This window comes from Panthera tigris, chromosome A1 (assembly GCF_018350195.1).
Source record: "Panthera tigris isolate Pti1 chromosome A1, P.tigris_Pti1_mat1.1, whole genome shotgun sequence".
Taxonomy (NCBI): domain Eukaryota; kingdom Metazoa; phylum Chordata; class Mammalia; order Carnivora; family Felidae; genus Panthera; species Panthera tigris.
Window position 1 is genome coordinate 82,623,540 of NC_056660.1, and position 132,017 is coordinate 82,755,556.

At 35.8% G+C, this 132,017-nt stretch overlaps 1 pseudogene; it reads right to left on the reverse strand.

Annotated features, from left to right (window-relative positions):
* Positions 1–26,745: 26,745 nt before the first annotated feature.
* Positions 26,746–121,139, reverse strand: LOC107180612 (annotated as a pseudogene).
* Positions 121,140–132,017: the final 10,878 nt, after the last annotated feature.

Below are 132,017 nucleotides of genomic sequence, written 5' to 3' on the forward strand. Positions count from 1 at the left end.
CAAGTTATTCAAGACAGCACAGGGGAAGTGCCCCTCAGTCCCACACTACTCCAGAGACTCTCCAAAATGACGAAACGGAAGAATTCCCTTCAGAAAAACATCCAGGAAATAACAACAGCCAATGAACTGATCAAAAATGATTTGAACAATATAACACAAAGTGAATTTAGAATAATACTCATAAAATTAATCGCTGGGCTTGAAAACAGTATAAAGGACAGCAGAGAATCTCTTACTACAGAGATCAAGGGACTAAGGAACAGCCAGGAGGAGCTAAAAAATGTTATCAGCGAGCTGCAAAATAAAATGGAGACAACTACGGCTTGGATTGAAGAGGCAGAGAGGAGAGAATAGGTGAACTAGAAGATAAAATTATGGAAAAAGAAGAAGCTGAGAAAAAGAGAGATAAAAAAATCCAGGAGTAAAAGGGAAAATTAGAGAACTAAGTGATGCACTAAAGAGAAATAATATACGCATAATTAGTATTCCAGAGGAGGAGGAGAGAGGGAAAGGTGCTGAAGGTGTACTTGAAGAAATAATAGCTGAGAACTTCCCGGATCTGGGGAAGGAAAAAGGCATTGAAATCCAAGAGGCACAGAGAACTCCCTTCAGACATAACTTGAATCGATCTTCTGCACGACATATCATAGTGAAACTGGCAAAATACAAGGATAAAGAGAAAATTCTGAAAGCAGCTAGAGATAAACGTGCTCTAACATATAAAGGGAGACCTATAAGACTCGTGACCGATCTCTCTACTGAAACTTGGCAGGCCAGAAAGGAATGGCAGGAGATCTTCAATGTGGTGAACAGAAAAAAATATGCAGCCGAGAATCCTTTATCCAGCAAGTCTGTCATTTAGAATAGAAGGAGAGATAAAGGTCTTCCCAAACAAACAAAAACTGAAGGAATTCGCCACCACTAAGCCAGCCCTACAAGAGATCCTAAGGGGGATCCTGTGAGACAGTACCAGAGACATCGCTACAAGCATGAAACCTATGGACATCACAATGACTCTAAACCCATATCTTTCTATAATAATACTGAATGTAAATGGACTAAATGCGCCAACCAAAAGACATAGGGTATCAGAATGGATAAAAAAACAAGACCCATCGGTTGCTGTCTACAAGAGACTCATTTTAGACCTGAGGACACCTTCAGATTGAGAGTGAGGGGATGGAGAACTATTTATCATGCTACTGGAAGTCAAAAGAAAGCTGGAGTAGCCATACTTATATCAGAAAAAACTAGACTTTAAATTAAAGGCTGTAACAAGAGATGAAGAAGGGCATTATGTAATAATCATAGGGTCTATCCATCAGAAAGAGCTAACAATTATAAATGTCTATGTGCTGAATATAGATTCCCCAAATATATAAAACAATTACTCACAAACATAAGCAACCTTATTGATAAGAATGTGGTAATTGCAGGGGACTTTAACATTCCACTTACAGAAATTGATAGATCATCTAGACACACAGTCAATAAAGAAACAAGGACCCTGAATGATACATTGGGTCAGATGGACTTGACAGATATATTTAGAACTCTGCATCCCAAAGCAACAGAATATACTTTCTTCTCGAGTGCACATGGAACATTCTCCAAGATAGATCACATACTGGGTCACAAAACAGCCCTTCACAAGTATACAAGAATTGAAATCATACCATGCATACTTTCAGACCACAATGCTATGAAGCTTGAAATCAATCAAAGGAAAAAGTTTGGAAAACCTCCAAAAGCATGGAGGTTAAAGAACGCCCTACAAAGAATGAGTGGGTCAACCAGGCAATTAGAGAAGAAATTTAAAAATATATGAAAAAAAATCAAAATGAAAATACAACAATCCAAACACTTTGGGATGCAGCAAAGGCAGTCCTGAGAGGAAAATACATTGCAATCCAGGCCTATCTCCAGAAACAAGAAACATCCCAAATACATAATCTAACAGCACACCTAAAGGGAATAGAAGCAGAACAGCAAAGACAGCCTAAAGCCAGCAGAAGAAGAGAAATAGTAAACATCATAGCAGAAATAAACAATATAGAATCTAAAAAAACTGTAGAGCAGATCAACGAAACCAAGAGTTGTTTATTTGAAAAAATAAAATTGATAAACCACTAGCCAGGCTTCACAAAAAGAAAAGGGAGATGACCCAAATATATAAAATCATGAATGAAAATGGAATGATTACAACCAATCCCTCAGAGATACAAGCAACGATCAGGGAATACTATGAAAAATTATATGCCAGTAAACTGGACAACCTGGAAGAAATGGACAAATTCCTAAACACCCACACGCTTCCAAAACTCAATCAGGAGGAAATAGAAAGCTTGAACAGACCCATAACCAGCGAAGAAATTGAATCAGTCATCAAAAATCTCCCAACAAATCAGAGTCCAGGGTCAGATGGCTTCCCAGGGGAGTTCTACCAGAAGTTTAAAGCAGAGATAATACCTATCCTTCTCAAACTATTCCAAAAAATAGAAAGGGAAAGAAAACTTCCAGCCTCATTCTATGAAGCCAGTATTACTTTGATTCCTAAACCATACAGAGACCCAGTAAAAAAAGAACACTACAGGCCAATATCCCTGATAAATATGGATGCAAAAATTCTCCATAAGATACTAGAAAATCGAATTCAACAGCATATAAAAAGAATTATTCACCATGACTAAGTGGGATTCATTCCTGGGATGCAGGACCGGTTCAACATTCGAAAATCAATCAATGTGATCCATCACATTAAGAAAAGAAAAGATAAGAACCATATGATGTTGTCAATCGATGCAGAAAAGGCCTTTGACAAAATTCAGCAACATTTCTTAATAAAAACACTCGAGAAAGTCGGGACAGAAGGAATATACTTAAAGATCATAAAAGCCATTTATGAAAATCCCACAGCTAACATCATCCTCAATGGAGAAAAACTGAGAACTTTTTCCCTGAGATCAGGAACACGACAGGGATATCCACTCTCACCGTTGTTATTTAACATAGTGTTGGAAGTTCTAGCATCAGCAATCAGACAACTAAATGAAATCAAAGCATTCAAATTGCCAAAGATGAAGTTAAGCTTTCACTTTTTGCAGATGACATGATATTATACGTCGAAAAGCTGATAGACTCCACCAGAAGTCTGCTAGAACTGATACATGAATTTAGCAAATTTGCAGGATACAAAATCAATGTACAGAAATCAGTTGCATTCTTATACCCTAACAATGAAGCAACAGAAAGACAAATAAAGAAACTGATCCCATTCACAATTGCACCAAGAAGCATAAAATACCCAGGAATAAATCTAACCAAAGATGTAAAAGATCTGTATGCTGAAAACTATAGAAAGCTTATAAAGGAAATTGAAGAAGACATAAAGAAATGGAAAGACATTCCCTGCTCATGGATTGGAAGAATAAATATTGTCACAATGTCAATACTACCCAAAGCTATCTACACACTCAATGCAATCCCAATCAATATTCCACCAGCATTCTTCTCGAAACTAGAACAAGCCATCCTAAAATTCATATGGAACCACAAAAGGCCCCGAATAGCCAAAGTAATTTTGAAGAAGAAGACCAAAGCAGGATGCATCACAATCCCAGACTTTAGCCTCTACTACAAAGCTGTAATCATCACGACAGCATGGTATTGGCACAGAAACAGACACATAGACCAATGGAATAGAATAGAAACTCCAGAACTAGACCCACAAATGTATGGCCAACTAATCTTTTACAAAGCAGGAAAGAACATACAATGGAAAAAAGACAGTGTCTTTAACAAATGGGGCTGGGAGAACTGGACAGCCACATGCAGAAGGTTGAAACTAGACCACTTTCTCATACCATTCAAAAAATAAACTCAAAATGGATAAAGGACCTGAATGTGAGACAGGAAACCATCAAAACCCTAGAGGAGAAAGCAGGAAAAGACCTCTCTGACCTCAGCCGTAGCAATCTCTTACTCGACACATCCCCAAAGGCAAGGGAAGTAAAAGCAAAAATGAACTACTGGGACCTTATGAAGATAAAAAGTTTCTGTACAGCAAAGGAAACAACCAACAAAACTAAAAGGCAACCAACGGAATGGGAAAAGATATTTGCAAATGACATATCGGACAAAGGACTAGTATCCAAAATCTATAAAGAGCTCACCAAACTCCACACCTGAAAAACAAATAATCCAGTGAAGAAATGGGCCGAAAACACGAATAGACACTTCTCTAAAGAAGACATCCGGATGGCCAACAGGCACATGAAAAGATGCTCAACGTCGGTCCTCATCAGGGAAATACAAATCAAAACCACACTCAGATATCACCTCATGCCAGAGTGGCCAAAATGAACAAATCAGGAGACTATAGATGCTGGAGAGGGTGTGGAGAAACGGGAACCCTCTTGCACTGTTGGTGGGAATGCAAATTGGTGCAGCCACTCCGGACAACAGTGTGGAGATTCCTCAGAAAATTAAAAATAGACCTACCCTATGACCCAGCAATAGCATTGCTGGGAATTTACCCAAGGGATACAGGAGCACTGATGCATAGAGGCACTTGTACCCCAATGTTTATAGCAGCACTCTCAACAATAGCCAAATTATGGAAAGAGCCTAAATGTCCATGAACTGATGAATGGATAAAAAATTGTGGTTTATGTATACAATGGAGTACTACGTGGCAATGAGAAAGAATGAAATATGGCCTTTTGTAGCAACGTGGATGGAACTGGAGAGTGTGATGCTAAGTGAAATAAGCCATACAGAGAAAGACAGATACCATATGGTTTCACTTTTATGTGGATCCTGAGAAACTTAACAGAAACCCATGGGGAAGGGGAAGGAAAAAAAAAGAGGTTAGAGTGGGAGAGAGCCAAACATAAGAGACTCTTAAAAACAGAACTGAGGGTTGATGGGGGGTGGGAGGGTGGAGAGGGTGGGTGATGGGTATTGAGGAGGGCACCTTTTGGGATGAGCACTGGGTGTTGTATGGAAACCAATTTGACAATAAACTTCATATACTGAAAAAAAATATAAACACTTATTTTGGGACAGAGAAAAAAAAAAAAACTATATGTGATCCAGTAATCTAACTCATGGGTATATATCCAAGGAATTTAAATCATGATCCCAAAGAGATATCTGCATGTTTATCACAGTATTAATCACAACAGCAAACACCTGAAAAAAACCTAACTTTCTCTCCATGGATCAATGAATTTAAGAATGTGATTATCTATCTATCTATCTATCTATCTATCTATCTATCTATCTGGTTATCTATCTATGTATCTAATATAAGAAGAAATCCATAACTTTTGTGACACTGACTTTGTGGGAATTATACTAAATGAAAAGTCACACCAAATAAGAAAACTTATATAAGGAATGTGAAAAAGAAAAACTCATTGAATGAGAAAGTAGATTGGAAATTATCAGTGGCTGAGGAGAGGGGAAATGTGGAGATGTTGGTCAAAGGGTACAAACTTCCAGTTATTATATGAATAGCTTTTTGGGGATCCAATTATATTATGGTAGCTGTACTTAACAGCAAAGTATTGTATACTTGAAGGTTTTTAAAGAGTAAATGTTAAATATTCTCACCACACACACACACACACACACACACACACACACTCATACACAAGCATGAACACAAAAGGTAACTATGTAAAGTGATGCATGTTTTAGCTAACCTTATTATGTTATCATTTCACAATATACAAATAAGCATATCAAATAATCTTGTTTTACACCTTAAATTTACACAATGTTATATGTCAAGCATTTCTCAATTAATACAGGGAAACTAAATGAAATTTATAGAATAATGCAAAATACCAAATATAATCAGGAAAAAAAATGAAGACAAAAAGAGAAAAAACACAGATTATTATCAAAACCTGTTTTAAGGTTACAAAAATCAGCACAATGTGTTATTTTTGCAAAAACAGAAAAATAGACAAAGAGAAAAAAATCACCAGTCCATTAATTTTCCCACACAGATACCTGATTTATAAAATTTCACCACTGGAAGTTTTATCAATAAATAGTTCTAGATCAATTGCAATGATTTTACACAACATGTGCAAAACTAATTTTAAAGGAAATATAAAGCTAACATGGCATAATATCTTCATGCATTTGTATAGGCAAATATTTCTTAAGGAAGACCAAAAGTAAAGCTATGAAATAAAGGATTGAGAAATTTGTCTTTATAAGAGAGAAAAATTTTGGCTTACCAGCAAAAAGGAAAATACTATCTGCACACAGGTAGATGTTTGCATTACGTGTTTTGGGAAAATGGTATCCAAAATATGCAAATAATTCCTAACAAATCAATAAAGAAAGAATGATCTCTGCCTTCTCACCCTAAAAATTATTGCCAAACACTTGATTATACAATATCCAATGTCTAATAAACATTAAAATCGTGGTACAGATCACACTTTCTAATAAAGATACATTAAAACTACAATTGAAACACATTGCAGTGGCTAAAATTAAAATGTCTGCTAATATCAATGTTGGCAAGAATGTTGAACAACTGGCATTCTCAACTCTCAACTAAACACCACAATAGAGTATAAGCAGGCATAAAAATTCTGGGTAGGTTTGCCATAATTTAGTACCACCCATCAAATTACAACTCATGAACCAATAATTCCACTGTGTTTTATTTACCAAAAAGAAATGGAAGATGAGTCCCTTAGGTAACAAGTACAGAAATGTTAACAAGCAGTTTAATTCACAATAGCTCCAAACAGGAAGTAAATCAAATGGCCATCAAGAAAAGAAGTGATAAATGTAGTATAGTATATAATGAAATACAACATAATATTGAACAGGAAGTTTCAATAAACGACAGGCACAACAATGTGAGTGAATCTCCAAAACATGGTGTTCAGCAAAAGAAAAATGCAGATTCAACAATGATATGTTAGAATAGTGGTTGCCTTTTTGGAGGTATTAATTCAAAGGAAGCAAAAAGGAGAATCTAAGTTTATTATAAATATTCTAAATCTTGATCTTCATTTTAGTTACACAGGCATACACATATATAAAATTCATCAAGCTATGAACTTGAATTTTGTGTTAACTTCATTAACTACAATTTGTATTAACTCTAAGTAAATTATTCTTTGAAAATAATATATTTCAGCTAATCTTCCATTTCAAATTTTCTTACTATTCATGACCTTTTACATACTTTATTTACATTGCAATCCTTTATATTTAGATGCTGGTGTATTAGTTGCAGGTATACAAAATTATGATTCAACAATTCTGTATATTTCCTGTTGCGCCTCAAGAGAAGTGTACTCTTTTTAAAGTTTTAATTTAAATACGAGTTAGTGAATAGTGAGTTTTGTTTCAGGTTTACAATATAATGATTCAACATTTATGAACAACACCCAGTGTTTATCACAGTAAGTGAACTCCTTAATTCTATGGCCTATTTATCCCAACCCCCTACCCACCACCATTCTGGTAACACTGAGTTTGTTCTCTGTAATTAAGAGTCTGTTTCTCTTGTGCTTTTTTACTCCTTTGCTTCTTTGTTTTGTTTCTTCAATTCCACACATGAGTGAAATCATATGTTATTTGTCTTTTACTGACTATTTTGCTTAGCACGGTACTCTCTAGCTGTCTCCATGTTCTGGCAAATTTGGCTGAGTAATATTTCATTGTATATATGTACCACACCTTCTTTATATATTCATCAGCTGATGAACACTTGGTCTGCTCCATAATTTGGCCATCATATATAAATTGCTTTAAATATCAGTGTGCACGTACTCTTTTGAATTTGTATTTTTGTATTCATTGGGTAAATATCTCCTAGTGCAAATGTTGGATCTAGGTTAGTTCTATTTTTATCTTTTTGAAGGAATCTCCACATGGTTTTCCAGAGTTGCTGCACCAGCTTGCATTCCCACCAACAGAGAGACAGTGTTCCTCTTTATTCACATCCCTGCCAACACTTATTTATTGTGTTCTTTTAAGGACTAGCCTTTTTTTAATGCTTATTTATTTTGGGGAGAAAGAGAGAGAGCAAGTGGGGGAGGGGCAGAGAGCTAGGGAGACACAGAATCTGGAGCAGGCTCCAGGTTCTGAGCTGTAGGCACAGAGCCCAACGTGGCGCTTGAACTCACCAGCTATGAGATCATGACCTGAACTGGAAGTTGGACACTTAACTGACTGAGCCACCCTATTGTGTCCTTGATTGTAGCCATTCTGATGGCTGTGAGGTAATATTTCATAGCAGTTTTGATTTGCATATTCCTAATGATCAGTTAGGTTGAGCATCTTTTCATTTGTCTGCTGGGCATTTGTATGTCTTCTTTGAGAAAAAATGTTTATTCATGTATTCTGTACATTTTTAAATTGGATTATTCATTTTGGATGTTGAACGTCATTAGATATTTATGTATTTTATATTAATCATTTATCAGATATATCATTTGCAAACATCTTCTCCCCTTCCATAGGTTATTTTCAATTTTGTTGTTTCCTTCCCTATGCAGAAAGTTTTAATTTTTATGAAGTCTGAATATTTTATTTTTGCTTTAGTTTCTCTTGCCTCAGGAGACATATCTATAAAGAAGTTGAGATGACCAATATCAAAGAGGTTACTGCTTGTGTTATCTAGGATTTCTAGGATTTCATGTCCTATATTTAGCTCTTTAATCCATTTTGAGTTGATTTTGTGTACGGTGTAAGAAAGCTTTCCAGATTCATTTATTTGCATGCTGCTGTCCAGGTTTCCAAGCATATTTGTTGAAGAGACTGTCTTTATCCCCTTGAATATTCTTTCCAGTTTTGTCAAACATTAATTAACCATATAATTGTTGGTTCACTTCTGGGTTATCTATTCTACTCCAACAATCTCTGTGTTTATTTTTTGCCAGTATCATACTGTTTTCCTTAAGTTTAATTTATTTATGAAAGACAAATTATGTCAATTCAAATTACTTTAAAAAAATTTTTAACGTTTATTTATTTTTGAGACAGAGAGAGACAGAGCATGAACGGGGGAGGGTCACAGAGAGAGGGAGACACAGAATCTGAAACAGGCTCCAGGCTCTGAGCAGTCCGCACAGAGCCTGACGTGGGGCTTGAACTCACGGACCACAAGATCATGACCTGAGCCGAAGTCGGATGCTCAACTGACTGAGCCACCCAGGCGCCCCTCAAATTACTTTTAAAAAAACTATTTGAATGTATTTCCTTCTTCTTTCCAGCTTAATTATTTTCCATAACTTTATGTTCTCTGTCAACTACTCTCTTCTATGCTTCTTTAATTCTTGTTGTGACTATATACAGCTTTGCATCTCAGTTACAGCACTTTTTATTTCATATTGACCAGTATTTCTGTCTTTTATCTCTGTAGCAAGGGTTTCTATGTTATTTTCTATGCTTTTTCCCAAGTCCAGTTAGTAGCCTTATAATTATTGTAAATTCTTGTTCAGATATATAACATATCAGGTTTGAGTAAGTCCCTGGCTGTGATTTCTTCTTGACCTTTCTTTTGGGGAGAATTCCTCCATATTGTGATTTTTACTAAGCATCTGTCTTCTGCAAGCATTGAAAGCTTGTTATGTTTCCTGAATCTGAGAGTAATGCTATATTAAAAAGGGATCATATACTGCCCAGGACCTAGAACTTCAGGAAGTGTTACTGGTGTATATTGTGTGCACTTTTATGTTGTGTTTTGGCTACTCTTTACCACCGGCCAGTCCCCTACAAATTTCTCCTTGCTTGCAGTGGGGAGTGTTAGGAACTTTAACTATGTGTGCTTATTCATGTTTCTTAAAATAAGTCTTGAACCTTTCATGCTGTTTCAACTCCAATAATGCAGATCCTGTTACCAGTCCCCATATCAATTTCTTGGGTGTTCCAAATGTTCTCACCTCACTACAGTTGTGCTTGAGTTTTCAAAAATTATCCAGAGGTATAAATAAGTGGTATAGAAGATAATATTGTGGAAAATAATGAAGTAGAAAGCAGAGGGAAATAAAGGTGATGGTTCATGAAGGGAGACTGAGGGAACTCAGTGACTCCAAAACCCAAAACAATATCTCTGTCATTGGAGTCCCAAGAGAAGAATAGCAGTAAAAAAGACAGAAGATTTATTTGAAAAAATTATAGCTGAGAACTCCCCTAATCTAGGAAAGAAAACAGGCATTTAAGTCCAAGAGACACAGAGAACACCCCTCAAAATCTACAAAAAAGAAAAAAAAGGTCAACACCAAGGCATATCACAGTAAAACTTGCAAAATACAAAGATAAAGAGAATTCTGAAAGAAACTAGTGACAAAATGTCCTTAACCCACAAGGTTAGACACATAAGTTGAGTAGCCGATCTGTCTACTGAAACTTGGCAGGCCAGAAGGGAGTGGCAGGAAATATTCAATGTGATGGATAGGAAAATATGAAGCCAAGAATCCTTTATACAGCAAGGCTGTCTTTAAAAATAAAAAGTGAAATAAAGGCTTTCTCATAAAAAAAACAGTCTGTGAACACTAAGCCAGTTTTGCAAGAATTTTTATTGGGACCCTGTGAGTAGTGGAGAAAAAAAAAAGGCCAAAGCAACAAAGATTACAAGTGAACAGAAAACATCACCAAAACCACCAACTCTACAGTTAACGCAATAACACTAAATTCATATCTTTTGATAATTGCTCAATGTAAATGGATCAAATGCTCCAATCAAAAGACATAAGGTATCAGAATGGAAAAAAAATATATATATATACTCTGCCTACAAGAGACCAATTTTAGACCCAACGATACATACAGATTGAAAATTAAAGGATGAAGAACCATCTATCATGCTAGGAACATCAAAAGAAAGATGAAGTAACCATACTTATATCAGAAAAACTATATTTTAAAACCAAGACTGTAACAAGATATGAAGAATGGCATTTCATCATAATTAAGGGGGTTATCCATCAAGAACAGCTAACAATTATAAATATTTATGGCCATAACTTTGAGGAACACAAATATATAAATCAACTAATAACAAACATAAGTAAACTTATTGATAATAATACCATAATATTGGGGGACTTTAATACTTTACTTACAACAATGGAGAGATCTTCTAAGCAGAAAAGCAATGAGGAAACAATGGCTTTGAATGACACATTGGACTGGATGGACTTAAGAGAGATTCAGAGCATTCCTGCCTAAAGCAGTGGGATACAGTTTCTTTTCTACTGCATAAGGCACATTCTACAGAATAAATCACATACTGGGTCACAAATCAGCCCTCAACAGGTGTAAAACTAGCAAGGTCATACCATGCATATTTTGGGATCACAACACTGTGAAACTTGGAAGTCAACCAGAAAACAAAAATTGGAAATCCCTGCAATACATGGAATTTAAATAACATCCTACTAAAGAAATAATTGTTTAACCAGTAAGTTAAGGAAAAAATTAAAACTACATTGAAGCAAATGAAAATGAAAACATTACAGCCAAAATCTTTAGGATGAAACAAAGGCAGGCATAAGAGAAAAGTATACTGCAATCAGGCCTATCTCAAGATACAGGAAAGGTACATAACACAAAATCTAACCTTACATCTAAAGGAACTATAAAAGGAAAAGCAAGTAAAGACTAAAGTCAGCAAAATAAGACATTAGATTAAAGATTAGAGTAGATATAAATGATATAGAAACAAACAAATGAACAAAAAAAACCAGTAGGACATCAACAAAATGAAGAGCTGGTTCTTTGAAAGAATTTTAAAAAAAATTAAAAAAATTGTAGATGACATGACACCCTATGTAGGACCACCCCCCCCCCGCCAAAGAAACACACACAGAAAATTTCTAGAAATGATACATGAATTTAACAAAGTCACAAGATATAAAATCAACACGCACAAATCTGGAACAGATCCATGTGCAAATTCACCCAAGAAAAAAAAGTACATAGGAATAAACTAATAAAGAGGTAAAAGATCTATACTCTGAAAACTATAGAATAATTACAAAAGAAAATGAAGAGGACACAAAGAAATGGAAAAGCATTCCATGTTTTTGGATTGGAAGAACAAATATTGTTAAAATATCTATACTACCCAAAGCAATATACATATTGAATGCAATACCTATCAAAATACCACCAACATTTTTCACAGAGCTAAAACAAACAATACCAAAATTGTATGGAACTCAAAAAACATCCTGAATATCCAAAGCAATCCTGAAAATGAAAAAAAACAAAACTGGAGGCATAATGATTCCATATTTTAAGCTATATTACCAAGCTGTGGACATTAAGACAGTATGATACTAGCACAGAAACAGACACATAGGTCAATGGAATAGAATAGAAAATCCAGAAATGAACCCACAGCTATATGGTCAACTCATCTTACACAAATCAAGAAAGAATATCAAATGTAAAAAGACAGTCTCTTCAACAAATTGTGTTGGGAAAATTTGACAGCAACATGTAGAATGAATCTGGACCACCTTCTTACACCATACACAGAAATAAATTCAAAATGCATGATAGACCTAAATGTGGGACAGGAAACCATCAAAATCCTAGAGGACAACAAAGGCAGTCATCATTTTGATCTTGGGTGTAGCAGCAACTTCCTAGACATGTCATGAAAGGCAAGGGGAACAAAAGTGAACATGATCTATTGGGACTTCATCAAAATAAAAAGCCTCTGCACAATGATGGAAACAATCAACAAAACTAATAGGCAGCCTATATAATGGGAGAAGATATTTGCAAATGACATATCTGATACAGGGTTAGTATTAAAAATCTAGAAACAATATATCACACTCAACACCCCCCCCAAAAATAATAATCCAATGAAAAAATGGGGAGAAGACACGAATATGCCCTTTTCCAAAGAAGACATCCAGATGTCTAACAGACACATGAAAGATGTTCAACGTCACTCATCATCAAGAAAATACAAATCAAACCCACAGTGAGATGTCACCTCACACCTGTCAAAATCATTAAAATTAACAACACAAGAAACCAAGCATTTGGAATGGATGTGTAGAAAGAGGAACCCTCTTGCACTATTCGTGATAATGCAAACTAGTGCACCCAATTTGGAGAACTGTATGGAGGTTCCTCAAGAAACTAAATATAGAACTACCATATGATCCAGTAATTGCTGTATTAGGTATTTAAGCAAATAAAACAAAAATGCAGATTCAGATGAATACATGTACCCTATATTTATAGCAACATTATCAACAATAGCAAAGATATGAAGACAGCCCAAGTGTCCATCAACCTTTGAATAGATAAATATGTGTTGTATATATACTATGGGATATTAATCAGCCATCAAAAGAATGAAATCCTGCCATTTGTAATGACATTGATGGGACTAGAATGTATTATGCTAAGTGAAATAAGTCAGAGAAAGACAAATACCATATTATTATACTCATAGGTAGAATTTAAGAAACAATACAGATGAACATATGGGAAGGGGGAGAAAAGAGGGAAACAAACCACAAGAGACTCTTAATGATAGAGAAGAAACTATGGGTTGATGGAAGGGAGGTTGGTGTTAAATGGGCTAGATGGCTGATGTAGGCTAAGTAGGGCACTTGTGATGAGCACTGGGTTCTGTATGCAAGAGAAGAATCATTGAATTCTACTCCTGAATCAATATTGCACTGTAAGTTAAGTAACTAAAATTTAAATTTTAAAAACCTAAAAAAATAATAAACAAAATTGATAAAACCCTAGCCAGATTTATCAAAAAGAGAAAAGAAAGGATCCAAATAGATAAAATCATGAATGAAAGAGGAGAGATCACAGCCAACACCACAGAAATGCAAACAATTATAAAATAATACTATGAAAACCTATATGCCAACAAACTGGGCAATCTGAAAGAAATAGACAAATTCCTAGAAACCCACAAACTACCAAAACTGACACAGGGATAAATAGAAAATTTGACCAGACCTATAACCAGCAAAGGAATTGAATCAGTAATCAAAAATCTACCCACAAACAAGAGTCCTGGGCCAGATGACTTTCTAGGAGAATTCTGCCAGACATTTAAAGAAGAGTAATACCTATTTTTCTCAATCTGTTCCAAAAAATAAAAATGGAAATAAAACTTCCAAACACATTCTATGAAGCCAGAATTACCTTGATTCCAAAACCAAACAAAGACCACAGTTAAAAGGAGAATAAGGCCAATATCCCTGATGAACCTGGATGCACAAATTCTCAACGAGTTACTGGCAAAACAAACAGTACAGGAAAATAATTATTCACAACAATCAAGTGGGATTTATTCCTGGACTGCAGGGCTGGTTCAATATTTGTAAATCAACCAACATGTGACAACGCATTAATAAAAGAAAAGATAAGAACCATATGATACTGTCAAATAGATGCAGAAAATGTATTTGAAAAAATACAGAATTCATTCTTGATAAAAACTCTCAATGAAGTAGTCATTATGGAACATACTTCAACATCATAAGGCCATATACAAAAGACCCACAGCTAATATCTGATTAACTGATAGCCTTTTCCCTTTGGTCAGGACAAGGGTGTCAACTTTTACCATTACGGTTTGACAAAGTACTGGAATCTTAGCCTCAGCAATCAGAAAACAAAAAGAAATAAAGGGCATCCAAATCAGGAGGAAATCAAACTTGCACTATTTGTAGAGGACATGATACTTTATGTAGAAAGCCCAAAAGACTCCACCGAAAATTTTCTAGAACTAATGCATGAATTCAGCAAAGTCACAGGATGTAAAATCAAAGTGCAGAAATCTGTTGTATTTATATACATCAATAACGAAACAGTAGAGACAAAAATCAAGGAATCTATCTCATTTACAACTGAACCAAAAATAATGATATACCTAGAAATAAATTTAACCAGAGAGGTAAAAGATTTGTATCCTGAAAAGTATAGAACACTTATGAAAGAAATTGAAAAGGATACAAAGAAATGGAAAAACATTCCATGTTCATAGATTGGAAGAACAAACATTATTAAAATGTATGTACTACCCAAATCAGTCTGCATTTTTAATTCAATCTTTATCTAAATACCAACAAAATTTTTCACAAGGCTAGAATAACAACATAAAACTTGTATGGAACTACAAAGATGTTAAATAGCCAAAACAATCTTAAAAAAGAAAAGTAAAGCTGGAGGCATCATAATTCCAGACTTCAAGTTACATTACAAAGCTGTAGTCTCAAGATAGTATGGTGCTCACATGAAAATAGACATATAGATCAATGGAAGAGTTCAGAAACTCCAGCAATGAACCCATACTATATCATCAACTAATCTTTAACAGAGTAGTAAAGAATATCAAATGGAAAAAATACAGTCTTCTCAACAAATAATGGTGTGAAACCTGTACTACAACATGTAAAAGAATGAAACTGGACGTCTTTCTTACACCATACACAAAAATTTATTCAAATGGATGAAAGACCTAACTCTGAGACCTGAAACCATAAAAATCGTAGAAGAGTACACAGGTAATAACTTCTTTGACATTGGTTGGCTATAGCCATATTTTTCTGGATATGTCCACTGAGGCAAAAAACCAAAATAAACTATTGGGACTACATCAAAATAAAAAGCTTCTGAACATCAACAGAAAAGTTCAATGAAATTCAAAGCAAACTAGGGATAGGAGATGTTTGCAAATGATATATTTCATAAAGTGTTAGTATCCAAAATATATAAAGAAGTTCAACAACTCACACCCCCCCGATAATCCATTGTAAAAATGGGCAGAAGACTTGAACATTTCCCCAAAGAGTACATGCAGATGGCTAATAGACATACAAATAAATGTTCACTATCAATTTGTCATTTGTGAAATGTAAATCAAAACTACAATGAGATATCACTTCAAATATTTGGAATGACTAAAATCAAAGACACAAAATTCAACAAGTGTTTTTGAAGATGTTGAAAAAAGGAATCATTTTAGACTGTTGGTGGGAATGCAAACAGGTACAGCAACTGTGCATAAAAGTATGGAGGCTCATCAAAAAGCTAAAAATAAAATTACCCTGTGATCCAGTGATCACACCTCTATGTATTTTCCTCCAAAATACACAAACACTAATTTAATGGGATCCATGCACCTCTATATTTATGGCAGCTTTATCTACAATTGATAAATGGATAAATAAGTGTGGGATATCTATATCATCTATCTATCTATCTATCTATCATCTATCTATATCTATGTATCCATATAATGGAATGTTATTCAGCCATAAAAGGGAATGAAATCTTGCCATTTGCAATGACATGGATGGAGCTATAAAGTGTAATGCTTAATGAAATAAATAAGTCAGAGAACAACAAATCTATCATTTCACTCATGTGTGGAATTTAAGAAACAAAATGTATAAGCAAGGGGGGTGGTCAAAAGAGAGAGAGGGAGATAAATCAAGTAAAGGACTAAATTATAGAGAACAAATAGATGGTTACCAGAGGGGAAGGAGTGGGAGTTTGGGTACATAGGTGATGGGGATTAAGGAGTGCATTTGTCTTGATGAGCACTGTGTAATAATTGTTGAATCACTGTATTGTACACCTGAAATTAATATAACAATGCATGTTAACTAACTTTAATTAAAATAAAACTGGAAAAAAAGATATAATTCTAAATTTCTTGAGAATTAATAATAATATAATTAGGGTCATATTTTCAGTAATAACCAGTAAAATAGCATCAAGATTTACAATAATGCTGGGTTTTTTTCACATAAAACAAATAAATTCCAAAAGATGAAACAATGCCATCAATTCATGCCCCCAAACCAAAAGTAGGATGTAACTGTGTTGAGAGAATGAAAAGAGAATAAAAGGATGAAGGTGACAATGTAGAAAGGGTCAGCATTCCATCCACATTAGCCTGATTTACAAATCATACACTGATTTGGGATTGAGGAATCAAGCATTAGGAGATAAGTATACTGTTTACAATATAAAGAAAGTATTCAGACAAACTCAAAAATTTGAGTATTTGTCTTGAGTGTCAGGAAGAATGAATTATGGAACCATCATTTTCCCCTGTTGTTTTTTGATGCCATGCCTATGCATTATATAAATGAAATATTAAAGTAATATACACATTATTGTACAGTTAATAATTTACATATACTCAAATTTCTCCCTATGTAAATCTCCAAATCCATTGTAAAAAAAAAAATACAGCAGGGTCCTGGGTCTATATGGAGCAATTGATTTTCAAATTTTGGGTGGCTATTGGCAAATTGCAAGTGAAAAACTCTTTTCTTAAATTGGTGTTTGGATAAGTATGAGACCAGCATACCAGGCAGATATAGGAAATAATTTAATTTCAGAATTTCAATTACTGACAAAATTGATAATGTATTATTTGCAGTTAACCATTGAATTAACATTGCTAGTACTCTTATCATTTGTATTTTATATAGGGCTTACATAATAAATATTCCGTTAGGTAGTTAATATTATAACAGTTTAAACATGAGAAAAAAACGCAGCATGAAATAATAAAATGTAAGTCATATTTGTGCTTTGATGCCATGCCACATGACTTTCAATGCAGCATCTTTTTGATTATCTATATTTTCCTGTTTTTGTGCTAATAACCCATATGTGATATCATTTAAATAAGCATTGCATCTGAAATGGAAGCAATTGCAGAAATTGAATGTCTGTTTCAAGGTCTAAAATAATAAGTTCTTTTTTATTTGTAAAAATAAATTAGAGAAGTGCCCAGTGGGTGGTTTGGTTGAGTGTCCAACTCTTTTTTTTTTTTAATTTTTTTTTAACATTTTATTTATTTTTGAGACAGGGAGAGACAGAGGAGTAACAGGGGAGGGGAAGAGAGAGAGGGAGACACAGAATCTGAAACAGGCTCCAGGCTCTGAGCTGTCAGCACAGAGCCCGACGCGGGGCTCGAACTCACAGACCACGAGATCATGACCTGAGCCCAAGTCAGCCGCTTAACTGACTGAGCCACCCAGGCGCCCCGAGTGTCCAACTCTTGATGTTGGCTCAGGTCATGATCCCAAGGTTCTGGGATCGAGCCCTGCATCAAGCTCCATGATGAACATGGAGTCTGTTTGGGATTCTCTCTCCCTCTCTCTCTCTCTCTCTCTCTCTCTCTGTCAAAATAAACTAACAATAGATGTTTTACCTTTCATTTTGCTTTTGTTCAGTGAAATAACAATGAGTAATCTATTTAGAGACCATTTACAAAAAGATATTCACTTATCTTGATGTTTTAATTACATTAAATATACACTGACAAATAAACTAATTAATTAATTAATCAGGTGATTTCTTACTAAGTTGGAGAAAAAAGTCTTGAACCTGAACAATGTCCATACATGGCAAAGGAATGAGGCACTATCAACTTTTACTGGCTATCTCCACTGGATGAAACCTGACTTGTGACAAGATCTGTGCCAGGATTAAATTAAAGTGTATTTTATCCTGACCAATGATTCTTGATGTTAAAGTAACCTCGACATTTTATGATGTTAATCTTGATGATAAATCAAGATTCAGATTTGAAATGACTTTCCCTGGTTCCCCTGCTAGTAACTTAGGTTCTAAATGAATAGATATTGATATTTATATGTTAAAAGTGGATTTAAATAGAGAAACACTGTCTTATCCTTCAAAATGTAATTCTAAAGTTACTGGATATCCCTTTTAACTGCTCAAAACTTAAATAAATAAATAAATAAATACACAGATAAGATGAGCACTATTAAAATAGAAATTCACTATAGATAAAAGAGGGTCAAGAATGTATATGAGAAGTCCTTTATGCACAAATAAATTGCTTTGGTATTTAAATTTTGCTTATTTTAACATCTTCTGTTTCCTCTTATTCTGTGGATACCTCATTGCCACTTGTTCCCTGCCAATATCCAACTCTAATAAATGGTTTAGAAAAATACAGACATCATTTCCAGATCCTCTGAGTGAACTGAAATTCATGCTTGCTCCTTTACCAGTGTCCCTAGGTGATTTTGATTATTCAAAAAAAGACCAATATATTATTTCCTCTGTAAACTGAGCTGTAAAATATATATTTAAGATATATAGTTGTCCCTACATCATGATAAGGAAAATTTTCCAATTATTGTCCAATATCAAAGTAATGTGCAAATTACCATCACAGAAATTCAATATCCATTATTTTACTTGCATAAATATCTTTTCTTTATGATTTTATTCAGTTGAAAACAAAAACTGAAAAAAGCCTCACATTATCACTTTATATATTTATAGAAGAAATAGAATTTTAAAACTATCATTATTATAGTGATGAAAAGCTGATTCCTACAGATTTTAAGTGAATTATTTAAGACTGTGTGATAATGCAGTGGTAGATCTTGTGGGGTGACCTTTAGAAGCTAGAAAATGCAGTTTTACCCTGAAGCACATGTATTTTTTTTCTAGACCACTTTTCCTTTGGTCAAAATCAATCCCAAATAAATATCTTTCTGATTTGTAAATAAGTTTGGTCACCTTTGATCTGATCATTTGCAAAGTAATAGAAAGAATGTAAAGTTACCAAAGAAGCTTTGAGTTGGGTTTCTTGGAAATTTTGTAAGGAATCTCATATTAAAGATTTTAATACCATCTAGTTGTGAAAACTCTCCACTGGATTTCCAATCAATTTGGGTCAATCCCTCTATCCTCAATATGCTACATAAAATTGCACATCCCTGCAAGTGTTTTTAGTCTAGATTCTACTAAAAACAGGCTAATTCTCAGTTTCTTTCATCAGTGTTTTATAGTTTTCAGAATACAGGTATTTTACCTCTTTGGTTAGGTTTATTCCTAGGTATCTTATAGTGTTGATGCAATTGTAAATAGGATCCCTTTCTGCTGCTTCATTATTTAAGTGAAATGCTACAGATTTCTGTACTTCGATTTTGTATCCTGTGACTTTACTGAATCTGTGTATCAGTTCTAGCAATTGTTTTGAGAGGAGTCTTCTGGGTTTTTTAATATAAAATTATGTCATCTGCAAATAATGAAAAACTTGATTTCTTCCTTGCTGATTTGGTTGTCTTTTATTTCTTTATGTTGTCTGATTTATAGGCTAGGAACTCTGGTACTGTGTTAAATAAGAGTTCTGGGAGTGGACACCTCTGTTTTGTTCCTCTCTGTAGAAGAAAATCTCTCAGTTTTTAACATTGAGAATGATGTCATCTGTGGATTTCTCATATAGGGCATTTATTATATTGAGGTATGTTCCTGCTACACCTATTTTGTTGAGAGTTTATATCAAGAATGGATGCTGTACTTTGTCACATGTTTTTTTTTTCCTGTACCTATTGAAAGGATCATATGGTTCTTACCATCTCTTTTATTAATGTGGTATATCACATTTTTTGATTTATGAATATTAAGCCACCCTTAAAGACCATGAATAAATCCCACTTGATTGTGGTGAATGATTCTTATAATGTACTGCTGAATTTAATTTTCTTGTATTTTATTGAGAATTTTTGCATCCCTATTCATCAGTTTAATTGGCCGGTAATTCTCTTTTTTTAGCAGTATTTCTGTCTGGTTTTGTAATCAAAGTAATGCTGGCCCCATAGAACGAGTTTGGAAGTTTTCTTTCTATTTCTAGTTTTTTGAAATTATTTCAAAAGAGTGGGTATTAACTCTTCTTTAAATGTTTGGTAGACTTCTCCTGTAAAGCCCTGGATTTTTGTTTGTTGGGAGATTTTTGGTTACTGATTCAATTTCTTTACTGGTTATTTGTCTGTTCAAGTTTTCTATTTATTCCTGTTTCAGTTTTGTTAGTTTATGTTTCTTGGAATGTATCCATTTATTCCAAGTTGTCCAATTTTTTGGCATCTGGTTTATTATAATATTCTCTCATAATCATATTTATTTCTGTGATTTTGGTTGTTATTTCTCCTCTCCAGTTTGTGATTTTATTTATTCTGGTATTTTTTACTTTTTGATATATATTCTTATATATCACTTTTGTTGCATCCCAAAGGTTTTTGGCAGTGTGTTTTCATTTTTATTTTTTTCCATGCATTTTTAAAAAATTTCTTCTTGATTTCCTAGTTGATCCACTCATTGTTCAATAGCATATTGTTTAACCTCCATGTGTTAGTTGTCTTTCCAAATTTTTTTCTCATGATTGACTTCAAGTGTCATAGTGTTATGGTCAGAAATCATGCATGATATGATCCTAATCTTTTGGTAATTGTTGAATTATGTTTTGTGACCTAGTATGTGATCTACTATGGAGACTGTCTCATGTGCACTTGAAAAGAATGCATATTCTGCTGCTTCAAGATGTAACGTTCTTAATATATATGTAAAGTCCATCTTGTACTGCATGTCATTCAAAGTCATTATTTCCTTGTTGATTTGCTGCTTATATGATCTGTCCATTGATGTAAGTGGGGTATAAAAGTCCCCTATTATTATTATCAATAGGTTTCTTTATGTTTGTTATTAATAGTTTTATATATTTGGGTGTTCATGTTGAGGTTATAAATATTTACAGTTGTTAGATCTTGTTGAATATTCCCCTTTATTATGATATAACTCCTTCTTCATCTTTTGTTACTTTCTTTGGTTAAAAATCTAGTTTGTCTGATATAGGTATGGCTACTCCAGCTTTCTTTTGATATCCATTTGCATGATACACATTTCTTCATCCCTTCACTTTCAATCTGCAGATGTCATTAGGTCTAAAATGAGACTTTTTTGGCAGTGTAAGGTGGATCTTATTTTAAGTCCATTCTGAAACTCTGTCTTTTGATTGGAATACTTAGCCCATGTACATTCAGAGTGATTATATATATGAGTTAAGTGCCATTTTATTACTTGTGTTTTTTTTTTCTGTAGATTTTCTGTTTGTTTTGTTTTGTTTTATTTTTTTCTACTCTCTCACAGTTAGTCTCTCCTGTGCACTACAAGCCTTTTAATATTTCCTGCAGGAGTGGTTTAGTGATCATGAACCACTTTATGTTGGTTTGTCTGGAAAACTATAACTCCATCTATTCTCAATGATAGACTTGCTAGATAGTGTATTCTTGGCTGCAGATATTTCCTATTCAACATGTTGAATATATTGTGTCAATTCCATCTGTTTTGCCAAGTTCCTGTGGAGACATCTGCAACTAACCATATACGTCTTCCCTTGTAAGTTAGGGAATTGTTTTGTATTGCTGCTTTTACGATTGTTTCTTTATCACTATATTTTGCAAATTCAATTACAACATGTCTCGACATTGGCCTCCATTTTTTTGCTCTTGATGGGAGTTCTCTGTGTCTCTTGGATCTGGATGTTTATTTCCTTTCTCATTTTAGGGACGTTTTCAGCAATTATTTTCTCAAATAAGTTTTCTGCCCACTCTTCAGTCCTCAGCTTCTTTGGGAATCCTATAATAAGGATATTAGTAGGCGTGGGTCATTGAAGTCCCTAAGTTTATTCTCATGTTCCATAATTCCTGTTTCTCTCTTTTGTTCTGCTTCATTATTTTCCATTATTTTGTGTTTTATATCACTTATTTGTTTTTCTGCTTCTTCCATCCTTTTTAATTTGTTTATGTTTATTTACTATTGAGAAACAGAGAGAGACAGAGCACGAGCAGGAGAGGGGTAGAGAGAAGGGGAGACACAGAATCTGAAGCAGGCTCCAGACTCTGAGCCATCAGCACAGAGCTCGAAACAGGGCTCGAACTCACAAACCGCGAGATCATGATCTGAGCCAAAGCCGGATGCTTAACTGACTGAGTCACCCAGGTGCCCCTCTGCTTCTTTGATTCTTATGTGCACTGCATCCAGTCTGTTTTGAATCTCACTTATTGCATTTTTCATTTCTGACTATTTGTTTTAACATTTTTGTTTGTTTCTGCTGTAAGAACCTCCCTGAAGCCTTCCATTCTTTATCTCAGGTCCAGTGACTATCTTTATTATTGTTTTAAATTGTCCATCAGATATATTACTTGTATCTGTTTCATTTAGTCTCTGGTTGTGACCTTATCTTATTTTATTTAGGATGAAATCCTCTCTCTTGGCACTTTGCATAAGTCTCTGTCTTTATTTCTGTGTTGGAAGGAAGACTGTTCTGTTTCCTGCCCCTTAGAGAGATGACCTAATGAAGAAGAGGTTGTATAGTGTCTAGGTCCTCATGCTTCAGGGACTCTCTGGTGTATGCTTCATGCACTCTGCTGCTGTTTTTGCTGCTCTATCTCTCAGGTCAGTCATCTGTGGAAGTTCTCCCTGCCTGCAATGGGTAGTATTTCATCCTTGGCCAGAGTTGGGAGGTTTCTACAGAGCCCATGGCTCTGATCTGCTTTTTAAATGAGACCTGATGCTATTTCTATTAGAATTGAAGCCTTATAGATCTCTCTGGTCAGTATACTTGGTGTGGGCAGGATCTTACACTCTGGTCTTGTGAAGGAGGGGCCACCATGCTGTGACTGAGGCAAATTTGACAAGAAAGGGCAGTAGCATCAGAGCACAGGAGTGTGGGACCCAGCGTGGGAAGCTTAAGCAGCCAGTGTAAGCCTTGTACTGTTTATCTCAGGTTGTTTACACCAGGGATGGAGAGGGAAATTGCTCCAGCCAGCACCTTTGTCTCTGGAGGAGGATCTCCCTGCTTGCTGCTATCAGGGAAGTACTCCAAGAAGTGTGAATAACCTCTCCCTTGTGTGTCCCAGGCATTTTGTCAGTCACTGTTTTCATCCTGTCTTACGCTAGGTTGGTTGCCTGTCTTCTCTCCATGAGAAGTGTAGTGCACTCAGGCTCTATCTCAGCCAAGCCTGCTGACTTTAAAACTCCAGGATCTGGGGACATGTAGACATGGTGCACCAGATCTCTTAGAGGGGAAGATATCCCTGCACTGTGATTGAAGCAGGTTTGACCCAAAAAGTGCAGTTGTGCCAGAGTGCACCAGCATAGGATTTAGAGCATCAGGCTAGGCAGCCAGTGTTGGGGTGAAGTTGCCCTGATCAGGTGGCTTTCCATTTTTGCTGAGAAGCAGTGGAGGGAAATGGCACCTGCTGGCTCCTTGGTCCCCAGAGAGATGTCTCCATGAACACTACCTGTCATCTACATGCTCCAATAAGAGTGAATAATCTACACACACACACACACACACACACACACACACCACTGTGTGTCTCTAATCAGTCTTCGGATACTGCTGTCTGTCAATGGGTTGCTTACCTGCCTTTTATCCAGCAAAGCAGTGCTATCAGAGCTCTATCTCAGCCAAGCCTGCACACCTTAAAAACGTCAGTGTTCAAGCACCACTAGTTGCAAAAACTTGTGAAAATCAGTCCCTCTCATTTTCCTAGCTAGTGATTTTGGGAAAGTGTTCTCTTTGTGCATTGTTCTGTGTGCTCCTTTCTCTCTCTTTCCTTTCTCTGTGACCAGGGCTCCCTCACCTTCGCAACACCTGTTTCTCCCCCAAACTAAGTCTCTGCACTTCCTATTTTCTCTTCTCTTCTCTCTCTTTGGCCTCTTCTCTCCTTCTATGTGTGAAATTTGTTATATCAGTCCTCATCTTGATTTATTGGGTATTCAGAAAGATTTGATAGATATCTAGTTGTGTTCAAGGAATGAGGCCAGCCTAGGGTTCTCCTACTATGTTGCCATCTTAGCTCCTCCCTCAGTCTTTTTAATGTAGTATTTTCTGCTTAATTTAGACTGAATTTATTTTTGTTAAGAAATAAATTCCCTTCAGTTTAGAACCTTAGGTAATCACATTTTAAATTCCAACTTATTTCAATTGTAAACTTTTCTAGTAAAGACTAAATGCTTAATGATAATTTGGCCACTGAAGCAGTGAATATCTTCCTTTTATTCCAAATTTGAAAATTCAGTTACGTGATATGTGGTAAATCTTTCATCTTAAGCAAATGCTTCCTTTTAAAAAGTATTACTATATTATTGTAGTTTCTTGTGATGAGAATATTGTCCACTGTATATTTGAAGAAAAGTCATACTTTTGTCATTCCCAAATCAAGTTCTTAATCAAGTTCTTAATAGTCTATAAATCTCTAAAAGCTCACTTAGATTAAGTATAAAAATATACAAACTTATATGAAACCTTCTGAAGTGCAGATCTTTTATTTTGGAAAAAAATAACTATTTCCATTCAAATGCATCAGTCATCTATTACTATCATGCTTGGGGTAATACTTCTTGTATGTTTATTCTAGCCTCCTTATTTACATCTGATTTCAGAAAATAAAGATTATAACTGAATTATCCCATAAACAAACACTGATGACCATTCATTGATAGCGTTCAGGAGTAGAGTTAAGCTGGATATAATGGTAGGACTTTTGTAGTCTAGTGACTAAACAGATATATCTATTTAAAAATGTGGTAGAGAAAGGCTAACTAAAATCAATCCCTCAATCCTGGTTCAGTAGAATTATGACAATGCTAAATGTATAATGAAATGTCCATAACAGAAATTATCGTATAAAACAGTAATAATGGCTTGGCTTTTGGGAATGTAAAATTTGAGTGTTTTGAGGAATGATTTGCAATTGGCTCAGATTGATTACTCGTCACTTAATAGTGTGTAATTCCCATCAATATTTTTATAAAATGGCTCTGATTCTTTAATTTGCCTCTCTCCAGTCATAATTATTTTTCCTGGGATAGACCTGTAATAAAATTGTTTTCTTTTGATTCATCTAGATGTTTTCAGGCTCCCTCTCATAAAAGATATAAAATTTCCTCTCTAACGGTGTGAAGGCATCTAATTCCATGCAGATTTTTATGCCTAGTCTCTACATCTATCACCTTCCCTGAAAATTGGGAAACAGAAAAACCAGTATTCACTATTTTAGAGTATATATATATATTCAGTAAAATCTTGGTTTGTGAGCATAATGTGTTCCGGAAACATACTTATAATCCAAAGCACTTGTATATCACAGCGAATTTCAGGAACCATTGCCTCAGTTGTGATCATGCAACATTCAGAGTCATGTACTACTCGTATTACAAGACATTGCTCATTTATCAAGTTAAAGTTTATTTGAAATCTTTGCTTCTCTTTGTTTATTCAAATATACATTTATTTAAAAAGCATTTATTTAAATAAACCCAGAAAAGGTATCGCATTTATTGTACTTTTGTCCTTTGTCTTGTTTTCCCATTTTGGGGATATATCTAAGCATTAAAACTATTATACTGAATAATTCCATTAAATTTGACTGTTTCCAGTATCATTTCTACATATCAGTAAAGCCTTATTGGGAGTTCTTGGATGGTGCAGTAGGTTAAGCATCCTGCTTCAGCCCAGTCATGATCTCAAGGTTTATGGGTTTAAGCCCCACATTGGGCTCTGTGCTGACAGCTCAGAGACTGGAGCCTGCTTCAGATTCTGTGTCTCCCTCTCCATGCCCCTCCCCCACTCACATTCTGACGGTCTCTTAAAAATAAATAAAACATTTAAAAAATTAGAAAAAAAAACCTTATTGCCCACAAATTAGGATAAAATATATGGCCTTTATCTTTATTGAAAAAATTACCACAAAGAAAACAAAAAGAGTGATCAGTAATATACAATTGTTTTGTCAAATCTCAATTATTTTAATCTTCTAGGTTATTTTAGTGCTTGTCTTCAATCCTGAAATAATATTGCCCTTAAGGTGTAAAAAAGGTGAAATTGGTCTTCTTATGAGACTGCAGGACTGAGAGTTTCCTCTACATTTTTACAGAACAGATCCTCTCAATTACTCTTCCCATGGTCCCTATCACCTCTTTTTTTTTTTTTTTCAAGGCTGTAGATTGAGCATTTGGGTTGAACATTTGGGTAAGCATGGTGTAGAAGACAACAAGAACCTTGTTGTCTCTTGGAGATTGGAGAGATCTTGGGTATAGATAAGTGTAAACAAAGGGTGCATATTAGAAAGTCACCACAGCGAAGTGGGTGCGGTGTGTCAAATAGGCCTTCTTCCTCCCTTCTGCTGAGTGCATGCTGTAGATGTCAAGGAGAATGTGGCCATAGGACATGTAATGCCAATTAAAGGAAACACAATCAATAGTGTGGTGCTTCCAAACACTGTATTCTGAGGCTGAGATGCCCATGCAGACCAGTACCATTGGCCAGGCCCATGCAGGCCAATATGTCCGGTACATCACAGAAGAAATGGTTGCCAGTTCTGGATTGACAGTAAGGTAAATGGAGGGCATATACAGTGTGGGCACAACAGTTGATTGAGCCCATTATCCAGGATCCCATTAGCATCAACACACAGACTCTTTTACTGATATGAATGGGATAGTGGAGAAGAAAGCAAATAGCCACCTAGCTATCATATGCCATAGTGGTCAATAGTAATCCTTTTGCACCTACTAAAGTCAAGATAAAGAAGCTCTGAACCCCTCAGCCAATGAAAGAAATAGACTTGTTTTGAAAGAGGTAATTGGACACCATCCTGGGGACAATGGTGGAGATGTAGTTCAGGTCCATGAGGGAGAACTAAGTACAAAATGCATGCATGCATGGAGATAGGTGTCCAGGAGGATGAGGATGATCATGGACAGGTTGTCAAAAAGACAAATTAAGAGAATCAGAAAAATTAGAATGAATAACTGTTCAATTCTTCCTATATTACTATAATTTATCTCAAGAAGATTTTAAGATCTCTTGTTTAGGTGATAGTGAGAATTATCAAATAAACTAACATCATGTTTTATAGTACCATTATATATTATATATGTAACCAATAAATTCTAATGATGGAACAATGCCATCAATGCATGTCCCCAAACATAAAACATAACTATGTTGAATGGGGAGAGAGGGAAAGAGGAAAAAGTGGGTGATGTAGTGAGGGGCAACATTCCATCCACAGTGGCCTAAGGTACAAATTATGGTCTCATATTTGGATTTATGAGTCAACCATTAGAAGATAAGCATATTGTTTACAATATCAAGAAAGTACTGGGAAAAATTATGAAATAATTTGAAGTATTTTCCTTAGGGGTCTGGAGGTGTGGGTTATGGGAATACCAGTTTACCCTGTAGTTGGTTGATGCCCTGTCAATGCATTATTTGAATAAAATATGGAAGTTATATAAAAGGTCTTTCCATTAATAAATTGCATGTACTCAAATTATTGGCTATGTCAATGCCCAAATCCACTGTGAAAAAACCTACAGCATTTCCCTGGGTCTATTAGGAGCAATTAATTTTCAATTGTTGTGCAATAACTGTCAACATTCAGAGGAAAAATTGAGAGTGCTAGTTTTGTTTATAAGTTGTCATTTGGATGAGCATAAAACCAGCATATTAGACTAGTATCATAAAGTAATTTATATTATTAGTTTCAATTATTGACAAGATTAAAAATGTAATATTTGTAATTACCAAGGAAATTAAAATTGCTAGTACTTATATCATTTTGATTATTTTTTAATTTGTTTATTTAAATTCATGTTAATTGATATACAGTGTAGTATTGGTTTCAGAAGTTGAATGCAGTGATTCATAATTTCCATATAACACCCAGTGCTCATCCCAAAAAGTGCCCTCCCTAATGCCCATCACCCATTTAGCATATATACCACCGACCTCCCCTCCAGCAACTCTCAGTTTGTTCTCTGTATTTAAGAGTTTTTTATGGTTTGTCTCCCTATTTGTTTTTATTGTTATTTCTCCTTCCCTTCCCCTATGTTCATCTGTTTTGTTTCTTAAATCCCACCTATGTGTGAAATCATAGGATATTATGTCTTTCTCTGACTGACTTACTTTGCTTAGCATATTACACTCTAGTTCCATCCACATTGTTACAAATGGCAAGATTTCATTCTTTTTGATCACCAAGTAGTACTCCATTGTATGTATATAGCACTATACTTTATCCATTCATCAGTTACTGGATGGCTCTTTCCAGTGGGCTCTTTCCATTTGGGCTCTTTCAACAATACGCCTATTGTTGATAGTGATGCTATAAACAATGGGGTGAGTGTGCCCCTTCGAATCAGCATTTCTGTATCCCTTGGATAAATACCTAGTAGTGAAATTCCTGAGTCATAGGGTAGTTCTATTTTTAATTTTTTGAGGAACCTCCATGCTGTTTACCAGAGTGGATGCACCAGTTGACATTCCCAATAACAGTGCAAAGGGTTCCTCTTTCTCCACCTCCTTGCCAACATCTGTTGTTTCCTGAGTTGTTAATTTTAGCCGTTATGACAGGTATGATGTGGTATATCATTGTAGTTTTGATTTCTATTTTCTTGAATTTGAGCTGATGTTGAATATCTTCTCATGTGTTTGTTAGTCATCTGGATGTCTTCTTTGGAAAAGTGTTTATTCAAGTCTTCTGCCTATTTCTTCACTGGATTATTTGTTTTTTGGGTATTGAGTTTGATAAGTTATTGATAGATTTTGGATACTAATCCTTTATCTGATATGTCGTTTGCAAATATCCTCTGTCATTCCATTGGTTACCTTAATTTTATTGATTGTTTTATTCACTTCGCATAAGCCTTTTTATCTTAATGATGTCACAATATTTCATTTTGCTTTTACTTCCCTTGCCTACAGAAATGTGGCTAGTAAGAGGTTGCAGCAGCCAAGGTCAAAGAAGTTGCTATCTGCTTTATCTTCTAGAATTTTGACGGTTTCCTCTCTCACGTTTAGATCTTTTATCCATTTTGAATTTCTTTTTGTGTATGGTGTAAGAGAGTGGTCCAGTTTCTTTCTTCTATCTGTCGCTGTCCAGTTTATTCGTGTAGGGAAATGCAACCAATTTCTGTATTTAATTTTATACCCTGTGACTTTGCTGAAATCACAATCAGTTCTAGCAGTTTTTTTTTTTTTGGTGGAGTGTTTCGAATTTTCCATGTAGATTATCATGCCATCTGTGAAGATTTAATGTTTTATCTCTTCTTTGCTAATTTGTGTACATTTTATTTCTTTTTGTTGTCTGATTGCAAAGGCTAGAACTTCCAGGAATATGTTGAACAACAGTGGTGTGAGTGGACATCCCTTGTGCTCCTGACATTACAGAGAAAGCTCTCAACTTTTCCCCATTGAAGATGATATTAGCTGTGGGCCTTTATTCTATGGCTTTTATGATGCTGAGGTATGTTTCTCCAACCCCAAATGTCTTAAGGTTTTTTATCAAGAAATAGTGCTGTATTTTGTCAAATGCCTTGTATGCACCTGTTGTAAGGATCATATGGTTCTTATCCTTTCTTTTATTATTGATTGATTGATTGATTGATTTTCTATTATTGAACCAGCCCTGCAGCCTAGGTATAAATCCCACTTGACCATGGTGAATAATTCTTTGGATGTACGGTTGAATTTGATTTTCTAGTATTTGTTAGGAATTTGTGAATCCAGGGACATCAGGAATATCTGTCTGGTGTCTTTATTGGGTTTTGGAATCAAGATAAGTCCCTCTTCATAGAATGATTTTGGAAGTTTTCCTTCTCTGCCTATTTTTTGGAATAGTTTGAAAATAATAGACATGAACTCTTCTTTAATGTCTGGTAGAATTCCCCCAGAAATCCATCTGGTCCAGGACTCTAGTTTGTTTGGAGATTTATTATTACTGATTAAATTTCTTTCCTGGTTATGGGACTGTTCCAATTTTCTACTTCTTCCTGTTTGAATTTTGGTTTTGTGTGAGCTTCTAGGAATTTGTCCATTTTTTCCAGGTTGTCCAGTGTGTTGGCATATAATTTTTCATAATATAATTTCTCTTATAATTGTTTATATTTCTGTGGTGTTTATCTCTCCTCTTTCATTTGTGATTTTATTTGAGTCCTCTCTCTTTTCTTTTTGAGATGTCTGGCTAGGGGTTTATCAACCTTTGTATTCTTTCAAAAACCCGTGTTTTGTTTCATTGATCCTACTGTTTATATATATATATATATATATATATATATATATATATAATTTATTTCATGTCTAATCTTTATTGTTTCATTTTTGCTGGCTTTGTGCTTTATTGTCTGCTCCTTTTCTAGCTCCTTTAGGTGTAAGTTTAGGTTGTGTTTCAGGCCTTTCTGCCTTCTTGAGATAGGACTGAATTGAGTTGCAATGTAATTTCTTCTCAGGACTGTTTTTGCTGCATCCCAAAGGTTTTGGACTGTCGTGTTTTCATCTACATTTGCTTCTTTGTATTTTATCTTTATTTCTTATTTACTTTGTTGGTTAAATCATTAATTCTTTAGTAGGATGTTCTTTAACCTCGCTGTATTTGAGCCCTTTCCATTTTTTTTTTCCTGGTTGATTTCTAGTTTCATAAATTTGTAATCTGAAAATTTTCATGGTATGATCTCTATTTTCATATATTGAGGGCTAATTTCTGACCTAGAATGCAGTCTATTCTGGAGAATGTTCTATTTTCCCTTTAAAGGAATGTTTATTCTGCTGCTTTGGGATGAAATGTTCTAAAAAATAAGTTAAGTCCATCAGGGACAGTGTGTTATTCAAAGCCATTTTTTCCATTGTTTCTTTGTTGATTTTCTGCTTAGATGATCTGTCCATTGTTGTATGTGGGGCATTAAAATCTTGTACTCCTATGCCCATGAATTTCTTTATGCTTGTGATTGGTTGATTTGTATATTTGAGTTCTCTAAGTTGAGGCATAAATATTTACAGTTGTTAGATCTTTTTGATAAATAGACCACTTAATTATGATATAATGCCCCTCATTATCTCATTACAGTCTTTGTTTTTTTTTTTAAGTTCATTTATTTTAAGAGAAACAAAAACAGTGAGAGTGGGGGAGGGACATAAAGAGAGAGAAAGTTATAATAACAAGCAGGCTGCACACTGCCAGTGCAAGAAGCCACAAACCATGACCTAAGCCAAAATCAAGAGTTGGACACCTAACCAAACGAGCCACCCAGGTGGCTCTACAGTCTTTGTTTTAAAATATACTTTGTCTGATATAAGTATAGATGCTCCAGCTTCCTTTTGATGCCCACTATCATGGCAGATGTTTCTCCATCCCCTCACTTTCAATCTGCAGATGTTTGTAAGCCTAAATTGAGTCTCTTATAGGTATCGTGCAGATGGATCTTTTCCATTCTGATACCCTATGTCTTTGGATTGGAGCATTTAGACCATTTACATTCAGAGTGATTACTGAAAGGTATGAATTTAGTGCCACTGTGTTACCTGTAGAGTTGGTGGTTTTGGTGATATTCTCTGCTCCTTAGTAATCTTTGTTGCTTTGGGTTTTTGCTTTTGTTTTTTTCCTCCACTGGAGGGTACCCATTAAAATTTCTTGCAAAGCTGGTTTAGTGGTCATTAACTCCTTTAGATTTTGTTTTTCTGGGAAAGTCTTTGTTTCTCCTATTCTGAATGACAACCTTGCTGGATAAGGAATTCTTAGTTGCACATTGCTGCACATTAGCTGCACATTAGCTGTTCAGCACATTGAATATGTCCTGCTACTCTTTTCTGACCTGACAAGTTTCAGAACTTGTCTGCCCTCACCCTTATATGTGTAACCTGCAGGTTAAGGACATTTTGTCCCCAGATGCTTTCAGAATTCTCTCTTTATTTTTGTATTTTGAAAATTTCCTTATGACATGTCACTATGCACTCTGGGGCCAGCCTCCCAGGAGTATACGCCACAGCTCTGATATAGAGAAAGTTGCACAGTTCCAAAATCTCAGCGTTCAAGCTCCAAACAGCTTTTGAAAAACAAAACAAAACAAAACTGGAACACTCAGTACTCCTCACTCCCCAGTCCATGGTCCAGAAAGGATTTCCTCTTGTGCTAACTTAATGCAACACAATTGCAACCCCTCTCTCTTTCTCCCTCTTTTGTCTCTGTACAGAAAGGGTTCCTTCCTCTCTGCAGTGCTACCATTTTTTCTCTCCTGGAATTCACATCTACACATCTTGCACTGCCAAGCTGTTTCCCCCTGTCATAGACTCTAAGTCTAGAGTTCTTTCTTGTCTAGCAAGAGAGCGGGACGCAGGATTAAAATGCAAGAGATGACTAATGTCCGGGAAAAGACAAGAACGCCAAATAAGGGTCTTTGCCCCATTTTTATTAGGAGCAGAAGTCTTACAAACATGGTGATGGACTTGTACAAAGACACAATGAATCTGTGAACATTAACTCACGGACATGAGGGAAAGGGGATCTTGAAGATATTCAGGGTTAGGGGTTTGGGTTAATACAAAACAAAATCCTGATGCCATGCAACTGGGCAGAAGGTTGTTTACAGGGGACATGTGGCACCACCTCTGTTTATCTTAGCTAGACTAAGGAATAAGACAGATAGGACACTTGACCTCAGGGTTAACAAGGCACCTTTGTTGTGTTAATCATCTTCTCCCTGGGCAGCTTCACCAGCAGTGCAGTGCAGTGGTCTATAGCTCAGGCTACCTGTTTACCTAACTTGGTCCTCCCTTCCTGTGAAAGTAGCTTTCTGCTATAGTACTAAATGGGGGGGGGGCACTTCCTCCCTGAATTCCTAGTCTAGTTTATTTCATATACCTATATTCTATATTGGGGCCTTTGCCTCTCTATACTGGGGCTTCTGCCCTCCCTTCTCTATACTTATTTACCTAACCTTGTTTATCCAAACTTGGGTGTGAGCATCCCACCTATTGTAATTCTTTATGCCTTGTTAACCCATTGGTGTAAGCCCAGGAAATTTCTAGGCTTATTCCCCACACTTCTCCATTGTGTAGTCTTGGCTCCTATGCTAGACAATTGACAATATATGTAGGGTTTTATTTATGGACTATTCTGCTCTATTGTTCTATGTGTCACTTTATGCCAATACCATAACTCTTTTGATTACTGTAACTTTATAATATAGTTTGAAAGCAAGGGTTGTTATGATTTCAGTGTTGTTCTGTTTTCTCAAGATTATTTTGGCTATAAGGAATTTTTTGTGGTTTCCTAATTTTAGAATTATCTGTTCTAATTCTGTGAAAAATGCCATTGGAAGTTTTATAGGGATTTATTTGAGTCCATACATTGCTTTGGGTAATATGGATATTTTAACAACATTAATTCCTCCAATTCATGAGCATGAAATATGTTTTCATTTATTTGCATTTTCTTGAATTTATTTTACCACTGTCTCATAGTTTGCACTGCACATGTCTTTCATTTCCTTGGTTAAATTCATTATTAGGTTTTTTTTCTTCTTTTTGAAAAAATTTCAAAATATTCTTTTTGACAGTCTGTAGTTAGTGCATTAAATGAAACTAATTTTTGTACATTGATTTTGGTAACTTTAACTTTATTATATCTAAAAGTTTTTTTTAGAGTCTTTAGGATTTTCTATATATAAAATTATATCATTTATAAATAGTGACAATTTTATTTCTTTCCTTCCAATTTGGATGTCTTTTATTTATTTTTCTTATCTAATTACTCTGGCTAGGTCTTCTAATACTATGTTGAATAAAACTGGTAAGATTGGCCATCTTTGTTTTGTTCCTGAACTTAAAGGAAAAACTTTCAGCTTTTTGTTGAGTACGATGTTAGACGTGGGCTTATCATATATGGTCTTTCTAATATTGAGGTATGTTACATGTATATCCACTTTGTTAAGAGTTTTTTATCATATATATATATGTATATATATAACATATATATATTGTTATCATATATTTTATCACATATTTTTATCATATATATGTATATATGTATATATATGTATATGTATATATATATGTATATATGTGTGTGTGTGTGTATGTGTGTGTTAATTTGTTTTTTAATTCTTTCTTGTCATCTACTAAGATAACCATATACATTTTATTCTTCATTTTGTTAATGTGGTGTATCATGCTGATTGATTTACAAATGTTGAAACATCCTACGTTCCTGTAATCAATGCCACTTGGTCATGGTGTATGAATCTTTTAGGGTATTGTTGAATTCAGTTTGCTAATATTTTGTTGATGATATTTTGTACCTATATTCATCAGAGATATTAATCCCTAATCTTCTTTTCCTGTGACATCCTCGTGTGTGTGTGTGTGTGTGTGTGTGTGTGTGTGTTTTAACAAGGTAATGCTGTCTTATGTAAGATGGGTTTGGGAATATTTTTCCTTTTTCAATTTTTGGAAGAGTGTGAAAGGGATTAGTATTTAATCTTTAAATATTTGGTAGAATTCACCAGTGAAGATTGCTGGTCCTAGACATTTGTTTTCTGAGGTTTACATTAAAAAAAAATTTAAGGATTTAATCTCCTTCCTAGTGATCAGTAGATTCAGATTTTCTACTTTTTCATGTTTCAGCTTTGGAAGATTCCATGCTTTTAAAATATGTCAATTTCTTTTAGATTGATAAATGTGTTGATGTATAATTATTTATACTAATATTTTATAAAATTTTGTATGTCTTTGTTATCAGTTGCAAATTGTCCTCTTCTCATTTCTACTTATTGCAACCCTCTCTCTTTCTATCTTAGTGAGTCTAACTAAAGGTTTGTCAATTTTGTTTATCCTTCCAAAGAACAGCTCTTGGTTTCATTGTTCTTTGAAACTTTTATTTTTTTACTCTTTATTTTATTTACTTCTCTGATCTTTGTTATTCCCTTCCTTCTCCTCATTTAGGCTTTGTTTGTTCTACTCTTTCTAGTTACTTTGGATGCAAAGTTTGATTGTTTATTTCAGTTTTTTCATGTTTCTTGAGGTAAACCTGTAGCTCTATAAATTTTTCCCAAAGAATTGATTCTGTTACATTCTGTAGATTTTGATATGTTTTATTTTATTTTCATTTGTTTCAAAGTAAAGTTTGATTTCTTCTGTGATTTATTTGTTGTCTCATTGTTCTGTGGCATGATTTCCAATCTCCACATATTTGTGTTTTTCAACTTTCATCTTGTGATTGCTTTCTATTTTCAAATCATTCTGGTAGAAAAAAAATATTTCAATAACCTTAAATCTATTGAGGCTTATTTTTTGGCCAAATATGATCTATACTGGAGAACGATTCATGTGCACTTGGAAAGAATATGTATCAAGCTTTTTGGGGAGGGAATGTTCTGTGTATATTTATTAAGTCCCTCTGCTTTAATGTATTTCCTATGGTCACTTTGTATTTAATTTCTGTCTGGATGGTTGGTTAATGGAAGTAAGTGGGGTATTAAATTCCCTGCTATTTGTTGTATTTTTCTCCTTAAGCTTCTTAATATTTGCCTTATATATTTAAGTGTTCCTATGTTGGGTGCAGAAAATTTAGAAATATTAAATATTTTTGTTGGGTTGACCTCTTTTTCAGTGTGTAGGGAACATCTTTGTTATTATAATCTTTGTTTAAGGTCTGTGATGTCTAAAAGATAAATAAGTAAAATCTATGTGGTCTGATATAAATATAGGTACCCAGGATTTTTGGTTTTTCATTTGCATGAAACTTTTTAAGCTATTCCTTCACTTTCAGCATATTCACTTTCAGCGCATATATATATATATATATATATATATATTCTTTTCAGAAATATAAAAGCGAAAGAAGTCACCACCACCAAACTGGCCAAAAAAGAAATGTTAAAGGTATTTCTTTAAAGTGAAAAGAAAAGTACTAGTTAGTAGGAATAAAGTATATGAGACTAACATTTCACTTGTAAAACTACATACATAATAAATGTAGTGGGTCAATTACTTATAAAGCTAGTTTAAAAGGTTAAAGGCAAAGTAATAAAAATAACTTTAACTGCAATAATTAGCTAAGGAATACACAAAATAAAGAGATGTAAAATATGATGGCCAAACAAATTAAATATTGACAAGGAAAAATGTTCAGTTTTAGGGACACCTGTGTGCCTCAGTCAGTTGGGCATCCACCTTTTGGGTTTGGCTCAGGTCGGAATCTCACAAGTTCATCGGATCAAGCCCCATGATAGATTCAGTGCTGACACTATGGAACCTGCTTGTGATTCTCTCTCTCCCTCTCAATCTTTCCCTACCCACTCATTCTCTGTATCTGTCTAAAAATAAATAAACATTTTAAAGATGTTAAGTTTTAGAATGAACTCACACTTACCTTGCTATCAACATAAATTAGGGTTTTATATGTGAGCCTGATTATGGCCACAAAGAAAATTCCTATTGTGGATACACAAAAACCTATGCATCACATTAGAGAAAGCCATCAAACCGAAAGAGAGGAAAACTAGACAAGAAAAAGGAAAATAGAGGAACTAAAAACAGTCAGAAAACTGTTTGCAATTCATAAAATGACGATAATTACATAAATATCAATAATTACTTTAAATGTAAATGAACTAAATTCTCTAATCAAAAAGACACCAAATGGCTAAAGAGGTATGCTGCCCAAAGCAACTCACTAATATTTAAGGATCTTAATGAAGCCTTCAGTTTTACTGAATTGATTTATTTGATATAAGATTTTTTTGGTTGAATCTTTAGGATTTCTGTGTATAAGATTATGCCATCTAAAACACAGAAAATTTTACTTCCTTTATGATTTAGATGCCTTTCTTATTTTTTTTCTGACCAGATTGCTCTGGCTAGGATAAGAATAAGAATGATAAACTGTTGAATAAGAATAATAAACAGTATTATATGAAGAATTTTTGCATTTATATGATTTTTTAAATGATTTTGTTCAAATTCCAGTTAGTTAAAATATAGTGTGATATTACTTTCAGGTGTACAATCAACATTGAATCAATACTGAGTCAGCACTTCCATTCAACATCCTGTGCTAATCACAGCAATTGCTCTCCTTAATCTCCATCATCTAGTTAACAGAGACCCCCAACCACCAACTCCTCTTTGGTAGCCATCAGTTTGTTCTCTAAAGTTAAGAGACTGTTTCTTGGTTTTCCTCTCTCCATATATGTTGCCATATTATAATTAGTTTTGCTTCTTAAGTTGCACAGATAAATGAAATGATCTGGTATTTCTATTTCTCAGATTGACTTATTTTTATAGACTCTGGGTCTGGAGTTCTTTCTTGTCCAGCAAGAAAGCAGGATGCAGGATTAAAAATACAAGAGATGGTTAATGTCTGGGAGAAGACAAGAGCCCTGATTAAGGGTTCTTCCTCCGTTTTTATTAGGATCAGAAGGCGTACAAACATGATGATGGACGTGCACAAAGATATAATGAAACTTTGAACATTAACTCATGGGCATGAGGGAAAGGGGGTTTTGAAAGTATGCGGTGTTAGAGGTTTGGGTTAATACAAAACAAAACCCTGGCCCTGGGCAGAAGGTTGTTTACAGCAGATGTGAGGAACCACCTCTGTTCACCTAAACTGGTCTAGTGGGCAAGAAAGACAGAGAATGTTACCTCAGGGTCAACAAGGCACCTTTCTTTTGCTGATTAGCTCCGCTCTGGACAACTTTGCACCACAGCTGTCTATAGCCTTATTTACCTGTTTACCTAATTTGGTCCTTCTTTCCTGTGAAAGCAGTTTTCTGCTATAGTACTAAGTTGGGGGACGTTTCCACCCTGAATACCTAATCTTGTTTACCTCATATACCTTTGTCCTATACTGTAGTTTTTGCCCCACCCTATCTATACTGGGGCTTCTGCTCCACCTTACTTATACATATTTACCTAATCTTGTTTACCCAAATTTGGGTGAGAATATGCTATGACTTTTTAATTCTTTATGCCTTGTTAGCCCATCAGGGTAGGCTCAGGGAATTTCTAAGCTTATTCCCCACAACTTATTTCACTTAGCATAATACTCTCTAGCTCAACCTTTGTCATTGCAAATGACAAGATTTCATTCCTTTTATGGCTGAGTAATATTCCAATGTATAGACATAAATAACATTTATTTATTCATTCATCAGTTGACGGACATTTGGACTGTTTGCATCATTTGACTATTGTAGATAACACAGCTATAAACATTGGGATGTGTGTACCTCCTTTGAATTACTAGTTTTATATTTTTTGGGTAAATTCTTAGTAGTGTCGTTGCTGTATGTTAGGGTAGTAGTGATTTAAATTTCTGAAGAAACCCCATAATGATTTCCAGAGTGGCTGCACAAGTTTGCATTCCCACCAATAGTTCAAGAAGGTTTCCTTCTGTCCACATCCTCACAATCACCTGTTATTTCTCTGATTTTAGCTATTCTAACAGGTGTGAGGTGATATTTCATTGGAGTTTTTATTTGAATTTCCCTGATGATGAATGATGTTGAGCATCTTTTCATGTATCAGTTGGCCATCTGTATGTCTTCTTTGGAAAAATGTCTATTCGTGACTTCTGCCCATTTATTAACTAGATTATTTGGTTTTTCTGGATGTTGAATTGTATAAGTTATTCATATATTTTATTGGCTATATCATTCAGAAACATCTCCTCCCACTCTGTTGCCTCTTAGTTTTGCTGACTGTTTCTTTTGCTGTGCAGAAGCTTTATATTTTGATATCCCAATAGTTTATTGTTTGCTTTGCTTCCCTTTCCTCAGGAGACATGTCTAGAAAAAACTTGCTCCAGCTGATGTCATAAAAGCTATTGCCTATGTTCTCTTCAAGTATTTTAATGGTTTCAGGTCTCATATTCAGATCTGTAACCAATTTTGAATTTATTTTGTGTTTGGTGTAAGAATGTGGTCCAGTTTCATTCTTTTACATGAAGCTGTCCAGTTCTCCCAACACCATTCGTTGAAGAGACTATCTTTTTCACACTGGCAATTCTTTCCTGCTTTATCAAAGTTTAATTAGCCATGTAGTTGTGTATTAATTTCTGGGTTTTCCATTCTGCTACATTGATCTGTGTGTCTATATTTGTGACAGTACCATAGTGCTTTGACCACTACAGCTTTGAAAGAAAGGGAAATATTCATATGATCATTTCAATAGACACAGAAAAAGTATTTATTATGAACATCCATTCATAATAGAAAATCTCAACACAGTAGATTTAGAGGGAACACATCACAACATGATAAAAATCATATATAAAAAACAAAAGTAAAGTTAATATCATCATCAATAGGGACAAACTGAGAGCTTTTCCTATATGACCAGGAAAGAGACAGGGATATTCACTTTCACCACTGTTATTAAACATATTACTGGAAATCTTAGCCACATCAAACGACACAAAGAAATAAAAGACATCCAAGTTGGCATGGAAGCAGTCGACTTTAACTCTTTGCAAATCACATGATATTCTATATAGGAAACCAGAAAGATTCCACCAAAAAAACTGCTAGAACTGGTTAACAAATTTAGCAATGTCACAGGATACACAAAGCACAGGGCCCCCTGGGTGGCTCAGTCGGCTGAATGACTGACTTCATCTCATGGCATGATCTTGTGGTTCATGAGTTCAAGCCCCACATCAGGCTCACTGCTGTCAGTGTCTCCACTCAGAACCCCCTTTTATCCTCTGTCCCTCTTTCTGCCCCTTCTCCAAATAAATACATATTAAAAAAAACAATTAAACACAGAATGTTATTTCATTTTTATACACCAATAATGACACAACATAAAGAGAAATGAAAAAATCAATCCCATTTACAACTACAAAAAAACAATAAGATACCTATAAATAAACTTATCTAAATATGTGAAAAAACTATCCTTTGAAAATTGTAAAACACTGATGAAACAAATTAAAAATGACACACACACACAAATTTCAAGATATGCCATCCTCATGGATTGCATGCACAAATATTGTTAAAATGTCTATACTACCCAAAGAAATCTACACATTTAATGCAATCTATATAAAAATAACAACAATTTTCACAGAGTTAGAACAAACAATACTAAAATTTGTATGGAACCACAAAAGACCCTGAAAAGCCAAACATGCTTGAAAAAGCAAAGCAAAGCTGGGGTCATAAGAATTATGGACTTAAAGTTTTATTATATAGCTGTAGTGATCAAAACAGTATGATACTTGCAGTTATATTCATCAAGGATATTTGTACTTGCTTTTATTGTTTTTCAATGTCCTTATACAACTTTAGTGCCAGAGGAATACTGGCCTCATAAAAATAGGTTTTGTAATTTCCCCTTTTCTGCAATTTTTGAGAAAAGTTTGAGAAAGAGCAATGTTAATTCTATAATTATTTACTTGTGAGTTTTTTAGTTTTTTGTTTTTTTTAGAATTCAAAAATGATATCATCTGCTCCAGGCCTTTGTTGTTGTTGTTTTTTTAGATGTTAGGTAAAATATTCTATCTTTTTGCTCATTATTAGTCTGCTCAGAAATTTGATTACTGTATGATTCAGTTTTGGTATGTGTATATACCTAGGAATTTATCTATTCTATGATATCTGTTTTTTGTCATGTAAATAAATTGTTAATAGTAGTCTTTTATAATCTCTTGTATTTCTCTGGTATCAAATATAATATTCCTTCTTTTGTTTATAATTTATCTGTGTACTGAATCTCTTTTTTTTTTGATCAATCAAGCTAGATCTCTTCAGTTAAGATGGTAGAGGAGTAGGAAAACCCTAAGCTTGCCTAGCATTTTGAACACAAATGGATAAATATCAAATGATTCTGAATACACAAGAAGTCTATCTGAGTACTGAGAGAACAAATTACACATCTAGAGGCAGACAAAAGGCCACATCATGGAAGGTAGGAACTGTGGAGTTGTTTTGGGGGAGAAAAGAATTACGGGTGCTGCCAAGAGGAGTAATACCTGATCATGAAGAAAGAAGAATATGAGAGAGAGAGAGAGAAGTATGCAGGGGCTCACACAAGAAAACACTTTCCCCAAAATGCTTGAATGGCTCAGGCTATTGTCACACTCTTGATTTTGGTTCAGGACATGACCCCAGGTTCACGGGATTAAGCCCTGTGTTGGGCTCTGTGCTGAGCATAGAGGCTGCTTAAGTTTCTCTCTCCCTCTGTCCTTCTCCCCCACTTACTCATGCTCTATCTCTCTCTCAAATTAAAAAAGAAAGAAGAAAGAAAGGAAAAGAGAAGCAAAGAAAGGAAGAAAGAAATTTTCCCTAAAACAATTAACTGAGAAAAGGAGGGGGGACTGAATACTGTAAATTTTTATATGCAGTAGAGCTCAAAGTCTGAAATTTTAGAAGTCTGCGCCATCACCAGGGCCATGCCTGGCAGCTTAGTGGTGCTTCTTTGGGGAAGGAGGTCAGAGACCCAGGATAAGACAGAATTGGCTCAGGATCTTCTAGATTACATGTTGATAAATGTTTCCCATTCCTGGAGTGCATTTAAGAGTCATGGCATGGCATCTCTGGGGACAAAAGTGTTGGTGGTCTCCAACATGTTGCCTGGTTCACCAACATAGTACAGAGATAACTATTGAGGGCTGTAAACCTTGGTGCCAGCTTTTTGCTATGCTTTACCACAAACTCTTAACTTGTGCATGGTTGGATGACCATTCTTCTGGGACAAACTGACACCTGACACAGCATGGTGAGACCCTCCTCCAGAGGATCAGAGTGGGTCTGAGCTGTGCCAGGTTCCTAAAATTTATGGTTTTTAAAAACACATCTATATCCCTGAGATTAAAAAAAGGAGTACTGTGCTGCCTGGCATCCAGAAACCTCAGACATAGACAGGGTGAAGACAGGAATCTGACAGAATCTGGGAACACAAGAGGGGGGAGTGTTTGTTCTGTGAAGTCTTACTATAGATGGAGGGTGTAAAATATCTGCTCTGGGGATGAGAGACTCACGCAATGTCATTACCTTCCACACACCAGGACTGACCAACTTCCATGAGCAACAGAGTGCACGCTAGTGGAGGCTAGAGCTGTTTACAACAATAACCAAACCCTGACATCTTGCAGGTGTATCTTTATTATGCCAAGTTTACCTGAGAATCAGTGCAACAGGCACCTCACCCAGAAGACCAACACAAGCCCTTCAACTCACTAAGTTCACTGATCATAAAGTGTTGCAGTTTCAGCTCTAGGCAGAACTGGATCTAGCTTCATGTGGGATTTTTGTTTGTTTCTATGTTTGTTTGCTTTTTATTTTGTTTTGTTTTGTTAGCTTCTGGTTTTCTTGTTGTTGTGGTTGTTGTTGTTTTCCTTTTCTTGGATACAGAAAGAGCAAATTTATTTTATTATTTTATTTTATTTATTTTATTTTATTTTATTTTATTTTTGTTTTATTTCTCTTTTCTCTTCTTTTTTCCAACAAGCTTCTTTTAACATGAGACCGAATCAAAACTAGGATCTATCTTCTTTTATTTGATTTTTTTAATTAAGTGTTTAAAAATTTGTAAATATTATGTTATTTTATTCCTCCTAAAAGAAGAGAAAGAGGGATTAACTCCACAAAAAAAAAAAAAAAAAGAAATCAGGAATAAAGTCTATGAATTTAATCAATAAATCAGATGTCTAAATTAGAATTAAAAAAAACTATTATAAGAATTCTATCTGGGCTTGAAGAAAGCATAGAAGACACTAGAGAATCCCTTACTGCAGAGATAAAAGAGACAAAATCTATTCAGGCCAAGATTAAAAATGCTATAACAAAGATACAAACTTGAATGGATGATAGTGAGGATGGACAAAGTAGAGGAACATAGTAGTGATGTAGAACATAATATTATGGAAAATAGTGAAGCTGAAAAGAAGAGGGAAAAAAAGTAATGGATGAGGAAGGTATACTTAGGGAACTAAGCAACTTATTAAACTGGAAAGCATTTGTATCATAAGAGTCCCAGAAGATGAAGGCAGTGGAAAAGAGGCAGGTTTATGTGAGAAAATAATAGTTGAACATTTCCCTAATCTGGTAAAGGGCACAGACAAAAAAAAAAACAAAAAAACAAAAAAACAAAAAAACAAAAAAACAAAAAAACAAAAAACAAAAAAACAAGAAGCACAGAGAACTCCCATTATATTCAACAAAAGCTGGCCATAACCAAGACATATCATAGTCAAATTCACAAAATACACAGACAAAGAAAGAATCCTGAAAGTAGCAAAACACAAAAAGTCCTTAACCTACATAGGGAAACAGATCAGATTCACAACATATCTATGCATAAAAACTTTCCAGTCCAGAAGGGAGTGGCAGGCTACCTTAAATGTTCTAATGGGGAAAATATGCAACCAATAATACTCTACCCTACAAAACTGTCATTCAGAATAGGAAAGATAAGGAGTTTTCCAGACAAATAAAAACTAAAGGAATTAGTGACCACTAAAATAGCCCTGCAAGCAATATTAAGGGGGACTCTATGAGTGGGAAGGAAAGACCAAAAGTGACAAAGACTAGAGGGGAATATTATCAGAAACACCAACTTTACAGGTAACTTAATGGCACTAAACTCATGTCATTCAAAAATCACCCTGAAAACAAAAGGAATAAATTCTCTAATTACAAGACACAGGTTATCAGAAGGAATACACACACACACACACACACACACACACAAGACTTAGCTATTTGCTACCTACAGGAGACTCATTTTAGACTTAAAGACATTGGCAGATTGAAAGGGAGAGGATGGAGAAAAATCTATAATGCTAATGAATTCCAAAAGAAAGCCAGTGTAGCCATACTTATATTGGACAAGCAGATTTTAAACAAAAGCCTGCCACAGAAGATGATGGCAGATGTTATATCATAATTAAGGGGCCTATCCATCAAAAAGAGCTAAGAGTTATAAATATTTATGCCACTTCCTTGGGGCCCTCACTATATGAAACAATTAATAAGAAACTCATTGAAAATAATACAATAAGGGGGTTCCGGAAGATGGCGGCGTAGGAGGACGCGGGGCTCACAGCGCGTCCGGCCGATCACTTAGATTCCACCTACACCTGCCTAAAGAACCCAGAAAACCGCCAGAGGATTAGCAGAAGGGTGTCTCAGGAGTCAAGCACAGACTAGAGGCCCACGGAAGAGGGTAGGAAGGGCGGCGAGGCGGTGCGCGCTCCACGGACTGGCGGGAGGGAGCTGGGGCGGAGGGGCGGCTCGCCGGCCAAGCAGAGCCCCCGAGTCTGGCTGGCAAAAGCGGAGGGGCCAGACAGACTGTGTTCCGACAGCAAGCGCGACTTAGCGTCTGGGAGGTCATAAGTTAACAGCTCTGCTCGGAAAGCGGGAAGGCTGGAGGACAAAGGGAGGGAGAGCTGCTGAGCCCCCGGACGGGGGAGCTCAGCTTGGCGGGGAACAAAGGCGCCAGCGCCATCTCCCCCGCCCATCCCCCAGCCAAAATCCCAAAGGGAACCAGTTCCTGCCAGGGAACTTGCTCGCTCCGCGCCAACACCCAACTCTGTGCTTCTGCGGAGCCAAACCTCCGGCAGCGGATCTGACTCCCTCCCGCTGCCACAGGGCTCCTCCTGAAGTGGATCACCTAAGGAGAAGCGAGCTAAGCCTGCCCCTCCAGCCCCCGTGCACCTTGCCTACCCACCCCAGCTAATACGCCAGATCCCCAGCAACACAAGCCTGGCAGTGTGCAAGTAGCCCAGACGGGACACGCCACCCCACAGTGAATCCCGCCCCTAGGAGAGGGGAAGAGAAGGCACACACCAGTCTGACTGTGGCCCCAGCGGTGGGCTGGGGGCAGACATCGGGTCGGACTGCGGCCCCGCCCACTAACTCCAGTTATACACCACAGCACAGGGGAAGTGCACTGCAGGTCCTCACCACGCCAGGGACTCTCCAAAATGACCAAACGGAAGAATTCCCCTCAGAAGAATCTCCAGGAAATAACAACAGCTAATGAACTGATCAAAAAGGATTTAAATAATATAACAGAAAGTGAATTTAGAATAATAGTCATAAAATTAATCGCTGGGCTTGAAAACAGTATACAGGACAGCAGAGAATCTCTTGCCATAAAGATCGAGGGACTAAGGAACAGTCACGAGGAGTTGAAAAACGCTTTAAACGAAATGCAAAACAAAATGGAAACCGCAATGGCTCGGCTTGAAGAGGCAGAGGAGAGAATAGGTGAACTAGAAGATAAAGTTATGGAGAAAGAGGAAGCTGAAAGAAAGAGAGATAAAAAAATCCAGGAGTATGAGGGGAAAATTAGAGAACTAAGTGATACACTAAAAAAAAATAATATACGCATAACTGGTATCCCAGAGGAGGAAGAAAGAGGGAAAGGTGCTGAAGGGGTACTTGAACAAATTATAGCTGAGAACTTCCCTGAACTGGGGAAGGAAAAAGGCATTGAAATCCAAGAGGCACAGAGAACTCCCTTCAGACGTAACTTGAATCGATCTTCTGCACGACATGTCATAGTGAAACTGGCAAAATACAAGGATAAAGAGAAAATTCTGAAAGCAGCAAGGGATAAACGTGCCCTCACATATAAAGGGAGACCTATAAGACTTGTGACTGATCTCTCCTTTGAAACTTGGCAGGCCAGAAAGGCTTGGCACGATATCTACAGTGTGCTACACAGAAAAAATATGCAGCCGAGAATCCTTTATCCAGCAAGTCTGTCATTTAGAATAGAAGGAGAGATAAAGGTCTTCCCAAACAAACAAAAACTGAAGGAATTTGTCACCACGAAACCAGCCCTACAAGAGATCCTAAGGGGGATCCTGTGAGACAAAGTACCAGAGACATCACTACAAACATAAAACATACAGACATCACAATGACTCTAAACCCATATCTTTCTATAATAACACTGAATGTAAATGGATTAAATGCGCCAACTAAAAGACATAGGGTATCAGAATGGATAAAAAAACAAGACCCATCTATTTGCTGTCTACAAGAGACTCATTTTAGATCTGAGGACACCTTTAGATTGAGAGTGAGGGGATGGAGAACTATTTATCATGCTCCTGGAAGCCAAAAGAAAGCTGGAGTAGCCATACTTATATCAGACAAACTAGACTTTAAATTAAAGGCTGTAACAAGAGATGAAGAAGGGCATTATATAATAATCACAGGGTCTATCCACCAGGAAGAGCTAACTATTATAAATGTCTATGCGCCAAATACCCGAGCCCCCAGATATATAAAACAATTACTCATAAACATAAGCAACCTTATTGATAAGAATGTGGTCATTGCAGGGGACTTTAACACCCCACTTACAGAAATGGATAGATCATCTAGACACACAGTCAATAAAGAAACAAGGGCCCTGAATGATACATTGGATCAGATGGACTTGACAGATATATTTAGAACTCTGCATCCCAAAGCAACAGAATATACTTTCTTCTCGAGTGCACATGGAACATTCTCCAAGATAGATCATATACTGGGTCACAAAACAGCCCTTCATAAGTTTACAAGAATTGAAATTATACCATGCATACTTTCAGACCACAATGCTATGAAGCTTGAAATCAACCACAGGAAAAAGTCTGGAAAACCTCCAAAAGCATGGAGGTTAAAGAACACCCTACTAACGAATGAGTGGGTCAACCAGGCAATTAGAGAAGAAATTAAAACATATATGGAAACAAACGAAAATGAAAATACAACAATCCAAACGCTCTGGGATGCAGCGAAGGCAGTCCTGAGAGGAAAATACATTGCAATCCAGGCCTATCTCAAGAAACAAGAAAAATCCCAAATACAAAATCTAACAGCACACCTAAAGGAAATAGAAGCAGAACAGCAAAGGCAGCCTAAACCCAGCAGAAGAAGAGAAATAATAAAGATCAGAGCAGAAATAAACAATATAGAATCTAAAAAAACTGTAGAGCAGATCAACGAAACCAAGAGTTGGTTTTTTGAAAAAATAAACAAAATTGACAAACCTCTAGCCAGGCTTCTCAAAAAGAAAAGGGAGATGACCCAAATAGATAAAATCATGAATGAAAATGGAATGATTACAACCAATCCCTCAGAGATACAAACAATTATCAGGGAATACTATGAAAAATTATATGCCAACAAATTGGACAACCTGGAAGAAATGGACAAATTCCTAAACACCCACACTCTTCCAAAACTCAATCAGGAGGAAATAGAAAGCTTGAACAGACCCATAACCAGCGAAGAAATTGAATCGGTTATCAAAAATCTCCCAACAAATAAGAGTCCAGGACCAGATGGCTTCCCAGGGGAGTTCTACCAGACATTTAAAGCAGAGATAATACCTATCCTTCTCAAGCTATTCCAAGAAATAGAAAGGGAAGGAAAACTTCCAGACTCCTTCTATGAAGCCAGTATTACTTTGATTCCTAAACCAGACAGAGACCCAGTAAAAAAAGAGAACTACAGGCCAATATCCCTGATGAATATGGATGCAAAAATTCTTAATAAGATACTAGCAAATCGAATTCAACAGCATATAAAAAGAATGATTCACCATGATCAAGTGGGATTCATTCCTGGGATGCAGGGCTGGTTCAACATTCGCAAATCGATCAACGTGATACATCACATTAACAAAAAAAAAAGAGAAGAACCTTATGATCCTGTCAATCGATGCAGAAAAGGCCTTTGACAAAATCCAGCACCCTTTCTTAATAAAAACCCTTGAGAAAGTCAGGATATAAGGAACATATTTAAAGATCATAAAAGCCATTTATGAAAAGCCCACAGCTAACATCATCCTCAACGGGGAAAAACTGAGAGCTTTTTCCCTGAGATCAGGAACACGACAGGGATGCCCACTGTCACCGCTGCTGTTTAATATAGTGCTGGAAGTTCTAGCATCAGCAATCAGACAACAAAAGGAAATCAAAGGCATCAAAATTGGCAAAGATGAAGTCAAGCTTTCGCTTTTTGCAGATGACATGATATTATACATGGAAAATCCGATAGACTCCACCAAAAGTCTGCAAGAACTGATACATGAATTCAGCAAAGTTGCAGGATACAAAATCAATGTGCAGAAATCAGTTGCATTCTTATACACTAACAATGAAGCAACAGAAAGACAAATGAAGAAACTGATCCCATTCACAATTGCACCAAGAAGCATAAAATACCTAGGAATAAATCTAACCAAAGATGTAAAAGATCTGTATGCTGAAAACTATAGAAAGCTTATGAAGGTAATTGAAGAAGATATAAAGAAATGGAAAGATATTCCCTGCTCATGGATTGGAAGAATAAATATTGTCAAAATGTCAATACTACCCAAAGCTATCTACACATTCAATGCAATCCCAATCAAAATTGCACCAGCATTCTTCTCGAAACTAGAACAAGCCATCCTAAAATTCATATGGAACCACAAAAGGCCCCGAATAGCCAAAGTAATTTTGAAGAAGAAGACCAAAGCAGGAGGCATCACAATCCCAGACTTTAGCCTCTACTACAAAGCTGTCATCATCAAGACAGCATGGTATTGGCATAAAAACAGACACATAGACCAATGGAATAGAATAGAAACCCCAGAACTAGACCCACAAACGTATGGCCAACTCATCTTTGACAAAGCAGGAAAGAACATCCAATGGAAAAAAGACAGTCTATTTAACAAATGGTGCTGGGAGAACTGGACAGCAACATGCAGAAGGTTGAAACTAGACCACTTTCTCACACCATTCACAAAAATAAACTCAAAATGGATAAAGGACCTGAATGTGAGACAGGAAACCATCAAAACCTTAGAGGAGAAAGCAGGAAAAGACCTCTCTGACCTCAGCCGTAGCAATCTCTTACTCGGCACATCCCCAAAGGCAAGGGAATTAAAAGCAAAAGTGAATTACTGGGACCTTATGAAGATAAAAAGCTTCTGCACAGCAAAGGAAACAACCAACAAAACTAAAAGGCAACCAACGGAATGGGAAAAGATATTTGCAAATGACACATCGGACAAAGGGCTAGTATCCAAAATCTATAAAGAGCTCATCAAACTCCACACCCGAAAAACAAATAACCCAGTGAAGAAATGGGCAGAAAACATGAATAGACACTTCTCTAAAGAAGACGTCCGGATGGCCAACAGGCACATGAAAAGATGTTCAACGTCGCTCCTTATCAGGGAAATACAAATCAAAACCACACTCAGATACCACCTCACGCCAGTCAGAGTGGCCAAAATGAAGAAATCAGGAGACTATAGATGCTGGAGAGGATGTGGAGAAACAGGAACCCTCTTGCACTGTTGGTGGGAATGCAAATTGGTGCAGCCGCTCTGGAAAGCAGTGTGGAGGTTCCTCAGAAAATTAAAAATAGACCTACCCTATGACCCAGCAATAGCACTGCTAGGAATTTATCCAAGGGATACAGGAGTACTGATGCATAGGGGCACCTGTACCCCAATGTTTATAGCGGCACTCTCAACAATAGCCAAATTATGGAAAGAGCCTAAATGTCCATCAACTGATGAATGGATAAAGAAATTGTGGTTTATATACACAATGGAATACTACGTGGCAATGAGAAAAATGAAATATGGCCTTTTGTAGCAACATGGATGGAACTGGAGAGTGTGATGCTAAGTGAAATAAGCCATACAGAGAAAGACAGATACCATATGGTTTCACTCTTATGTGGATCCTGAGAAACATAACAGAAACCCATGGGGGAGGGGAAGGAAAAAAAAAAAAAAAAGAGGTTAGAGTGGGAGAGAGCCAAAGCATTAGAGACTGTTAAAAACTGAGAACAAACTGAGGGTTGATGGGGGGTGGGAGGGAGGGCAGGGTGGGTGATGGGTATTGAGGAGGGCACCTTTTGGGATGAGCACTGGGTGTTGTATGGAAACCAATTTGACAGTAAATTTCATATATTAAAAAAAAAAAAAAAAAAAAAAGAGGTTAGAGTGGGAGAGAGCCAAAGCATTAGAGACTGTTAAAAACTGAGAACAAACTCAGGGTTGATGGGGGGTGGGAGGGAGGGCAGGGTGGGAGGGAGGGCAGGGTGGGTGATGGGTATTGAGGAGGGCACCTTTTGGGATGAGCACTGGGTGTTGTATGGAAACCAATTTGACAGTAAATTTCATATATTAAAAAATAAAAAAAATAAAAAAAAAAAGAAAATAATACAATAATTGTAGGGAATTTAACACCTCACTTACAGCCATGGACAGATCATCTAAGCAGAAAATAAACAAGGAAACAATAGCTTTGAATGAAACATTTGCCCAGATGGACTATATATATATATATATATATATACACACACACACTCACATACACACACACACACACACACACATATATATATATATATATATATACACATAACATTTCATCCTAAAGCAGCAGAATACATATTCTTTTAGAATGCACATGGAGCATTCTCCAAAATAGATCATACGTGAGGTCGCAAATCAGCCCTCAACAAGTACAAATAGATTAAGATCACACCATGCATATTTCCACATCAAAATGTTATGAACTTGAAGTCAATCACAAGAAATTCAGAAAGACCACAAAGGAGGTTATAGTTAAAGAACATCATTCTAGAGAATGAGTATGTTAAACAAGAAATTAAAGAGGAAATAAAAATGATCATGGAAGTAAATAAAAATGAAAATACAACAATCCAAACGCTTTTAGATACAGCAAAGCAGTCCTAGGAGGGAAGTGTATTGCAATAAAGGTCTACATCAAAAAGCAAGAAATGTTTCAAAAGACATAACATAATCTTAAACCTAAAGGAGCTAGAAAAGGAACAGCAAAAAAAGCCTGAAGTCAGCAGAGAAGAGAAAATAATAAAGAATAGGGCCGATATAAATGATATAGAAACATAGAAACAAAAATTAGTAGGACAGATGAATGAAACTAAGAGATGGTTCTTCAGGAGAATCAATAAAATGATAAACCCTTAGCCAGACTTATGAAAGTGAAAAGGGAAAAGATCCAAATAAATAAAGTCACAAATGAAATGGGAGAGAGCACAACCAACAACACAAGAATACAAAAAAAAACTATAAGAGAATATTACAAAAACTATATTCCAACAAACTAGGCAACCTAGAAGAAAGTGATTAATTACTAGAAATAGTCAAACAACCAAAACTGAAACAGGAAGAAATAGAAAATTTAAACAGACCAATAACCAGAAAAAAAAAAAATTGAAACAGACATAAAAAATCTCCCAAAAGGAGCCAAGATGGTGGAACAGCATGGAATTTTGGTGTGTGTGTGTCTCACAACCATGAAATACAGCCAGAGCAACACTAAAACATCCTGCACACCTAGAAAACTGATTAGAGGATTAACACAATGATATGCACAACTTGAACCACAGAACTCAGCAGGTTTGTGGTGCGGAAAGGGGAACTGGGGGAGAGAGAAGCCATGGAGGGCAGGGAGCTGTTTTGATTTCAGAGAAAGGATGGAGAAAGGGGGAATAATATGGGAAAACATCCCCCCAAAAGCAGCAGAAGAGACAGTGGAAAAGTGGAAACAGCCATAGGGACTGAACTAAAAAGAAAGAAAGGAAAGGGTTTAAATTCCATTAAGACTCTATAAACAGGGGGAGTGCAGAGTCTGAAACTCCACAGCTCAATACCTGGTGGTGCTCTGGTGGGAAAGGCAAAGCCCCAAGAGCAGAGTGAAGTCCAGGGGTCTCTGGACCACACAGGGAGAGGTGGTTCCCCTGCTGGGAGAATATCTTGTAGAGGCTGTGTGGCTCCCCCAAAGGCAAAGGCCCCAGTGGACTCAGGAGAACAACCACATTCACTGGTGTTGGAACAAGGTCATTGGGGATGAAGTCTGGTGCCAGGTGCATGTTGTGATTTGCCGTAATACATAAAATGCTGCTGCTACATGATCACGTAAACTTTTTCTGGGGTGGTCTGGCACCCAGCTGTAGTCTCTAGGCATTGGCAGCAGCACCTTCCCGCGAACATTCCTGGGTGCAGCCAGCACCTGGCCATTGCTCAGTGAGACCTTCCAGCATATGGGCAGAGCAGGTCAAAGCTTTAGTCCCTTAGAAGTACAGGGTCAGGAAACACAGCCACATCTGAGATAAAACTCAGGAAGGAGGTGCTGTCTGGGATATTGCTATAGGGGAGAACAGAGTTCTGAAACTAGAGACTGGGTAGCTGGGTGACACCATTTACACTGCTCCCGTGCATGCACATACACACCTACAAGGGCCATAACAATCCACCCCACTAAGCTAAGCAGCACCATCTAGTGGAGAACAGACTCATTACACCAAGCCCCACCCAATTGGGCTAACCTCTCTCTTCAGGAACACAAGTCTCACCACCTGGTTAGTTTACCGACTATAAAGCACTTCACATTTTGACTTCTAGGGGAAAACGAAGTCATTTCAATCGAATTTCAGTCTGTTCACTGGTCGATATATTCAATTTTTGTTTTTAATTTCCCTTTTTTTCTCTTTTTCACTTATTTTCTTTTTCTTGAATACAAAAAGAGAAAAAATATTTTTATTTTCAATTCTTATTAAAATATTTTTCTTTAATTTTTTCTAATATTTTTTTACTTTTGTGTATTTTTTCAAATTCTATTTTACTTCCATCATTTCCTTTTATTTTATTTCAGTGCATTCATTTTTTCAAATTTTCAAATGATTTTCTCTCTTTTTTTTTTCTTTCCCCTTTTTTCTCTTTTCTATCAAGTCCCTTTCAACACCCAGACCAAAAACAACCTAGGACCTACATCATTTATTTGATTTTTTTATGCTTGTTGTTTTAAATTTTATTTTCTTTTTCAATTTTACTTTCCTTAATTTTTTTAACCTCATTAAGTCATTTTCTCACTTGAAAATAACAAAATGAAGGAATTCACCCCAAAAGAAAGAGCAGAAAGAAACGACAGCCAGGGACTTAACTACCACAGATACAAGCAAGGCTTCTGCACTTGAATTTAGAATCACGATAGTAAGAATACTAGTTGGAATTGAAAATAAATTAGAATCCTTTTTGTGGAGATAATAGAAGTAAACACTAGGTAGAATGAAATAAAAAATGCTATAACTGAGCTGCAATCTTGAATGAATGCTGCAGTGGCAAGGAAGGATGAGGCAGAACAGAGAATCAGTGATATAGATTATAAACTTATGGAGAATAATGAAGCTAAAAAAAAATAGGGAGACTAAGGCAAAAGAGCATGATTTAAGAATTAGAGAACAGTGACTTATTAAAAACTAACAACATCACAATAAAAGGGGTCCCAGAAGACGAAGAAAGAAAAAAAAGGAGGGTAGAAGGGTTATGTGAGAAAATCATAGTGGAAAATTTCCTAACCTGGGGAAAGACACATATACCAAAATCCAGGAAGCACAGAGGACTCCCATTAGATTCAACAAAGAACAGCCATCAACAGGGCATTTCATAGTCAAAATCACAAAACAATCAAGCAAGGAAAGACTCATGAAAGCAGCAAGGGAGAAAAAAAGTACTTAACCTAGAAGGGAAGACAGATCAGGTTTGCAGCAGACCAAACCACAGAAACTGGGTTTTCAGGCCAGAAAGGAGTGATAGAATATATTCAATGTGCTGAATCAGAAAAATATGCAGCCAAGAATCCTTTATCCAGAAAGTCTGTCATTCAAAATAGGAGAGACTAAAAGTTTCTGAGAAAAAACAAAATTAGAGTTCGTGTCCACTAAACCAGCACTGCAAGAAATTTTAAGGTATACTCTCTGAGGGGAGAAAAGATTAAATAAATAAATAAACAAATAAATAAATACCCAAAGTAACAAAGACAAGAAAGGGTCAGAGAACACCACCAGAAACTCCAACTCTACAATAAACATAATCGCAATAAATTAATATCATTCACTACTCAGTCTAAATGTCAATGGAATAAATGCTCCAATAAAAAGACACAATATAATGGAGAAGAAAACAAGACCAATCTATATGCTGTTTACAAGAGACCCACTCTAGATCTAAAGACACCTTTGGATTGAAAGTAAGGGGATAGAGAATTATCTATCATGCTAATGGTCAACAAAAGAATGCCAGGGTAACCATACTTATAACAGACAATCTAGACTTTAAAATAAAGTCTGTAACAAGAGATGAAGAAGGGAATTATACCATAATTAAGGGGTCTATCCACCAAGAAGACCTAACAATTGTAAACATTTATGCTACAAATGTGATAATACCCAAATATATAAATCAATTATTCACAAACATAAAGAAAGCCGTTGATAATAATAGTATAATAGCAGGGGACTTAAACACCACACTTAAAGCAATGGACATATCATCTTAACAGAAATAAAACAAAACAAAACAAAACAAACAAGAAAACAATAGCTTTGAATGACACGCTGGACCAGATCGACTTAACAGATATATCCAGAACATTTCATCCGAAAGCAGCAGAATATGCTTTCTTCTCCAGTGCACATGGAACATTGTCCAGAATAGGCCACATACTAAGACACACATCATCCCTCAACAAGTACAAAAATATTGAGATCATACTGTGCATATTTTCTGACCACAACGCTATGAAACTTGAAATCAATCACAAGAAAAAAAAATTGGGTAGGTAACAAATACTTAGAGACTAAAAAAAAATCCTACTAAAGAATGAATGGGCTAACTAAGAAGTTAAAGAGGAAATTAAGAAGTAAATTAAGAAATAAAAACAAGAGAATATTATGAGCAATTATACACCAATAAAATGAGCAATCTGGAAGAAATGGAAAATTTCGTAGAAACATATTCACTACGAAAACTGAAGCAAGAAGAAATAGAAAGTTTTAACAGACCCATTACCAGTAAAGAAATTGAATTAGTAATAATAAAAAAAATCTCCCAAAACAAAAGTCCAAGGCCAGATGGTTTTCCAGGGGAACTCTACCAAACATTTAAGGGGGAGTTAACACCTATTCTCTTGAACCTGTTTCAAAAAATAGAAATGGAAGAAAACTTCCAAACTCTTTCTATGAGGCCAGCCAGCATTACCTTCATTCCAACACCAGACAGACACCATAGTAAAAAGGAGAAATACAGACCAATTCTCCTGATAAACATGCATACAAAAATCCTCAACAAGATATTAGCCAACCGGATCCAACAATATGTTAAAAAAAATTATTCACCACGACCAAGTGGGATTTATACCTGGGATGCAGGGGTGGTTCAATATCTGCAAAACAATCAATGTGATTCATCACATCAATAAAAGAAAGGACAAGAACTACTTGAGCCTTTCAATAGATACCGAGAAAGAATTTGACAAAATACAACACCCTTTCTTGATAAAATCTCTCAATAAAGTAGGTATAGACAGATCATACCTCAAGATCATAAAAGCCATATACGAAAGACACAATGCTATTATCATCCTCAATGGGGAAAAACTGAGAGCTTTCCCCCTGAAGTCAGGAGCAAGAGAAAGATGTCCACTATTCCCACTGCTATTCAACATAGTACTGGAAATCTTAGCTTCAAGAATCAGAAAACACAAAGAAATAAAACGCATCCAAATCAGCCAGGAAGAGGTCAAACTTTCACTCTTCGCAGATGACTTGATACTCTATATGGAAAGCCTTAAAGATTCCACCAGAAAACTGCTCGAACTGATTCATGAATTCAGCAAAGTTATAGGATTAAAATTAATGCACAGAAATCTGTTGCATTCATATACACTAACAATGAAGGAACAGAAAAAGAAATCAAGGAATCGATCCCATTTACAATTGCGCCAAAAAGCATAAAATACCTAGGAATAAATCTAACCAAAGAGGTGAAAAATCTATACACTGAAAACTATAGAAAGCTTCTGGAAGAAATTGGAGAAGACACAAAAAAAGGAAGAAAAAAAAAACATTTCTTGCTCCTAGGTGGGAAGAACAAATATTGTCAAAATGTCAATACTACCCAAAGCAATCTATATATTCAATGCAATACCTATCAAAATTACACCAACATTCTTCACAGACCTAGAACAAACCCTCCTAAAATTTGTGTGGAACCAGAAAATAACCAGAATAGCCAAAGCAATCTTGAAAAAGAAAACCAAACAGGAGGCATCACAATCCCGGATTCAAGCTGTATTACAAAATTGTAATAATCTAGATAGTATAGTACTGGCACAAGAAAAGACACTCAGATCAATATAACAGAATAGAGAATCCAGAATGGACCCAGAAACATATGGCCAACTGATCTTTGACAAAACAGGAAAGAATATTCAGTGGAATAAAGACAGTGTCTTCAGCAATTGGTGCTGGAAAAACTGGACAGAAACATGCAGAAAAATGAACCTGGCCACTTTCTTACACCATACACAAAAATAAACTCAAAATGGGCGAAAGAGCTCAATGTAAGACAGGAAGCCATCAAAATCCTCAAGGAGAAAGCAGGCAAAAACCTCTCTGATTTTTGCCATGCCAACTTCTTACTCAACACATCTCCAGAGGCAAGGGAAACAAAAGCAAAAATGAACTATTGGGACCTCATCAAAATAAAATTCTTCTGCACAGTGAAAGAAATAATTAGCAAAACTAAAAGGCATGTGGCAGAATGGGAGAAGATATTTGCAAATGACATATCAGCCAAAGGGTTAGTATCCCAAATCTATAAAGAACTTATCAAACTCAACACCCAGAAAACAAATAATCCAGTGAAGAAATTGGTAAATGATATGAGTAGACACTTCTCCAAAGAAGACATCCAGATAGCCAACTGACACATGAAAAAATACTCAACATCACTCGTCGTCAGGGAAATTCAAATCAAAACCACAAAGATATACCACCTCACGCCTGTCAAAATGGGTAGCAGTAACAACTCAGGCAACAACAGATGCTGGTGAGGATGTGGATTAGAGGATCTCTTTTGCACTGCTGGTGAGAATGCAAACTGGTGCAGCCACTCTGGAAAATAGTATAGAGTTTCCTCAAAAACCTAAATATAGAACTACCCTATGATCCAGAAATTGCACTACTAGGTATTTATCCAAAGGATACAGGTATGGTGTTTCAAAGGGGCACATGCACCACAATGTTCATAGCAGCACTATCAAGAATAGCCAAGTATGGAAAGAGCCCAAATGTCCATCAATGGATGAATAGATAAAGAAGATGTGTCATACACACACACACACACACACACACACACACACACACACACAATGGAGTATTACTTGGAAATTGCAAAAATGAAATTTTCCATTTGCAACTACATGGATGGAACTGTAGGGTATTATACTAAGCGAAATTAGTCAGTCAGAGAAAGACAAATATCATATGACTTCACTCATATGAAGACTTTAAGACACAGAACAGATGAACACAAGGGATGAGAAGCAAAAATCATATAAAAAGAGGGAAGGGGACAAAACATAAGAGACTCTTAAATATGGATGGAGAACAGAGGGTTACTGGAAGGGCTGTAGGAAGTCGGATGGGCTAAATGGGTAGGGGGAATCAAGGAATCTACACCTGAAATCATTGTGGCACTATAGGCTAACTTGAATGTAAATGAAAAATTAATTAATTAATTAATTTAAAAAATCTCCAACAAACAAAAGTCCAGGGACAAATGGCTTCCCAAGGCTTTCCCAAAGAAATTCTATCAGATATTTAAGAAGCATAATACCTATTTTCCTCAAACTATTAAAAAAAACAGAAACGGAAAGAAAACTTCCAAACTCACTATGCAAGGTCAGCATTACATTTATTCCAAAACCACACAATGATCCGACTACAAAGGATGACTACAAGCCAATATCCCTGATGAACACAAATGCAAAAATTCTCAGGAATACACTAACAAATTTAATTCAACATTACATTAAAATGATTATTCACCGCAATTAATTGGTATTTATCCCTGGGATGCAGGGCTGGTTCAATATTCACACATCAATCAACGTGATACACCACTAATAAAAGAAAGGATAAGAACCATATGATCTTGTCAATAAATGCAGAAAAAGCATTTAACGAAGTACAGCATCCATTCTTGATAAAAGCTCTCAATAAAGTAGGGATAGATGAAACATACCTCAACATTTAAATGCCATATACGAAAGACATATAGCTAATATCATTCTCAATGGGAAAAAAATAAAACCTGAAAGCCCTTTTCCCATAGTTAAGAACAAGACAAGGATGCCTATACTTACTATTGCTACTTAGCATAGTAGTGGAAATCTTAGCCTCTGCAATCAGACACAAAGAAATAAATGGCATACAAATTGGCAAGGAAGACGTCAAACTCAAATTTGCAGATTACATGATACTTTGTGTAGAAAACCTGAAAGATTCCACCAAAATATTGCTAGAACCAATGCATGAATTCAGTAGAGTCACAAAAAGTAAAATGAATGTGCAGAAATCTGTTGCATTTCTATATGCAAAGAACAAAGCAGCCAAAAAAGAAATCAAGGAATCATCCTATTTACAATTGTACCAAAACCAACATACTTAGGAATAAACCTAACCAAAAAGATAAAAATATTGTACTCTGAAAACTATAGAAGACTTATAAAAGAAATTGAAGAGGACACAAAGAAATGGAAAGCATCCCATGCTCATGGATTAGAAGAACAAACTTTGTTAAAACGTCTATAGTGCTTAAAGCAATCTACACATTTAATACAATTCCAACCAAAATACCACCAGCATTTATTTTTTTACAGGGATAGATCAAACTATCCAAAAATGTGTAAGGAACCACAAAATACCCCAAATATCTGAAACAATCCTGAAAAATAAAAACAAAACTGGAGGCATAACTATTGTGGATTTCAAGCTATATTATAAAGCTCACAAACTGTGAGATGAAGTCCTGCATTGGGCATTATGCTGAGCATGGAGTCTGCTTGGGATTCTCTCTCTTTCTCTCTCTCTGCTCCTCCCTTGCTCGAACTCTCTCTCTCTTTCTCTCTCAAAATAAATAAATAAACAAACGTTAAAAAAACAAAAGGAATTAACATTGGGGAATTAAAAGAGGCAAATCAAGAAACGCTCTTAAATATACTGAGCAAACTGATGATTACTGGAAGGAAGGTCGGCAGGGGGACGGGTTAAATATGTGATGGGTATTAAGGAGGGCACGTGTGATGAACACTGGCTTTTGTATATAAGTGATGAATCAGTAAATTATACACTTGAAACTAATATTACACGGTAGTTAACTAATTTAAATTAAAATTTGTAAGAAAAATGTTAATCAAAATGTAAGATTTGTTACTAATATAGGCCTCAGTCTTATATGAGCCTAAAATAAATAGTGAATGTGTAGACTAACCATCCTTAAATACCAATGATAAGTTACCAAATGACTAGATTTATTAATAAAATCCCGTCACATGACAGAACCTGTGAACATTATAATAAAAACTCGCTAATTCAAACTGTGGGAGAACATTAATCTAACGGAGGAAAAAGTTCCAATTCTGGTGTATTTAAGAAGAAATATCATTTTATCTTTTTCAAGCACAATGAATTGTCATTTAGTTAAAATAATTAAGGAGTTTCTGGATTTGCTTAAGAGTTATGTAACATGTATGAATTTGTCTGCTTTCGTGGAATTAAATAAAATGATATGTATTTAAAACTAATTTAATTAATTAAAATTTGGGGAAAAATTAAAAAAATTTAAAAATAAATAAATCAGGAAAATAAAGATAAAAAGGAAAAAAAAAAGATTCCCCCAATGATTATAAGTTATATACCCAAAGTACATTATCCAACTCAGAAAACTGACTTTGGTAGTACACTATTATACCTCATTTGAGTATCACCACTTCTCTTATGCAATTGTGTGTGTGTGTGTGTGTGTGTGTGTGTGTATAATATAGAGTTCTATAAAATTTTGCCACATTGTTAATGCATATAAATATTACTACAATCATGATAAAGACTTTTTCACGACAACAATACTCTTTTGTATTACTTCCTAATAGTCACACCCTTTCCTTAGTGCTAATCACTAATCACAGGAGACCTCTGATCTATTTTTCATTATTATAATTTCATCTCTCTCTCTTTCTCTCTTTCTCTCTCTCATACATATGTGTATACATATACACACACACACATATATGTGCATCTATATACATGTATAAATATATACATATGGATACACTATATATATGCATATACTTTATAGTCTGAGAGAGTCTTGTTAACTTAGCACAATGCCCTGAAGAGATCTACCCAGTCAACAGCATGTATCAAAAATCTGTTTACTTTACTTCTGAGAACCATTATATTGTATGGTTGAGTGAAGGTTTTAAAATATATATATTAACATTCAATAATTTTTAATATGCTAACAATCATCTTCATCATCATTATCATCACCATCATTGTTATCATCATCATTTGTATAACATGTTTATATTGGCTTTTAACATTTAGGGAGAAATTTGCTGCACTGTTCTTTAATATTTTCATTTTACCTTTTTTCCTTACCTTTTGATTATGTTTAATCATTTTTTCCACCCCCCCCCATCCCCTGCTTCAGGCAACCACCAATCTGTTCTATTTGTAAGCTTGTTTTATCTGGTTTTTAAATTCCACCTACAAGAAAGATCATATGGAATTTGTCTTCCTCCAAATGGCCTGTTTCTCATGCATAATAACTTCAAGTTCCATCCATATTGTCTCAAATAGCAAAATCTCATTTTTATGGCTGAATAGTATTCCATTGTATAGACATGCCCATTAATGGACACCTAGGTTATTTCTATATCTTGACTATTGTAAATAATGCTGCAATGAATATAAAAGTGCATATGTCATTTCCAGTCAGTGTTTTTTATTTTCTTTGGATAAATACCCAGAAATGGAACAATAGGGTAGTTTTACTTTTTGCTTTTTTTGAATAAGTTCCATACTCTTCCATAGTGACTGCACCAATTTACATTTCCACCAATAGTGCAGAAGAGTTTCCTTTTCTCCACATCCTAATCAACCCCTGTTATTTCTTTTCTTTTTGGTAATAGCCATTCTGAGAGATGTGAGTTCATATCTCATTGTGGTTTATATTTCAATTTCCCTGATGATAAATACTTTAAGCATCACTTCATAACTATGGGCCATATGTGTGTCTTCTTTGGAAATTGTCTATTCAGATCTTCCTTTTTTTAAATCAAACGGTTAATTTGCTTTTGAGTTTAATGAGTTCTTTATATATTTTGTGTATTAAACTCTTATCATGTACATGGTTTTCAACTATTTTGTCCCATCCAATAGGTTTCTTTTTCATTTTGTTAATGGCATTCTTTGTATGAAAGCTTTGTAGTTTGATTTTATCCCACTTGTTTATTTTTGCCTTTATTACTTTTACTTTTGTACCAAATTTAAAAAATGATCACCAGGATCTATGTCAAGGGGTTTATTGCCTATATTAAAGTCTTTAATTAAGACTTAAATTTTGTTTGTGGTGTAAGATAGTGACCCACTATCATTCATTTGTATGTACCTCTCTATTTTTCCCAACAACATTTAGTGAGGAAACTTTCCTTTCCCCATTGTATATTCTTGGTCACTGTGTCCTAAACTAATTTACCATGTATGCTTTGGTTTATTTCTGAGTCTCTATTCTGCTTCATTTATCTATGCATATGTTTTATGCCAATGAATACTGTTTTACTTACTATGGCTTTATAATAGAGTTTGGAATCAGGAACATGATGCCTTCAGCTTTGTTTGTTTTTCTCAAAATTACATTGGGTATTCGGGGTCTTTTGCTGTTCTATATATTTTTTTGATGATTTGTTCTATTTTTGTGAATAATAACATTAGGATATTGATAAAGATTTCATTGAATTCATATATCACTTTGAAGAGTATGGACATTTTAGCAATATTGACTTCTAATCCATGAGCACAGAATATTTTTCCACTTGTGTCTTCTTTAATTTCTTTCACTACTGTCTTTACAGAATACAGGTCTTTCACCTCTTTTGTAAAATTGCTTTCTAGGTGTTTTATTATTTTTGATGTGTTACAAATGAGAATTCTTTTTATTTTTTTTTTTATATTTTGTAGTATATGCTATGTAGTGTTGGCGATGGTTATAGCCAACATGAAACAACAAATGTTTTGATTTAAATTTTGTATCTTGCAGCTTTACTGGATGTGTTTATTAGTTATATTGGCCTTGTTGGTGGAGTTTAGGGTTTTCTATATATAAAATCATGTAATCTGAAATAAGTGACAGTTGTACTCTTACTTTTCAGTTTGGAGGTATTTTATTTTTCTTTTGTAATGAGTCTGGGTAAGGCTTCCAATACAATGTTGAATAAAAATGGCTTGAGAGGGCAACCTTGTCTTATTTCTGATCTTAGAGGAAAAAAGTTAAACTTTTCCTTGCTGAGGATGGTGTCACCTGTGGATTTATCATTTATGGCCCTGATTACATGGATGTATACTATTTCTATACTTATTTTGTTTAAAGTTTTTATAATAAATGTATGCCAAATTTTAAAATGATTTTTCACTATGTATTGAGTTGATTATACACTTTCTATCCTTTATTTTGTTAATGTTGTGTATCACATTGACTGATTTTCCAATGTTGAACAATGCATGCATCCTTGGAGTAAATCCCACTCAATCATTATGTATGATATTTTGAATGTAGTGTATAATTCTGTTTGTTACTATTTTGTTGGGGATTATTGCATCTATATTCACCAGGGATGCTGATCTGTAATTTTATTTTCTTTAAACATTTTTGTGTGGTATTGTCATGAAGGTAACTGTGGTTTCATAAAATATGTTTAGATTTTAATTCTCTTCTATTTTTTGGAAGAGCTTGAATGTTGTTACAATTCACCAGTGAAGCCATCTGGTTCCAAACTTTTCTTTGAAAAAAATTTTGATTATTGACTTAATGTCCTTATTAGTAATAAACCACTGAGTATTTCTTTATAGTTCAGGCTTGGTAAGTAGTAGGTCTCTAGGACTTATCCACATTTTCAGTTGTAAAATTTGTTGCTTCATAATTGTTCATAGATGTTACATAAACCCCCCACCATTTTTTTGTATTTTTATGGTAACAGTTGTAAAGTTGTAACATCTCCTGTTTTAATTGCCATTAAAAGTCTCATCTTTTTTTTTTTTCTTTTTTAGAGTCTAGGTAAATATTTGTCAATTTTGTTTATGTAAAAAAAACTTGTAGTTTTTTTTTTTTAAGTAAGCTTCATGCTTAGCGTGCAGCCCAACATGGGGCTTGAACTCAGGACCCTGAGATCAAGACCTGAGCTGAGACCAAGAAGAGCCCAGACACTTAGCCGACTGAGGCACCCAGGTGCGCCGATTTTATTGATGTTTTTATATTGTCTTTTTAATATCTATTTCATATAGTTTTCCTCTAATATTTGTTTTTTCTCCTTCCACAAACTTTGGACTTCATTTGTTCAGTTTTTTTTCTAGTTTCTTAAGATGCAGTGTTGTTTATTTTAGACTTTTCTTGTTTCTTCAGGTAGGCATTTGCCACAATAAACTTTCCTTTTAGAATTGTTTTACCTGAATGTCATAAGTTTTAATACATTTTATTTTTATTTTCATTAGTACCAACATATTTTAATTAATTTTTTAATTTCTTATTTGATCCATCAGTTGTTCGGTAATATGTTATTTAATTTCCACATATTTCTATTTCTGAAATTTTCAATTATCTTTATGTAATTTCTAGTTTCATACCATTGTGGACCAAAAATAGATACCTCATATGATTCCCATCCTTTAAAATTCACTAAGGCTTGTTTTTTGGCTGAACATATAATCTATCCTGGAGAGTGTTCCATATGCAGTTGGGAAGAAAGTGTATTCTCTTGTTTTTGAATGCAGTGTTTTGTATATATCTAAGTTGTTAATACTCTCATTTTAAACCTCAACAAAAAAACTTTGAGGAAACCAGTTGCCTAAAATTTTCAATAATAAAATTAATAATGGAAAGTTCAGTGACTCTCTTTCTGGTAGGTAAATAATGTACAAATTTATTCAACTCCATTCATTTGCTATTTATCATCTATTTCATTTTCTTATGTTTTCAAGCACATTTGGAGAAAGCCTACAATTTGTCAATGCCATATTCATTCTCCACATTTTATCTTTTAACAAAGTCTCCAGTCTTGTAGAACAAAAATGTACTCAGGATGAAAAAAAAATAAGGTTTATTTTAATTATTTTATTCAGACAGGGAAAGATGATTAGTTGAGGCTCTTTCGAACTTTTGAAAAGGCATGATATAACTAGTATTACCTTTTGTCTTATTCTTCTTTAAAATAAAGGGATGATGTGTGACTGCAGCAGCCATATAAAAACAAAGGAGAAAGAACAATAGAGTTGTATATAACACTTAGTTCTGCCATCTGTGAGCCACTGAATCTGTGCTAGCAAAAGAGAAATTCTAGAATTCTGTTTTATGCTATCTGACATAGTCATTAACTGACTATTTATTTATTGATATGTGTTGCTTTTGTTTTTTGCACTGATGATATGTCTATACAAAAAGCAAGAGCCATATCATTAAATAATCAGGTTTACTTTTGTTTTCTTTTTTTTTAAATTTTATTTATTTATTTTGAGAGAGAGAGAGAGAAACAGAGCACAAGTGGGGGGAGGGGCAGAGAGAGAGGGAGACATAGAATCTGAAACAGGCTCCAGGTTCTGAGTTGTCAGCACAGAGTCCGATGTGGGGCTCAAACCCATGAACCATGAGATCATAACCTGAGCCAAAGTCAGATGCTTAACCAACTAAGCCACCCAGGCACCCCTCTGTGTGTGTGTGCCTGTGTGTGTGTGTTTGTGTGTGTGTGTTTAATCAGGTCTACTTTTTATAAGACAATTCATAAATCATTTAAAAACTACTCTATTTTTAAGTTTGAACCTAAAACATGAAGATTGTTTTCACTTTTTCTGTCATTTGATAAAAATGTTTATATTTTATTTTCCCATCCTGCAAATCCTCTAGCATACTGACACACTTAATAATGTTAATAATTAACCATGGCTAATAATTACAAACAAGGGATTTTCCATAATTGTCTTATATAATGACAATCAACTGTTTGATTTTTTATTTTTTTCGAGTAAACATATATATTCAGGGGATAGAGACTACAGCTAAATATTAATTGACAAACAAATGGGATACACTAGGTATTTTATTTCAAATCCGATTATAAAATTACTGGTGTAAATAATAAATTTTACATAATAAGCTAACAAAGAAGAAGAGAGAACAGAGAGGGCAGAAAAAATATTTAAAGAAATACTAGTTTAAATTTTTGTCTAATTTGGGGAAGAAAACACACATCCAGGTGCAGGAAGTAAGATAACACTTAACAAGATAAACCAAATGAAGGCCATGATGAGACACTAATTAAAATGGCAAAAATTAATTAGAATTTTAAAGGCACCAAGACAAGAATTTAAAAGCAGTTACACATGAGCAAACTTCATAAGGCTATCAATTGATTTTTCAGCAGAAATTTTACAGACCATAAATGAATACCATTATATATTCAAAGTATAGGGAAAAAAAAGAAGAAAAGAAAGAAAGAAAGAAAGAAAGAAAGAAAAAAGAAAACAAATTGGAACCAAGAATACTCTACCTGACATATTACCATTCAAAATTGAACAGAAATAGAGTTTCTCAGGTAAAGAAAAGTAAAAAGAGTCAATCATCACCAAACCAACCTTCATAAAATGTAAGAGAATTCTTTAAGTGAAAAGAAAAGGCTGTAGCTAGGACTAAGAAAATTATTAAAGCAAAAAATTTCACACACAAAAAGGAAACATATGTTAAAAGTAATAGATTCATCATTTATAAAGCCAGTACGGAAGTTAAAAGAGAAAAGAAATAAAATCAATTATATCTACAAAAGTTAGTCAAAGGATCAATAAAATTTAAAAAAAATGTAAATTACATATATGTAAAATGTATAAGGAGTCAGTAAAAATTTAATGCTTTTAGAATGTATTTTAACTTAAGAAACCATCAATGTCATATAGACTATTATACACACAGAGTGTTATATATAAACCAAATAGTAACCACAAGTCAAAAACCTGTAATAGATACATTACAAATAAAGATAAAGAGATCAAAACACAAAAATAAAGAAAACCATCAAACCACAAGAGAGTGAGAAAAGAAGAAATGAATAGAGAACTACAAAAGCATACACAAAGTAGTAAACAAAATGTCAATAAGTACAGACCTATCAATAATCAATTTACATGGAAATGCAGTAAATCTTCTAATCAAAAGACATAAGATGACTTAATGGATTAAAAAAATACCCATAAGAACATCTGGGTGGCTCAGTCGGTTAAGCAGCCAATTTAGGCTCAGGTCATGATCTCACAGTTTATGGGTTCCAGCCCTCATTGGGCTCCAGGCTGACAGCTCAGAGCCTGAAGCCTCCTTTGGATTCTGTGTCTCCCTCCCTCTCCGTTCCACTCCTCTTCTTGCCCTCTGTCTCTAAAATAAAAAACATTTAAAAAAAAGTGAAAAATACTCATCAATATGCTCCTTACACGTGACTCACTTCAGATCTAAAGACACAGAAAGACTGAAAGTGAAGGAATGGAAAAAGACACAATGCAAATGGAAGCATAAACGTGTCAGGATAGCAATACTTAGAAAAAATATGCTTTAAAACAAAGACTCTAGCAGAAGATAAAGAAGGATATTACATAATAATAAAAATATCAAACCAATAGCAGGATATGACACTTGTAAATATATATGCATCCAAAATTGGAACACCTAAATAAAGTAAATATTAACAGATATTACAAAATCTTCAGTAATACAATAATAGTAGAGTTTTAACACCACCCTCTATCATCAGATAGATTATCTAAACACAAATCAGCACCAAAAAAATAACAACAAAACAACAACAACAAAAAAAAAAAACAACAACAGCAAGAACAAACAGTGGCTATGAATGACACATTAAATCAAATAGGCTTTACAAATATGTATAGAACATTTCATCCAAAAATGGCAGAATACATGTACTTTTCAGGTGCTCATGGTATATTCATGATAGATCACATACTGGGCCACAAAAATCTCAACAAATTTAAGAAGATTGAAATCATATCGAGCATATTTTCTGAATTCAACAGTATCAACTAGAAATCAGTTACAAAAAAGGAGGAAAAAACACAAGCATTTGACGGTCAGCAATGTTACTAAGCGAACAATGGGGGTGCTTGATTGGCACAGTCAATAGAATATGCAACCGTTGATCTCAGGGTTGTGAGTTTGAGCCTTATGTTGGGTGTAGAGACTAGTTTAAAATAAAATTTTGGGACACCTGGGTGATTCAGTCAGTTAAGTGTCTGATTCTTAAATTCAGCTAAGGTTATGATCTCACAGTTAATGGGTTGAAGCCCTGTGTTGGGCTCTATGCTGACAGTGTTGAGCCTACTTGGGATTCTCTCTCTCCCTCTTTCTCTTCCCCTCTCTCGCTCACACTTGTGCTCTTTCTTGCCCTCAAAACTAAATAAGTAAACATTTAAGAAATAAAATGTAAAAAAAAAAAATACTAGTGTGTCAAAAAGAATGTGAAGTAGAATGTACAAAAATATGTAGAGACAAATTAAAATGAATAATTCTGTGGATACAGCAAAAGCTGTTCTATGACAGAAGTTTCTAATAAGACTAACTCAGAAAAGAATAAATATCTCAAATAAACAATCTAACCTTACATATAAAAGAACTAGAAAAAATAAGAACAAAGTCAAAAGCTAATAGAAACAAGGAAATACTAAAGAGCAGAGCAGAAATAAATTAAAGACAAAAAATGAAAAAGATAAAGGAAAATTAAAACTTTTTTTAATAATAAACTCTTAGACTCATCAAGAAAAAAAAAGAGACTGTACTCAAAAAAAGCAGACATGAAGTGGAAATAACAACTGACACCACAGAAATACAAATATTAACACAATACTATAAAATACTTATATGCCACTTATATGTCACTATTTATGCCCGGGCTATTCAGTGGGTTAAGCATTTGACTCTTGATTTTGGCTCATGTCATGAACTTGCAGTTCATGATTTCGAGCACAGTATTAGGCTCTGTGCTGATAGTGCAGAGCCTGCTAGAGATTCCCTTTCTTTTCTCTCTGCCCCTCCCCTACTCTCTCTCTCTCTCTCTCTCTCTCTCTCTCTCTCTCAAAATAAATAAATAAAAATTTAAAAAAAATTAAAAATATACATGCCAACAAATTGGACACAGTAGAACAAATGGATGAATTCCTAGAAATGTATGATGTTCCCAATTTGAATCAGAAATAGAAAATGTGAACTTCCAAATTCATTCTACATGTCCAGCATTGCCCATATAACAAAACCAAATATACCAGAAGAAGAAGAAGATGATGAAGCAGAAGAAGCAGAAGTATTAGGATGAGGGGAGGGAGGAGGACAAGGAGAAGATTATAAACCAGTATCTCTGATCTACATAGATGAACGTGAATATAGAATAGAAAAGAAGAAATAGCATTTCTCATTTTTAAAGATAGTGTGATGTTCTTTATTAAAAAATAATTTCAAGGGTCTGCAAAAGGCATCCAGCAAAATTAAAGAATTCAGCAAGGTGAGCTAGTTCTAATCTAAAGACATAGGGTGTCAGAATGGATAAAAATAACAAGGCCCACCTATATTTGCTGCATACAAGAGGTTCTTTTCAGAGTAAAAGACACCTGTAGATTGAATGAAGAGATGGAGAAACATTTATCAGACAAATTAGTATCAAAGGAAAGCTGGAGAGGAAATATTTATATCAGAAAATAACTAGATTTTTAAACCAAAGATTATAAAAGGGTTCAATAAAGGACCTATCTTCTCATAAAAGGGACAATCCACAAAGATCTGACAATTGTAAACATTTATGTCTCTACATGATTTGGGAGTACGCAAGTATATAAAACAATTTGTAACAAACATACAGGAACATATTGATAACAATACAATAATAGGGCACTAGAACACACCACTTACAGCAATGGACAGATAATCCAAGCAGAGAATCAAGAAGGAAACAATGGCTTTAAATGACACACTGGACCAGAGAGAATTAAGATACATTGAGATTATTCCATCCTAAACGAGCAGTATATACATTGTTTCAAGTTCGCAAGGGACATTTTTCAGATTAGATCACATTGGGCACAAATAAAGCTTCAACAAATACATCCTTTCTGAATACAACACTATTAAACTTAAAGTCAACCACAACAGCAGTGTGGGAAGACCATAAACACGTGGAGGATAAACAGCATGCTATTGAACAAAAACAATGGGTCAACAAGAAATCAAAGAAGAAATAAAAAATATTTGGATCAATTGTAAATGGGTTCTATTGTTTGATTTCTCTTTGGTTGCTTCATTGTTGGTGTATAGGAATGCAACCGATTTCTGTGCAATGATTTTACTTTACCTTATTTTTTTCAATATATGAAATTTATTGTCAAATTGGTTTCCATACAACACCCAGTGCTCATCCCAAAAGGTGCCCTCCTTATTACCCATCACCAAAACTCCCCTCCCTCCCACCCCCCATCAACCCTCAGTTTCTTCTCAGTTTTTAAGAGTCTCTTATGCTTTGGCTCTCTCCCACTCTACCTCTTTTTTTTTCCTTCCCTTCCCCCATGGGTTTCTGTTAATTTTCACAGGATACACATAAGAGTGAAAACATATGGTATCTGTCTTTCTCTGTATGGCTTATTTCACTTAGCATCACACTCTCCAGTTCCATCCACATTGCTACAAAGGGCCATATTTTGTTCTTTCTCAATGCCCTGTAGTACTCCATTGTGTATATAAACCACAATTTCTTTATCCATTCATCAGTTGATGGACATTTAGGCTCTTTCCATAATTTGGCTATTGTTGAGAGTGCTGCTATAAACATTGGGGTACAAGTGCCCCTATGCATCAGCACTCCTGTATCCCTTGGGTAAATTCCTAGCAGTGCTATTGCTGGGTCATAGGGTAGGTCTATTTTTAGTTTTCTGAGGAACCTCCACATTGTTTTCCAGAGTGGCTGCACCAATTTGCATTCCCACCAATAGTGCAAGAGGGTTCCCCTTTCTCCACATCCTCTCCAGCATCTGTAGTCTCCTGATTTGTTCATTTTGGCCACTGTGACTGGCGTGAGGTGGTATATGAGTGGTTTTGATTTGTATTTCCCTGATGAGGAGAGATGTTGAGCATCTTTTCATGTGCCTGTTGGCCATCTGGATGTCTTCTTTAGAGAAGTGTCTATTCGTGTTTTCGGCCCATTTCTTCACTGGATTATTTGTTTTTCGGGTGTGGAGTTTGGTGAGCTCTTTATACATTTTGGATACTAGCCCTTTGTCTGATATGTCATTTGCAAATATCTTTTCCCATTCTGTTGGTTGCCTTTTAGTTTTGCTGGTTGTTTCCTTTGCTGTGCAGAAGCTTTTTATCTTCATAAGGTCCCAGTAGTTCATTTTTGCTTTTAATTCCCTTGCCTTTGGGGATGTGGCAAGTAAGAAATTGCTACGAGGTCAGAGAGGTCTTTCCTGCTTTATCCTCTAGGGTTATCATGGTTTCCTATCTCACACTCAGGTCCTTTATCCATTTTGAGTTTACTTTTGTGAATGGTGTGAGAAAGTGGTCTAGTTTCAATCTTCTGCAAGTTGCTGTGCAGTTCTCCCAGCACCATTTGTTAAAAGGACCTTTTTCCTTTGGATGTTCTTTCCTGTTTTGTCAAAGATTAGTTGGCCATACATTTGTGGGTCTAGTTCTGGGGTTTCTATTCTATTCCATTGGTCTATGTGTCTGTTTTTGTGCCAATACCATACTGTCTTGATGATGACTGCTTTGTAGTAGTGGCTAAAGTCTGGGATTGTGATGCCTCCTGCTTTGGTCTTCTTCTTCAAAATTACTTTGGCTATTCAGGTCCTTTTGTGGTTCCATATGAATTTTAGGATTGCTCGTTCTAGTTCTGAGAAGAATGCTGGTGCAATTTTGATTGGGATTGCATTGAATGTGTAGATGGCTTTGGGTAGTATTGACATTTTCACAATATTTACTCTTCCAATCCATGAGCATGGAGTGTTTTTCCATTTCTTTATATCTTCTTCAATTACCTGCATAAGCTTTCTATAGTTTTCAGCATACAGATCTTTTACATCTTTGGTTAGATTTATTCCTAGGTATTTTATGCTTCTTGGTGCAATTGTGAATGGGATCAGTTTCTTTATTTGTCTTTCTTTTGCTTCATTATCAGTGTATAAGAATGCAACTGATTTCTGTACATTGATTTTGTATCCTGCGACTTTGATAAATTCATGTATAAGTTCTAGCAGACTTCTGGTGTAGTCTATTGGATTTTCCACGTATAATATCATGTCATCTGCAAAAAGTGAAAGCTTAACTTCATCTTTGCCAATGTTGATGCCTTTGATTTCCTTTTGTTGTCTGATTGCTGATGCTAGAACTTCCAACACTATGTTAAACAACAGTGGTGAGAGTGGACACCCCTGTCGTGTTCCTGATCTCCTGGGAAAAGCTCTCAGTTTTTCCCCATTGAGGATGATGTTAGCTGTGGGCTTTTCATAAATGGCTTTTATGATCTTTAAGTATGTTCCTTCCATCCAGACTTTCTCGAAGGTTTTTTTTTTTAATTTTTTTAACGTTTATTTATTTTTGAGACAGAGAGACAGAGCATGAACGGGGGAGGGGCAGAGAGAGAGGGAGACACAGAATCAGAAGCAGGCTGCAGTCTCTGAGCCACCAGCCCAGAACCCGACGCGGGCTCGAACTCATGGACCGCGAGATCGTGACCTGAGCCAAAGTCGGACGCTTAACCGACTGAGCCACCCAGGGGCCCCATCGAAGGTTTTTATTAAGAAACGTTGCAGAATTTTGTCAAATGTCTTTTCTGCATCGATTGACAGGATCATATGGTTCTTATCTTTTCTTTTATTAATGTGATGCATCACGTTGATTGATTTGCGAATGTTGAACCAGCCCTGCATCCCAGGAATGAATCCCACTTGATCATGGTGAATAATTCTTTTTATATGCTGTTAAATTCGATTTGCTAGCATCTTATTGAGAATTTTTGCATCCATTTTCATCAGGGATATTTGCCCGTGGTTCTCTTTTTTTACTGGGTCTCTGTCTGGTTTAGGAATCAAAGTAATACTGGCTTCATAGGATAAGTCTGGAAGTTTTCCTTCCCTTTCTAATTTTTGGAATAGCTTGAGAAGGACAGGTATTATCTCTGCTTTTTTTAAAATATTTTTTAACGTTTATTTATTTTTGAGACAGAGAGACAGAGCATGAACGGGGGAGGGTCAGAGAGAGGCAGACACAGAATCTGAAACAGGCTCCAGGCTCTGAGCTGTCAGCACAGAGCCCGATGCGGGGCTCGAACTCACTGACCGTGAGATCATGACCCGAGCTGATGTCGGCTGCTCAACCGACTGAGCCACCCAGGCGCCCCAATCTCTGCTTTAAACGTCTGGTAGAACTCCCCTGGGAAGCCATCTGGTCATGGACTCTGATTTGTTGGGAGATTCTTGATAACCAATTAAAGTTCTTCGCTGGTTATGGGTCTGTTTAAGCTTTCTATTTCCTCCTGATTGAGTTTTCGAAGAGTGTGTGTGTTTAGGAATTTGTCCATTTCTTCCAGGTTGTCCAGTTTGTTGGCATATAATTTTTCATAGTATTCCCTGATAATTGCTTGTATTTATGAGGGATTGGTTGTAATAATTCCATTTTCATTCATGATTTATCTATTTGGGTCATCTCCCTTTTCTTTTTGAGAAGCCTGGCTAGAGGTTTATCAATTTTGTTTATTTTTTCAAAAGACAAACTCTTGGTTTCATTTATCTGCTCTACAGTTTTTTTAGATTCTATATTGTTTATTTCTGCTCTGATCTTTATTATTTCTCTTCTTCTGCTGGGTTTGGGGTGTCTTTGCTGTTCTGCTTCCATTCCCTTTAGGTCTGCTGTTAGATTTTGTATTTGGGATTTTTCTTGTTTCTGGAGATAGGCCTGGATTGCAATGTATTTTCCTCTCAGGACTGCCTTCGCTGCATCCCAAAGCGTTTGGATTGTTGTATTTTCATTTTCATTTGTTTCCTTATACTTTTTAATTTCTTCTCTAATTGCCTGGTTGACCCACTCATTCTTTAATAGAGTTTTCTTTAACCTCCATACTTTTGGAGGTTTTCCAGACTTTTCCTGTGGTTGATTTCAAGCTTCATAGCATTGTGGTCTGAAAGTATGCATGGTATGATCTCAATTCTTGTATACTTATGAAGAGCTGTTTTGTGACCCAGTATGTGATCTATCTTGGAGAATGTTCCATGTGCACTTGAGAAGAAAGTATATTCTGTTGCTTTGGGATGCAGAGTTCTAAATATATCTCTCAAGTCCGTATGATCCAATGTATCATTCAGGGCACTTTTTTGTTCATTGACTGTGTGTCTAGATGATCTCTCCATTTCTGTAAGTGAAGTGGTAAAGTCCCCTGCGATTACCACATTCTTATCAATAAGGTTGCTTATGTTCGTGAGTAATTATTTTATATATTTTGGGGCTCCTGTGTTTGGCGCATAGACATTTATAATTGTTAGCTCTTCCTGATGGATAGACGCTGTGATTATTATATAATGCCCTTCTTCATCTCTTGTTACAGCCTTAATTTGAAGTCTAATTTGTCTGATATAAGCATGGCTACTCGAGCTTTCTTTTGACTTCCAGTGGCATGATAAATATTTCTCTATCCCCTCACTCTCAATCTGAAGGTGTCCTCAGGTCTAAAATGAGTCTCTTGTAGACAGCAAATAGATGGGTCTTGTTTTTTTATCCATTCTTATACCCTATGTCTTTTGGTTGGCACATTTAGTCCATTTACATTCAGTGTTATTATAGGAAGATATGGGTTCAAAGTCATTGTGCTGTCCGTAGGTTTCATGTTTGTAGTGATATCTCTGGTACTTTGTCTCACAGGATCCCCCTTAGGATCTCTTGTAGGGCTGGTTTAGTGGTGAAGAATTCCTTCGGTTTTTGTTTGTTTGGGAAGACCTTGATCTCCTCTTCTATTCTAAATGACAGACTTGGTGGATAAAGGATTTTTGGCTGCATATTTTTTCTGTTCATCACATTGAAGATCTCCTGGTATTCCTTTCTGGCCTGCCAAGTTTCAGTAGAGAGATCTGTCATGAATCTTATAGGTCTCCCTTTATATGTTAGAGCATGTTTATCTCTAGCTGCTTTCAGAATTGTCTCTTTATCCTTGTATTTTGCCAGTTTCACTATGATATGTCGTGCAGAAGATCCATTCAAGTTACATCTGAAGGGAGTTCTCTGTGCCTCTTGGATTTCAATGCCTTTTCCTTCCCCAGATCGGGGATGTTCTCAGCTATTATTTTCAAGTATACCTTCAGCATCTTTCCCTCTCTCTTCCTCCTCTGGAATAACAATTATGCGTAGATTATTTCTCTTTAGTGCATCACTTATTTCTCTAATTTTCCCTTTATACTCCTGGATTTTTTTATCTCTCTTTTTCTCAACTTCTTCTTTTTCCATAATTTTATCTTCTAGTTCACCTATTCTCTCCTCTGCCTCTTCCATATGAGCCATGGTCGTCTCCATTTTATTTTGCAACTCATTAATAGCATTTTTTTTAGCTCCTCCTGGCTGTTCCTTAGTCCCTTGATCTCTGTAGCAATAGCTTCTCTGCTGTCCTTTATATTGTTTTCAAGCCCAGCGATTAATTTTATGACTATTACTCTAAATTCACTTTCTTTTATATTGTTTAAATCATTTTTGATCAGCTCATTAGCTGTCGTTATTTCCTGGACGTTTTTTTGAGGAGAATTCTTCCGTTTTGTCCTTTTGGATAGTCCCTGGAATGGTGTGGAACTGCGGGGCCCTTCCCCTGTGCTGTCTTGAATATCTTGCATTAGTGGGCGGGGCCACAGTCAGACCTGATGTCTGCTCCTAGCCCACCTCTGGGGCCACAGTCAGGCTGGTGTGTGCATTCTCTTCCCCTCTCCTAGGGGTGGGATTCACTGTGTGGTGGTGTGGCCCATCTGGGCTACTTGCACACTGCCAGGCTTGTGTTGCTGGGGATCTGGCATATTAGCTGGGTTTGATTGGCAAGTTGCACAGGGGCGGGAGGGGGAGGCTCAGCTTGCTTTTCCTTTGGAGATCTGCTTCGGGACTGGCCCTGTGGCACTGGGAGGGAGTCAGACCAGCCTGAGGGATGGATCCGTAGAAGCACAGCGTTGGGTGTTTGCGCAGTGCAAGCAATTTCCCTGGCAGGAACTGGCTCCCTTTGGGATTTTGGCTGGGGGATGGGCGAGGGAGATGGCGCTGGTGAGCGCCTTTGTTCCCCGCCAAGCTGTGCTCTATCATCTGGGGCTCAATAACTCTCCCTCCCGTTGTCCTGCAGCCCTCCCATTCTCCAAGCAAAGCTGTTAGCTTATAACCTTCCAGATGTTAAGTCCTGCTTGCTGTCAGAACATACTCTGTCCAGCCCCTCCGTTTTTGCAAGTCAGACTCGGGGCTCTGCTTTGCCTGCAGGCTGCCCCTCCGCCCGGCTCTCTCCCACCAGTCCGTGTAGCGCTCACCACCTCTCTGTCCTTCTTACCCTCTTCCTAGGGTGTCTCATCTGCACTTGGCTCTGGAGACTCCTTCTGCTAGTCTTCTGGCAGTTTTCTGGGTTATTTAGGCAGGTGTAGGTGGAATCTAAGTGATCAGCAGGATGTGGTGACCCCAGCGTTCTCCTATGCCGCCATCTTCACCCAACAATGATCTGTGCATTGATTTTATATCTTGCAATTTGCTGAATTCATGAATCAGTTTTAGCAGGTTTTTTTTGGTGGAATCTTTTGGATTTTCTACGTAGAGTATTGTGTCATGTGTGAAGAGTGAATGGTTGACTTCTTCCTGGCCGATTTGGATGCCTCTTACTTCTTTGTGTTGTCTGATTGCTGAGGCTAAGACTTCCAATACTATGCTGAATAACAGTGGTGAGAGTGGACATTCCTGTCTTGTTCCTGACCTTAGGGGGAAAGCTGTCAGTTATTCCCCATTGAAGATGATATTAGCGGTGGGTCTTTCATAGATGGCTTTTATGATCTCAAGGTATTATCTTCTTCTATCCCTACATTCTTGAGCATTTTTACCAAGAAAGATTCTATATTTTGTTAATGCTTTCTCTGCATCTATTGAGAGGATCACATGATTCTTGTCCTTCTTTTATTGACGTGGTGAATTACATTGATTGCTTTGTGGATATTGAACCAGCCCTGCATCCCAGGTATAAATCCCTTTTAGTTGTGGTGAATAATTTTTTTTTAATGTATTGTTGGATCCAGTTTGCTAATGTCTTCTTGAATATTTTTGCATACAGTTTCATCAGGGAAATTGTTCTATAGTTCTCCTTTTTAATGAGGTCTTTGTCTGGTTTTGCAATCCTCAGAGAATGAGTTTAAAAGTTTTCCTTCCAATTGTATTTTGTGGAAAAGTTTGAGAAACCAAACTGTTTTGGTTTGGAACCAAAAACCATAAAATACCTAGGAATAAATCTAACCAAAAATGTGAAAAATCTATACACTGAAAACTATAGAAAGTGTATGAAAGAAATTGATTAAGATACACACACAAAAATTAACAAAATATCCCATGCCCCTGGATAAGAAGAACAAATATTGTTAAACATCAATACTACCCAAAGAAATTTAAATATTCAATGCAATGCCTGTCAAAATTATACCAGCATTCTTCACAGATTTAAAACAAACTATCCTATAATTTGTTTGGAACCAGAAAAGACCCTGAATAGCCAAAGCAATCTTGAAAAAGAAAATCAAAGCAAGAGTTATCACAAAACCAGACTTCAAGCTGTATTATAAAGCTGTAATCATCAATACAGTGAGGTACTGGCCCAAAAAGAGACTCTCAGATCAATGGAAGAGAATAGAGAGCCCAGCAATGGACCCACAAATGTATGGACAACAATCTTTGACAAAGCAGGAAAGAATATCCAATGGAATAAAGACAGTCTCTTCAGCAAATGGTGCTAGGAAATTGGACAACAGCATGCAGAAAAATGAACGTGGACTACTTTATTACACCAAACACAAAAATAAACTCAAAAGGGATGAAAGACCTCAATGTAAGACAGGAAGCCATCAAAATCCTCGAGGACAAAGCAGGCAAAGACATCTTTGACCTTGGCCGGAACAACTTTTTTGTCAATGAGTCTCCAGAGGCAAGGTAAACAAAAGCAAAAATGAACTATTGGGACCTCATCAAAATAAAAAGCTTCTGCACAGTGAAGGAAACAATCAGAAAAAATTAAAAGGCATCTAACAGAATGGGAGAAGATATTTGCAAATGACATATCAGATAAAGTATTAGTATCCAAAATCTATAAAGAACTTATCAAACTCAACACCCAGAAAACAAATAATCCAGTGAAGAAATGGGCAAAAGACATGAATAGACACTCTCCAAAGAAGACATCCATATGGCCAACTGACACATGAAATAATGCTCAATATCACTCATCATCAGGGAAATACAAATCAAAACCATAATGAGATACCACCTCAAACCTGTCAGAATGGCAAGAATGCAGAGAAAGAGGATCTCTTTTGCACTGCTGGTGAGAATGCAAACTGGTGCAGCCACTCTGGAAAACAATATGGAGTTTCCTCAAAAATTTTAAAATAGAACTACTCTATGACCCAGCAATTTCACTAGTTGGTATTTATCCAAGGCATACAGGTATGGTGTTTATGTTGTTTCAAAGGGGCACATGCACCCCAATGTTTATAGCAACACTATCAAGAATAACCAAAGTATGGTAACAGCTCAAATTTCCATTGATGGATGAATGGATAAAGAAGATGTGTTATAATACATCTTCTTTATCCATTCATACACACACACACACACACACACACACACACACACACAATGGAGTATTAGGAATAATGTGTAAGAATGAAAATTTTGCCATTTGCAACTACATGTATGGAACCAGAAGGTAATATGCTAAGCGAAATTAGTCAGACATAGAAAGAAAAATATCATATGACTTTTATCATATGAGGACTTTACGATACAAAATGATGAACATAAGGGAAGGGAAACAAAAATAATATAAAAACATGTAGCGGAACAAAACATAAGAAACTCTTAAATATGGAGAAAAAACAGACTGTTACTGGAGAAGTTGTGGGAGGGGGGAAGAGCTAAATGGGTAAGAGACATTAAGGAATCTACTTCTGAAATCATTTTAAATGTACTATATACTAATTAACTTGAATATAAATTAAAAAAATAAATTAAATTAAAAAAATATTTGGAAACAAATGAAAATGAAAGCACAATGGTCCAAAACTTTAGGATGCAGTAAATCAGTCCTAAGAGGGATATTTATAGCACTACAGGTGTACTTTAAGTAGTAAGACAAATCTCAAGTAAACAACGTAACCTTACTCCTAAAGGAGGTATAAAAAAGAACAATCAAAGCCTAAAGCCAGCAGTAGGAAGGGAATTATGAAGATTAGAATATAAATAAATGATACAGAAACAAACAAATTGCTGCCAAAACCATAGAACAGATCAGTGAAGCCAGGAGCTGGTAATTTGAAATTTTTAATAATATTGATAAATCCCTTAACAACAGTTATAGAAAAGAGAAAGGATCAAAATAAATAATCCATAAATGAGAGAGGAGAAATAACAACACTACAGAAATACAAAAAAATATGAGAGAATTTTATGAAAAGGTTTATGCCAAAAAATTGGACAACCTAGAAGAAATGGTTGAATTCCTAGAAATATATAAACTACCAAAAGTGAATCAGGAAGAAATGAAAACTTGAAGTAACAAATAACCAGCCAAAATATAAAATGGAATTAGTAATAAAAATTTCTCAAAAAACAAAATTCCAGGGCTTGATGTCTTCACAAGCATATTCTATCAAACATTTTAAAAAGAGTTAATACTCATTACTTTGAAAGTGTTCCAAAAAATAGAAAAGGAAGAAATTGCAAATTTATTCTATGAGGCCAGCATTATCCTTATAACAAAACCAGATACTCTAATTAAAAGAGTATGACAGGCAAATATTCCTGATGAACATGGGTGAAAAATTCTCAACAAGATAGTAGCAAATGAAATCCAACAATATATTAAAGGAATCACTCACCAGGATAAATAGGGTTAATGCATGTATTGCAAGTGTGGTTCAGTATTCACAAATCAATCAACGTGTTATACCATATTAAAAAAAGAAAGGATAAGAACTGTATGATCATTGTAATGGATGCAGGAAAGACAATTGACAAAGTACAGCATCCATTTATGATAAAGATCCTCAACAAAGAAGATTTAGAGAAAACATATCTCAACATAATAAAGTCCATATATGAAAAACTCACAGCTAATATTATCCTCAATGAGGGAAAAATGAAAGTTTTTTCTCTAAATTTAAGAATGATACAGGGATGTCCACTCTCACCACTGTTATTTCATATCATACTGTGAGTCCTAGCCTCAGCAATCACACAACAGAAAGAAATGAAAGGCATCCAAATAAGCAAGGAACAAGTCAGATTTTCACTATTTGCAGGAGACATGAAACCTATATAGAAAAGCCAAAGAATCCACCAAAAATTGCTAGAACATGAATTCAGTAAAGTTGCAGGATACAAAATAAATATATCGACAACCATTACATTTCTATACACCAATAATGAAGAAGAAAGAGAAATTGAGGAATCAATCCCATTTATAATTGCACCAAACCCCGTAAGATACCTAGGAATAAACCTAACTAAAGAGGTAAAAGATATGCACTCTGAGAACTATAAAAGACTATCAGTTTCTTTATAAGTAAGACTCTTTTTCTTGATTTCCCTCTCATTCTCTTTTTGCCCTTTCCTCATTTACTTTGTTTCCTGAATTCCACATATCATTGAAATTCTATGGTATTTGTCTTTCTCTGGCTGACTTATTTTACTTAGCTCCATCCATGTCATTGCAAATGACAAGATTTCATTCTTTTTATGGCTGAATAATATTCCATTGTATATATAAACCACTTCTGTTTTCATTCTTTAATTGATGGACACTTGGGCTGCTTGCATAAGTTGGCTGTTGTAAATAATGCTGCTATAAACATTGGGGTGCATGTGTCATTTGAATTAGTGTTTTTGTATAGTTTGGGCAAATAGTAGTGCAATTGCTGGATGTTAGAGTAGTTCTGTTTTAATTTTTGAGGGATTTCTGTACTTTCCCACAGTGGCTGCATGAGTTTACATTCCCACCAACAGTGAAAGAGGCTTCCTTCCCCCCCCCCCCCCCCCCCGCATCCTCACCAACACCTGTTGTTTCTTATATTAATTGTAGCCATTCTCACAGGTGTGAGTTGACATCTCATTGTAGTTTTGACACGTTTCCCTGATGGTAAGTGATGATGGACATCTTTCCATTTGTATATTGGCCATCTAGAGTTCTTCTTTGTAAAAATGTCTGTTCATATATTCTCCCCATTTTTAAAAGTTTTTTTTAATGTTTATTTATTTTTGACAGAGAGACAGTGTGTAAGTGGGGGAGGAGCAGAGAGAGAGGGAGACACAATATCCAAAGCAGGCTCCAGGCTCTGAGCTGCCACCACAGAGCCCTATGTGGATCTCGAACTCACCAAAGGTGAGATCATGACCTGAGCCGAAGTCAGACGCTTACCGACTGAGCCACCCAGGCGCCCCTCCCCATTTTAATTGTGTTATCTTGAGGGTATTAAGTTTTCTTAGTTCTTGATAGATTTTGGATACTAATCTTTCATCATATATGTCATTTGCAAATATCCTCTCCCCTTCCATAGGGTCACTTTTAGCTTTTTTGTTTGTTTCTTTCACTGTGCAGGAGCTTTTTATCTTAATAAATTCCTAATAGTTAATTTTTGCTTTTTTTTTTTTCTTTTGCCTCTAGAGACATGTCTAGTAAGAATTTGTTATGGCCGAGGTCAAAGAGGTTGCTGCTTGTGTTCTTCTCTAGGATTTTGATGGTTTCCTGTCTCAAATTTTGGTACTTCATCCATATGAAATTATTTTTGTGTAGATTTTAAGTATGTGGTGCAGGTTCATTCTTTTTTTTTTTCTTACTGTCCAGTTTTCACAACACCATCTGTTGAAGACACTCTCTTTTTCTCATTGGACATTCTTTACTGCTTTGTCCAAGATTAGTTGACCATATAGTTGTGTGTCCATTTCTGGGTTTTCTATTCTGTCCCATTGATCCATGTGTCTGTTTTTGTCCCTGTTCCATACTATTTTCTCACTACAGCTCTCTAATATAACTTGAAGTCTGGAATTGTGATGCCTCCAACTTTGCTTTTCTTTTTCAAGGTGACTTTGGCTATTCGGGGTATTTTGTGGTTCAATACAAATTTTAGAATTGTTTGTTAAATGTATGTGAAAAACACTGTTGGTATTTTGATAGGGATTGCATTAAACGTGTAGATTGTTTTGAGTAGTACACATATTTTAACAATATTTTTCCATCCAATCTATGACCATGGAATGTCTTTCTATTTTTTGTGTCATCTTCAATTTCTTTCATAAGTGATTTATAGTTTTCGGAGTACAGGCGTTTCTCTTCTCTGGTTAGGTTTATTCCTGGGTATCTTATTGCTTTTGATGTGAATGTAAATGGGATTGATTCCTTGATTTCTCTTCTGCTGCTTCATTCTTGGTGTATAGAAATACAACAGATTTCTGTACATTGCTTTGTATCCTGCAACTTACTGAATTCATTTATCAGTCCTCACAGGTTTTCAGTGGGGTCTTCCAGGTTTTCTATATTGAGTATCATGTCATCTGCAAATAGTGAAAGTTTTACTTCTCCATTACCAATTTGGAATCCTCTTACTTCTTCTTTTTTTTTTTTTTTTTTTTTTTTGTCTGACTGCTATGGTTAAGACTTCCAGTACGTGTTGAATAAAAATGGTCTCAGTGGGCATACTTATGTTGTTCCTGACATTAAGGATGAGGTTAGCTGTGCGTTTTTCAGGGATGGCCTTTATTTTGTTGAAGTATGTTCCCAGTAAACCTATTTTGTTGAAGATTTTTATCATGAATTTGTGTTATACTTTGTCAAATACTTTTTCTGCACTTATTGTTATGATCTTATGGTTCTTATCCTTTCTCTTATTGATATGATGTATCACATTTTTAGATTTGCAAATATTCAACCACCTGTAGAAGCCAGGAATAAATCTCACTTGATTGTGATGAATGACTTTTTTTAGTGTATTGTTGAAATTTGTTTGTAGAGTTTTGTTGAGAATTTTGAAATCCTTTGCATTGGAATATTGGCTTGTAATGCTTCCCCCCCCTTTTCCCCCTTTTTGCTTGCTTTCTTTCTTTCTTTCTTTCTTTCTTTCTTTCTTTTCTTTCTTTCTTTAGTGGTGTCATTATCTGCTTTTAGTATCAGGTCAATGCTGACCTAATACAATGGTTTTGGATTTTTTTTCTTCCTTTCCTAATTTTTTTCAATAGTTTGATAAGAATAGATATTTACTCTTCTTCAAATGTTTGGTAGAATTCCCCTGTAAGTCCATCTGGTCCTAGATTTTTTTCTTGGGATTTTTTTTAAATAATTTATTCAATTCTTTGTTGGTTGTCATTCATTGTGGTTTTCTATTTCTTCCTATTAAGTTTGGTAGTTAATATGTTTCTAGGAATTTATCTATTTCTTCTATGTTGTCCAATTTGTTGGCATAGCTTTTTTATAATATTCCCTTATAATTATTGGTATTTCAATGGTATTGGTTGTTATTTGCCTTTTCTTATTTGAAAATTTATTTATTTGGATCTTTCTCTTTTCTTTTTAATAAGTCTGACGAGAGGCTTATCAGTTTTATTATTATTTTTAAAGAATCAGCTCATAGTTTCATTTTTTTTTTTTAGTTTTCTATATCATTTATTTTTTTCTGTAGTTTTTATTAGTTACATCCTTCTGTTGGTTTTATGTTTTGTTTGTTGTTGTTTTTCTAGGTTCTCTAGGTGTAAACTCAGGTTGTTTATTTGAGATTTTTCTTGTTTCTTGAGGTAGGGCTTTATTGCTGTAAACTTCACTTTTAGAACTGGAATTGCTTTGGGTGCATTCCAAAGATTTTGGACCATTGTGTTTTTATTGTCATTTGTTTTCGGGTACTTTTTTATTTCTTCTTTTATTTCCTGGTTGACTCGTTCATTGCTTATTATAATGTTATTTAACCTCCATGTATTTGTGCTCTTTCCAGGTTTGTTCTTGTGGTTGACTTCTAGTTTCATAACATTGTGATCAGAAATGATGCATGTCAGACTTTAATCTTCATGAATGTGTTAAGGTTTGTTTTGTGGCTTAATAGGTGATCTATTCCATAGAATGTTCCATGTTTACTTGGAAAGCATGTGTGTTTTCTTCTGTTTTAGGATGTAATGTCATGAAAATATTCATCTGTTCCAGTGTGTCATTCAAATCCATTCCTTTCTTGTTAATTTTCTATTTAGATAATATGTCCATTGATGTAAATGAGGTGTTAAAGTTTCTTATTATTATTGTAATATTATCAGTTAGTTCCTTTATGTTTGTTATTGACTCTTTTACATCTCTAGGTACTTCTATAGTGGGTGCATAAGTAATTACATTTGTTATATATTCTCTTTGGATCATTCCCTTTATTATTATCGTGTCCTTATTTTTCTCTTGTTACAATCTTTGCTTCAGAGTCTACATTGTCTGATAGAAGTATTGTTGCTCTGGATTTCTTTTGAAATCCATTTGTATGATAGATCTTTCTCTATCACCTCATTTTCAATCTGCAGGTGTCATTAGGTTTAAAATTACTTTCTTGTAGACAGCATGTAGATAGCTCTTGATTTTTTATCTTTTCTGCCACCATATATCTTGGATTGGAGCACTTAGCGCATTTACATTCAAATTCATTATTGATAGATATTTTAAACATCATTTTATTATTTGTTTTGTGGTTGTATATGAAGATTTTTTCTCCTTTTTTTTCCCTCTTTCTCCTGTTCATGGTTTGCTGATTTTCTTTACTGATATATTTGAAGTTCTTTCTCTTTATCTTCATATATTTATTGGTGGCTTTTAAAATATGGTTACCATTAGGTTTGAATTTAACCTGTTCTGCACATGAAGTCTACATTAAGATGATAGTCATTAATTTTTAAACCTATTCTTTACTCCTATCCTCCCCACATTTTAGCCTGTATATTGCCAATCTAAATGCTCTTCTTTTGTGAGTTCATTGAATAAAGTTTTACATAAATATTTATTTTTACTGCTTTTTTGTTTCCTACTTTTATACTGTCACTTTTGATATCTTTCCACTCAAAATGTCCCTTTTAATATTTCTTGAAGAGTTCGTCACAAACTACTTATTTTTTGTTTGTCTGATCTTGCTGAATAGTGTATTCTTGGTTACACATTTTTCCCCTTCAGCACTTTCAATATATTATGCTGCTCCCTTCTGGCTTGGATAGTTTCTACTGAAGTATCCTCTGCCAGCCTTTTGGGTTCTTCTTTTTATGTCACTGTTTTGTGTTTTTTTTTTTAATTAGCTGGTTTTAAAATTTTCTTTCATGGGGTACTGGATGGTTAAATGTTTGACTCTTGACGTGGGCTCAGGTCATGATCTCATGGTTTATGAGTTTGAGCACCATTTCATGTTCTGCACTGGCTGTGTGAAGCCAGTTTGGGATTCTCTCTCTCTCTCTCTCTCTCTCTCTGCCCCTCTCCTGCTCTCTATCTCTCTCTCTCAAAATGAATGAATAAATGAATTAATTAATTAAATTTTTAAAATAGCCAATTTAATTGAAATATATATATTTTTTATGTGGATTAACTGTCCATCCTGGATCTGGATATATGTTTCCTTCCCCAGATTAGAGAAGTTTTCAGCTATTATGTGTTTTAAGTAAATTTTTTGTCCCGTTTTTTCTCTCTTTTCTTCTGGGACTCTTAATACTATAAATGTTACTGTGTTCAATGGAGTCACAGAGTTCCCTAAGTCTATTCTCATTTTGCATATTTATTTTTCTTTTTTTTTCAGTTTGATTACTTTCCATTACTCTGTCTTCTAGATCATTCAGAGCTGCCTCTTCTAGCCTGTTGTTCATTCCATGAAGCATGTTTCTCATTTCATTTATCTGTATGTTGTTCCTTATCTCCATGTTAAGGTTCTTAGACATGTCTTCCACTCCTTTATTTATTTATTTTTAATTTTTTTAAATTTATTTTTGAGAGATAAAGAGACAGAGTGCAAGCAGGGGAGGGGCAGAGAGAGAGGGGGACATAGAATCTGAAGTAGGCTCCAGGCTCTGAGCTGTCAGCACAGAACCCCATGTGGGGCTAGAACTTGCAAACTGTAAGATCATGACCTGATACAAAATCAGACACCTAACTGACTGAGCCACCCCGGCGACCCTCTTCCACTCTGTCCTCAAGTGTAGTGTTTAGCTTCTTGATCATTGCCTCAAATACTTCATCAAGCATGTTTCTTATATCTATTTCACTTAGATATCAGGCTATGGGCTTGTCCTCATCTTTCATTTGGGATAAATTTCTCTGTTTTCTCATTTTGTTTGAGTATCTGTACATGTTTATGTGTATTAGGAAAGTCATCACTGTCTTTTGGTCTTGAGGGTAAGGAGGGCCTTATGAAAAAGAGTTCATGTAACACACTGCTATGTAGTGTCTCCTGTTCTCCAGGGCCTGTTTCTTTCTATGTGTCTCCAATGTGTGCTGCATGTGCTCTGTTTTTGTGTCCTTGTCACTTTATCCTTCAGGTCAGTCATTTGCAAAGGATCTCTTTGTCATTTTTGTTCAGTGTTTAGTCCCTTTCATAAACATAATAAATTTTATCTAACTCTAGAGTGGTTCCTCTGGAGTTTCGTGGGAGAAGACAGGGTTTCATGTAAGCACTTAGGTAAGGAGTGAGGGCACTGTATTGGTTCCTGCAGGTTGCGCTGTGCTTATGTTGAGGAGGGGGGCGGATAGTACTGGCCACTTTCTTTGTTCATGGAAGGGTATCTGTGAATACTGACTCTCTAGGATGCACTTTGATATGTGTAAATAACCTCCCCACTGTGTGTCCTAGGCACTCCAGATTGGTGCTTCCATGCTGTATATCCATGACTTGTTTGGCTGGGCCTCTCAGAGAATAACGTAGGCTTTATCCCAGACAAGCCTACTGACCATTAAAACACTAGGCTCTAAGGCTTGCAGTTTGCCAGAAGTCCACACGTCAGCCCCTCTTCTGTTCCAACCCAAGTCCTATGGGAAGTCTTCCCCTTGCATTTCTCTGTGTGTTATACTGTCTCTTGCCCTTCTCTATAATCATGGCTCCCTCCCCACCACAGTGTCCATGATCTATCTCTCTCCTAAACTGCATCTGCACACTTCCTACCATTTTCAGATGTGGCCTCTTATCTACTTTTAGTTGTGAAGTTTATTCTTCCAGTTATCAGTTAAATTTCTTGGTTATATAGGATGATTTTTTGGTTAACTAGCAGTATTCATGGAATAAGGCAAACCTAGGTTCCCCTACTCCACTGCCATCTTCCAAACTTGTCTTTTATAAGTCTTATGGCTTAAATATTTGATTTACATATTTAGGTATACAATCCACCTTGAAATGACTTTTAACTCGTGGAGTGAGATAGGTTCAAGGTTTGTTTTTTTTTAAAATATGGCTGTTCTGTTTATTTTTTAATTGAATTGATTTGAGCTTTTATTTAATAGAGCACATTGTATTTCCAGATTATCTGAAAAAAACATGTAGGGGAGAAAAATGTGTTCACCAAAATTCAAGTCATTTCTTTTTCTTTTTCTTTTTTTAAGTATGTATGTATGCCATTTTAATGTTTCAGTTTTTTCTTTCAATTCCAGTTAATTAACATACAGTATAGGGGAAACTGGGTGACACAGTTGGTTAAGTGCCGACTTTTGATCTCGTCTCCAGTCATGATCTCACAGTTTGTGAGTTTAAGCTCCACATCAGGCTCTGTGCTGATGGTACATTTCCTTCTTGAGATTCTGTCTCTCCTTCTCTGTGGCCCACCTCTGCTTTTGCTCTCTCTCTGTCAAAATAAATAAATAAAAATAAATAAACTTAAAAAAACTAATAGTATAATATTAGTTCCAGAAATAAAATTTAGTGATTCATCACTTACATATAATACCCAGTGGTCAGCACAACAAATTCCTACTTTAATACCCATTATCTATGTAGCACAACCCGCTGCCACCTCCCATCCAGCAACCCTTGGTTTTTTCTCTATACCTAAAAGTGTATTTTATAATTTGCCAACTTGTCTTTATTTATCTTCAATGTTCATGTTTTGATTTATAAATTTCACATATTAGTGAAATCGTATGGTATTTGTCTTTCTCTACATGACTTGTTTAACTTAATATAATACACTCTAGCTCCATCCATGTCATTACAAGTGAGAAGATTTCATTCTTTTTGATGGATGATATATATATATATATATGATGAGATATATATATATATATATATATATATATATATATACACACACACACACACACACACACACACACACACATATTAGCCACATGACAGGTGACAGGTAGTTTCTTATTGTAGTTTTATTTTGTATTTCCCTGATGATGAGTGATGTTGAGCATCTTTGCATTTGTCTGTTATCTATCTGTATGTCTTTTGAAAAATTTCTATTCATGTCTATTCATGTATATTCATATGTCAAGTAAGAAATTGCTGCCTCTGAGGTCAGAGAGGTTTTATTTCCTGCTTTCTCCACTAGGGTTTTGATGGTTTCCTGTCTCATGTTCAGGTCCTTCATCCATTTTGAGTTTATTTTTGTAAACGATGTAAGAAAGAGGTCTAGTTTCATTCTTCTGCATGTTGTTCCAGTTCTTCCAGCACCGTTTGTTAAAGAGACTGTCTTTTTTCCATTGGATATTCTTTCCTGATTTTTCAAAGATTAGTTGGCCATACTTTTGTGTGTCTAATTCTGGGGTTTCTATTCTATTCCATTGGTCTATGTGTCTGTTTTTGTGCCAATACCATGCTGTCTTGATTATTACAGCTTTGAAGTAGAGGATAAAGTTTGGGATTGTGATGCCTCACACTTTCGTCTTCTTATTCAATATTACTTTGGCTCTTTGGGGGTCTTTTGTGGTTCCACACAAATTTTAGGATGATTTGTTCTAGCTTCAAGAAGAGTGCTGGTGCAATTTTGATTGGGATTGCATTGAATGTATAGATAGCTTTGGGCAGTATTGACATTTTCACAATATTTATTCTTCCAACCCATGAACACAGAATGTTTTTCCATTTCTTTGTATCTTCTTCAGTTTTCTTCATACACTTTCTATGGTTTTCAGCATACAGATCTTTCACATCTTTGGTTAGGTTTATTCCTAGGTATTTTATGATTGTTGCTGCAACTGTAAATGGGATCAGTTTCTTTATTTGTCTTTCTGTTGCTTCATCATTGGTGTATAAAAATGCAACTTATTTCTGTACATTAATTTTGTATCCTGCGACTTTGCTGAATTCATGTAATCAGTTCTAGTAGACTTTTGGAGGAGTCTATTGGATTTTCCATGTATAAATATCATTGACAAAAAGTGAAAGCTTAACTTCATCTTTGCCAGTTGCCTTTGATTTCCTTTTGTTGTCTGATTGATGATGCTAGAACTTCCAACACTATGTTAAACAACAGCGGTGGGAGTGGACATCCCTGTCGTGTTCTTAATCTCAGGGGGAAAGCTCTCAGTTTTTCCACCTTGAGGATGATATTAGCTGTGCGATTTTCATAAATGGCTTTTATGATGTTTAAGTATGTTCCTTGTATCCCGACTCTCTCGAGGGTTTTTATTAAGAAACTATGCTGAATTTTGTCAAAGCTTTTTTCTGCATTGATTGATAGGATCATATGGTTCTTATCTTTTATTTTGTTAATGTGATGTATCACGTTGATTAATTTGTGAATGTTGAACCAGCCCTTCAGCCCTGGAATCAATCCTACTTGATCATGGTGAATAATTTGTATCATATCCTGTTGAATTCGAATTGCTAGTATCTTGTTGAGAATTTTTGCATCCATATTCATCAAGGATATTGACCTGAAGTTCTCTTTTATTGCTGGGTCTCTGTCTGGTTTGGGAATCAAAGTAATGCTGGCTTCATAGAATGAGTCTGGAAGTTTTCCTTCCCTTTCTATATTTTTGGAACAGCTTGAGAAGGATAGGTATTATCTCTGCTTTAAATGTCTGGTAGAATTCCCCTGGGAAGCCATCTGGTCCGGGACTCTTATTTGTTGGGAGATTTTTGATAACTGCTTCAATTTCTTCGCTGGTTATAGGTCTGTTCAAGCTTTCTATTTCTTCCTATTTCAGTTTTGGAAGTGTGTGGTTGTTTAGGAATTTGTCCATTTCTTCCAGGTTGCCCAGTTTGTTGGTATATAATTTTCCATAGTATGCCCTGATAATTGCTTGTATTTCTGAGGGATTGGTTGTAATAATGCCATTTTCATTCATGATTTTATCTATTTGGGTTCTGTCCCTTTTCCTTTTGAGAAGCCTGTCTAGACGTTTATCAATTTTGTTTATTTTTTTTCAAAAAACCAACTCTTGGTTTCATTAATCTGGTCTACATGTATTTTTCGTTTCTGTATTGTTTATTTATGCTCTGATCATTCTTATTTTTCTTCTTCTGCTGGGTTTGGGGTGTTTTTGCTGTTGTGCTTCTATTTCCTTTAGGTGTGCTGTTATATTTTGTATTTGGGATTTTTCTCGTTTCTTGAGATAGGCCTGTACTGCAATGTATTTTCCTCTCAGGACGGCCTCCGCTGCATCCCAAAGCACTTGGATTCTTATATTTTCATTTTCATTTGTTTCCATATTTTTTTTCATTTCTTCTCTAATTGCCTGGTTGACCCATTCATTCTTTAGTAGAGTGTTCTTTATCCTCCACGCTTTGGAGATTTTCCAGACTTTTTCCTGTGGTTGATTTCAAGCTTCAAAGGATTGTGGTCTGAAAGTGTGCATTGTATGGTCTCAATTCTTTTACACTTATTAAGGGCTGTTTTTTGGCCCAGTATGTGATGTATCTTGGAGAATGTTCCATGATGTATCTGGGAGAATGTCCCAGAAGAAAGTATATTCTGTTGCTTTAGGATGCTGAGTTCTAAATATATCTGTCAAGTCCACCTGACCCAATGTATCATTCAGAGCCCTTGTTTTTTGTTTGTATTATTGGTCCTGTGTCTACATGATCTATCCATTGTTGTAAGAGGTGTATTTGTCCCCTGCAATTATCACATTCTTGTCAATAAGGTTGCTTATGTTTGTGATTAATTGTTTTATATACTTGGGGGCTTCCATATTCAGCACATAGACATTTATAATTGTTAGCTCTTCCTGATGGATAGACCCTGTAATTATTCTATAATGCCCTTCTTCATCTCTTGTTACAGCCTTTAATTTAAAGTCTAGTTTGTCTAATATAAGTATGGCTACTCTAGCTCTCTTTTGACTTCCAGTAGCATTATAGATAGTTCTCCATACCCTCACTTTTAATCTCAAGGTATCCTCAGGTCTAAAATGAGTCTCTTGTAGACAGAAAATAGATGGGTCTTGTTTTTTTGTCCATTCGGATACCCTATGCCTTTTGGTTGGAACATTTAGTCCATTTACATTGTGTTATTATTGAAAGATATGGTTTTAAAGTTATTGTGATGTCTGTAGGTTTCATGCTTGTAGTGATGTCTCTGGTACTTTGTGGTCCTTGCAACATTTCACTCACAGAGTTCCCCTTAGGATCGCTTATAAGGCTGGTTTAGTGGTGATGAATTCCTTCAGTTTTTGTTTGTTTGGGAAAACCTTTATCACTCCTTCTATTCTGAATGACAGACTTTCTTGATAAAGGATACTTGGCTGCATATTTTTCGTTCATCCCATTGAATATTTCCTGCTATTCCTTTCTGGCCTGCCAAGTTTCAGTAGAGAGGTCTGCCACTACTCTTATGGGTCTACCTTTGTAACTTGGAGCCTGTTTTTCCCAACTGCTTTCAGAGTTTTCTCTTTATCCTTGTATTTTGCCATTTCCAGTAGGATATGTCATGCAGAAGATCCTTTGAAGTTACGTCTGAAGGGAGTTATTTGTGCCTCTTGGATGTCAATGCCTCTTTCCTTCCCCAGATCAGGGAAGTTCTCAGCTGTGATTTGTTCAGGCTCACCTCCAGCCCCTTTCACTCTCTGTTCTTCTTCTGGAATTCTTATGATAAGGATATTGTTCCATTTGATTGCTTCACTTAGTTCTCTAATTCTCCCCTCATACTCCTGGAATTTTTTTATCTCTCTTTTTCTCAGCTTCCTCTTTTTCTGTAATTTTATCTTCTAGTTTACCTATTTTCTCCTCTTCCTCTTCAATCCATGATATGGCTGACTCAATTTTATTCTGCACCTTATTTATAGCATTTTTTAGTTCCTCATGACTGTTTTTTAGTCCCTTGATCTCTGTAGCAATAGATTCTGTGCTGTGCTCTATGCTGTTTTGAAGCCCAACGATTAATTTTATGATTATTATTCTAAATTCTTGTTCTGTTATATTGCTTAAGTCGTTTTTGATCAACATGTTGGCTGTCACTACTTCTTAGAATTTCTTTTGAGAAAATTTCTTGTTTTGTCATTTTAGGTACTCCATGTGGTAGCTCCAAACTGCATTGCACTTCCCCTGTGCTATTCAGAGTAACTTGTGTTGGTGGGTTGGGCCCAGTCAGACCTGATGTCTGCCCCCAGCCCACCACTGGGGCCACAGTCAGACTGGTGTGTACCTTATATTACTTTCTCCCAGAAGCAGGACTCACTGTGGAGTGATGTGGCCCCTGTCTGGACTGCTTGCACACTGTCAGGCTTGTGATGCTGCTTCAATGGTATCTGGCCAATGGGGTATTAGATTGGGTGGATCTGCAAGGTGCACATGGGCGGGAGGGGCAGGATTAGCTAGCTTTGCCTTCGTGGTCCCCTGTGGGAGGGGCCCTGCAGCACTGGGAGGGAGGCAGGCCCATCAGAGGGATGGATCCACAGAAGCACAGTGTTGGTCATTTGCGCAGTGCAAGCAAGTTTGGTGAGGGAAACTGGTTCCCTTTGGAATTTTGGCTGGGGGATGGGAGAGAGAAATGGCGCTGGCCAGCACCTTTGTTTCCATGCCAATCTGAGCTCTGTCCTTCTGGTGCTCAACTCTCCCTTCCTGCATCCTCTCGCCCTCCCTGCTCTCTGAGAGCAGAGCTGTTGACTTTTAACATTCCAGATGTTAAGTCTCACTGGCTGTGAGAACTCACAGAGTCCAGCCCCTCCACTATTGCAAGCCAGACTTCAGGGAACTCTGCCTTGCCAGGCGTGCTGCCCTTCCACTGCCCTGCTCCCTCCCACCAGTCCATGTAGCACACACTGCTTCTCTGTCCTTCCTACCCTCTTCCGTGGACTTCTTGTCTACATTTGGCTCTGGAGAGTCCATTCTGCTAGTCTTCTGGCTGCTTTCTGGGTTATTTAGGCCGATGTGGGTGAAATCTAAGTGATCAGCAGGACGAGGTGAGCCCAACATCCCCCTACACTGCCATCTTCCTAGAATAGTGTCTCATTCTTAAAATTTCAAATTAATATTGGGGTGCCTGGCTGGTTCAGTGAAGTAAGTGTCTGACTGTTGATATCTAGGTCATGTTCTCATGGTTATGGGATCAAGATCAACAACAGGCTCCATGCTGATCATGAAGCCTTCTTAAGATTCTCTCTCCCTCTCTGCCCCTTCCTCCCACCCTCATGTGGTCTCCTCTCTCTCTCTCTCTCTCAAAATAAATAAATAAACCTTTGAAAAAGAAATTTAAAATTAATACTATCACTATACACTAGAAATCATGCATCAATTTATGAACAGTTCACAGAAGTTTAAACTTATAAAAGAAATATGCATTTAAAATAGTTGAATAATAACAAGAGACTTGAATAGTATTATAACATTTAGAGACTTTGAAACATGCATAAGGAAATTCACATATTCCTCTACTGCTTGTGGAATCAACTGAAATTCATATTAACATAAGAATTGGTAAACAAGTCATGGTAGAAATTAATAAAACAAAATATAATTCCACAATTTATGTGAATGATGTGCAACTGCATCACTGCATGTATCTACAATATTAACCATTGTTTCTCTAAGTTAGAATTTCTTAATAAGGTGCATGACATAGGGGCACCTGGGTGGCTCAGTTGGTTAAGTGCTGGACTTCAGCTCAGGTCATCATCTCATAGTTCATGGGTTCAAGCCCCACATCAAGCTCTGTGCTGAAAGCTCAGGCCTGGAGCTTGTTTCAGATTCTGTGTCTCCCTCTCTCTCTGACCCTCCCTCCCTGCCACTTTCTCTCTGCTCTCTCTCTCTCTGTCAAAAATAAATAAACATTAAAAACATTAAGATCAATGATATATGTTTAAAGTATTGTTTCAAGTGATAGTAACCTTTTTGGATTTATTCATTTTTAGCCAAAACTGGAACCATTCATTTTTTTCCCTTCTATAATGATTAGTGCAGGAATCTAGGCAGAATGGTTTTTAGTAAAGGAATTTTGTGGCAAACATCTAAAGATTATCTCCATCCCACAGTCTCTGCCCCAACATGATTCAGAAGTGATGAGAACACTGTTCCCACTATGAGAACATTTTTTTTACAGGAAGGAAGGGAATGGATGCTGGCAGAGTGCTGTGGAGGATATGGCTGCTCCCATATGCAAAAAGTTGATTCATGGTGACAATGGGAAAATGGAGGCAGAAGAGATCTCTGGTCCAATTCCACATTTCAATTACTGGAGTGGACACCAAACTGGCCAAATAGTTTATACGTGTAGAAGATCAAGGAAACAAGAAGTCTGGGAATCATCTTTGTCATATTCCAACAAGAATGGTGAAATGGAGCTTGAATAAGAAAATCCATAGTACTTACCACACACAGGATCAACTAATACTGATTTCATGCTATTGGTTACTGCAACAACAATAGAAAGTGGGAATAACAAGGAAGGGATTAGGAAAAGCACCACCAGGCCTCATTTCTATCTGTATTTCTGTATTTCTTTTTTTGAAAAAGATCATGGGGCACCTGGGTGGTTCAGTAGGTTGGGGGTCCGACTTCAGCTCAGGTCGTGATCTCACAGGTCATGAGGCCGAGCCCCACATCAGGCTCTGTGCTGACAGCTCAGAGCCTGGAGCCTGCTTTGGATTCTGTCTGTCTGTCTCTCTCTATATCTCTTAAAAATAAACATTAAAAATTTTAAAAAAGAATCATAAACAAATACCAAATTTAAGGAAGATTAACCCAGGTTATAGGTTTCTAAATGTGAATTATTTCTATTCTTATCTGTATATTTCAAATATTTCAAGCCATATTAAGCATTTTTCTTTTATTAAAGCATTCTAAATTTGAAATGTATACCTTCTGTCTATTTATCAGTTTGATAAGATGCTATAAACTTGGAGATAATTATCTAGCTGGATCTTTTGAATTCTTATAGACTATCCAGAAGAAATCCCTCTTCACAGAGGGAGAATAATCCACTATCATATCATGGACATAAAACATGACATGAAATGTGTTATCTCAACATATTTTTACTTTCTTAATGTTATAAAACACACTTTTATGGTATTTCTGAAACATATGCCAGGTTCATTACAATGAATGCTATAGTGATCATATTCTGAAGTGAATATTTGTGCTTTTCTTTAATACTGATAAATCAGTCTAATTTTCATTTGTGAGCTTGAATGAACCCATTGTGGCTTCATGTCTTTATATTCAGACAGAAGGAGACAGTGTCATACTGTTAAAATCTTATCATATAACTGGTAACTATTATTTATCAAGCATATGCTGGCTATAGTTAACTGGTTTGGTGTACAATTCATAGAGAGGACACTTTATTGCTTATGAGACTTATTCCTCTACCAAGTATTACCATGGAAACCACACTGCTTTGTTTGAATTGTTAATAAAGGTTTCTTACTAATCTCAGAGAATTTTCCTCAATTCCCCCAATAAATCAAAGAACCAATTAACCATAATTTCTAAGGGGAAATATAAAGTTTTAACTCTTGGTAATTGGAGGCTATTTAACAAGGCTCTGTGGGTGCTTGATTTAGCCAGTCACTAAAAATTTTTCACTTCAATGCCAAAAGCCTGATATAATAAGCCCCTGAACCCTGCTCTTTCAATTAAGGCCTTTCCCTTCCATGCTTAGAGCGCATAAGTGTCTATAAATAGTGCTTTGATGTCATTGTTAGTTAATATCTCATCCCCACTAATGTAAGAGGGGGAAAAAAGTGAGTTAAAGATCATAATTTGTCTAGATTTCCAGGCAGTTGGAAGTGCCCTTAAACCTCTGTTTACCAATTTCATTGATATATTGAGTAGCAGAATACTGCACAATCTTTCTCAACATATTTTTTAAACTGTGTCTAAATAAAATCACATATATGTAACAGATTATATTATAGGCCCAACAAACCTGATATTGATTTGGAGGGCTTCTATGGCAATCTCCCAAATCTAGGAGGCCGGGGAAATACCATTATTTCTAGTCTGTTTTTGCTTCTTAATAATTTAATACGTGAAAACTTGAAGGAATGAAACAAGAATCTCTTAGACAATCTTAGTCAATCATTTATTTCAATTGCACCATGTTTGTAAAAAGAAAGGGAGAAAGGGAAGAAAAAAGAAAGAAAGAAAGAAAGAAAGAAAGAAAGAAAGAAAGAAAGAAGAGAAAGAAAGAAGAGAAAGAAAGAAGAGAAAGAAAGAAAAGAAAGAAAGGCTATCAAACCAGTGTTCTTCTGAGATCCTTTTCAACTCTTAGGTGATTTACCATATTACTGATATATTCAGTAACATTGATAGGTAGGCATTGGTAGATAGAGTGGTAAAACATTGCAGATTAATTTAAATCGTGTAATAGGAATCCAAGGACACAGAACCTTGACTTTACATTGTATATTTTTGGTTCTCCACAGCTAATCACATAAATGACTTCTCTGATAGAAATAGACACAATACTGAATGCTAGGCAAACAAGACCTGCTCCCTTATGTTTATAGCAGTATTATTTACAACAGTCAAGACATAAAAGCAGCTTAAGTCCATTGATTAATTCATAAAGAGTAAGTGATATACACAATGGAACACAATTCTGCCATAAAAAAGGATGGAAACTTGCCATTTGCAATGACATGGATGGAATTAATTTCATGCTCATCAGTACACCAATCAGAAAAAGAAAGTTAATATATAACTTCACTTATATTTGGTATTTCAGAAACAATTCCAAGGAGCAAAGGGAATGATAGAGAGAGCCAAGTAAAGAAACAGACCTTTATTTATAGAAAACAAACTGATGGTTACTAGTGGGGAGAGGTGTGGGTGTATGGGTTAAACAAGTGTTGGGGTTTAAGGCATGCACTTGTCCTGATGTGGTGTATGGAAGTTTTGAATAACTATATTGTACACCTGAAATTAATACAACACTGTATGGTAACTAGTAGGGATTAAAATAAAAACCTCAAAAAAAAAGGTCATGTCAAAAAATAGTGTTTTTTAATGTTTATTTATCTTTGAGAGACAGAAAGAGAGACAGAGTGTGAGTGAGGGAGGGGCAGAGATAGAGGAAGATACAGAAATTGAAGCAGGCTTCAGGCTCTGAGCTTTCAACACAGAGCCCAATGCGAGGACTGAAGTCACAAACCGTGAGATTATGACCTGAGACAATGTTAACAGATTGAGCAACCCAGGCGCCCCCCCTCCAAAGTAATAAAATTTAAAAATGATTGTCATATGATGTTTTTCTTGCATTGTATATTTTTTCATGTATCACATTCACTTATTTGCATAAATTAAATCATTTTTGAATCCCAGGGGTGGATAACACTTTATCATGGTGTAAAATCTTTTTAATGTGCTATTGAATTCCACTTTGCTAGTATTTTATTGGGAAAAAAAAAGTACATATATGTATTAGGGACTTTGCCTGTACTTTCTTTTCCTGTACTGTCCTTATCTGTCTTTGGTATCAGGATAATGCTGTCTTAGCAAAGTGAGTTTAGAGGTGCTCCTTCCTCTTCATTTTTCTTGAAATATTTTGAGAAGGATTGACATTAATTCTTATTTAAACATTTGGTATAATTAAGGCATGAATATGTCTTGTCCTGGACATTTTGTTGGGAGTTTTGTGATTACTGATTCAATCACCATATGCATTATTAATCTCTTCAGATTTTCTTTTTTTCATGACTTCGTAGTTTTTCTAGGAATTTATCCATAGTCTTCAAGGTGGAATCTTTCAGTGGACACATTATATTAGTTTTTACATTGTTTAAATGTGTTAATAATATTCTTATGCATTACTCTTTATAACTTATTTGATAGATTTCTTTCAACTATGACATAAAAATAGTTGCCTATAACTTATAATAAATGTTTATTTTTTGTTTTCAATATGTCCTTTTAATCTAAGTTGATTTTATACATTGTTTGCTGGGAATAAAGTTTATTTTTTCTTCTTATGGGTATTTTCTTCAGCATCCAATAAAGTTAAGTGCAGATATAATTGTGCTCAAAAAGTTGTATCATTTGAATTGGGTTAATTATAATAAAAATTAGACACAATAATTTATAAAATCTTACAACTAAATGACATTTGTTTATTTTTCATGTAGTAGTGCTGGAAAAGTGAGTAGGTACTTCTTTTTTTTTTTTTTTAGCATTTATTTATTTATTTATTTAATATATGAAGTTTATTGTCAAATTGGTTTCCATACAACACCCAGTGCTCATCCCAAAAGGTGCCCTCCTCAATACCCATCACCCACCCTCTCCTCCCTCCCACCCCCCATCAACCCTCAGTTTGTTCTCAGTTTTTAACAGTCTCTTATGCTTTGGCTCTCTCCCACTCTAACCTCTTTTTTTTTTCCTTCCCCTCCCCCATGGGTTTCTGTTAAGTTTCTCAGGATCCACATAAGAGTGAAACCATATGGTATCTGTCTTTCTCTGTATGACTTATTTCACTTAGCATCACACTCTCCAGTTCCATCCACGTTGCTACAAAAGGCCATATTTCGTTATTTCTCATTGCCATGTAGTACTCATTGTGTATATAAACCACAATTTCTTTATCCATTCATCAGTTGATGGACATTTAGGCTCTTTCCATCATTTGGCTATTGTTGAGAGTGCTGCTATAAACATTGGGGTACAAGTGCCCCTATGCATCAGTACTCCTGTATCCCTTGGATAAATTCCTAGCAGTGCTATTGCTGGGTCATAGGGTAGGTCTATTTTTAATTTTCTGAGGAACCTCCACACTGCTTTCCAGAGCGGCTGCACCAATTTGCATTCCCACCAACAGTGCAAGAGTGTTCCCGTTTCTCCACATCCTCTCCAGCATCTATAGTCTCCTGATTTGTTCATTTTGGCCACTGTGACTGGCGTAAGGTGATGAGTGTGGTTTTGATTTGTATTTCCCTGATAAGGAGCGACGTTGAACATCTTTTCATGTGCCTGTTGGCCATCGGGATGTCTTCTTTAGAGAAGTGTCTATTCATGTTTTCTGCCCATTTCTTCACTGGGTTATTTGTTTTTCGGGTGTGGAGTTTGGTGAGCTCTTTATAGATTTTGGATACTAGCCCTTTGTCCGATATGTCATTTGCAAATATCTTTTCCCATTCCGTTGGTTGCCTTTTAGTTTTGTTGGTTGTTTCCTTTGCTGTGCAGTAGCTTTTTATCTTCATAAGGTCCCAGTAATTCACTTTTGCTTTTAATTCCTTTGCCTTTGGGGATGTGTCGAGTAAGAGATTGCTACGGCTGAGGTCAGAGAGGTCTTTTCCTGCTTTCTCCTCTAAGGTTTTGATGGTTTCCTGTCTCACATTCAGGTCCTTTATCCATTTTGAGTTTATTTTTGTGAATAGTGTGAGAAAGTGGTCTAGTTTCAATCTTCTGCATGTTGCTGTCCAGTTCTCCCAGCACCATTTGTTAAAGAGACCGTCTTTTTTCCATTGGATGTTCATTCCTGCTTTGTCAAAGATGAGTTGGCCATATGTTTGTGGGTCTAGTTCTGGGGTTTCTATTCTATTCCATTGGTCTATGTGTCTGTTTCTGTGCCAATACCATGCTGTCTTGATGATGACAGCTTTGTAGTAGAGGTTAAAGTCTGGGATTGTGATGCCTCCTGCTTTGGTCTTCTTCTTCAAAATTACTTTGGCTATTTGGGGCCTTTTGTGGTTCCATATGAATTTTAGGATGGCTTGTTCTAGTTTCGAGAAGAATGCTGGTGCAATTTTGATTGGGATTGCATTGAATGTGTAGATAGCTTTGGGTAGTATTGACATTGTGACAATATTTATTCTTCCAATCCATGATCAGGGAATGTATTTCCATTTCTTTATATCTTCTTCAATTACCTTCATAAGCTTTCTATAGTTTTCAGCATACAGATCTTTTACATCTTTGGTTAGATTTATTCCTAGGTATTTTATGCTTCTTGGTGCAATTGTGAATGTGATCAGTTTCTTTATTTGTCTTTCTGTTGCAGGGATGCCCACTCTCACCGCTGTTGTTTAACATAGTGCTGGAAGTTCTAGTATCAGCAATCAGACAACAAAAGGAAATCAAAGGCATCAAAGTTGGCAAAGATGAAGTCAAGCTTTTACTTTTTGCAGAAGACATGATATTATACATGGAAAATCTGATAGACTCCACCAAAAGTCTGCTAGAACTGATACATGAATTCAGCAAAGTTGCAGGATACAAAATCAATGTACAGTAGGTACTTCTTCTTAATGACATTTCAGGGACCTAAGAAGATAGAGCCTCTCCCCAGGTTTTCATGCATCAGTCTCAAATGCAACAGTTGCAAGGAGTACTATGTGGAGAGGAACACCACACAGAAGGTGTCCCCTTTCTCTCTCCCTTCTTCCTTCCTTCCTTCTTTCCTTCCTTCCTTCCTTCCTTCCTTCCTTTTTCCTCTATTCCTCCTTTTTTTTCTCTTTCTTTTCTTTGTTCTTTCTTTCTATTTATATTCTTTCTTTTTTCTGAAGTTTAGCTATATTTTAATTTTCAGCAGAAGTTTTCAAATTTAAGACAATTGTGTATAAAAAAGGAGAAACTAGCATAACCCACAAAATCTTGTTTCATATATGTCCACCCAACATAGTACACTTAAATGATATGGGGTATTTAAAGCAAATCTTACACATCTTATATATGAAATTTATAACTCTTCCTTTTTTACAAAAACATGGTACTTTATTATGATAAGAAAATTAATATTTCTATGATGTCATCTAATATCACATCCTTAATCATATTTCTCAATTGTCTTAAAAATCATGTGTTTTTCTTTTTTCTTTTTTCTTTTTTTTTTTTTTTTGGCAGTTGGCTTATTTAGATCAGGATATAAAATTCACATGTTGCAATGGTTTGTTATGCCGTTTGATTCTTCCTTAGCTTGTTTTTTTTGATATAATAATTTCCAAATTATACCATCAGTCTCAAATACATCCCTTTGACTTCCAGGAAAGGTCACTGCATTCATGTGTACATAACCTTGAAAATCAAGGAATAAACTTTCCTCCTGCCCCACCCCAGTAAAGAAGTTCTCAACCAACCTTTGGTGAGAGTCAGGATGTATGTCCATTCCCACTGGCAAGGGTGATTCTAAGGAGGGTGTGCTTTATACACTTTCCAGCAATGACTCATTGAATTAAGCTGCAGTCCCACACTTTTGTACATTGCTTCATGATTAGTTAACTCTCCTTATTTGTAGTCATTCCTTATGCCTCAACTCTCAGTTAAACTTATATCAGATCTTCAACTTAGATCTGCTTCTGTGGAATCCCAACTAAGACAAAGTTGACACTCTCCAGTCTAGGATAATTTTATTTATTTCTTAGAGACATATAATCCTATAGAATGCTTCATATTTGTATTTGGCTGACTACACCATTAGTGCGTTTTTCAACTTGATTTGATCTTTATACTTTCTGAATTTTTGTTATAAATATTTTTATTTCTGTTAAATAATTGGCTTGAGTAGCTTCTGATCCAAATTTGCCATCAAATGTAGTCTGAAATACATCAAATGTACTTCAGAGTCAATGCTGGGTACTTCCTATGGGATCTCATGAGGATCTGGTTTCCAATTCGCTCACTCTTACTGATACCACTTTTGATCAATGGATTAATCTATTATAACTTTGGTCAATAATTAGTAAATACCCCTCTTATAAATTCACTAATGGTATGAAGAGACATAGATGGTTGTTGCCTAGATCCATGATTTAATCAATACAGCAAGATTATTTTTGCAAATATTGTAACTTTTTCTGCATTTTATAATGAAAACTTTCTCTAACAATTATTTGGTCACACTAATAAAACACATGTGGTAAAGACAAGATATGTGTCCCCCAGTAGTGAATAATACTCTTAGTTGGGGGAGGGAGGATCATTAGGAATTGTGACATTCATTAAAATTAAACCGCTATGATTATTATATTTGCATCATCATCAAATTATCCCATATTTGGCCAGTTGAATCCCTTCAAGTTGACTCCAATTTCCTGTGACCTAACTTTGTTACTCTTTGGAATTCTTTTGCTTTATGAAAAAGGACGTGTTTTGTGGTGTTTGTGAGCAATTTCTTAAAAACAGTCGTTGACATTCCTAACAATTGCATCTACACACCACATTTTTGAAACTGGGCTCATTGTTACTGTTACTCATTGCAATGGCTTCTAAACTTCTGCAACAGAGAGTTTAAAATATGTATCATCTAGAAAAAAAAAGATACATCACGGTTTTACATTGTATTTCTAATTGAAATTAAGATTCTATAATTTCAAATAAAGTATTTGATTCTCCATGTGTGGTATATTTTATCTTACCATGAAAAGTTTGCTTCTTAAAAATATTAGTGAGGCACCTGAATGCCCAGTCATTTAAGTGTCTGACTTTGGCTCAGGTCATGATCTCGTGGTTTGTGGGTTCAAGCCCCACAATGGGCTCTGTGCTGACAGTTCAGAGCCTGGAGCTCACTTCTGATTCTGTGTCTCCCTCTCCCTCTGCCCCTCCCCCACTCATGCTCTCTCTCTCTCTCTCTCTCTCTCACACACACACAAATAAACATTAAATTTTTAAAAAATATTAGCATTAATTGCTTTTCTTTACAGTATGAGTGGTACTACTAAAAATAAGACTACTTAATGTAATGTATACTTGTTATTATTTTGTCTTTAGAATATATTTCACTAGCCTCTGTTTAGGATACTGAATTTGCAATTCTTATTTGTATTGATTTTGCCATCAACTTTTCTATTTCAGGTAAAATATCAAATGTAAAGCCAAAAATTACAACACTTATATCAAGATATTTTCTCATAAATGGCTGCTCATTTTATGGTTATGCATTATTTTGTTATTATATTTTTAACTTATCTTTTCTCTTTATTTTGATCAATCTCAATTTTCCAACCTTTGATTTTTTGGGAACCTTCTATTGTGTGTTTTCCTTAATTGCATGTTTCTACTCTTATGCTTGCTATTCCATTCCATCTTATTCTTTTGTAGATATTTTGCTGAATTTCCCATTATGCAGATTAATATTTATCTCAGGTTTATATTACTTTCCATTTATAATATGTGTATGTAATTCTGTATAATTTCTGTTTAAAATTCCTTATTTAAATCACACACATTTTTAAAAATTATATTATTTGTTGAAGTATACCAAATACAGGAAAAATGCACACTTTAGTGATCATTTTTCATAAAATGCACACATCTATATTAAAAAAAAATCTCACAATTTGTAAAAAGCAACAAGCATGTTTTCTAAAAATCAATAAACACCCATCCTCCTAAAAGAAACATTTTAATAAATTCCAAACAATGACAGACTCATATTGCTTATATTCAAATTTGCATTAATAGAAAGATATACCATACATCCCTTTTTTCATGGACTCCTCAGGCAAATATTTTATTTGTGATAATCATTCATGCTTTGAAATTATCAGTTTCATTATTTATATTATTTTAGAGTAGCACCTACCACTGCTCTAAATATGAGACCCACAAATGCTAGTCACAAATATAACGTTAATTATCTGTGCAACCACTTTAAATAAGAATAAAGCAATGGTAAGCGTATGTCATTTACTCCAATATATCCCAAACATTGCCATTTCAGTGCATAATTATTGCAAAGTTTTACTGAGATATTTCATATTATTTTTACATATGTAGTTTTAGCAATGTAGTGTGAATTTTACACTGGTACTATATCTCAATTATGACTGATCATATTTCAATTTCTCAATAGTTTTATGATGCTGGAGTGTGCAAAACTCTACAATGTAAAAGTTAAGGGTGCTCATTGCTCAAACTATAACACGATTTATGTATATATTTAATTTGTTTTCATCTTTAATGAGGTATAATTAATATACACAAACCTGCTAATAATTAATATATAAAATTTAGTGAATTTAGGCATATGCAATGGGTATGTTTATTACTTGTATTCTGGGGATGGTAACACAAGTGTACATTTGATTATTGACAACATTTAGGCTTTTTACAGTTTGAAACTATCATAATAAATGATCGACATTGATATCTGTGTCTTGGTACATATCATGAACCATAAGGTTTTTATGTGTTCAAATTCAATAGATGTCAAATATATTATATTACTTTTTTATTTCTAATTTTATCAGTAGATTACTAGTGTTATCTAAACTACAGTATCTGTTAAAATATCTTAAAATACATACAGTATAATAATTGAAAACAATTCTCAGAATACAAAGAATTCCTAAAGAAGGCAGTTAACAAACTCTTTATTTATCCTGAGAATAAGGTATGAGGAGAAATAATTTTTGCATATATGAATATTTATAGTCATAGATTGTATTTAGACAAAAATAACCAAGGAATTAGGTGATTTTAAGAGAGTATAAATGAATAATTTCAAAGAAGACAATTTTAGTATTTTAGAATATAGAACCCTGAAGTAACACACCCATTAGAGGGCACCTATGGTCTTTAGTAGAATGAATATTTGCCTGTAGAAAACATTAAGCACCTCACTACATACATATAATAATGTTAGTATAAGTAAATGTGTTAATCTGAGAAATATTACATTGTTAATTATACATATATATGTCATGAAATATATGATATTTCATATATACCTATTGTGTATACATATATGTATACACATGTATATGTGTATATACGTATATGTATATACATGTACATATTTGGTAAGTATTTATATTTAATAAAATTTACAGTTAAAAAGTTAGATTCATATAACCAAAAAGTTCCATACTCTAAAACATTTTCAGTCACTGAATCAAATAATAAAAAGTATAACATTTCTTTATTGTTAGATTATTTGATGTTATTTTGAAATGAAAGCATATCCACTTAAAAACTTTCCCTGTTGAAGTTAAGTAAATTAATCAATTCAGTATCATTAACCCAAATTCAAAGTTAAAAGTAACTTTATTACTAAAGTTTTTACATAAATAACTCTAAATTTGGGGTACCTGGTGGCTCAGTTGGTTAAGTGTGAAACTCCTGATTTCTGTTCAGGTCATGATTTTACGTTTCATGAGTTTGAGCCCAACATTGGGCTCCACACTGAGAGTGGGGATGCTGCTTGGGATGCTCTCTCTCCCCCTCTTTCTCCTCCTCTCCCTTTGAATGCTCTATCTCTTAGAAATAAATTAATAAACTTCAAAAAGAAAAATTTTAAGTTTATCGGTGTAAAGAGTGCTCTTCAAATGTTTTTTTGTAGAGTTTGCAATTTATATAACCCTGATGAAGAAAGTTAAATTATTCTTCATAGAAGATGTAAAATTATAAAATTTATATGATTGTATTTATAAACTTTCAGGTTTTTCTAGCCAGATCAAAAATAAATATTTCTTTTTTGGAGCTTCAAATTTAGCTGATAGTATACTTCTGATAAAATATAAGCACTGTCATTTGCTGTCTTAATTATTTATTTAAAAAATAATGTTTATTTATTTTTGAGAGACAGAGAGAGACAGATCATGAGCAGGGGAGGGTAGAGAGAGAGGGATACACAGAATCCGAAGCAGGCTCTAGGCTCTGAGCTGTCAGCACAGAGCCCGAGTTGGGGATCGAACCCATGAACTGTGAGATCATGACCTGAGATGAAGTCAGACACTCAACCGACTTAGCCACCCAGACACCCCTGTTGTCTTAATTAATTAAATGTATGCTATATATTATAATATATACTTGATTCCAAGATCTTGGATTGGAGTAAAAATACAGTAAATCTTTGTAAAACTCTTTCATGACTCAGTCATCAAACACCAACTAAAGACTCAAGATTTAATTTTTAATTTTTTTTGATCTCATGTTTTTATTTAAATTCTAGTTAGTTAACATTTATGGTAAAACTGAGTTCAAGTGAGAAATTTAGTGATTCATCAATTGCATGTAACATCCAGTGCTCATCACAATTGCCCTCCTTAATAACTATCACTCATGTAACCCATCCCATGCCCACTTGCCTCCATCAACCTTCAGTTTGTGCTCTATAGTTAAGAGTCTCTTATGGTTCACACTCTCTCTCTCTGTGTCTCTGTGTCTCTCTGTCTCTGTCTCTCTATGTCTGTCTCTCTCTCTCATTTTTTCCCTTCCTCTATGTTCATTTGTTGTGTATCTTAAATACCATATATGATTGTAATCATGGTATTTGTATTTCTCTGCCTGACTTATTTCACTTAGCATAATACACTTTATTATTTCCATGTCATTGAAAATGGCAAGTTTTCATTATTTTTATGGATGAGTAAGTAATATCCCATTATATATACCAAATATTCATTTACCCAATATTATTTAATTATCAATTCCTATTCCGATATTAAATTAATTGAATATTAATTTTAATTCATTGGTGATGAATCATAACATTTACAAGTATAGACAATAAATTTAACACTTATATGCATAACACATAGATTATAATTCAGAAATTTGAGCATAAATATCTTAAATATGTATCACATAGAAGAATAATGGAAATAAGGAAATATTACCATGTTTTAAAATTCCAAAAAATCTAGAGTTTTTACTCTGACATGGCTCAAACAACTTTTGCTATGGTAAAAGCTTGTGTTTTTGTTTTGTTTTATTTTGTTTTGTTTTGCTTTGTATTTTTTTTTAGCAAAAATTGTTTCTGAAAGAGAAAATCATCCTTGTTATAGTAATCTAAATTTGTCCACAATTTTTTAAATTAGAAAATATTTTCTTCTGCAGATTTCTTCACTGGCTTGTTTTTTGGGGTATTAAGTTTGATAATTTCTTTATAGATTTTGGATACTAACATTTTATCTGATATGTAATTCGCAAATACTTTTTTCCCATTTCATCAATTGCCTTCTAGTTTGACTGATTGCTTCCTTCCTTGTGCAGGAGATTTTCTCTTAATGAAGATCCACTAGTTAATTTTTGCTTTTATTTCCCTGCCTCCAGAGACATATCTAGTAAGAAGTTGCTGCAGCCAAAGTCCAAGAGGTTGCTGCATTTTTTCTCCTCAATTTTGATGGTTTTCTGTCTCACATTTAGGACTTTCATCCTTTTTCTTTTAATTTATTGTATGGTGTAAGAAAGTGACCCAATTCCATTCTTCTGCATGTCAACATCCAGTTTTACCAGCACAATTTGCTTAAGACACTGTCTTTCCCATGATGGATCACTAACTTCTATCTCTGAAATGAGTAGTACACTGTGTTACCTAAGTTAAATATAAATAAATACTTTTTTAAAAAGGAAAATATTTTTGGTATTTCTGGGAGAAGTTAAAAGGGCAGAGCAACATGGATACCCCGAGCTTGTCTCATCCCTGAAATGAAGCTAGATCAGCAACAAACCATTTTGAATGCCTAGGAAATTTATCTGAGGGTTAGTACAACAATCTGCATAACTTGAGCCATGGAACTCTGCAAGTACATTGTGGGGAGGGATGAACTGGGGGAGAGAAAAGCCAAGGAGGGTAGGGAGCTGTTTTTGTGAAAAGAGGATAGAGAAAAAGAAAGAGGGAGAGTGTGGAACAATGGGATCCTGCAAGAAAAGCACTCCCCTGAAAGAATCTATAAAGAGAGATAAAGACTGAAAACACTTGCAGGGGATTAGACAAGAAATCTGTTCCCCAAAACAATTAATGAGAAAAAAGGAGAGGGTTTCTATACCACCAGAATTTTACAAACAGTGGATCCAAGAGTCTGAGGTTTCAGAGCTCAGTGCTTGGCAGTGCTCTGGTGAGGAAGTAGGGAAAATCCCCAGGAGCAGACAGTGGGGTCTGTGGGGTCCATATGCCACATGAGGAGAAGCAATCCCCCTGTGTGGAGTGCATTTGGTAGAGGCTCTACAACCTCCCCGCAGGAAAAGTTCCCAGCAGAACCCAGAAAACAGCTACATTTGCTGGTATTGGGACAAAGATGGCAGAGTGTGGTGAAACCTGGTGCCAGAAGTGTGTTGTGAGTTGCCATAATCTTTGAACCTCTGCCACTGTGTGATCACCTGGTTTTCTGGGGCAAGCCAGCACCTGGCCATTGCTCAGTGAGACCTTCCCTCAGAGAATCAGTGCAGGTCCAACCCGCAGGGGCTTCTGAAATGTGGAATTTTAAAACACAACAACATCTGATATAAAACTCTGGAGGGAGGTGCCACCTGTCAGGAGAACAGCTTGCACATGAGCAGGGTAGAGGTGGGGAGTGGAGGCCTGTGACAAAAGAGGGGCACTTGATCTCAGGCCACTGAGAGAGTGAAGTTTTTGTGCCAGAAACTAGGGAGATCGGTGAAGCCATTTCCACCTTTCCTGTGCACCCACATGTATGCACGTGCATCCCACTGATCCACCTCAATAAGCTAAGCAGCACCACTTAGTGGAGAATGGAGCTGTTACACCAAGGCACGCCCAACTGAGCCCTCCAAGCACGTCCCGTAGAAGACCAGCACTAGCCACTCCACTTGCATAATTTAAGGACCATCAAGAACTTCATAGTTTCAGTTTTGGGGAAACTGGATGTAACTTCATTCAGATTTCATTCTGTTGGCTCGTTTATTTTTTTGTTTTCCTTGCTTCTGTTTTTGCTTAAATTGTTTTTTTTTTCTTTTCTTTTTTTTCTTTTCTTCATCTTTCTGGGATACAGAAAGAGAAAAATTTATTTTTTTACTTAATTTTTTATTCCATTTCATTTTATTTATTTCATTTATTCTATTTTATTATGTGTATATATGTTTAATGTGTAAATAATTTCTTACCTTTTTTTTCCCTTTACTTTCCATTTTTTCACTATTCTATCAAGCTTCTTTCAACAAGAAGACCAAACACACCTAGGGTCTAGCTTTCTTTAGTTGATTTTATGTTTCTTTTTAATTTTTTTTAATTTTAATTTTTAATTTTATCTTTTCCTCCTCCAAAATGACAAAATGAAGAAATTCCCCCCCTCAAAAAAAAAAAAAAACAGTAAGAAATGACACCAGGGACCTAGTCAACACAGATGTAACCAAGATGTCTGAACCAGAAATTAGAACCATGAAAATGAGAATACTATCTGGGGTTGAAAAAATAATAGAATCTTTTTTTGGGGGAAGATAATAGAAATAAAATCTAATCAGGAAGAAATAAAAAAAATACTATTACTGTGATGCAATCTTGAATAAATTCCATGACTGCAAGGGTAGATGAAGCAAATCAGCAATATACAACACAAACTTATGGAGAATAATGGAGCAGAAAAAAGAGGGAAAAAAGGCAAAAGAGCATGATATGAGACTTAGAGAACTAAGTGACTTATTGAAAAAGAATGAAAAAACATATTAAAAAGCCATAAAATACCTAGGAATAAAAGTAGCTAAAGAGATGAAAAATCTATATACTGAGAACTATAGAAATCTTATGAAAGAAATTTAAGAAGACACAGATGGAAAAACATTCCATGCTCATGAGTTGGAAGAATAAATATTGTTAAAATGTCAATATTACACAAAGCAATCTACATATTCAATGCAATCCCTGTCAAATCAACACCAGAATTCTTCACAGAGGTAAAATAAATAATCCTAAAATTTTTATGCTAGGAAAGACCTTGAATAGCCAAAACAATCCTGAAAAAGAAAAACAAAGCCGGAGACATCACAATTCTGGACTTCAAGCTGTATTACAAAGCTGTAATCATTAAGACAGTATGGCACTGGCATAAAAAGAGACACAAAGATCAATGGATCAGAATAGAGGACCCAGAAATGGACCCACAAATGTATGGCCAATTAATCTTTTACAAAGTAGGAAAGCATATCCAAAGGAGAAATGGCAGTCTCTTCAGAAAATGGTGTTGCAAAAACTGGACAGCGAAACACAGAAGAATGAACCTAGACCACTTTGCTACACCATACACAAGAATAAACTCAAAATGCATGAAACACCTAAATGTAAGACAGGAAACAATCAAAATCCCAGAAGACAAAATGAACAACAACTTATTTGACCTTGGCTGCAGCAACTTCTTGCTTGATTTGTCTCTGGAGGCAAGAGAAACAAAAACAAAAATGAACTATTGGGACCTCATCAAGATAAAGGGTTTCTTCACAGTGAATTAAATAATCACGAAACTTTAAAAGGCAACTGATGGAATGTGAGAAGGTATTTGCCAATGATAATCTTATAAAGGGTTAGTATCTAAAATCTATAAAGAACTTATAGAACTCAACGCCCAAAGAAACAAATAACCAACTGAAGAAATAGTCAAAGGCATGAACAAACACTTTTAAAAAGAAGACATCCATAGGGCCAACAGACACATAAAAAAATTCTCAGCATCACCAATCGTCAGGGAAATACATCAAAACCACAATGAGATATCACCTCTTACCTGTCAGCATGGCTAAAATTATCAGGCAACAACAGATGTTGACAAGGATGGGGGGGGGGGAAGGAACCCTTTTGCACTATTGAAGGAAATGAAAATTGGTGCAGCCACTCTGGAAAACATATGGAGGTTCATAAAAAAAAGTAAAAAATAGAACTATAATACAAATCAACAATTTCACTAAGTATCCAAAGGATATAGGGGTGCTGATCCCTAGGGGCACATGCACCACAATGTTTGTAGCAGCACTGTCTACAATAGTCAAAGTATGGAAAGAGCCCAAATGTCCATTGACTAATGAATGGATAAAGAAGATTTGATATAACACACACACACACACACACACACATACACACACACACACACATTGGAATATTACTCAGCAATCAAAAAGAATGAAATCCTGTTATTTGCACCAACGTGGATGGGATTGGACTTTATTATGCAAACCAAAATAAGACAGGTAGAGAAATACAAATATACGATTTCACCCATATGGGGAATTTAAAATGCAAAACAGATGAAAATAAGGGAAGAGAAAATAATATAAAAACAGAGAGGGAGAAAAGCCATAAGAGACTCTCAAATACAGAGAACAAACTGAGGGTTGCTGGTGGGGTGTTTGGTAGGGGGCGGAGGGAAGGACTAAATGTCTGATGGGAATTAAGGGCACTTGTTGGGACAACCACTGGGTGTTAAATGTAAATGATGAATCACTAAAATTTATTCCTGAAATCAGTATTTGATTTAATTAAAAAAGTAAAGGAAAGAAAATTTTAAAAAGGTAAAATAATGATAAATTATAAAATAAGTATGTGAATTTAATTACTAATTATGAATCTAGGGACCACTGTAACTCATCTTGTCTACATTACATATTCAAAGAAACACATTACATAATGTTACATTGGAAAATACAAAAACAACACATTTGAAGTGATAAACATCCATTTGTGTTGATTAGATCAAAAGTGTATTTCAGTGTAATACTAAAAATGACCCTGCTGACACGCAGACTACAGTATACTAATGCATGTGTTGATGTAATTCTTAGAGTAAAATATATCCCTACCAAAACAAACATTAAATTATGCTTTTTATGTTTTTTTAATATGAAATTTATTGTCAAATTGGTTTCCATACAACACCCAATGCTCATCCCAACAGGTGCCCTCCTCAATGCGCATCACCCATCTCACTCTCCCTCCCACCAACCATCAACCCTCAGTTTATTCTCAGTTTTTAAGAGTCTATTATGGTTTGGCTCTCTCCCTCTTTAACTTTTCTTTTTTCCTTCCCCTCTCCCATGGTCTTTTGTTAACATTTTCAGGATCTACATAAGAGTGAAAACATATGGTATCTGTCTTTCACTGTATGACTTATTTCACTTAGCATAACACTCTCCAGTTCCATCCACGTTGCCACAAAAGACCATGTTTCATTTTTTCTTATTGCCAAATAGTATTCCATTGTATATAGAAACCACAACTTTTTATCCATTCATCAGTTGATGGACATTTAGGTTATTTCCATAATTTGGCTATTGTTAAAATCCTGCTATAAACTTTGGGGTACAAGTGCCCCTATGTATCAGCACTCCTGTATCCCTTGGGTGAATTCCCAGCAGTGCTATTGCTGGGTCATAGAGTAGATCTATTTTTAATTTTCTTGAGGAACCTCCACACTGTTTTCCAGAGTGGCTGCACCAGTTTGCATTCCCACTAACAGTGCAAAAGGTTTCCCGTTCTCCATATCATTTCCACCATTTATAGTCTCCTAATTTGTTCATTTTAGCCACTCTGACTGGCATGAGGTGATATCTCAGTGTGGTTTTGATTTGTATTTCCCTGATGAGGTGTGACGTTGAGCATCTTTTCATGTGCCTGTTGGCAATCTGGATGTCTTTTTTAGAGAAGTGTCTATTCATGTCTTCTGCTCATTTCTTCACTGGATTATTAGTTTTTCAGGTGTTGAGTTTGGTGAGTTCTTTATAGATTTTGATACTAGCCCTTTGTCAGATATGTCATTTGCAAATATCGTTTCACATTCCATTGGTTGCCTTTTAGTTTTGTTGATTGTTTCTTTTGCAGTGCAGGAGCTTTTTATCTTGATGAGGTCCCAATAGTTCATTTTTGCTTTTCACTCCCTTGCCTTTGGAGATGTGTCAAGTAAGAAATTGCTGCGGCTGAAGTCAGGTTTTTTCTGTTTTCTCCTCTAGGGTTTTGATGGTTTCCTGTATCACATTCAGGTCCTTTATCCATTTTGAGTTTATTTTTGTGAATGGTATAAGAAAGTGGTGTAGTTTCATTCTTCGGCATGTTGCTGTCCAGTTCTCCCAGTACCATTTGTTAAAGAGACTATATTTTTTTCCATAGGATAATCTTTCCTGCTTTGTCAAAGATTAGTTGGCCATACTTTTGTGGGTCCAATTCTGGAGTCTCTATTCTATTCCAGCGGTCGATGTGTCTGTTTTAGTGCCAATACCATGCTGTCTTCATGATTACAGTTTTGTCATAGAGGCTAAAGTCTGGGATTGTGATGCCTCCCGCTTTGGTCTTCTACAATATTACTTTGGCTATTCGGGGCCTTTTGTGGTTCCACACAAATTTTAGGATGATTTGTTCTAGCTTCGAGAAGAATGCTGGTGCAATTTTGATTGGGATTTCATTGAATGTGTAGATTGCTTTGGGTGGTATTGACATTTTACAATATTTATTCTTCCAATCCATGAGCACAGAATGTTTTTCCATTTCTTTATATCTTCTTCAATTTCCTTCTTACACTTTCTATACTTTACAGCATACAGATCTTTTACATCTTTGGTTAGCTTTATTCCTAGGCATTTAATGCTTCTTGGTGCAATTGTGAATGGGATCAGTTTCTTTCTTTGTCTTTCTATTGCTTCATTATTAGTGTATAAGAATGCAACTGATTTATGTACAATAATTTTGTATCCTGTGACTTTTCTGGATTCATGTATCAGTTCTAGCAGATATTTGTGGAATCTATTGGCTTTTCCATGTATAATATCATGTCATCTGCAAAAAGTGAAAGTTTGACTTAATCGTTGTCAGTTTTGATGACTTTGATTTCCTTTTGTTGTCTGATTGCGGATGCTAGAACTTCCAACACTATCTTAAACAACAGCATGAGAGTGGATATCCCTGTCGTGTTCCTGATCTCAGGGAGAAAACTTTCAGTTTTTCCCCATCGAGGATGATATTAGCTGTGGGCTTTTCATAAATGGCTTTTATGATGTTTAAAATGTTCCTTCTATCCCAACTTTCTTGAGGGTTTTTATTAAGAAACGATACTGAATTTTGTCAAATGATTTTTCTGCATCGATTGACAGGATCATAATATTCTTTTCTTTTCTTTTATCAATGTGATGTATCACATTGATTGATTTGCGAACGTTGAATCAGCCTTGCATCCCAGGAATGAATCCCACTTGATTGTGGTGAATATTTGTTTCCTATTCTGTTGAATTCGAATTGCTAATATCTTTTTGAGAATGTTTACATCCATATTCATCAAGGGTATTGGCCTGTAGTTCTCTTTTTTTGCTGGGTCTCTGTCTGGTTTGGGAATCAAAGTAATGCTGACTTCATAGAATGAGTCTGGAAGTTGTCCTTCCCTTTCTATTTTTGGAATAGCTTGAGAAGGATAGGTATTATCTCTGCTTTAAATGTCTGGTAGAATTCCCCTGGGAAGCCATCTGGTCCTGGACTCTTATTTACTGGGAGATTTTTGATAACTGCTTCAATTTATTCTCTGGTTATGGGTCTGTTCAAGCTTTCTATTTCCTCCTGTTTCAGTGTTGTAAGTGTGTGGGTACTTAGGAATTTGTCCATTTCTTCCAGGTTTTCCAGTTTGTTGGCATATAATTTTCCATAGTATGCCCTGATTGTTGCTTGTATTTCTGAGGGATTGGTTGTAATAATGCCATTTTCATTCATGATTTTATCTATTTGGGTTCTGTCCCTTTTCCTTTTGAGAAGCCTGTCGAGCGGTTTGTCAATTTTGTTTATTTTTTCAAAAAATCAACTTTTGGTTTCATTGATCTCCTCTACTGTTTTTTTTACATTCTATATTGTTTATTTCTGCTCTGATCTTTATTATTTCTCTTCTCTTGCTGGGTTTGGGGTGTCTTTGCTGTTGTGTTTCTATTTCCTTTAGGTGTGCTGTTAGATTTTGTATTTGGGAGTTTTCTTGTTTCTTGAGATAGGCCTGGATTGCAATGTATTTTCCTCTCAGGACTGCCTTCAGTGCATCCCAAAGCATTTGGATTGTTGTATTTTCATTTTCATTTGTTTCCATATATTTTTTGTTTCTTCTTTTATTGCCTGGTTGACCCATTCATTCTTTAGTAGAGTGTTCTTTAATCTCCATGCTTTTGGAGTTTTTCAGACTTTTTCCTGTGGTTGATTTGAAGTTTCATAGCATTGTGGCCTGAAAGTGTGCACAGTATGATCTCAATTCTTTCACATTTATGAAGGGCTGTTTTGTGGCCCAGTATGTGATGTATCTTGGAGAATATTCCATGTGCACTTGAGAAGAAAGTATATTCTGTTGCTTTGGGATGCAGAGTTTTTGCCCTTTATCTACTTCATCCATTTCCCTACCCATCTTCTCCCTGGCAGCCACCAGTTTGTTTTCTGTACTTAAGAGTCTGGTTTTTTGTTTGTTTATCTGTTTTTGTTTGTTTTTTATTGTTTTGTCTGTGTGTGTGTGTGTATAATTTATTGTCAAATTGTCTTACATACAATACCCAGTGCTCATCCAAACAAGTGCCCTCCTCAATGCCCATTACCCATTTTCCTTCTCTCTCACCCCCCCATCCACCCTCAGTTTGTTGTCTGTATTTAAGAGTCTCTTATGGTTTGCTCCCTCCCTCTCTGTTTGTAATTATTTTCTCCCCTCCCTTCCCCCATGGTCATCTGTTTGTTTCTTAAATTCCACATATGAATGAAATCATATGATATATATCATATCTCTATATATTTCTATATATCTCTATAATGTCATGTCATATCATATATCATATCTATCTACCTACTATCTATAAATCACATCATATCTTCTTTATTCATTCATCTATGGATTGATACTTGGTATGTTTCCATTTCTTGGTTATTGTAAATAATGCTACAATAAACATACGAGTGCATATATCTTTTTATGTCTTTAATTTTAATTTGGGAGAGTGAGAGAGAGAGAGAGAGAGGCTGTAAGAAAGATGGGCAAAGGGAGAGAGAGAGAGAGACAGAAACAGAGACATACAGAGAGAGAGAAACTTAAGCAAGCTTCATGCTGAGCACAGAGCCTGACACAGGGCTCTATCCAATGACCCTGGGATCATAACCTGAGCCAAAATCAAGAGTTGGATGCTCAACAAACTAAGCCACCCAGATACCACATATATTTTGAATTACTTTTGTAAATACCAAGTAGTGGAATTACTCTCACTGTTTATTGTTTTAAAACTTGAACCTGAACCTTGTAGCAGGGATTCAGTTCTCTACATATATCCAATGACAGGGACCTAATTGAATTATGGGTGACAAATGATCCAACTTCAAATCTCCAGCAACAACTTTGGATTACTTTGGCTATTTGGTGACTTTTCTGGTTCCATAAAAAAAAAAATAGGATTGCTTGTCTAGCTCTGTGAAGAATGCTGGGGCTATTTTGACTAGCATAACATTGAATATGTAGATTTCTTTGGGTCTTGTCGACATTTTAACAAATTTGTTCTTCTAATGTATGAGCATGGGAATCTTTTCCCACTTTGTGTCTTCTTCAATTTCTTTAATCAGCTTTCTATAGTTTTTATACTACAGATATTTAACCTCTTTGATTACTTTTATTCTAAAAGTAATAGAGGCATTTTATAGTAATAGAGGCATTTTATGCCTCTTAGTGCAATTTTAAATAGGATCAATTCCCTCATTTCTCTTTCTGTTGTTTCATTATTGGTGTATAAGAATGCAACTTATTTCTGTACATTGATTTTATTATATCCATGACTTTGCTGAATTCATATATCAGTTTAGCAGCTTTTTGGTGAAGTCTTTGCATGCAGTTTTCCATGTAGAGTATCACGTCATCTGTCGAAAGTGAAAGTTTTGCTTCCTTCTTACTGACTTGGATGCATTTTAATTCATTTTGTTGTCTGATTGTTGAGACTAGGACTTCCAACACTATGTTAAACAATAGTGATGAGAGTGGACATCCCTATTATATCCCTGGTCTCAAGGGGAAAGCACTCAGTTTTTCCCCATTGAGGATGACATTAGCTGTGGGCCTTTCATATATAGCTTTTATTATGTTAAGGTATATTCCTTCTAACTTTCTTGAGGGTTTTTATTAAGAAAGAATGCTATATTTTATCAAATGCTTTTTCTGCATCTATTTACAGGATCATATACTTTTTATCCTTTCTTTTATTAATGTGATGTATCATGTTGATTGATTTTCTAATATTGAACCAGCCCTGCAGCCCATGAATGAATCCCACTTGATCATAGCAAATAATTCTTTTAATACACTGTTGAATTTGATTTGATAGTATCTTTTTGAGATTTTTTGCATCTATGTTCATGAGAGATATTGGCCTGTAATTCTACTTTTAGTGGAGTTTTTGTCTGGTTTTGAAATCAAGATAATGGTGGCTTCATAGAATGAGTCTGGAAGCTTTCCTTCTGTTTCTATTTTTTGCTACAACTTGAGAAGAATCGGTATTAACCCTGATTTAAATGTCTGGTAGAATTCCCCTGGGAAGCTATCTGACCCAGGACTCTAAATTGTTGGGAGATTTTTGAAAATTGATTCAATTGTTCTGTTTGAATTTTCGATTTCTTCCCTTTCAAGTTTTGGTATTGTGTGGATAGTCTAGGAATTTGTCCATTTCTTCCAGATTGTCCAGTTTATTGACATATAATTTTTCATAGTATTGTCTAATAGTTGTTTGTATTTCTAATAATTGTTTGGCGTTGATTGTGATTTCTCCTCTTTCATTCTTGTTTTTATCTATTTGGGTCCTCTCTCTTTTCTTCTTGAGAAGTCAGCTAGGTGTTTATAATTTTTGTTCATTCTTTCAAAAATCCAGATCTTATATTCAGTAACCTGTTCTAATTTTTTTGATTCTATATTGTTTATTTCTTATCTAATCTTTATTATTTCTCTTCTTCTGCTGGTGTTGGACTTTCTCTGCTGCTGTCCTTTATTCTTTTATGTGTGAGGTTAGGTTCTGTATTTAGAACCTTTCTTGTTTCTTGAGATAGACCTGGATTACAATGTATATTTCTCTTAGGATTGCCTTTGCTAATTCCAAAAGGATTTGTACTGTTGTATTTTTATTTTCATTTGCATCCCTATATTTTTGAAGTTCTTTAATTTCTGGTTAACCCATTCATTTTTAATAGGATATTTTTAAACCTACATATATTTGGGGAATTTAAAGTTTTTTTCTGCTTAATTTTAAGTTTCATACTGTGACCTGAAAATATGCATGTATGATCTCAATCCTTTAATATTGGTTGAAGACTATTTTGTGACCCAGTATGTGATCTATTTTGGAGATTATTCCATTTGCACTCAAGAAGAATATGTATTTTAGGGGCCCCTGGATGGTTCAGTCAGTTATGCATCCGACTTTATCTCAGGTTATGATCTCACTGTTTGCGGGTTCAACCCCAGTGTCAGGCTCTGTGCTGACAGTTTAGAGCCTGAAGCTTGCTTCGGATTCTGTGTCTCCCTCTCTGCCTCTCCCCCACTCATGCTCTGTCTCTATTTCTCAAGAATGAATAAACATTATTCTTTTAAAAAATGTTAAAAAAAAAAAAAAGAATGTGTGTTCTACTGCCTTTGGATGAAAAGTTCTAAATATATCCGTTAAGTCCATCTGGTCCAAAGTGTCATCAAAGAGTTGTTTCCTTATTGATTTTCTGCCTTGATGATCTGCCCTTTGTTGTAAGTGGAGTATTAAATTTTTTTTTTAACGTTTACTTATTTTTGAGACAGAGAGAGAGCATGAGTGGGGGAGGGTCAGAGAGAGAGACAGGGAGACACAGAATCTGAAACAGGCTCCAGCCTCTGCACTGTCAGCACAGAGCCCCACGCGGGGCTTGAACTCACGGACCGTGAGATCATGACCTGAGCCCAAGTCGGATGCTTAACCGACTGAGCCACCCAGGCGCCCCAGTAAGTGGAGTATTAAAGTCCCCTACAATCCTGGTATTATTATCTACATATTTATTTATGTATGTGATTAATTGATTTATATATTTGGAAATTCCACATTGGGGGAATAAACATTTACTCTTAGCTCTTTTTGAATGTTAGCCCCCTTAATTATGATAGGATGTCCTTCTTCATGTCTCGTTACAGTCTTTGTTTTGAAATCTGGTTTCTCTGACATCAGTATGGCTACTCTGGCTTTCTTTTGACATCCAGTAATGTGATATTTCCATCACTTCACTTTCAAACTGCAGGTGTCCTTGGGTCTAAAATGAGTCTCTTGTATGCAGCATATAGACAGATTAAAAAAAAAATCTACTCTGCTATCCTGTGTATTTTGATTGGGGCATTTAGTCCATTCAGATTCATAGTGATTATTGAAAGATATGGATTTAGTGTTATTGTGTTATCTCTAGGTTCTGTGCTTATGGTTATCTCTGGTCTTTTGTAGTCTTTGGTGCTCTCATATAGTCCCTATTAAAATCTCCTGCAGGGATAGTTTAGTGGTCATAAACCCGTTTAGTTTATGTTTGTCTAGGAAAGCCTTTATCTCTCCTTTTATTTCGAATGATAGCCTTGCTGGATAAAGGCTTCATGGCTGCATTTTTTTTTCTATTCAGCATATTGAATATTTCCTGCCACTGCTCTATGACCTGTAAGTTTCAGTGGATACATCTGTTACTAACCTCATGTGTCCACCACCCTTTTGTTCCTAGCTGCTTTGGGAATTCTCTCTTTATCTTTGTAATTTGATACTTACACTATATGTCATGGTGTTAACCTGTTTTTGTAAATTTTGAGGGGGATTCTCTGTGCCTCCGGGACTTGGATGTCTGTTTCCTTCCCCAGATTAGGGAAGTTCTCAGCTATAATTTGTTCAAATATATTTTCTGCCCCCTTTTCTCTCTCTTCTTCTTCTGGAACTCCTATGATACAGATATTATTAGGTTTCATTGAGTCACTTAGGTCTCTAATTGTCCCCTTGTGATCTAGTAATCTCATTTCCCTCGTTTATTCAGTTTCATTATTTTCAATAATTTTATCTTCTATTTCACCCATTCTCTCCTCTGTTTCTCACATCCTTTTCACTATGTATAATTTACTTTGCATCTCATTTACCGCATTTCTTAATTCATCGTGACTACTACTTGGGTATCTGATATCTGCAGCAATCGATTCTCTGCTGTAATCTATGCTTTTTTCAAGCCCAGCCATTAGTCTTATAACTATTATTCTAAATTCTTGTTCAGATATATTGTTTATATCTGTCTTGAGCAATTCTCTATCTGTCATTTCTTCCTGGAATTTCTTTTGAGTAGATTACTTCCATTTGGCATTTTGGCTAGTTTTATGTCTTTTACGAGTTTTAATAGATTGTTATATATCCTGCACTTGTGAGTACTACCGTATTTAAAAAGGGTCATACACTGTCCAGGGTCTGGCACTTTAGGAAGTGTTTTTGGAGTGGGTTGTGTACACTCTGTTGTTGCATCTTTGGCTGCTCTATCTCACTGCTCATAGTGGTGGATTGGACCTTCCACTAGATGTGGTTTGATATGTTTGTTGAAGTAACCCTGAAAAAGAAGAAAAAAGGGGAAGAGAAACCTTATCCCATACAAAAAGAGAAATGAAAGGGGCAAGAAAAAATACCAGGCAGGGAATCATGAAACTATAAGGCTTAATCCAGAGATAAAGAGAGGGAGGAAAATAAAGAAGAAGGAGAGGTGGAAAAGGTGTAAAAAATAGAGTAAAAATGCGTGATTAAACAAACAACCAGAAGAGAGAAAGTTAAAGAAAGAGAAAGAAAGAAAGACGATAGATATAGATATAGATATAGATGATATAGATATACTAAAATTCCAAAGGGAAGAAAAGGAAAAAAAAGGAGGAAAGTAAAAAGAAAAAAAAAAGAAGGGAAAAGAGAAGAGAAGGAAAGAAGAGAGACAATAATAATAGTAATAATAATAACAAAACAGACTAACATACAAAATCACAGGACCGTTGTCCATTGGTGCCTGGGACTGGTGGCTGTGTGGATCTGGAGGAGAGGCCATTTGGTTTGCTCAGCATCAATCCCATTCTGGTAGATAGGCAGTTAGCAGGCATGGAAGAACTGGGTTTGGTGTAAGTAGGTCCCGCCTCCACTGGGGGCTGCTGTCCTGTTTTCTGAAACCCCACTGTGTTGGTGATGGGGAGAAAAATGTGACATCCCAATCTCTCTTCCCCACACCAGGTCTCTCAGACCATACTGTTCAGGCAGCAGAGTAGCGTGGGCACTCAGCCTGTCTTGCTCCACAGTCTCCCAGACCTCCTAGGTGCTTCAGCTGGGATTCAAAACCCATTGTCTTAAGGGATCCAAAACCATGTGGACCTGGTTCTGGGGTATTGCTACTCCATGAAGCTGACAAAGGGTCTGTGACTGGTGCTGGCAACCATTGTCCTTGGTGGAGCGAGGGCGGGGGGAAGGTGGGCAATAAACTCTTCCCACAGTACTTGAGGGAAGGGACAGTTGTCTCCCAGTGTGCCCCTGAGATCACTACCTTGACCCAGGCCTGGCTTCCATCCCCCATGCACATGCAGGCAGGAGAAAGATGTGGTCAGGAGAAAGATGTGCATCCCTGAAAACTCCTATTTTCAGCTGCTAAGGCTGTTTGCAAGTAGAAACTGGCTCTCTACGTATTTCTCATTCCCCAGTCCATGGTCTGGAGAGGTTTTTCTTTTGTCCAAATACAATACTACATTTACACAGACTCTCTTTATCTTCTTGTCTCTCCACAAACAGGTACCCACTTCTAAATATGTATTTATTAATTTTGCTTTATTCACATTCACATAGCTTTGATAAATATACATTTTTATTTTTTTTTTAGCTTTTATACCTCAAGTATTTAGATCATTTAGGTTTTAGTTTGCTAACTGACTTTTCTTTTTGATACAGTTCTATTCTTTCATAGGTGAAATTATCCCTATTGCATATTTTACCTCAGTTACATATTATTATAATAAAAATCAGCATGTGCTAAAATACTGTACTTATAGTTTCCCATTGGGTTTTCGCATGTGATGCTTTATAACTGAAATCAGTCATAATTTACTGGGATCCTCATCCTTTGGAGTCATCTCCTTTCTTATTACTTAGTCATTAATTCAAATATTCATTAAATGCAAACAACATGATAAACAATGCACTTTTTTAAAGGGGCTACAAGTGAGCACTGTGGATCTTCTATGTAAGTTATGAATCACTATATTTCTGAAACCATTATTACACTGTATGTTAACTAACTTGGATTAAAACAATAAAATAAAAAGAAGATCCAGTATAGAAACTCAAAAAATAACATAACATAACATAACATAACATAACATAACATAACATAAATGTATAATTGTGACCCTTAAATTTAAAAAAAAGTGAGCACTATATTTTTTTCTGATTTCAATAATTTTAATTAAGCAGGAGAGAAATAAATACGGCAGAAAAATTATAATGAATTTTATTTTATAATTTTATAATAATAATTTTAGAATAACTAAATAATTTCATAGTATGTAAATAATTTACAAGTTTTCAATTTATAGCTTGAATATTCTTGCTTGATAAAATGTAGTGTAGCCTATTAATTTTGAATATCAGACAACTAATAATCATTATTAATGTAAAATGCATGACACAATATTTGTGGCAAAGTTACACTAAAAAGTATTTGCTGTTTATCTAGTATTTAAATTTATCAGCTGTTCTGTGTTTTGATTTGCTTAATTTGGTAATTGGCAACATGTGCTTCTATGTAACCTACATAAGCTGTAATTTGCTATGTGTTTGTTGTCTCTGCTATACCTTACATACAGAGATACATCTAAGGGGCTTGGAACTTTATTTATACTTTAGTAAGTGATGTTTTGTGACTTTGTGGCAAAGAGTTATACTTTTGTAACTTAATTTGGTGAAATAAATAAAACTGAATTGATTATATGGTTTATATCTAAAAACATTACCAAATTCAATTGATAAATCTATTATATACAACATTATATTATTTTTACATCCTACCAAAATTTTAAGTCACTTCAATAGAAAATCTTAATTTCTTAATGTCTAGAAAAGAAAATGACAGACCACATAAGGCAACATAAATTATTCTTGACTTTGCTGTGCTTCACGAGAGAACAACTAACAACTATACATAGACAAGACACCACTGAGACCATCCTAAAACACAAGAGGAAGGCCAAGGAACACCCCCGTGCCACAGAAACTAAGACAGACAAGAATAGTAACAGAGATGGGCGCCTTGTGGCTCAATTGGTTGAGTGTCCAACTTCGGCTCAGGTCATGATCTCAAGGTTCGTGGGTTTGAGCCCCATGTTAGGCTGTGTGCTGACAGCTTGTTCCGCGCTTGGAACCTGCTTCAGGTTCTCTCTCTGACCTTCCCCCATTCACACTCTGTCTCTGTCTCTCAGAAATAAATAAATGTAAAAAAAAGTAAAAAAAGAATAATAATAGGGATGTCTACATCATGACCTCATTAATCCTTTCCCTGTCCAGCACACCCCCATGCAGATGAATTCTTCCTAAACCTACAGTTGTTCAGTAGGAAAAGAGAAACCAGGGATAATACCCATCCCCACCCTCACCATTGAAGATCACTTCATGGAAGCCTCCACTTTAGTTTCGTCCCTCAGTATAATGGAAATGTGCAGGGCTCAACCACTGGGAATCTGATTGTGAGGGAGAAGGAGGGAGGGGATTCCAAAAACCACCACTCAATTTTTGGCAGACTAGGTTCTTACCGGCAGGGTCTAAGCAGAAGTTCCTACCAGTGGTTTTGCTATCTGCAGAAGTACAGAGATGCAGTATGGCCAGAGAATTTAGTAGGGTGCAGGTCTGCCTGGGTCAAGTGTTGAAATGAGAAGTATGGCTCCACACACACACTATAGAGCATAGCTCTTGGCTCATGCTGACTGAAAAGCTTATTTGGGAAAGTTTGGGGATTCCCATAAGTGGGTCGTCCCAGTCCTGCCAAGGTAGGAGAGCTGACTCATAGTCCAGTGGCCAAAGAGTGTGGCCCCTGCCTTAGGTGAGAGGAAGGTCCAGTGAGAACACCTGGAAGATGATTAATGCAGCAATGCTAGCGTTGAAGGCTAAATATGCAGAGCATAGGGGACGGACTACAGGACTCTAAAAGAAACAAACAATACTCACATTACAAGAATTCCAGAAGGAGAAGAGAAAACAAGAAAAGAAAATATATTTAAAGCTACAGCGAGTGAAGGAAATAGATCTCCATATCCAAAACGACCAAAGGATACCAAATAGATTGAGTCTGACTATAGCTACATCAGTACCCATTATAATTAAAATCATAGGTCAAAGACAAATAAGAATTTTATTTATATTTATATTATTATTATTATTATTATTGTTATTATTATTATTTTGCTTTGAATGATCTGTTTTTATTCATTACCAATTCATTGAGGTTCCTCTCCGACCATTGTATTGTCTGGTTGGATTTTATTTTATATTTTATTTTATCATTTATTTATTTTATTTTTAATTTTAATTTTTTTAAATTTACATCCAAATTAGTTAGCATATAGTGCAACAGTGATTTCAGGAGTAGATTCCTTAGTGCCCCTTATCCATTTAGCCCATCACCCCACCCACAACCCCTCCAGTAACCCTCAGTTTGTTCTCCATATTTATGAGTCTCTTATGTTTTGTCCCTCTCCCTGTTTTTATATTATTTTTGTTTCCTTTCCCTTATGTTCAACTGTTTTGTCTCTTAAAGTCCTCATATGAGTGAAGTCATAGGATTTTTGTCTTTCTATGACTGACTAATTTCACTTAGCATAATACCCTCCAGTTCCATCCACTAGTTAGAAATGGCAAGATTTCATTCTTTTTGATTGCCAAGTAATACTCCATTGTGTACACACACACACACACACACACACACACCACATCTTCTTTATTCATTCATCGAATGGTGGACATTTGGGCTCTTTCCATACTTTGACTATTGTTGATAGTGCTGTTATAAACATGGGGGTGCATGTGTCTCTTCAAAACAGCACACTTGTATCCCTTGGTTAAATTCCTAGTAGTGCAATTGCTGGGTTATAGGGTAGTCCTATTTTTTTTTTTAATTTTTTTAACGTTTTATTTATTTTTGAGACAGGGAGAGACAGAGCATGAACAGGGGAGGGTCAGAGAGAGGGAGACACAGAATCTGAAACAGGCTCCAGGCTCTGAGCTGTCAGCACAGAGCCCGACGCGGGGCTCGAACTCACGGACCGCGAGATCATGACCTGAGCTGAAGTCGGCTGCTTAACCGACTGAGCCACCCAGGCGCCCCGGGTAGTCCTATTTTTAGCTTTTTGAGGAATTTTAAAAGCAATAATAGAAAACAACAAAAAAATACATATAAGAGAACCCCATAAAAAGATTGATGGATTGTTCAACATGCATCCTTCATGACAGAAAATACTGGTTTACAAGTTCCAAATACTGAAAGAACAACTTTCTTTTTTTTATGTTTAGGTTATACTCAGTTTTTTTTATTTATTTATTTATTTATTTATTTATTTATTTTTTACTATATGAAATTTATTGTGAACTTGGTTTCCATACAACACCCAGTGCTCATCCCAAAAGGTGCTCTCTTCAATCCTCATCAACTACCCTCCCTTCCTTCCCACCCCCCATTAACCTTCAGTTTGTTCTCAGTTTTTAAGAGTCTCTTATGCTTTGGCTCTCTCCCACTCGGTTTCTGTTAAGTTTCACAGGATCCACATAAAAGTGAAAACATATGGTATCTGTCTTTCCCTGTATGGCTTATTTCACTTAGCATCACACTCTACAGTTCCATCCATGTGGCTACAAAGGGCCATATTTCATTCCTTCTCATTGCCACGTAGTACTCCATTGTGTATATACACCACAATTTCTTTACCCATTCATCAGTTGGTGGACATTTAGGCTTGTTCCACAATTTGGCTATTGTTGAGAGTGCTGCTATAAACATTGGGGTACAAGTGCCCCTATGCACCAGTACTCTTGTATCCCTTGGGTAAATTCCTAGCAGTGCTATTGCTGGGTCATAGGGTAGGTCTATTTTTAATTTTTTGAGGAACCTCCACACTGTTTTCCAGAGCGGCTGCACCAATTTGCATTCCCACCAACAGTGCAAGAAGGTTCCCGTTTCTCCACATCCTCTCCAGCATCTATAGTCTCCTGATTTGTTCATTTTGGCCACTCTGACTGGGATGAGGTGATATCTGAGTGTGGTTTTGATTTGTATTTCCCTGATGAGGAGTGACATTGAGCATCTTTTCATGTGCCTGTTGGCCTTCTGGATGTCTTCTTTAGAGAAGTGTCTATTCTTGTTTTCTGCCTATTTCTTCACTGGATTATCTGTTTTTCAGGTGTGGAGTTTGGTGAGCCCTTTATAGATTTTGGATACTAGTGCTTTGTCTGATATGTCATTTGCAAATATCTTTTCCCATTCCGTTGGTTGCCTTTTAGTTTTGTGATTGTTTCCTTTGCTGTGCAGAAGCTTTTTATCTTGATGAGGTCCCAATAGTTCATTTTTGTTTTTAATTCCCTTGCCTTTGGGGATGTGTCAAGTAAGAAATTGCTGCGGCTGAAGTCAGAGAGGTATTTTCTTGCTTCATCCTCTAGGGTTTTGATAGTTTCCTGTCTCACATTCAGGTCCTTTATCCATTTTGAGTTTATTTTTGTGAATGGTGTAAGAAAGTGGTCTAGATTAATTCTTCTGCATGTTGCTGTCCAGTTCTCCCAGCACCATGTGTTAAAGAGACCGTCTTTTTTCCATTGGATTTTCTTTCCTGATTTGTCAAAGATGAGTTGGCCATACTTTTGTGGGTCCATTTTTGGAGGCTCTATTATATTCCATTGTCTATGTGTCTGTTTTTGTGCCAATACCATGCTGTCTTGATGATGACAGCTTTGTAGTAGAGGCTAAAGTCTGGGATTGTGATGCCTCCTGCTTTGGTCTTCTTCTTCAAAATTACTTTGGCTATTCGGGGCCTTTTGTGGTTCCATATTAATTTTAGGATGGCTTGTTCTAGTTTCGAGAAGAATGCTGGTGGAATATTGATTGGGATTGCATTGAGTGTGTAGATAGCTTTGGGTAGTATTGACATTGTGACAATATTCTTCCAATCCATGAGAAGGGAATGTCTTTCCATTTCTTTATATCTTCTTCAATTACCTTCATAAGCTTTCTATAGTTTTCAGCATACAGATCTTTTACATCTTTGGTTATATTTATTCCTAGGTATTTTATGCTTCTTGGTGCAATTGTGAATGGGATCAGTTTCTTTATTTGTCTTTCTGTTGCTTCATTATTAGTGTATAAGAATGCAAATGATTTCTGTACATTGATTTTGTATCCTGCAACTTTGCTATATTAATATATTACTTCTGGCAGACTTTTGGTGGAGTCTATAGGATTTTCCCTGTATAATATCATGTCATCTGAAAAAAGCGAAAGCTTGACTTCATCTTTGCCAATTTTTGATGCCTTTGATTTCCTTTGTTGTCTGATTGCTGATGCTAGAACTTCCAACACTATGCTAAACAACAACGGTGAGTGTGTACATCCCTGTTGTGTTCCTGACCTCAGGGAGAAAGCTCTCAGTTTTTCCCCTTTGAGGATGATATTAGCTGTGGGCTTTTCATAAATGGCTTTTATGATCTTTAAGTATGTTCCTTCCATCCCGACTTTCTCGAGGGATTTCATTAAGAAAGGATGCTGAATTTTGTCAAAGGCCTTTTCTGCATCAATTGACAGGATCATATTGTTCTTATCTTTTCTTTTATTAATGTGATGTATCACGTTGCTTGATTTGCAAATGTTGAACCAGCCCTGCATCCCAGGAATGAATCCCACTTGATCATGGTGAATAATTCTTTTTATAAGCTTTTGAATTCGATTTGCTAGTATCTTATTGAGAATTTTTGCACCCATATTCATCAGGGATATTGGCCTGTAGTTTTCTTTTTTTCCTGGGTCTCTGTCTGGTTTAGGAATCAAAGTAATCCTGGCTTCATAGAATGAGTCTGGAAGTTTTCCTTCCCTTTCTATTGTTAGGAATAGCTTGAGAAGGACAGATGTCATCTCTGCTTTAAATATCTGGTAGAATTCCCCTGGGAAGCCATCTGGTCCCAGACTCTTATTTGTTGGGAGATTTTTGATAAGTGATTCAATTTCTTCAGTGGTTATGGGTCTGTTCAATCTTTCTATTTCCTCCTGATGGAGTTTTGGAAGTGTGTGGGTACTTAGGAATTTGTCCATTTCTTCCAGGTTGTCCAATTTATTGGCATCTAATTTTCATAGTATTCCCTGATAATTGCTTGTATTTCTGAGGGATTGGTTGTAATAATTCCATTTTCATTCATGATTTTATCTATTTGGGTCATTTCCCTTTTCTTTTTGAGAAACCTAGCTAGAGGTTTATCATTTTTATTTTTTCAAAAAACCAACTCTTGGTTTTATTGATCTGCTCTATAGTTTTTTTAGATTCTATATTGTTTGTTTCTGCTCTGATCTTCATTATTTCTCTTCTTCTGCTGGGTTTGGGGTTTCTTTGCTGTTCTGCTTCTATTCCCTTTAGGTGTGCTGTTAGATTTTGTATTTGGGATTTTTCTTGTTTCTTGAGATAGGCCTGGATTGCAATGCATTTTCATCTCAGGACTGCCTTTGCTACATCCCAAAGCATTTGTATTGTTGTATTTTCATTTTCATTTGTTTCCACATTTTTTTTTAATTTCTTGTCTAATTGCTGGTTGACCCATTCATTCTTTAGTACGGTTTTCTTTAACCTCCATGCTTTTGGAGTTTTCCCAGACTTTTTCCTGTGGTTGATTTCAAGCTTCATAGCATTGTGGTCTGAAAGTATGTATGGTATGATCTCAATTCTTGTATCTTTATGAAGGGCTGTTTTGTGACCCAGTATATGATCTATCTTGGAGAATGTTCCATGTGCACTCGAGAAGAAAGTATATTCTGTTGCTTTGGGATGCAGAGTTCTAAATATATCTGTCAAGTCCATCTGATCCAGTGTATCATTCAGGGCCCTTGTTTCTTTATTGACCATGTGTCCAGATGATCTATCCATTGTTGTAAGTGGGGTATTACAGTCCCCTGCAGTTACCACATTCTTGTCCATAAGGTTGCTTATGTTTGTAATTGTTTTATTTATTTGGGGGCTCCCGTATTCGGTACATAGACATTTATAACTGTTAGCTTTTCTTGATGGATAGACACTGTAATTATTATATAATGCCCTTCTTCATCCCATGTTACAGCCTTTAATTTAAAGTCTAGTTTGTCTGATATAAATATGGCTACTCCAGCTTTCTTTTGACTTCCAGTAGCATGATAAATACTTCTCCATCCCCTCAATTTCAATCTGAAATTGTCCTCAGGTCTAAAATAGATGGGTCTTGTTTTTTTATCCATTGTGATACCCTATGTCTTTTGCTTGGTGAATTTAGTACATTTACATTCAGTGTTATTATAGAAAGATACGGGTTTAGAGTCATTGTGATGTCCGTAGGTTTCATGCTTATAGCGATGTCTCTGGTACGTTGGCTCACAAGATCCCCCTTAGGATCTCTTGTAGGGCTGGTTTAGTGGTGAAAAATTCCTTCAGTTTTTGTTTGTTTGGGAAGATCTTTATCTCTCCTTCTATTCTAAATGACAGAGTTGCTGGATAGAGGATTCTTGGCTGCATAAAATTTTTTCTGTTCATCACATTGAAGATCTCCTGCCATTCCTTTCTGGTCTGCCAAGTTTCAGTAGAGAGATCAGTCACGAGTCTTATAGGTCTCCCTTTATATGTTAGGGCACGTTTATCCCTTGCTGCTTTCAGAATTTTCTCTTTATCCTTGTATTTTGCCAGTTTCACTCTGATATGTCGTGCAGAAGATTGATTCAAGTTACGTCTGAAGGGAGTTCTCTGCGCCTCTTGGATTTCAATGCATTTTTCCTTCCCCAGATCAGGGAAGTTCTCAGCTATAATTTCTTCAAGTACCCCTTCAGCACCTTTCCCTCTCTCTTCCTCCTCTGGAATACCAATTATGCGTAGATTATTTCTCTTTAGTGCATCACTTAGTTCTCTAATTTTCCCCTCACACTCCTGGATTTTTTTATCTCTCTTTTTCTCAGCTTCTTCTTTTTCTATAAATTTATCTTCTAGTTCACCTATTCTCCCCTCTGCCTCTTCAATATGAGCCGTGGTCATCTCCATTTTAGTTTGCAGCTCATTAGTAGCATTTTTAGCTCCTCCTGGCTGTTCCTTAGTCCCTTGATCTCTGTAGCAATAGATTTTCTGCTGTCCTATATACTGTTTTCAATCCCAGTGATTATTTTTATGACTACTATTCTAAATTCACTTTCTGTTATATTGTTTAAATCTTTTTTGATCAGTTCATTAGCTGTCGATATTTCCTGGACTTTTTTTTGAGGGGAATTCTTCCGTTTCGTCCTTTTGGATAGTCCCTGGAATGGTGTGGAACTGCAGGGCACTTCCTCTGTGCTGTCTTGAATAACTTGCTTTGGTGGGCAGGGCTGCAGTCAGACCTGATGTCTGCCCCCATCCCACCGCTGGGGCCATAGTCAGACTGGTGTGTACCTTCTCTTCCCCTTTCCTAGGGCGGGATCCACTGTGGGGTGGCGTGGCCCATCTGGGCTACTTGCACATTGCCAGGCTTGTAGTTCTGGCGATCTGGCGTATTAGCTGGGGTGGATTGGCAAGCTGCACAGAGGCGGGTTGGGCAGGCTCAGCTCACTTTTCTTTAGGAGATCTGCTTCAGGATAGGCCCTGTGACCCCCAGAGGGAGTGAGACCTGCCACCAGAGGGATGGATCCACAGAAGCACAGCCTTGGGTGTTTGTGCGGTGCAAGTTCCCTGGCAGAAACTGGTTCCCGTTTGAGATTTTGGCTGGGTGATGGGCGAGGGAGATGGTGCTGGCGAGTGCTTTTGTTCCCCACCAAACTGTGCTCTGTCATCTGGGGCTCAACAACTCTCTCTCTCCTTGTCCTCCAGCCCTCCCGCTCTCTGAGCAGAGCTGATAACTTATAACCTTCCCGATGTTAAGTCCCGCTTGCTGTCAGAACAAACTGTGTCTGGCCCCTCTGCTTTGCAAGACAGACTCAGGGGCTCAGCTTTGCCAGCGGGCTGCCCCTCTGCCCTGGCTCCCTCCCGCCAGTCCATGTAGCGTGCAGCACCTCTCTGTCCTTCCTACCCTCTTCCGTGGGCCTCTCATCTATGCTTGGTTCCGGAAAATCATTTCTGCTAGTCTTCTGGTGGTTTTCCGGGTTATTTAGGCAGATGTGGGTGGAATCTAAGTGATCAGCAGGACACGGTGAGTCCAGCGTCCTCCTACGCTGCCATCTTCCCACCTTCTGAAAGAACAACTTTCAACAAAGAATACTATACCAAACAAAGTTTCCCTTAAGAAATGAAAAAAGATAGACAAACACTGAGTGAAATCTTCACCACCAGACCACCAATAATTCATTTAATACTCATGGTAAGCTCAATGGAAAAAATCTGTGGTAGTAGTATAAAAGAGCATGATGAAGTCAAAGCATACTGCCCCACATGACACCAAAATACAGAAATAGTTAGAAGGATAAATTACAAGAAAAAAAAAGGAATACAAAAGAAGAATACAATTAAAATGCCAACAGTAATTTCTCATTTAACAATATTTTCATTTGTAAATGAATTCAATCATCCAATCAAAAATACAATATGGTTTAAAGGTTTGAAAAAAAGCAGGGGCTAATAATATGCTGCTTACAAGAGACTGACTATATTCTTACAGATACACATAGACCAAGAGAGGAGGGAGATATTTAAAGCACGTGGGAAAAAAAAAGGAAGGATGGCTATACTTTTATCAGAAATAATAAACTT